Source organism: Leuresthes tenuis, unplaced genomic scaffold, assembly GCF_036924035.1.
Source record: "Leuresthes tenuis unplaced genomic scaffold, fLeuTen1.0.hap1 SCAF_21, whole genome shotgun sequence".
In the NCBI taxonomy this organism is placed as follows: Eukaryota; Metazoa; Chordata; class Actinopteri; order Atheriniformes; family Atherinopsidae; genus Leuresthes; species Leuresthes tenuis.
In genome coordinates, this window is record NW_027325375.1 from 32,941,110 (window position 1) to 33,082,817 (window position 141,708).

Here is a 141,708-nt window from a genome sequence, read left to right on the forward strand (position 1 = left end):
ACCATGACCCACATACTATAAATGCTGTGACCCGTCACAGCTCTTTAGGTCCAGCTGCATTAGACTGGATCTCAGTCCCATGACCAGAACAGAGACGGGTCCAATTCATTTAAAGCTCATTTGAATAAACAGTTAAATGCTTGTTTTTCTTTTTTTAAGCTTCTCACCTGTTTTCATTCATTTTCCTTTATATTCCGTCTGATGCGGTTTTAATCGTTTAATCTTCTTTTTTAGGGTGACTCTGGAACATCTACAGATGTGATTTCTCATGTGCACCAAAACAGCTGTTTATCAAATAAATGAGTAAAAAGGATATATTTCATTAAATGATCAATATGGATTATTTCAGGGTTGATACTTTTACTTCGGTACTATTTAAAAGACATCATGGCGTAAATTGAACTGGGATCAGCACTTTTCTGATTTAATTCATCTAACATTACTTGGACTGAAGTTTCTGTGGAGGTCCAGACCAGAACCTGGACCAGAACCTGGACCAGAACCTGCCAGCCTCGAGACCATTGGTACAAAACACAACATGCACCTCACCTGCTTGGATTTTCTTCAAATACTTAGTTTGAGCCCCACACTTGTTTCTGTAATTAAGTGGATTCAACACCAGGATATAGCCGGTACCGGTTGGTATTTTCCCAGTCTGAGGAACCGAGGTGTTTTGGCCTGAAACCAGCAACACGTTGACTTTAACCTGAACTCCCCGGTCTTAGGTTTGGGTTGGTCTCTAACATCTTTAAAATCTCAGTGGACTTCTGAACAGGAGCTATTGATCAATAACAGATGTTATTGAAGATCTCAGGTAGGAGCAGCTCTGCAGACCTGTTTACCAAACATCTGTTTGCAGGTGAGAAAATCTGAGGTCTGCAGCCAGCGTGCCACTGAGCAAGGCGGCGGCAGCACCATAACAGTGAAACACCACAGAAGAAGAGTGGAAATGACGACGAGGATTCAAAAGGCAGTTTGAGAGTTTATTAACAGATTTAAAACAGAGAACAACATGTACACTGGTTCAGAGTCTCTGATCTGCAAACAGACGGTAAAAAGAGTGCCACAGCAGAGGGGAACCACCTTCATCATCGGCTGTCTAACAGTCAGGGCTACCTGGCCCACCTGGCCCTAAACTCGGGCTCAAACACAGAACATCTGAACAACAACAAACTGATTACTGAGGTCTCGCTCCTGGTTTACAGGAACCAACCAGGGTGTTGTATCACCTTCTGCCAACCAATCAGAGCAGGTCACAGGTTCACAGTTAGTGTTTCTGAACAGAACTTTTAGAAAAAGACAAGAAATGTTTCAGTTCCTCAGCACAACCCAACAGAACCAGAACAGGAAGTGATGCATCAGGTGTCGTAGAATTTCACGCCGCCGGACACCACGGCGCTTCATTGCAAAACAAATGGGAGTGGGCTCTGATCCTAATCAATCAATAATCAGTCTGGGGCAACTGGACTCTGCTGAATGCTTCATAATTAGTGTTTATTTATACAGAAGCTCTGCTGATGACATCACACTATCAGCCAATCAGCAGGCAGTGTCCATCACTATATCCTGCGATACGTCTTCACTGCAGCTCTCTGTAATGTCATTATCAAAGTGTGATGTCATCACACTGCTTGCAGTGAGGGTGGCCTGAAATGCTGACACCACAGGTGGAAGAGATAAGCCCCGCCCCTGAACACTGACAGGTAGAGGCCCCACCCCCGTGTGACCATCCTCCATCATTGTGGGTTCAGCTCCTCCCACTTCCTGGGGGCGGGCCTAGGGGTGGCTGATGCTACGTCTCAAACTGTGTCAACAGTGAGCGGACCTCAGGTGTGAGCTGCTTGGCGGCGCTAGCAGCCTCAGCTATGGCGCGGCGGTATGGCCCCTTCCTCTTCCTGTCGAAGCGCAACTGGAATGTCTCAAGAAACGGCGAGAGCTGCGCGAGCGGCAGGAAGGATGTGGTCGGGGAGCCAAACCAGGACACGCGCGCCTCCTGCCGCACCGCCAGCCCCGTGTCGCCGCGCCGCGCCACCGTAATACCGAGCACACGTGCCGGCCACCATGGGAAGCCATAGATCTTCGCCCACACAATGTCGCCGACGCACACAGTGCGACCGTCCGGCAGCGTGACCTTTGTCACCGACTTGGAAAACATTGAGGATGACGACGAAGAGGATGAGGAAGACGACGGCGACTTCCGACGCCTCTTCAGCTCGCCGCTGTCCTCCTCATCCTCGCCATCGGCTCTGAGGGGAGCAGCAGAGGAAGAGAAGGAGGAAGGTGCAGGGACAAAGGGTGAGGCAGAGGAGGGTGGGCCTTCAGGAAGGATGGGGTCAAAGGTCTCTGTGGAGCTGCACTCTGAGTGGGAGGAGTCAAGCGACAAAGAGGCGGAGCAGGGAGGAGCTGCTCCCTGCTCCGCCTCTTTGTCCTCGGCTTCCTGCGTCTCCATAGTAACACTAACAGCACTGTGGGAGGGCAGCGTTGTGGGAGGATCTGTAACTGAAGGGGGGGGGGTGGCTGCCTGTGTGGGGGCAGGGCCTGGTTCAGGTATAGGCGGAGTTAATTGTGGCACCTCATCTGTACGGTACCTTTGTGGTTTGAGACGCATTCTGGGCGGAGGGCCCGAGTGGCCGCTGATGACGCCACCGCCCAGACGCTGCAGGCGCCGCGTCAGGTGGACCTTCTGGTTCTGCAGGGCCGCTGCTCGGGTTACAGCCTTGGAGTGGTCCTGTTTCTGTGGCACTGGTGGCGAACTCCGGGCCAGCTTGCTGAGGACCTGCTGGGATTTGGAGCGCTCAGCAGAACTTTTGTTCAGAACCTTTTCAGAGTTCAGCTTCAGGCGCGACGAAGATGAAGCCACGCCCCTAAGGACACGGCGTGATGATGACGATGACACCCTTGTCGGCCCGCCCTTGTCGTTGTTTCTCAGTCGTTTCACCTCAGAGGAGATTGGCCCGTCCGCTGCCCGCCGCCGCCGCCGCGATGCCTCTTCACTCCTCAGGTCCACTGAGCCCCGCCGTGCCTCCCGATACCCGCCTGACGCCACCACGCCTTTGCACTTGTCACAGAGAACCTGGCGGGGACGGAGCTTGATGGCGTTCATGATAGAGGTGGGCTCTTCGCAGCGGTATCGTCGCTTTGGCCGTTTGATCTTGCGTGGCGGTGGCTGAGGTAAGGCCTGGTTGTAAGTGTCCCTGATGAACAGAGGAGGCGGATATGGCGCCCCCTCCTGGAACAATGGCGGTGGTTTGGAGGGCCAGGAGTGACAGGGGGGTGGAGGTGAGGGCGGGACCATAGTGATGTCCTCTTCCTGTTTTGTGGACGCAGCGTTGTCCCTGACAACCGTCTGCACAGAAATGGGAAGTCGACTCCGGTCATCACGTCTAGGAAACACGGTGATGGGAATACCGTATGGTCCAAACCTGTACACACACACACACACACACACACACACAGAGTGTTCAATATGAGGTCAATGCTTATGACTTATCAACACTTCATGTATCGGTTCCTATTCCGTGATCTGCATTTGATCTGATTGGTTGTAAACACAATCAAATGATGGTCCATTGGATCCCAGCTCTACCAGTGCAGGTGTGAGGCAGGATACCTCCACCTGTAGCAACAGACAGGTTGCAGTAAAGCTCAGGTGAGACTGATCAGGGCACAACGCCAACATCATCAATATGAAGGAGCTGGAAAATGCGCTCCAGTATCTTTTTACCCGATGTTTGTGACCTGCCGTGTGCTCCTGAACCAAACTGCGTATTCATTACGTAATTCCTGTATAACCTCTCATGCTATTCCCACAGAGTCATGGTGCCATTTTTTCATCAGAAACACCTATTGTTTAATATGTAATGCCATAGATGTTGGAGATTAAACTGCACAGTTATCAACTACCTGTCTGTTGAAGAAGCAGCCATAAATATCGCCACCTGACATCACACAGGCACAGTTTATACAGTCAAAGTACGGTAAAAACATTATGATGCGGTGAGGATACGGAATGGCACAGTGGAATATGAGTGGTAAGGATATGGTAGGGTGTAAGAATATAGTACAATAAATAAGGATATGATACAGTAAGAATATGACAGAGTAAGAATACAATACTGTGAAAATACAGTATTGCAAGAACACAATATTGAACAAAAGTGCAGTACGGTGAGTATATGGTACAGTAAGACCACGGTAGAGTTAAGAGTACAATGCAGTATGAATACGGCACAGTAAATATACTGTATGGTAAAAATACAGTAAGCTAAGGATACTGTACAGCAAAAATAAGGTACAGTAAATATACACTGGCTCTGATTTGACTGTCAAGTTTAAAATAACTGTTCATTCTTAAACCAAGATTCACAGTTATGGGCTTAACATACATGGCATGGGGACCTAGCCCAAAAGGAAGGTTCTCATGTGAGCCACTAGGTCAGAACACAATTACCTCTGTCTTCTTTTAATTCAGATTTAAAGGTTTAATGCTTTAGTATCCTCAAGACAAGCTAAAAGAGGTTTAATAGTTAAGGCTCGCGTTGTCTTAATGGAACATAAAGTTGGCAGTCATCTCCAAAACAACGGAAGGAGATGTTGCGGTTTCTAAGACCCCAAGAGGAAATAAATACAATGAAAAAAGCAATGGCTCCAAAATTGAGCCCTGGAGGACCCCATGTCACAGAGGAGCAGAAAATTTTACACAAAATGTCCTATCAAGAGCAGTTCCACAAATTACAACTTGTTGTTGTAAACAGGAGATTAAAATGCTGTGGTCTACCGTGTCAAAAGCAGCAGTTAAGTCCAGCAAAACAAGGATTACATAGTCACCAGAGTCACATGATAAAAGAATGTCATTAAAAACCCTCAGCAGCGCTGACTCTGTGCTGTGAAGGGTTTTAAATCCAGATCGAAATGCTTCTTAGATGCCATACTCTCATACGAAACTGCACGTAAGAGCCTTTAGTGTCTGCTAGTGGAAGTTGTTCAAAGCTTTTTTTGCTAATTCAATATCTGCCATTAAGAAAGTGACTGAAACCCATCAATGAGTGAAACCTGTTGTCTAGTAGCCTTGGTTGGGCCATCAGAAAACAATCAGAGTAATAAGACTCAGAAAGACATGAGGTTAAAGACTTGTCACTGAGCAAACCTGTCCTACTTGACATATCCATGTCGCTCTGGCCTTACCACCTGTTTATGTTTATGCCACTCTTCCTACCACCTCCCTTGAGGTTACTGATGCCACGGAGTCCCTTTGCTCTACACTGAGCTCATCTGGATAGCCTGTCCTCTAGCCACCAAACCCGCTTGATCCTCCCAGTCCCACCATTGGCTTAATGATACCCTCCGGTTGCTGCTCACCAACCTCAGAGGTGCAGAAAGAAAATGGCACAAATCGAACAAAATTCCAGGCACTACTGTCATCATTCTTGTCATATAGCAGTGCCTACACCACTCGCACAAGACAATCAGACTCTATTCATGTTTCGTTCCATGATGGTGGAATGACCTACCGAGCGCTACCAGAACAGGGGCGTCCCTGTCTATCTTCAAGAAACTCTTGAAGGCCCAGCTCTTCAGAGAGCATCTCCTACCCTTACACTAGTATTTACACCAGCAGTCTCTAGTGACACCTGTAGTTTGTCCTTCTCCCACCTGCGCTCAGCTCTACGGCATTCCTCAAGGTTGCCTGGTAAGTATATGGTATGATAAGGATACAGTATGGTAAAGACACAGGTATGGTAAGTATATGGTATGATAAGGATACAGTATGGTAAAGACACAGGTATGGTAAGGATAAGGTATGTTAAGAACACATGTAAGGTAAGGATAAGGTATGGTAAGGACACGGTATGTTAAAGACACGGTATGGTAAAGACACGGTATGTTAAAGACACGGTATGGTAAAGACACGGTATGTTAAAGACACGGTATGGTAAAGACACGGTATGGTAAAGACACGGTATGTTAAAGACACGGTATGTAAAGACACAGTATGGTAAGGATAAGGTATGTTAAAGACACGGTATGTAAAGACACAGTATGGTAAGGATAAGGTATGTTAAAGACACGGTATGTTAAAGAAACGGTATGTAAAGACACAGTATGGTAAGGATAAGGTATGTTAAAGACACGGTATGTTAAAGACACGGTATGGTAAAGACACGGTATGGTAAAGACACGGTATGGTAAGGATAAGGTATGGCAAAGACACAGTGCGGTAAGGATAAGTTATGTTAAGGACACATGTACGGTAAGGATAAGGTATGGCAAGGACAACTGTACGGTAAGGATAAGGTATGGCAAGGACACATGTACGGTAAGGATAAGGTATTGCAAGGAAACATGTACGGTAAGGATAAGTTATGTTAAGGACACGGTATGTAAAGACACGGTATGTAAAGACACAGTATGGTAAGGATAAGGTATGTTAAAGACACGGTATGTTAAAGACACGGTATGTAAAGACACAGTATGGTAAGGATAAGGTATGTTAAAGACACGGTATGTTAAAGACACGGTATGTAAAAACGCAGTATGGTAAGGATAAGGTATGTTAAAGACACGGTATGGTAAAGACATGGTATGTAAAGACACAGTATGGTAAGGATAAGGTATGTTAAAGACACGGTATGTTAAAGACACGGTATGTAAAAACACAGTATGGTAAGGATAAGGTATGTTAAAGACACGGTATGTTAAAGACACGGTATGTAAAAACACAGTATGGTAAGGATAAGGTATGTTAAAGACACGGTATGTAAAGACACAGTATGGTAAGGATAAGGTATGTTAAAGACACGGTATGTTAAAGACACGGTATGGTAAAGACACGGTATGGTAAAGACACGGTATGGTAAAGACACGGTATGTTAAAGACACGGTATGTTAAAGACACGGCATGGTAAAGACACGGTATGTTAAAGACACGGTATGTAAAGACACGGTATGGTAAAGACACGGTATGGTAAAGACACGGTATGTAAAGACACGGTATGGTAAGGATAAGGTATGTTAAAGACACGGTATGTAAAGACACAGTATGGTAAGGATAAGGTATGTTAAAGACACGGTATATTAAAGACACGGTATGTAAAGACACAGTATGGTAAGGATAAGGTATGTTAAAGACACGGTATGTTAAAGAAACGGTATGTAAAGACACAGTATGGTAAGGATAAGGTATGTTAAAGACACGGTATGTTAAAGACACGGTATGGTAAAGACACGGTATGGTAAAGACACGGTATGGTAAAGACACGGTATGGTAAGGATAAGGTATGTTAAAGACACGGTATGTTAAAGACACGGTATGGTAAAGACACAGTATGTAAAGACACAGTATGGTAAGGATAAGGTATGCTAAAGACACGGTATGTTAAAGACACGGTATGTAAAGACACAGTATGGTAAGGATAAGGTATGTTAAAGACACGGTATGTTAAGGACACGGTATGTTAAAGACACGGTATGTAAAGACACAGTATGGTAAGGATAAGGTATGCTAAAGACACGGTATGTTAAAGACACGGTATGTAAAGACACAGTATGGTAAGGATAAGGTATGTTAAAGACACGGTATGTAAAGACACAGTATGGTAAGGATAAGGTATGTTAAAGACACGGTATGTTAAAGACACCGTATGGTAAAGACACGGTATGGTAAAGACACGGTATGGTAAAGACACGGTATGGTAAAGACACAGTATGGTAAGGATAAGGTATGTTAAAGACACGGTATGGTAAAGACACGGTATGTTAAAGACACAGTATGTTAAAGACACGGTATGGTAAGGATAAGGTATGTTAAAGACACGGTATGTTAAAGACACGGTATGGTAAGGATAAGGTATGTTAAAGACACGGTATGTTAAAGACACGGTATGGTAAGGATAAGGTATGTTAAACACACGGTATGTTAAAGACACGGTATGGTAAAGACACGGTATTTAAAGACACGGTATGGTAAGGATAAGGTATGTTAAAGACACGGTATGTTAAAGACACGGTATGTTAAAAACACGGTATGGTAAGGATAAGGTATGTTAAAGACACGGTATGTTAAAGACACGGTATGGTAAAGACACGGTATGTTAAAGACACGGTATGGTAAAGACACGGTATGTTAAAGACACGGTATGGTAAAGACACGGTATGTTAAAGACACGGTATGTAAAGACACAGTATGGTAAGGATAAGGTATGTTAAAGACACGGTATGTAAAGACACAGTATGGTAAGGATAAGGTATGTTAAAGACACGGTATGTTAAAGAAACGGTATGTAAAGACACAGTATGGTAAGGATAAGGTATGTTAAAGACACGGTATGTTAAAGACACGGTATGGTAAAGACACGGTATGGTAAAGACACGGTATGGTAAGGATAAGGTATGGCAAAGACACAGTGCGGTAAGGATAAGTTATGTTAAGGACACATGTACGGTAAGGATAAGGTATGGCAAGGACAACTGTACGGTAAGGATAAGGTATGGCAAGGACACATGTACGGTAAGGATAAGGTATTGCAAGGAAACATGTACGGTAAGGATAAGTTATGTTAAGGACACGGTATGTAAAGACACGGTATGTAAAGACACAGTATGGTAAGGATAAGGTATGTTAAAGACACGGTATGTTAAAGACACGGTATGTAAAGACACAGTATGGTAAGGATAAGGTATGTTAAAGACACGGTATGTTAAAGACACGGTATGTAAAAACGCAGTATGGTAAGGATAAGGTATGTTAAAGACACGGTATGGTAAAGACATGGTATGTAAAGACACAGTATGGTAAGGATAAGGTATGTTAAAGACACGGTATGTTAAAGACACAGTATGGTAAGGATAAGGTATGTTAAAGACACGGTATGTTAAAGACACGGTATGTAAAAACACAGTATGGTAAGGATAAGGTATGTTAAAGACACGGTATGTTAAAGACACGGTATGTAAAAACACAGTATGGTAAGGATAAGGTATGTTAAAGACACGGTATGTAAAGACACAGTATGGTAAGGATAAGGTATGTTAAAGACACGGTATGTTAAAGACACGGTATGGTAAAGACACGGTATGGTAAAGACACGGTATGGTAAAGACACGGTATGTTAAAGATACGGTATGTTAAAGACACGGCATGGTAAAGACACGGTATGTTAAAGACACGGTATGTAAAGACACGGTATGGTAAAGACACGGTATGGTAAAGACACGGTATGTAAAGACACGGTATGGTAAGGATAAGGTATGTTAAAGACACGGTATGTAAAGACACAGTATGGTAAGGATAAGGTATGTTAAAGACACGGTATATTAAAGACACGGTATGTAAAGACACAGTATGGTAAGGATAAGGTATGTTAAAGACACGGTATGTTAAAGAAACGGTATGTTAAAGAAACGGTATGTAAAGACACAGTATGGTAAGGATAAGGTATGTTAAAGACACGGTATGTTAAAGACACGGTATGGTAAAGACACGGTATGGTAAAGACACGGTATGGTAAAGACACGGTATGGTAAGGATAAGGTATGTTAAAGACACGGTATGTTAAAGACACGGTATGGTAAAGACACAGTATGTAAAGACACAGTATGTAAAGACACAGTATGGTAAGGATAAGGTATGCTAAAGACACGGTATGTTAAAGACACGGTATGTAAAGACACAGTATGGTAAGGATAAGGTATGTTAAAGACACGGTATGTTAAGGACACGGTATGTTAAAGACACGGTATGTAAAGACACAGTATGGTAAGGATAAGGTATGCTAAAGACACGGTATGTTAAAGACACGGTATGTAAAGACACAGTATGGTAAGGATAAGGTATGTTAAAGACACGGTATGTAAAGACACAGTATGGTAAGGATAAGGTATGTTAAAGACACGGTATGGTAAAGACACGGTATGGTAAAGACACGGTATGGTAAAGACACGGTATGGTAAAGACACGGTATGGTAAAGACACAGTATGGTAAGGATAAGGTATGTTAAAGACACGGTATGGTAAAGACACGGTATGTTAAAGACACAGTATGTTAAAGACACGGTATGGTAAGGATAAGGTATGTTAAAGACACGGTATGTTAAAGACACGGTATGGTAAGGATAAGGTATGTTAAAGACACGGTATGTTAAAGACACGGTATGGTAAGGATAAGGTATGTTAAACACACGGTATGTTAAAGACACGGTATGGTAAAGACACGGTATTTAAAGACACGGTATGGTAAGGATAAGGTATGTTAAAGACACGGTATGTTAAAGACACGGTATGTTAAAAACACGGTATGGTAAGGATAAGGTATGTTAAAGACACGGTATGTTAAAGACACGGTATGTTAAAAACACGGTATGGTAAAGACACGGTATGGTAAGGATAAGGTATGTTAAAGACACGGTATGTTAAAGACACGGTATGTTAAAGATACAGTATGGTAAGGATAAGGTATGTTAAAGACACGGTATGTTAAAGACACGGTATGTAAAGACACGGTAAGGTAAGGATAAGGTATGTTAAAGACACGGTATGTTAAAGACACGGTATGTTAAAAACACGGTATTTAAAGACACGGTATGGTAAGGATAAGGTATGTTAAAGACACGGTATGTTAAAGACACGGTATGTAAAGACACGGTATGGTAAAGACACGGTATGGTAAGGATAAGGTATGTTAAAGACACGGTATGTTAAAGACACGGTATGGTATAGACACGGTATGGTAAAGACACGGTATGGTAAAGACACGGTATGGTAATAACACAGTATGGTAAAGACACGGTATGGTAAAGACACGGTATGGTAAGGATTATGTATGGTAAAGACACGGTATGGTAAAGACACGGTATGGTAAGGATAAGGTATGGTAAAGACACGGTATGGTAATAACACAGTATGGTAAAGACACGGTATGGTAAAGACACAGTATGGTAAGGATAAGGTATGGTAAAGACACGGTATGGTAAAGACACGGTATGGTAAGGATAATGTATGGTAGTAGGATGGTGCGATAAGAATAAGCTACAGAATAAGTTATATATGGTATGTATTAGAGTAGTACACTGCTTTCCTGTTTCACATTTTCTTTTTACCTGTTCTTTTCCACCAGTTCTGTTTCACCTTTCTCTTCTCATGTCGTTATACCTTTGTTTCATCTTTCCTTTTTCTCCTTTTCCTTATCACCTGTTCTGTTTGACATTTTCTTTTTCATCCCGTTCACCTCTATTACACCTTTTTTTTCTCCATGATTCTCTCCCCCCACCTTTTTCTGTTTCACCTGTTCTATTTTAGTTTCTTTTTTATCTTTTAACCCAATAGTTTCAGTTTTTCACCTCTTCTTTTTCACCTGTTCTATTTTAGTTTCTTTTTTATCTTTTAACCCAATAGTTTCACCGTTTTTCATCTCTCCTTTTTCACCTGTTCTATTTTAGTTTCTTTTTTATCTTTTAACCCAATAGTTTCAGTTTTTCACCTCTTCTTTTTCACCTGTTCTATTTTAGTTTCTTTTTTATCTTTTAACCCAATAGTTTCACCGTTTTTCACCTCTTCTTTTTCACCTGTTCTATTTTAGTTTCTTTTTATCTTTTAACCCAATAGTTTCACCGTTTTTCATCTCTCCTTTTTCACCTGTTCTATTTTAGTTTCTTTTTTATCTTTTAACCCAATAGTTTCAGTTTTTCACCTCTTCTTTTTCACCTGTTCTATTTTAGTTTCTTTTTTATCTTTTAACCCAATAGTTTCACCGTTTTTCACCTCTTCTTTTTCACCTGTTCTATTTTAGTTTCTTTTTATCTTTTAACCCAATAGTTTCACCGTTTTTCACCTCTTCTTTTTCACCTGTTCTATTTTAGTTTCTTTTTTATCTTTTAACCCAATAGTTTCACCGTTTTTCACCTCTTCTTTTTCACCTGTTCTATTTTAGTTTCTTTTTTATCTTTTAACCCAATAGTTTCACCGTTTTTCACCTCTTCTTTTTCACCTGTTCTATTTTAGTTTCTTTTTATCTTTTAACCCAATAGTTTCACCGTTTTTCATCTCTTCTTTTTCACCTGTTCTATTTTAGTTTCTTTTTTATCTTTTAACCCAATAGTTTCACCGTTTTTCATCTCTTCTTTTTCACTTGTTCTATTTTAGTTTCTTTTTTATCTTTTAACCCAATAGTTTCACCGTTTTTCATCTCTTCTTTTTCACCTGTTCTATTTTAGTTTCTTTTTATCTTTTAACCCAATAGTTTCACCGTTTTTCATCTCTTCTTTTTCACCTGTTCTATTTTAGTTTCTTTTTTATCTTTTAACCCAATAGTTTCACCGTTTTTCACCTCTTCTTTTTCACCTGTTCTATTTTAGTTTCTTTTTTATCTTTTAACCCAATAGTTTCACCGTTTTTCATCTCTTCTTTTTCACCTGTTCTATTTTAGTTTCTTTTTTATCTTTTAACCCAATAGTTTCAGTTTTTCATCTCTTCTTTTTCACCTGTTCTATTTTAGTTTCTTTTTATCTTTTAACCCAATAGTTTCAGTTTTTCATCTCTTCTTTTTCACCTGTTCTATTTTAGTTTCTTTTTTATCTTTTAACCCAATGGTTTCACCGTTTTTCACCTCTTCTTTTTCACCTGTTCTATTTTAGTTTCTTTTTTATCTTTTAACCCAATAGTTTCAGTTTTTCATCTCTTCTTTTTCACCTGTTCTATTTTAGTTTCTTTTTTATCTTTTAACCCAATGGTTTCACCGTTTTTCATCTCCTTTTTCACCTGTTCTATTTTAGTTTCTTTTTTATCTTTTAACCCAATAGTTTCAGTTTTTCATCTCTTCTTTTTCACCTGTTCTATTTTAGTTTCTTTTTTATCTTTTAACCCAATAGTTTCACCGTTTTTCACCTCTTCTTTTTCACCTGTTCTATTTTAGTTTCTTTTTTATCTTTTAACCCAATAGTTTAACCGTTTTTCACCTCTTCTTTTTCACCTGTTCTATTTTAGTTTCTTTTTTATCTTTTAACCCAATAGTTTCACCGTTTTTCACCTCTTCTTTTTCACCTGTTCTATTTTAGTTTCTTTTTTATCTTTTAACCCAATAGTTTCACCGTTTTTCACCTCTTCTTTTTCACCTGTTCTATTTTAGTTTCTTTTTTATCTTTTAACCCAATAGTTTCACCGTTTTTCACCTCTTCTTTTTCACCTGTTCTATTTTAGTTTCTTTTTTATCTTTTAACCCAATAGTTTCACCGTTTTTCATCTCTTCTTTTTCACCTGTTCTATTTTAGTTTCTTTTTTATCTTTTAACCCAATAGTTTCACCGTTTTTCATCTCCTTTTTCACCTTTTCTAATTTAGTTTCTTTTTTATCTTTTAACCCAATAGTTTCACCGTTTTTCACCTCTTCTTTTTCACCTGTTCTATTTTAGTTTCTTTTTATCTTTTAACCCAATAGTTTCACCGTTTTTCACCTCTTCTTTTTCACCTGTTCTATTTTAGTTTCTTTTTTTATCTTTTAACCCAATAGTTTCACCGTTTTTCATCTCCTTTTTCACCTTTTCTATTTTAGTTTCTTTTTTTATCTTTTAACCCAATAGTTTCAGTTTTTCATCTCTTCTTTTTCACCTGTTCTATTTTAGTTTCTTTTTTATCTTTTAACCCAATAGTTTCACCGTTTTTCACCTCTTCTTTTTCACCTGTTCTATTTTAGTTTCTTTTTTATCTTTTAACCCAATAGTTTCACCGTTTTTCACCTCTTCTTTTTCACCTGTTCTATTTTAGTTTCTTTTTTATCTTTTAACCCAATAGTTTCACCGTTTTTCACCTCTTCTTTTTCACCTGTTCTATTTTAGTTTCTTTTTTATCTTTTAACCCAATAGTTTCACCGTTTCTCACCTCTTCTTTTTCACCTGTTCTATTTTAGTTTCTTTTTTTATCTTTTAACCCAATAGTTTCACCGTTTTTCATCTCCTTTTTCACCTGTTCTATTTTAGTTTCTTTTTTATCTTTTAACCCAATAGTTTCACCGTTTTTCATCTCCTTTTTCACCTTTTCTATTTTAGTTTCTTTTTTATCTTTTAACCCAATAGTTTCACCGTTTTTCATCTCTCCTTTTTCACCTGTTCTATTTTAGTTTCTTTTTTATCTTTTAACCCAATAGTTTCAGTTTTTCATCTCTTCTTTTTCACCTGTTCTATTTTAGTTTCTTTTTTATCTTTTAACCCAATAGTTTCAGTTTTTCATCTCTTCTTTTTCACCTGTTCTATTTTAGTTTCTTTTTTATCTTTTAACCCAATAGTTTCACCGTTTTTCATCTCTTCTTTTTCACCTGTTCTATTTTAGTTTCTTTTTTATCTTTTAACCCAATAGTTTCACCGTTTTTCACCTCTTCTTTTTCACCTGTTCTATTTTAGTTTCTTTTTTATCTTTTAACCCAATAGTTTCACCGTTTCTCACCTCTTCTTTTTCACCTGTTCTATTTTAGTTTCTTTTTTATCTTTTAACCCAATGGTTTCACCGTTTTTCACCTCTTCTTTTTCACCTGTTCTATTTTAGTTTCTTTTTTATCTTTTAACCCAATAGTTTCAGTTTTTCATCTCTTCTTTTTCACCTGTTCTATTTTAGTTTCTTTTTTATCTTTTAACCCAATAGTTTCACCGTTTTTCATCTCTTCTTTTTCACCTGTTCTATTTTAGTTTCTTTTTTATCTTTTAACCCAATATTTTCACCGTTTTTCATCTCTTCTTTTTCACCTGTTCTATTTTAGTTTCTTTTTTATCTTTTAACCCAATAGTTTCAGTTTTTCATCTCTTCTTTTTCACCTGTTCTATTTTAGTTTCTTTTTTATCTTTTAACCCAATAGTTTCACCGTTTTTCATCTCCTTTTTCACCTGTTCTATTTTAGTTTCTTTTTTATCTTTTAACCCAATAGTTTCACCGTTTTTCACCTCTTCTTTTTCACCTGTTCTATTTTAGTTTCTTTTTTATCTTTTAACCCAATAGTTTCACCGTTTTTCATCTCTTCTTTTTCACCTGTTCTATTTTAGTTTCTTTTTTATCTTTTAACCCAATAGTTTCAGTTTTTCATCTCTTCTTTTTCACCTGTTCTATTTTAGTTTCTTTTTATCTTTTAACCCAATAGTTTCAGTTTTTCATCTCTTCTTTTTCACCTGTTCTATTTTAGTTTCTTTTTTATCTTTTAACCCAATGGTTTCACCGTTTTTCACCTCTTCTTTTTCACCTGTTCTATTTTAGTTTCTTTTTTATCTTTTAACCCAATAGTTTCAGTTTTTCATCTCTTCTTTTTCACCTGTTCTATTTTAGTTTCTTTTTTATCTTTTAACCCAATGGTTTCACCGTTTTTCATCTCCTTTTTCACCTGTTCTATTTTAGTTTCTTTTTTATCTTTTAACCCAATAGTTTCAGTTTTTCATCTCTTCTTTTTCACCTGTTCTATTTTAGTTTCTTTTTTATCTTTTAACCCAATAGTTTCACCGTTTTTCACCTCTTCTTTTTCACCTGTTCTATTTTAGTTTCTTTTTTATCTTTTAACCCAATAGTTTAACCGTTTTTCACCTCTTCTTTTTCACCTGTTCTATTTTAGTTTCTTTTTTATCTTTTAACCCAATAGTTTCACCGTTTTTCACCTCTTCTTTTTCACCTGTTCTATTTTAGTTTCTTTTTTATCTTTTAACCCAATAGTTTCACCGTTTTTCACCTCTTCTTTTTCACCTGTTCTATTTTAGTTTCTTTTTTATCTTTTAACCCAATAGTTTCACCGTTTTTCACCTCTTCTTTTTCACCTGTTCTATTTTAGTTTCTTTTTTATCTTTTAACCCAATAGTTTCACCGTTTTTCATCTCTTCTTTTTCACCTGTTCTATTTTAGTTTCTTTTTTATCTTTTAACCCAATAGTTTCACCGTTTTTCATCTCCTTTTTCACCTTTTCTAATTTAGTTTCTTTTTTATCTTTTAACCCAATAGTTTCACCGTTTTTCACCTCTTCTTTTTCACCTGTTCTATTTTAGTTTCTTTTTATCTTTTAACCCAATAGTTTCACCGTTTTTCACCTCTTCTTTTTCACCTGTTCTATTTTAGTTTCTTTTTTTATCTTTTAACCCAATAGTTTCACCGTTTTTCATCTCCTTTTTCACCTTTTCTATTTTAGTTTCTTTTTTATCTTTTAACCCAATAGTTTCAGTTTTTCATCTCTTCTTTTTCACCTGTTCTATTTTAGTTTCTTTTTTTATCTTTTAACCCAATAGTTTCAGTTTTTCATCTCTTCTTTTTCACCTGTTCTATTTTAGTTTCTTTTTTATCTTTTAACCCAATAGTTTCACCGTTTTTCACCTCTTCTTTTTCACCTGTTCTATTTTAGTTTCTTTTTTATCTTTTAACCCAATAGTTTCACCGTTTTTCACCTCTTCTTTTTCACCTGTTCTATTTTAGTTTCTTTTTTATCTTTTAACCCAATAGTTTCACCGTTTTTCACCTCTTCTTTTTCACCTGTTCTATTTTAGTTTCTTTTTTATCTTTTAACCCAATAGTTTCACCGTTTCTCACCTCTTCTTTTTCACCTGTTCTATTTTAGTTTCTTTTTTTATCTTTTAACCCAATAGTTTCACCGTTTTTCATCTCCTTTTTCACCTGTTCTATTTTAGTTTCTTTTTTATCTTTTAACCCAATAGTTTCACCGTTTTTCATCTCCTTTTTCACCTTTTCTATTTTAGTTTCTTTTTTATCTTTTAACCCAATAGTTTCACCGTTTTTCATCTCTCCTTTTTCACCTGTTCTATTTTAGTTTCTTTTTTATCTTTTAACCCAATAGTTTCAGTTTTTCATCTCTTCTTTTTCACCTGTTCTATTTTAGTTTCTTTTTTATCTTTTAACCCAATAGTTTCAGTTTTTCATCTCTTCTTTTTCACCTGTTCTATTTTAGTTTCTTTTTTATCTTTTAACCCAATAGTTTCACCGTTTTTCATCTCTTCTTTTTCACCTGTTCTATTTTAGTTTCTTTTTTATCTTTTAACCCAATATTTTCACCGTTTTTCATCTCTTCTTTTTCACCTGTTCTATTTTAGTTTCTTTTTATCTTTTAACCCAATAGTTTCAGTTTTTCATCTCTTCTTTTTCACCTGTTCTATTTTAGTTTCTTTTTTATCTTTTAACCCAATGGTTTCACCGTTTTTCATCTCCTTTTTCACCTGTTCTATTTTAGTTTCTTTTTTATCTTTTAACCCAATAGTTTCAGTTTTTCATCTCTTCTTTTTCACCTGTTCTATTTTAGTTTCTTTTTTATCTTTTAACCCAATAGTTTCACCGTTTTTCACCTCTTCTTTTTCACCTGTTCTATTTTAGTTTCTTTTTTATCTTTTAACCCAATAGTTTAACCGTTTTTCACCTCTTCTTTTTCACCTGTTCTATTTTAGTTTCTTTTTTATCTTTTAACCCAATAGTTTCACCGTTTTTCATCTCTTCTTTTTCACCTGTTCTATTTTAGTTTCTTTTTTATCTTTTAACCCAATAGTTTCACCGTTTCTCACCTCTTCTTTTTCACCTGTTCTATTTTAGTTTCTTTTTTATCTTTTAACCCAATAGTTTCACCGTTTTTCACCTCTTCTTTTTCACCTGTTCTATTTTAGTTTCTTTTTTATCTTTTAACCCAATAGTTTCACCGTTTCTCACCTCTTCTTTTTCACCTGTTCTATTTTAGTTTCTTTTTTATCTTTTAACCCAATAGTTTCACCGTTTTTCACCTCTTCTTTTTCACCTGTTCTATTTTAGTTTCTTTTTTATCTTTTAACCCAATAGTTTCACCGTTTTTCACCTCTTCTTTTTCACCTGTTCTATTTTAGTTTCTTTTTTATCTTTTAACCCAATAGTTTCACCGTTTCTCACCTCTTCTTTTTCACCTGTTCTATTTTAGTTTCTTTTTTATCTTTTAACCCAATAGTTTCACCGTTTTTCACCTCTTCTTTTTCACCTGTTCTATTTTAGTTTCTTTTTTATCTTTTAACCCAATAGTTTCACCGTTTTTCACCTCTTCTTTTTCACCTGTTCTTTCCACCTGATCCTAACTTGATGTATTTCACCTCTCCTCATCCTTTTGCACCTGTTCTGTTGCTGCCTGTTATAGTTGTGTTATAACACACCGATGTAGGTGTGAATGTTTGGACCTGCAGGAGACGACAGGAAACGTGTTGTTTTGTGTCCACAGGTCAGGATTCTGTTTGACCAATCAGAGCCTGGTTAGAACCTCCAGATAGGACTAAACCTAAACCAGTTAGAAGGAGGCTCATATCAGTTTTTCACAAACAAGATCGCTTGTTCATGTCTTCATGACTTAACTGAACACATTTGATCATGTCATTTATTGATCGATTACTGAGTACTAATCATACTGGAAGGAGCTGCAGGGTTTCCTCTTGGTGAACAAATCAATCAGCTGTGATCCACAGTTATTGATAATTCAATAAGAGTTCAAAATTAAATAATTGTTAATCAATCAAATTATTAATTATTACTGCAGTTTGATCGATAAACTGGCTGATCCAAACCAAGTTTTACCTTTTTGAAACGTCCATCAGAACCCCTGAAAACACCTTCTCTCCCAGCCGGAAAGAAACCACCAGCGCGTCATCGATTACGTGGTCCAGGGACACCCGGACCTCGGTTCCGGGACTCAGATCCAGGACCGGTTCAGGTCGGGGGGAGTCCTCCTGCACACGTCTCTTTGGGGACCGACAGGGTGGGTTGGAATCATGAATGCCGCGGCTCGACAGCTCCTCAGTCCCGACTGACTTCTTACAGTACCCGGTGTCCGGGTCCGGACCGTTCGGGACCGACAGGCGGTCTGCGGCGCCGTCCAACATGGCGTCCTCTGCGGGCCCGGGCCGCAGCTCCGCATGCATCAGAGCCGTGTAGCCCCTGTCTAGGTCCGCAGTCTCAGAACGGTCCGTCGTCACGTTGGTGGTTGGTTCCGCCGGTTCGGCCAGCGACAGGCCGGCCTCGGTGACGGGCGGGGGGTCGGGGAAGGAGTGCAGGAAGACGGCGTAGGGCTGTGGGTCAGGCAGGATGCTCCGGTAGGTCCCGCCGCTGTCCGGGTCCCCTGGCAATCCCGGAGAGAACCGGTCCAGGTTGACCCGGTCCATCGGAAGGTCGCTCTCGGGCAGGGCTTTTCCCGCCGCGGGCTCCAGCTCCGGCCTGACATGGCGGCCCTCCCCGTCCGCGCGATCCTCCACCCGGGGAACGGACAACTCCGTGGCCGGGCCGTCAGCCTCCGCCGGGGCTCCAAAATGTCCCGGGCCGACCGGGCCAAGCTCTACAGGACCCTCCTCGTCCGTCGCCGCGGTTGCTGTTGTTGTCGGAACCGCCGCAGCTCCTGGCTCTGCAGCCACGGCCGCCATTTTCTTCCGCTGTGCTGCCGAGCGGCGCGTGGCCCCGCCCTCCCACTCGCGGCCAACCGCTCAGCCGCACTACCATTGGCTGAAGTTTCTGTCAATCAAAGGAAAGGCGACATAGCGACGTCTCTGATTGGCTGAATTAAGTCAGCGTCTTTGCGTGGCCGGGAGGGGGCGTTTTTCTTTGTAACAAACAAAAACAACGGGAGTAAAGATCAATACCTGATCAGTCACACAGTCTGATGATGCATATCTGATCAGTCTGATTATGGCAGATAAACTGTATCTGGTGTGATCACATCTACCAATACCTGATCAGTCACCAACTGATCAATACTCACACATCAACAATTCCTGTTTTATTTGATTTCTTTTGGTGTGCAAGGTACTCACACACGTTGATCAATAAAATAGTAAAATAGGCTGTTTTACATACTGAGATTTATTGACTTAAATCTTAGATATTTCAGGACACATTCACAAACTACCCCTTCACACTCATGGGTTAACCTGTAACCGAGCGTCGAGTGAAGTTACCATGGCTGAGTGAAACAAACAGATGTTGAACGTCCTGTAACCAGCTGCAGATGCAGTGGTCCTGAAGCCTCTCTGGGACAGATCTGCTGGACCTAGGTCTGTTTCAGCTGTCCTGGTTGCTGCGTGTTGTTGTGACGGCGTGCAGCATGAAAGCATACCTCGTTTAAGCCTTTCTGGAGGCTCCTTTCCCTTTTAACCAGACAGTGTCTGCTTGGCCCTCTTTGCTGAATATTGTGGTTCCTTTAAGGCTCTCTGCAGCTGGTCCTGATATCTCAGTTTGACCAGTAAGTCAGGAGCTGCTGGACCAGGGAACAGTTTAGGTTACAGGGTTAAAGAAGTGAACAAGCTGACAAGAGAATCCCTCATCATGAGAGTGAAATGAACATGAGAAGAATCACGAGTCTTTGTTGTCATTATAGGAGATAATGAAATTTTCTACAGATTCAGAGAGCAGGTACAACGGGTACTGTTAGACTCAGATGGAGGTACTGGAGAAGGTGATGAAGCTGTGTGGAAGAGAGCTGTCTTCTGGAGTTGAACACAGAGTCAGGACCAGGGCACAGCGGTGGACCACCTCCCTGCCTTAATGCCAGTTAGTTTGTTTGCTTATTTATTTCAAGACAGCTACAGCGCACAATGAAACATTCATCTTGCACAGGCTCTTGTATAAGATTAACTGCAGTCAATGGTCAGAGAGATGAGGAGATGGAGCTGTCAACTTCATCCAGGATTAAAAATCATACGGTGGAAACGTGTGCCGTGGTCAGACCCATCAGTATTCCATCAGCTTCCAGCCTGCTGTCAGCAACCAGAGCCGTGTAGCCTCTGTCTAGGTCCGCAGTCTCAGAGCGGTCCGTCGTCACGTTGGTGGTTGGTTCCGCCGGTTCGGCCAGCGACAGGCCGGCCTCGGTGACGGGCGGGGGGTCGGGGAAGGAGTGCAGGAAGACGGCGTAGGGCTGTGGGTCAGGCAGGATGCTGCGGTAGGTCCCGCCGCTGTCCGGGTCCCCTGGCAATCCCGGAGAGAACCGGTCCAGGTTGACCCGGTCCACCGGAAGGTCGCTCTCGGGCAGGGCTTTGAATGGGACAAAATAACAGCTGAAACTCTTCATCACTTGGTATCCTCAGTGTCAGAACGTCTCTAAGTGTTGGCAGACGGAAACGTTACAAAGTGGGAAAAGATTCACTGTCCTGACTTTTATGGGATGTGTTGCATTTGGACAGTATTTCTCCTTCAAGCATTCTGAGATGGAGGTCAGTTTGGAATTTAGTTTGGCTGAAAACCATCCATCCATTTTCTATACCGTCAATCAGTCGGTCGGGGAGCGGGGGGGCTGGAGCCCATCCCAGCAGTCATAGGGCGAGAGGCAGGGTTCACCCTGGACAGGTCGGCAGTCCATCACAGGGCCACACAGAGACAAACGACCACTCACTCACACCTGACAGCATGTTTTTGGACGGTGGGAGGAAGCCGGATTCCCAGAGAGAACCCAGGCATACAGGGGGGAACATGCAGACTCCACACAGGAAGGCCCCAGGTGGGGATTGAACCTGGAACCTCTGCTGTGAGGTGACGGTGCTTAGTGCAATATCATTAAACTGAATTTAATTAAAAATGTAATTCTGATAAATGAGAAAATTCTCATGATCAGAAGAAGCTTTACAGACAAAAGCCCAGATAAAAAAAATGTTCTGACCACAGAGGACAAAGTGAGTTTAATCAGTAATTTTATTATTTCACTCTCTTTTCATACTGTAACTGCTTCAAACAATAATCTGTATTTAATAAGTTTAATTTGAGTGTTACAATCACATTCCCCTTTGCTGTTACTGTTTTTTCTTTAATAACAAAAACTCGGACATGTTTCAGATTTTAACCCAATTTACCACGTTTAGGTCTAAAATATTAAATGCTCTTGTGTTTGCATTAAAAGTTAAAGGACAGGAACTCCTCTTATCTGAACCTGTTCCACATGTATGATTGGTCAAGGATCGGGGCAGCTGTTGGCGCTGACTCTGTGATGTGGCGTCATCTGATTGGTCAGAGCGCGTTGAGGCCGGTCCCTTCTGTATCCTTCAGTTCTGTCAGAGCAATGGATTCCTTTGAAGCCGCGCTCCCGTCCAAAGAGACCACGCCTTCTTTCAAGGATACAGCTTCTTTCAGCTGGGAGGTGGCGCCTTCTCCAGACCTTTACACATAGAGTTATTAGTGATATTAGAAATGATTTATCAGATGTTTCAGTGGTTAGCTGTCAGCTCACCATTTGTTCTCCACATCGTCGATGGTGTCAGGCAGAGGCATGTTGAGTGTCTCCGGCAGGAAGCAGGCGAAACAGCTAGCCAGCACTGCAGCGCCCCCATACACCATACTGGGTAGAGCGGGCAGTACCTGGGAAGTCCAACAACAAAGGCAGTGATGGTTCTGTTTCTGCATTAGTGTCTGTGTTGATTATATAAACAAAGTCTGTTCCAGAAAACTGTCAGGAGCAGTAACTGTGATCGTCACCCTCTAAACTTTCATTACTGCATGTTTAAAGACACCAGTTGCTCTATCAACAAAGAGACACTAGTTCATATTCTGGCTTTTGGATCAGAGACATCACCTCATCCAGGATCAGGACTGCAGGAGCTGCCATGCTGCCAACTCTCGCCATTGTGGACACAAAGCCCATTCCTGTCTGCCTGAAAGTACGGTGCAGACATCATACAGTCAGTCACAGAGATGATGATGGCCAGCAGAGAAGGTTTTGACTGCAGGGCAGGTGGTCTCACCTGATGACAGTCGGGTAGAGCTCTCCGGTGTACAGGTAGACTGTGGTGAAGGAGGCTGAGGTGAAGGCTTTACCCAGACAGGCCACCGTGGTCCTGAGAGTCTGCATCTCTGTGAAGGACAGACCAGGACCAGAAGCAAATTTAAACAAGAGTCAGGGTCAGAATAAGAATAGGAATGACAGGATGATAGAATCAGAGTCGGCACCAGGATAGAAATTTATGAAAGTCCAATCAGGAACAGTTCAGAATCAGAATAAGATAAGAATTTTAAATAATCAGGATCAGGATCCAAGTCAGTATCTGAGCAGCATCAGAACCAGGACCAGATCAACATCAGGATCGGCTTACCAGTGGGGACGAAGATGTTGGCAAAGATGATGATGGCCGACAGGAAAAGACAGGAAACCTGAGATACCCGCCTCCCCAGGAAACTGAGCATGCCCAGAGCAAACAGTTTGGCAGGAATATCTACGGCTCCGAAGATGATCTGGATCAGGTAAATACTCACCTGGAACAACCAATATTTGGAGAGCAGGGCAATATGAACCAGCCAACAAGACAACAGGAATGGATAAAACTTCCTGAACAAAACAGAAGGACAAGTGAAAGGGCTGACAGGTGCACAGATACGAGATTCACCCCTCACCCCAAATTTCTGTAGGTCCATCGCCAAACCATAGTATGCAAAACTGGTGGAGAACCTGCAGACAGATGGACAGGTGAATATATGGACATGCAGAAACTTTTTCATGCTTTCATCCGAAGCGATTTACAAATGAGGATATAACAATGCAGCTGACATCAAAGCTAACAATAAGCTACATAGAAGGAAAACCATTTGTCAGGCTCAATCAGAGGTGACAGTGTAGAGTGCAGGCATAGAGGGTCCAGACATACATTTGGACTCAATTTGCTCTCGTGTTCAACCTACAAAAACAACATTAATTAAAATTAAATGAACAAAAGCTTAACAGAACAAACAAAAACTAAAGAAGCAGCAAGTTAAGCAAGTAAAGAAAATGAACAGATGTATTTCTGACCAGACAGCAATCAGACAGATGGAGATGCGCCTCATCCCTTTTGTCCTCATCAGGTCAACTGCTGTGTAAGATGAACGACTCGACTCAATCTCTTTACTCATGTGAGAGTGGAGCACCTGCAGCCACATGGTACTGAACTCAGTGTCTGATTTGACATACAAGTTTTCATGTGATATGCAGGTAGACTGGTTACCTCTATCGTCATCTTGTTGATAACCTCTGGTTTTCCATTGATCCGAGCAACTCTGTGAAGACTTTTTAACGCCTCCTCAGACTGACGGTTCAGCACCAACCAACGAGCTGACTCTGAATACCACCTGACCAATCAGAGAAAACAAGTTGGAACATGCTGACCGATTACTGCAGAGCAACAAGAACCAAAAGGCCAATGGTAGGTGAGAACCAATTGTATAATTACAGATAGAACACAACAAACTGACCAATGACAGACTTTTTTAAGTCACCACTGACCAGCTATAGGCGAAAAATAGGAAGTTAGGGGCACAGGTGAACAACTGCAGCTTCCTCCAGTCTCTCAGCCAATAGGCAAGCCCTGCCAAGATCATCTGACCAAAGGTGAAGAAGAAGGAGGTAAGTGTGCCAACTAGTGTCCTTGTTTTGGTTGGGATCCACTCCACCTCTGAAACAGACAGGTAGCCAGTCAGTCAGTCAGGAAGACATATAGACAGATGTACAGGTAAGCAGGTCAACAGGTAGATAGGTACTCAGTGAGACTCCATTGAGGATGATTCCAGACACTGCCATCCCGCTCAGAAACCTGAAAATGCAGTAACCGGCATATGAGGGTGAGAGGGCGGCGCTACTGCCAAGCACACCCAGTTGCAGGTACGACCAAATAAGGACAGAACGCCTTCCAAACCTGTGAGACAGACAGAAAGGTATACTGTTAACATACCTGTTAATGATGTACAGGTACAAAGACATAAACAGGTATGTCTTACCTGTCTGACAGGCCACCATAGATGATGGCACCTGTTAAAACCCCACCCATATAGATGGTCTGAATCATCTGTTTGAGAGGACGTAGAGAACACACCAGGTCCCACTGAGAGACAGACAGGTGTTGATCATTAATATTAGTCAGCTTCATTAATATGCATCAGTTTTATTAATAATCCCTCTTATAATAACAACCTTTATCACATTTTCTAATCTTTTTTATAAATTTTCCTTCACCGGGTGACTCCATGGTCTCGGTTGCGAATCTCAAACTGTCTTGCTGACATGTCCGCATGGATGAGAAAGCGTCACCTCCAACTCAACTTCTCTAAAACAGAACTGCTGGTCTTCCAGACAAACCATACAGCCCAACATCCATCCATCCATTTTCTATACCGACAGTCCGTTAATCGGGTAGCGGGTGGGCTGGAGCCTATCCCAGCACATACAGCCCAACATCTCTGTCAAAATAACTCATTCCTTCTCAGGTTGCAAGGAACTTGGGTGCCATGATTGAAGACCAATTGACCTTTTCTGAGCATGTAGCCTCATAAGAACATAAGAAAGATCAGGCAGTTCCTGACACAACTAGCTACCCTGCTCCTGGTACAAACCATGGTCATTGCCTGACTTAACTACTGCAATGCCCTCCTAACAGGCCTCCCGGCTTGTATGATAAAACTGCTAAAAATGGTCCAGAATATGGCGGCATGTCTGGATTCTGATATCTCAAAAAGGGCACATGCCACCCCTCCATTCACTGAGCTACACTGACCTAAACATAGATTTAGGTGATCTAGTTCCCTCTTGATGTTGTAATTGTTTATTGGGAATTGTTCTTTAGAATATACTTGATTGTTAATTTTCCTTTTTCCTTGTAAATTGTTTTGGATAAAAGCATCTGCTGAATGCATAAATGCAAATTAACTTTTTTTCTGCCTAAAATAATTTTTGAGAGATTCTTCTGTGCTGGTTTGGAAGCTATGCTGCGAAAGTGAATTATCCTTCATTATTCACGTTTTTCCACATGTTATGATGAGTTGCCATACAAACACCACAGTTTACCAACAGGAGTAGCTGAATGAGTTTTCTGATGCCAACTAAAGCCAGAAAAAAGACCCCTCATGACTTAAAGATGCAGTGGATGTCCGTCAGTAGCAAGACAGAGGATCAGTTGGAAGAGGTTCAGCCACGTGTTCCCTCGATACTGATGGGGAATGTCAGATTACTAGCAAACAAATGGATGAGCTTGGAGCGCTCTGGAGGAAGAAACATATCCAGAAATATCCACCTCTCTACCTGGCTTTGAGACAATACAAGCCAAAAGAGACGCAGCAGTGAAGCAATGGTGTAGGTATCACAGAGCACAGATTCTGGATATCTGGATATGTCACTGGGAAGTGGGGATCTGTTGAACTGCCAGCACGTTTACTTCCATGAAGTTGCTGTTGCTGCCAACAATGTCTGTGACATCATCAGCTCAGTCATTACCAGGATACAAACACAACATCCCCATGCATTCATGGCAGTTCCATGGGATTTCAACCATGTCTCCCTCTCAGCTAGACTTCCAACTTTTCAACAGTTTGCCAACTGCTCCACAAGAGAAAATTTAAAAATATTTGATGTAAATGTGAAAATGCATAAAGCTCCTCTGCCCGTCCTCGATTAGGAAAATGAGACCACAATTTGTTCTCCTCACCTCCTGCTATAAACCCATTGTTCAGCAACAACTTGAGACCATAAAGATTTTGGAGGAGTAGTCTCAGGAAACTGAATATTTGCGGCATCTGTAGTAGACCACATTGTTTTCTGTGTGCGCAAGATGAAGAAGCAGATGGAGAGACTGAACCAGAACAAGGCAACAGGTCCTCGTGGTGTCAGCCCCAGTGTCCTGAAGGCCTGTGCAGAACAGCTACGCTATATTGCCAAAAGTATTCACTCACCCATCCAAATAATTAAATTCAGGTGTTCCGATCACTTCCATGGCCACAGGTGTATAGATTTAAGCACCTAGGCATGCAGACTGCTTGTACAAAAATGGGTCGCTCTCAATGAAAGAATGGGTCGCTCTTCGGAGCTCAGGGAATTCCAGCGTGGGACTGTGATGAGATGCCACCTGTGCAACAACTCCAGTCACGAAATTTCCTTGCAACTAAATATTCCACTGTCAACTGTCAACTTCTCAAACCCCAGCTGGTCGAGGCGGATGGCCACCCTTCCTGAGTCTGGTTCTGCCAGAGGTTTCTTCCTGGTTCTGGTTCTGCCAGAGGTTTCTTCCTGGTTCTGGTTCTGCCAGAGGTTTCTTCCTGTTAAAGGGAGTCGTTCCTTTCCACAGTCCCTCAGGCTCAGGACGGGAGATTGGACTGAAGACCAGTTTCGGTGCAATCTGTTGGTTTCCTTAGCTAGGATATTATTTTTGAATTGGCTCCATATGAATTAATTGGATTATGATCACAATGAATTGAATTGAATTGAATTGAATTGAATTGAATTGAATTGAATTGAACTGTCAGTAGTATTATAACAAGGTGGAAGCGATTGGGAATGACAGCAACTCAGCCATGAAACGGTAGGCCGCATAAAATGACAGAGCGGGGTCAGCGGATGCTGAGGCTATAGTGCACAGAGGTCGCCAACTTTCTGAAGAGTTGCTGCAATTGCTACAGACCTCCACACTTCATGTGACTTTAAGATTAGCTCAAGAACAGTGTATACAGAGCTTCATGGAATGGGTTTCCCTGGCCGAGCAGCTGCATCCAAGCCATACATCACCAAGTGCAATGCAAAGCGTTGGATGCAGTGGTGTAAAGCACGCTGCCACTGGTCTCTAGAGCAGGTTCTCTGGAGTGACGAATCACGCTTCTCCATCTGGCCATCTGATGGACAAGTCTGGGTTTGGCGGTTGCCAGGAGAACGATACTTGTCTGACTGCACTGTGCCAAGTGTAAAGTTTGGTGGAGGGGGGATTATGGTGTGGGGTTGTTCTTCAGGAGCTGGCCTTGGCCCCTTAGTTCCAGTGAAAGGAACTCTGAATGCTTCAGCAAACCAAGAGATTTTGAACAATTTCATGCTCCCAACTCTGTGGAAACAGTTTGGGGATGGACCCTTCCTGTTCCAACATGACTGCGCACCAGAGCACAAAGCAAGGTCCATAAAGACATGGATGAGCCAGTTTGGTGTGGAAGAACCTGACTGGCCTGCAGAGTCCTGACCTCAACCCGATAGAACAGCTTTGGGATGAATTAGAGCAGAGACTGTGAGCCTTCTGTTTAACATCAGTGTCTGACCTCACAAATGTGTTTCTGGAAGAATGGTCACAAATTCCCATAAACACATTCCTAAACCTTGTGGAAAGCTTACCCAGAAGAGTTGAAGCTGTTATAGCTGCAAAGGGTGGGCCGACGTCATATTAAACCCTATGGATTAAGAATGGGATGTCACTTATGCGTCTAAAGGCAGATGAGCTAATACTTTTGGCAATATTGTGTATGTGGTATTCTACAGCCTCTCTTGACCAGTTGCTCTAACATCCCACATCATGAACATCCTGGAGAGACTGTTACTGACTCACCTCAGTAAGCAAGTGGACAATTTTCTGGACCCACTACAGTTTACTTATCATCCTGGGGTTGGTGTGGAAGATGCCATCATCTACTTGCTTCAGCTAGCCCATTCTCATTTGGACAAAGCAGGCAGAACTGTGAGGATCATGTTCTTTGATTTCTCCAGTGCTTCTAATGCAATCAGACCACATTTGTAAGACTGAAGAGTTCTGTGTTTGAGAAGGTGGGCAAAAGCACAGGAGCACCACAGAGGACTGCACTCTCACTGTTTCTCTTCACTCCATACGCCGTCCTGTCATGCAGCTGTTGGCCGTATCAGTGATGGACGAGAGGCTGAATTCAGGAAACTGGTCAATCAATTTGTGTAATGGTGTGAGAACAATCACCTCATCTTAAACACAAACTAAACAAAATAGATTATTGTGGATTTTAGGAAGACCAGGAATAAGCCAAACACGGTCTCCATCCAAGGGGGAGTTGGTGGAAGACTTTAGACACCTGGGAGTTTACCTGGACTGGAAAAACAACACTGAGGCTGTCCAGAAGAAAATGACAGACACTTCTGAAGGTCCTTTCATGTCTATACTAAGATGTTTAATCAGTCATCATTTGTCTTTTATCAATCTGTGGTGGAGAGACAATCTGCTCTACAGCATCTGTTCGGGCAGCAGCATCAGAGCCAGGGACTCAAAGAAACTGGACAAAGTGACAAAGAAGTATGGCTCTATGGAATGGGGACTGCTCTGCAGCTGATTGTTAAAAGAATCATTCTGCACAAGCTGCTCAACATACTGGACAATACTGCTTATCCTCTACATACAGTAACACAGTGATCAAACAATGAAGCGTGAACAGCCAGAGGCTTCTTCAGCTCTGCTGTAACACAGAGATACAGGAAGTCCTTTCTGCCAGCAGCAGTAACCATACTGAATGAGAACTTTTAATGAATAATTCTTAATTAATTACGAATGAAGAAAAAAATATTACAACATTAAAACCTCTCTTAGGAATTGATAAAGTGATCTGTCCAGGGTGTAGCCTGCTTCTCGACATACGACAGCTGGGATAGGCTCCAGTCCCGTTGGATTAAGCGGATATAGAAAATGGATGAACGGATGGATTAATGACATGATTTTTTATTTTACTTAATCGCCCTCATTTATATTAACTGCCCAAATTAACATTCTCATTAATCAATTATAAACATCAATATGCAGTGTGATATATGTCACCTCAGAAACGGTTGTGGCAGAAAACTCGGATCGGTCGTAGGTCCATCCATTCACACACCCTTCGGTCTGTAGCTCACTAATGTTGGCTGAGCTATTCGGGGCTAACAGGTGCCACTGGGGCTCCACATACCTGAGAGACAGGTGCAGCAGAAAGTGAGGTCAGGGGGGAGGTTACTGTCAGTACAAATCAACACAGACAGGAAACAGCCATTACCTCCTGCAGCGGTCTAGCCTGTTTCCTGAAGGTTCTGGAGGGATGAAAGCTTTCAAAAGCTGTTTTTCATCCACCTGAAACAACCAATCGCATCCATCTGTCAGACCAATCAGCCAATCGCATCCATCTGTCAGAGCAATCAGTTAATCACATCCATCTGCCAGATCAAATAACTAATCGCATCCATCTGTCAGACTGGGTTACTATGTTAGCGGCTAGTTATATCAGTGACTGATTACCTGGTATAATATCAGTGGCTGGTTAACTGGTACGTCAGTGACAGCTTACCTGATATATGAGTTACAGGTTACCTTGTATATCAGCAACTGGTTACCTGATATATCTGCAACTGGTTACCTGATATATCAGCAACTGGTTACCTGATATATGAGTTACAGGTTACCTTGTATATCAGCAACTGGTTACCTGATATATCTGCAACTGGTTACCTGATATATCAGCAACTGGTTACCTGATATATCAACAACTGGTTACCTGATATATGAGTTACAGGTTACCTGGTATATCAGTGACGATTTACCTGGTATATGAGTTACAGGTTACCTGATATATCAGCGACTGGTTACCTGATATATTAGTGACAGGTTACCTGGTATATGAGTTAGAGGTTACCTGATATATCAGCAACTGGTTACCTGGTATATCAGCAACTGGTTACCTGATATATCTGCAACTGGTTACCTGATAAATCAGCAACTGGTTACCTGGTATATCAGCAACTGGTTACCTGATATATGAGTTACAGGTTACCTGGTATATCAGTGACAGCTTACCTGATATATGAGTTACAGGTTACCTGATATATCAGCAACTGGTTACCTGATATATTAGTGACTGGTTACCTGATATATCAGCAACTGGTTACCTGGTATATTAGCAACTGGTTACCTGATATATTAGTGACTGGTTACCTGTTATATTAGTGACTGGTTACCTGATATATCAACAACTGGTTACCTGGTATATCAGCAACTGGTTACCTGATATATTAGTGACTGGTTACCTGATATATCAACAACTGGTTACCTGGTATATCAGCAACTGGTTACCTGGTATATCAACAACAGGTTACCTGATATATCAGCGACTGGTTACCTGATATATTAGTGACTGGTTACCTGATATATCAACAACTGGTTACCTGGTATATCAGCAACTGGTTACCTGGTATCTCAACGACAGGTTACCTGATATATCAGTGACAGGTTACCTGATATATCAGTGACAGGTTACCTGATATATTAGTGACTGGTTACCTGATATATTAGCGACAGGTTACCTGATATATCAACAACTGGTTACCTCGTATTTCAGCAACTGGTTACCTGGTATCTCAACGACAGGTTACCTGATATATGAGTAATAGGTTACCTGATATATTAGTGACTGGTTACCTGATATATTAGTGACATGTTACCTGATATATCAACAACTGGTTACCTGGTATATCAGCAACTGGTTACCTGGTATATCAACAACAGGTTACCTGATATATCAGTGACTGGTTACCTGATATATTAGTGACTGTTTACCTGATATATCAACAACTGGTTATCTGGTATATCAGCAACTGGTTACCTGGTATCTCAACGACAGGTTACCTGGTATATCAGTGATAGTTTACCTGGTATATGAGTTACAGGTTACCTGATATATCAGCGACTGGTTACCTGATATATTAGGGACAGGTTACCTGATGTATCAACAACTTGTTACCTTGTATATCAGCAACTGGTTACCTGGTATATCAGCATCTGGTTACCTTGTATATCAACAACTGGTTACCTGGTATTTCAGCAACTGGTTACCTGGTATATCAGCAACTGGTTACCTGGTATCTCAACAACAGGTTACCTGATATATGAGCAACAGGTTAACTGATATATTAACAACTGGTTACCTGGTATATCAACAACTGGTTACCTGGTATCTCAACAACAGGTTACCTGATATATCAGCGACAGGTTAACTGATATATTAACGACTGGTTACCTGGTATATCAACAACTGGTTACCTGGTATATCAACGACAGGTTACCTGGTATATCAGTGATAGTTTACCTGGTATATGAGTTACAGGTTACCTGATATATCAGGGACAGGTTACCTGATGTATCAACAACTTGTTACCTTGTATATCAGCAACTGGTTACCTGGTATATCAGCAACTGGTTACCTTGTATATCAACAACTGGTTACCTGGTATTTCAGCAACTGGTTACCTGGTATCTCAACGACAGGTTACCTGATATATGAGCAACAGGTTACCTGATATATGAGTGACAGGTTACCTGATATATGAGCGACAGGTTACCTGATATATTAGTGACTGGTTACCTGATATATTAGTGACTGGTTACCTGATATATGAGCGACAGGTTACCTGATATATTAGTGACATGTTACCTTATATATCAACAACTGGTTACCTGGTATATTAATGACTGGTTACCTGATATATCAACAACTGGTTATCTGGTATTTCAACGACAGGTTACCTGATATATGAGTGACTGGTTACCTGATATATCAACAACTGGTTACCTCGTATTTCAGCAAATGGTTACCTGGTATCTCAACAACAGGTTAGCTGATATATGAGCGACAGGTTACCTGATATATTAGTGACTGGTTACCTGATATATTAGTGACTGGTTACCTGATATATCAACAACTGGTTACCTGGTATATCAGCAACTGGTTACCTGGTATATCAGCAACTGGTTACCTGGTATATCAACGACAGGTTACCTGATATATGAGCGACAGGTTACCTGATATATTAGTGACTGGTTACCTGATATATTAGTGACTGGTTACCTGATATATCATAAACTGGTTACCTGGTATATTAGTGACTGGTTACCTGGTATATCAACAACTGGTTACCTGGTATATCAGCAACTGGTTACCTGGTATATCAGCAACTGGTTACCTGGTATCTCAACGACAGGTTACCTGATATATCAGTGACTGGTTACCTGATATATCAACAACTGGTTACCTCGTATTTCAGCAACTGGTTACCTGGTATATCAACAACTGGTTACCTGGTATATCAGCAACTGGTTACCAGGTATCTCAACGACAGGTTACCTGATATATTAGTGACTGGTTACCTGATATATTAGTGACTGGTTACTTGATATACCAACAACTGGTTACCTGGTATATTAGTGACTGGTTACGTGATATATCAACAACTGGTTACCTGGTATATCAGCAACTGGTTACCTGGTATATCAGCAACTGGTTACCTGGTATATCAGCAACTGGTTACCTGATATATGAGTAATAGGTTACCTGATATATTAGTGACTGGTTACCTGATATATTAGTGACTGGTTACCTGATATATCAACAACTGGTTACCTGGTATATCAACAACTGGTTACCTGGTATTTCAGCAACTGGTTACCTGGTATCTCAACGACAGGTTACCTGATATATGAGTGACAGGTTACCTGATATATGAGCGACAGGTTACCTGATATATTAGTGACTGGTTACCTGATATATTAGTGACTGGTTACCTGATATATGAGCGACAGGTTACCTGATATATTAGTGACATGTTACCTTATATATCAACAACTGGTTACCTGGTATATCAGCAACTGGTTACCTGATATATTAATGACTGGTTACCTGATATATCAACAACTGGTTACCTGGTATATCAGCAACTGGTTATCTGGAATTTCAACGACAGGTTACCTGATATATCAGTGACTGGTTACCTGATATATCAACAACTGGTTACCTCGTATTTCAGCAAATGGTTACCTGGTATCTCAACAACAGGTTAGCTGATATATGAGGGACAGGTTACCTGATATATTAGTGACTGGTTACCTGATATATTAGTGACTGGTTACCTGATATATCAACAACTGGTTACCTGGTATATCAGCAACTGGTTACCTGGTATATCAGCAACTGGTTACCTGGTATCTCAACGACAGGTTACCTGATATATGAGCGACAGGTTACCTGATATATTAGTGACTGGTTACCTGATATATTAGTGACTGGTTACCTGATATATCAACAACTGGTTACCTGGTATATCAGCAACTGGTTACCTGCTATATCAGCAACTGGTTACCTGGTATATCAACGACAGGTTACCTGATATATGAGCGACAGGTTACCTGATATATTAGTGACTGGTTACCTGATATATTAGTGACTGGTTACCTGATATATCATAAACTGGTTACCTGGTATATTAGTGACTGGTTACCTGGTATATCAACAACTGGTTACCTGGTATATCAGCAACTGGTTACCTGGTATATCAGCAACTGGTTACCTGGTATCTCAACGACAGGTTACCTGATATATCAGTGACTGGTTACCTGATATATCAACAACTGGTTACCTCGTATTTCAGCAACTGGTTACCTGGTATATCAACAACTGGTTACCTGGTATATCAGCAACTGGTTACCAGGTATCTCAACGACAGGTTACCTGATATATTAGTGACTGGTTACCTGATATATTAGTGACTGGTTACCTGATATACCAACAACTGGTTACCTGGTATATTAGTGACTGGTTACCTGGTATATCAGCAACTGGTTACCTGGTATATCAGCAACTGGTTACCTGATATATGAGTAATAGGTTACCTGATATATTAGTGACTGGTTACCTGATATATTAGTGACTGGTTACCTGATATATCAACAACTGGTTACCTGGTATATCAACAACTGGTTACCTGGTATATCAGCAACTGGTTACCTGGTATATCAGCAACTGGTTACCTGGTATCTCAACGACAGGTTACCTGATATATTAGTGACAGGTTACCTGATATATCAACAAATGGTTACCTCGTATGTCAGCAACTGGTTACCTGGTATATCAACAACTGGTTACCTGGTATATCAGCAACTGGTTACCTGGTATATCAGCAACTGGTTACCTGGTATCTCAACGACAGGTTACCTGATATATTAGTGACTGGTTACCTGATATATGAGCGACAGGTTACCTGATATATTAGTGACATGTTACCTTATATATCAACAACTGGTTACCTGGTATATTAATGACTGGTTACCTGATATATCAACAACTGGTTATCTGGTATTTCAACGACAGGTTACCTGATATATGAGTGACTGGTTACCTGATATATCAACAACTGGTTACCTCGTATTTCAGCAAATGGTTACCTGGTATCTCAACAACAGGTTAGCTGATATATGAGCGACAGGTTACCTGATATATTAGTGACTGGTTACCTGATATATTAGTGACTGGTTACCTGATATATCAACAACTGGTTACCTGGTATATCAGCAACTGGTTACCTGGTATATCAGCAACTGGTTACCTGGTATATCAACGACAGGTTACCTGATATATGAGCGACAGGTTACCTGATATATTAGTGACTGGTTACCTGATATATTAGTGACTGGTTACCTGATATATCATAAACTGGTTACCTGGTATATTAGTGACTGGTTACCTGGTATATCAACAACTGGTTACCTGGTATATCAGCAACTGGTTACCTGGTATATCAGCAACTGGTTACCTGGTATCTCAACGACAGGTTACCTGATATATCAGTGACTGGTTACCTGATATATCAACAACTGGTTACCTCGTATTTCAGCAACTGGTTACCTGGTATATCAACAACTGGTTACCTGGTATATCAGCAACTGGTTACCAGGTATCTCAACGACAGGTTACCTGATATATTAGTGACTGGTTACCTGATATATTAGTGACTGGTTACTTGATATACCAACAACTGGTTACCTGGTATATTAGTGACTGGTTACGTGATATATCAACAACTGGTTACCTGGTATATCAGCAACTGGTTACCTGGTATATCAGCAACTGGTTACCTGGTATATCAGCAACTGGTTACCTGATATATGAGTAATAGGTTACCTGATATATTAGTGACTGGTTACCTGATATATTAGTGACTGGTTACCTGATATATCAACAACTGGTTACCTGGTATATCAACAACTGGTTACCTGGTATTTCAGCAACTGGTTACCTGGTATCTCAACGACAGGTTACCTGATATATGAGTGACAGGTTACCTGATATATGAGCGACAGGTTACCTGATATATTAGTGACTGGTTACCTGATATATTAGTGACTGGTTACCTGATATATGAGCGACAGGTTACCTGATATATTAGTGACATGTTACCTTATATATCAACAACTGGTTACCTGGTATATCAGCAACTGGTTACCTGATATATTAATGACTGGTTACCTGATATATCAACAACTGGTTACCTGGTATATCAGCAACTGGTTATCTGGAATTTCAACGACTGGTTACCTGATATATTAGTGACTGGTTACCTGATATATCAACAACTGGTTACCTGGTATATCAGCAACTGGTTACCTGGTATATCAGCAACTGGTTACCTGGTATATCAGCAACTGGTTACCTGGTATCTCAACGACAGGTTACCTGATATATGAGCGACAGGTTACCTGATATATTAGTGACTGGTTACCTGATATATTAGTGACTGGTTACCTGATATATCAACAACTGGTTACCTGGTATATCAGCAACTGGTTACCTGCTATATCAGCAACTGGTTACCTGGTATATCAACGACAGGTTACCTGATATATGAGCGACAGGTTACCTGATATATTAGTGACTGGTTACCTGATATATTAGTGACTGGTTACCTGATATATCATAAACTGGTTACCTGGTATATTAGTGACTGGTTACCTGGTATATCAACAACTGGTTACCTGGTATATCAGCAACTGGTTACCTGGTATATCAGCAACTGGTTACCTGGTATCTCAACGACAGGTTACCTGATATATCAGTGACTGGTTACCTGATATATCAACAACTGGTTACCTCGTATTTCAGCAACTGGTTACCTGGTATATCAACAACTGGTTACCTGGTATATCAGCAACTGGTTACCAGGTATCTCAACAACAGGTTACCTGATATATTAGTGACTGGTTACCTGATATATTAGTGACTGGTTACCTGATATACCAACAACTGGTTACCTGGTATATTAGTGACTGGTTACCTGGTATATCAGCAACTGGTTACCTGGTATATCAGCAACTGGTTACCTGATATATGAGTAATAGGTTACCTGATATATTAGTGACTGGTTACCTGATATATTAGTGACTGGTTACCTGATATATCAACAACTGGTTACCTGGTATATCAACAACTGGTTACCTGGTATATCAGCAACTGGTTACCTGGTATATCAGCAACTGGTTACCTGGTATCTCAACGACAGGTTACCTGATATATTAGTGACAGGTTACCTGATATATCAACAAATGGTTACCTCGTATGTCAGCAACTGGTTACCTGGTATATCAACAACTGGTTACCTGGTATATCAGCAACTGGTTACCTGGTATATCAGCAACTGGTTACCTGGTATCTCAACGACAGGTTACCTGATATATTAGTGACTGGTTACCTGATATATCAACAACTGGTTACCTGGTATATTAGTGACTGGTTACCTGATATATCAACAACTGGTTACCTGGTATATCAGCAACTGGTTACCTGGTATCTCAACGACAGGTTACCTGATATATGAGCGACAGGTTACCTGATATATTAGTGACTGGTTACCTGATATATTAGTGACTGGTTACCTGATATATGAGTAATAGGTTACCTGATATATTAGTGACATGTTACCTTATATATCAACAACTGGTTACCTGGTATATCAGCAACTGGTTATCTGGTATTTCAACGACAGGTTACCTGATATATCAGTGACTGGTTACCTGATATATCAACAACTGGTTACCTCGTATTTCAGCAACTGGTTACCTGGTATCTCAACAACAGGTTAGCTGATATATGAGCGACAGGTTACCTGATATATTAGTGACTGGTTACCTGATATATTAGTGACTGGTTACCTGATATATTAGTGACTGGTTACCTGATATATCAACAACTGGTTACCTGGTATATCAGCAACTGGTTACCTGGTATATCAGCAACTGGTTACCTGGTATATCAACGACAGGTTACCTGATATATGAGCGACAGGTTACCTGATATATGAGCGACTGGTTACCTGATATATTAGTGACTGGTTACCTGATATATTAGTGACTGGTTACCTGATATATCAACAACTGGTTACCTGGTATATCAGCAACTGGTTACCTGGTATATCAGCAACTGGTTACCTGGTATATCAACGACAGGTTACCTGATATATGAGCGACAGGTTACCTGATATATTAGTGACTGGTTACCTGATATATTAGTGACTGGTTACCTGATATATTAGTGACTGGTTACCTGGTATCTCAACGACAGGTTACCTGATATATTAACAACTGGTTACCTGGTATGTCAGCAACTGGTTACCTGATATATTAGGGACAGGTTACCTGATGTATCAACAACTGGTTACCTGATATATTAACAACTGGTTACCTGATGTATCAACAACTGGTTACCTGATATATCAGCGACAGGTTAACTGATATATTAACAACAGGTTACCTGGTATATCAGCAACTGGTTACCTGATATATCAGTGACAGGTTAACTGATATATTAACAACTGGTTACCTGGTATATCAGCAACTGGTTACCTGGTATGTCAGCAACTGGTTACCTGATATATCAGCGACAGGTTAACTGATATATTAACAACTGGTTACATGGTATATCAACAACTGGTTACCTGATATATCAGCGACAGGTTAACTGATATATTAACAACTGGTTACCTGGTATGTCAGCAACTGGTTACCTGGTATGTCAGCGACAGGTTAACTGATATATTAACAACTGGTTACCTGGTATATCAGCAACTGGTTACCTGGTATGTCAGCGACAGGTTGTGCAGACTCAGGTTGGCTGGCAGGCTGCAGTGATGGGTCGGGATTCCAGAAACAAAGTTGTTGAGAAGGTTTTGACTTGCCATCAACAAACCAGGTAAACTGATCAGAGTAACGTGGAGCCACTGGTACCTGCCAAACCCGCCCACCTCATCATGGCAATCAGAGGACAGGAGACACATTACATGCCTGCATGTCACAGGTGGAGTACCTGTGCAGGTGTTCTTCATACAATCCTGTAACAGCAGAAATGTGTCTCACCTCTTCCAACAGATCGGTAAAGCCCATGTCATCAACAACAATAACAGCAGCAGGCGTTTTCTGGTGTTTTTAGGACCTGAACTTCAGTTCCATCAGAACAAACCTGAAAGCAAAAGAAACATTCTCAACTTAAAACAAACTGAACAATCATCATCCAAATCTTCCTTTGATTAATCCAAAACTTTTCCGAACTCCTCAACCTCGTAGTTCTCCCTGCACTCTCTGCAGTGTTGTGCCATAAAGCCTGAGCAGGGTCTGCAGACGCTGTTTTACTCTGAATCCTTGATTTGTGAAATATTTGTATGCAGTCTGGTGAGAGTTCTTAAAGGATTACAGTGGTTGCAGCAGAAGAAAGCAGAGGAAAGAGGATTTTGTGTGAACATGTACTTACAGTCTGAAGGCTGCCGGACGACTGGAGCGATGGAGGACCGGAGGGATGAAGGGAGGGTGGAGGCATGTGGAGACAATAGATGACTAAACAGTAATCATTGAAAGAAGAAGAGTTAACCAGAAGTCATGTGGGCGGACATCGTCCATTAACCCCCCCACGCTTTATCAATCATCAATCACCGAATCAATCAATCCATCACCTGAAGTTCCTCACTTTGTTTTTTTTAGATTAAATAATCCTTCTTGCCGCCCCCAGCCCCTGTGTGACCTCTGACCCCCGTCACTCATCACAGGGACTTGTTTGTTTTCGTGTTCTTGTCGCTTGCTGAGTTGCTCTCTCCTGGAATTCGTTCAACTCAGTTTCTGTCAACAAACGTCTCAGCAGGCTTCGAGCAGCTGAAACGCTTATGTCAGCCCAGATGTTCCCGTTCACACCTTCAGAACCAGCCCACCTCTGATACCGGTACAGATCCATCCAGGTTCTCCTGTTCACACCTTCAGAACCAGCCCACCTCTGATACCGGTACAGATCCATCCAGGTTCTCCTGTTCACACCTTCAGAACCAGCCCACCTCTGATACCGGTACAGATCCACCCAGGTTCTCCTGTTCACACCGTCAGAACCAGCCCACCTCTGATACCGGTACAGATCCATCCAGGTTCTCCTGTTCACACCGTCAGAACCAGCCCACCTGTGATACCGGTACAGATCCATCCAGGTTCTCCTGTTCACACCGTCAGAACCAGCCCACCTGATACCGGTACAGATCCACCCAGGTTCTCCTGTTCACACCGTCAGAACCAGCCCACCTGTGATACCGGTACAGATCCACCCAGGTTCTCCTGTTCACACCTTCAGAACCAGCCCACCTGATACCGGTACAGATCCACCCAGGTTCTCCTGTTCACACCTTCAGAACCAGCCCACCTCTGATACCGGTACAGATCCACCCAGGTTCTCCTGTTCACACCTTCAGAACCAGCCCACCTCTGATACCGGTACAGATCCACCCAGGTTCTCCTGTTCACACCTTCAGAACCAGCCCACCTGATACCGGTACAGATCCACCCAGGTTCTCCTGTTCACACCTTCAGAACCAGCCCACCTGATACCGGTACAGATCCACCCAGGTTCTCCTGTTCACACCGTCAGAACCAGCCCACCTCTGATACCGGTACAGATCCACCCAGGTTCTCCTGCTCACACCTTCAGAACCAGCCCACCTCTGATACCGGTACAGATCCATCCAGGTTCTCCTGTTCACACCTTCAGAACCAGCCCACCTCTGATACCGGTACAGATCCATCCAGGTTCTCCTGTTCACACCGTCAGAACCAGCCCACCTGTGATACCGGTACAGATCCATCCAGGTTCTCCTGTTCACACCGTCAGAACCAGCCCACCTCTGATACCGGTACAGATCCATCCAGGTTCTCCTGTTCACACCGTCAGAACCAGCCCACCTGATACCGGTACAGATCCACCCAGGTTCTCCTGTTCACACCTTCAGAACCAGCCCACATGTGATACCGGTACAGATCCATCCAGGTTCTCCTGTTCACACCTTCAGAACCAGCCCACCTGATACCGGTACAGATCCACCCAGGTTCTCCTGTTCACACCGTCAGAACCAGCCCACCTGTGATACCGGTACAGATCCACCCAGGTTCTCCTGTTCACACCTTCAGAACCAGCCCACCTGATACCGGTACAGATCCACCCAGGTTCTCCTGTTCACACCTTCAGAACCAGCCCACCTCTGATACCGGTACAGATCCACCCAGGTTCTCCTGTTCACACCTTCAGAACCAGCCCACCTCTGATACCGGTACAGATCCACCCAGGTTCTCCTGTTCACACCTTCAGAACCAGCCCACCTGATACCGGTACAGATCCACCCAGGTTCTCCTGTTCACACCTTCAGAACCAGCCCACCTGATACCGGTACAGATCCACCCAGGTTCTCCTGTTCACACCGTCAGAACCAGCCCACCTCTGATACCGGTACAGATCCACCCAGGTTCTCCTGCTCACACCTTCAGAACCAGCCCACCTCTGATACCGGTACAGATCCATCCAGGTTCTCCTGTTCACACCTTCAGAACCAGCCCACCTCTGATACCGGTACAGATCCACCCAGGTTCTCCTGTTCACACCGTCAGAACCAGCCCACCTCTGATACCGGTACAGATCCATCCAGGTTCTCCCGTTCACACCTTCAGAACCAGCCCACCTCTGATACCGGTACAGATCCATCCAGGTTCTCCCGTTCACACCTTCAGAACCAGCCCACCTCTGATACCGGTACAGATCCATCCAGGTTCTCCTGTCCACACCTTCAGAACCAGCCCACCTGTGATACCGGTACAGATCCACCCAGGTTCTCCTGTTCACACCGTCAGAACCAGCCCACCTGATACCGGTACAGATCCACCCAGGTTCTCCTGTCCACACCTTCAGAACCAGCCCACCTGATACCGGTACAGATCCACCCAGGTTCTCCTGTCCACACCTTCAGAACCAGCCCAACTGATACCGGTACAGATCCATCCAGGTTCTCCTGTCCACACCGTCAGAACCAGCCCACCTGTGATACCGGTACAGATCCACCCAGGTTCTCCTGTCCACACCTTCAGAACCAGCCCACCTGATACCGATACAGATCCATCCAGGTTCTCCTGTTCACACCGTCAGAACCAGCCCACCTCTGATACCGGTACAGATCCATCCAGGTTCTCCTGTTCACACCTTCAGAACCAGCCCACCTCTGATACCGGTACAGATCCATCCAGGTTCTCCTGTTCACACCGTCAGAACCAGCCCACCTGTGATACCGGTACAGATCCACCCAGGTTCTCCTGTTCACACCGTCAGAACCAGCCCACCTGTGATACCGGTACAGATCCACCCAGGTTCTCCTGTTCACACCTTCAGAACCAGCCCACCTCTGATACCGGTACAGATCCACCCAGGTTCTCCTGTTCACACCTTCAGAACCAGCCCACCTCTGATACCGGTACAGATCCATCCAGGTTCTCCTGTTCACACCGTCAGAACCAGCCCACCTCTGATACCGGTACAGATCCACCCAGGTTCTCCTGTTCACACCTTCAGAACCAGCCCACCTCTGATACCGGTACAGATCCATCCAGGTTCTCCTGTTCACACCTTCAGAACCAGCCCACCTCTGATACCGGTACAGATCCATCCAGGTTCTCCTGTTCACACCTTCAGAACCAGCCCACCTGTGATACCGGTACAGATCCACCCAGGTTCTCCTGTTCACACCGTCAGAACCAGCCCACCTGTGATACCGGTACAGATCCATCCAGGTTCTCCTGTTCACACCGTCAGAACCAGCCCACCTGTGATACCGGTACAGATCCACCCAGGTTCTCCTGTTCACACCTTCAGAACCAGCCCACCTCTGATACCGGTACAGATCCATCCAGGTTCTCCTGTTCACACCTTCAGAACCAGCCCACCTCTGATACCGGTACAGATCCACCCAGGTTCTCCTGTTCACACCGTCAGAACCAGCCCACCTGTGATACCGGTACAGATCCACCCAGGTTCTCCTGTTCACACCGTCAGAACCAGCCCACCTGTGATACCGGTACAGATCCATCCAGGTTCTCCTGTTCACACCTTCAGAACCAGCCCACCTCTGATACCGGTACAGATCCATCCAGGTTCTCCTGTTCACACCGTCAGAACCAGCCCACCTGTGATACCGGTACAGATCCACCCAGGTTCTCCTGTTCACACCTTCAGAACCAGCCCACCTCTGATACCGGTACAGATCCATCCAGGTTCTCCTGTTCACACCGTCAGAACCAGCCCACCTGATACCGGTACAGATCCACCCAGGTTCTCCTGTCCACACCTTCAGAACCAGCCCACCTGATACCGGTACAGATCCACCCAGGTTCTCCTGTCCACACCTTCAGAACCAGCCCACCTGATACCGGTACAGATCCACCCAGGTTCTCCTGTTCACACCGTCAGAACCAGCCCACCTGATACCGGTACAGATCCACCCAGGTTCTCCTGTTCACACCGTCAGAACCAGCCCACCTCTGATACCGGTACAGATCCACCCAGGTTCTCCTGTTCACACCTTCAGAACCAGCCCACCTGTGATACCGGTACAGATCCATCCAGGTTCTCCTGTTCACACCGTCAGAACCAGCCCACCTCTGATACCGGTACAGATCCATCCAGGTTCTCCTGCTCACACCTTCAGAACCAGCCCACCTGATACCGGTACAGATCCATCCAGGTTCTCCTGTTCACACCTTCAGAACCAGCCCACCTGTGATACCGGTACAGATCCACCCAGGTTCTCCTGTTCACACCTTCAGAACCAGCCCACCTCTGATACCGGTACAGATCCACCCAGGTTCTCCTGTCCACACCTTCAGAACCAGCCCACCTCTGATACCGGTACAGATCCATCCAGGTTCTCCCGTTCACACCGTCAGAACCAGCCCACCTCTGATACCGGTACAGATCCACCCAGGTTCTCCTGTTCACACCTTCAGAACCAGCCCACCTGATACCGGTACAGATCCATCCAGGTTCTCCCGTTCACACCGTCAGAACCAGCCCACCTCTGATACCGGTACAGATCCACCCAGGTTCTCCTGTTCACACCGTCAGAACCAGCCCACCTGTGATACCGGTACACATCCATCCAGGTTCTCCCGTTCACACCGTCAGAACCAGCCCACCTGATACCGGTACAGATCCACCCAGGTTCTCCTGTTCACACCTTCAGAACCAGCCCACCTGATACCGGTACAGATCCATCCAGGTTCTCCTGTTCACACCGTCAGAACCAGCCCACCTGATACCGGTACAGATCCATCCAGGTTCTCCTGTTCACACCGTCAGAACCAGCCCACCTCTGATACCGGTACAGATCCATCCAGGTTCTTCTGTTCACACCGTCAGAACCAGCCCACCTCTGATACCGGTACAGATCCATCCAGGTTCTCCTGTTCACACCTTCAGAACCAGCCCACCTGATACCGGTACAGATCCATCCAGGTTCTCCTGTTCAAACCTTCAGAACCAGCCCACCTCTGATACCGGTACAGATCCATCCAGGTTCTCCTGTTCACACCTTCAGAACCAGCCCACCTGTGATACCGGTACAGATCCATCCAGGTTCTCCTGTTCAAACCTTCAGAACCAGCCCACCTCTGATACCGGTACAGATCCATCCAGGTTCTCCTGTTCACACCTTCAGAACCAGCCCACCTGTGATACCGGTACAGATCCATCCAGGTTCTCCTGTTCACACCTTCAGAACCAGCCCACCTCTGATACCGGTACAGATCCATCCAGGTTCTCCTGTTCACACCGTCAGAACCAGCCCACCTCTGATACCGGTACAGATCCACCCAGGTTCTCCTGTTCACACCGTCAGAACCAGCCCACCTCTGATACCGGTACAGATCCATCCAGGTTCTCCTGTCCACACCTTCAGAACCAGCCCACCTGTGATACCGGTACAGATCCATCCAGGTTCTCCTGTTCACACCGTCAGAACCAGCCCACCTCTGATACCGGTACAGATCCACCCAGGTTCTCCTGTCCACACCTTCAGAACCAGCCCACCTCTGATACCGGTACAGATCCATCCAGGTTCTCCTGTTCACACCTTCAGAACCAGCCCACCTGTGATACCGGTACAGATCCATCCAGGTTCTCCTGTTCAAACCTTCAGAACCAGCCCACCTCTGATACCGGTACAGATCCATCCAGGTTCTCCTGTTCAAACCTTCAGAACCAGCCCACCTCTGATACCGGTACAGATCCATCCAGGTTCTCCTGTTCACACCGTCAGAACCAGCCCACCTCTGATACCGGTACAGATCCACCCAGGTTCTCCTGTCCACACCTTCAGAACCAGCCCACCTCTGATACCGGTACAGATCCACCCAGGTTCTCCTGTTCACACCTTCAGAACCAGCCCACCTCTGATACCGGTACAGATCCACCCAGGTTCTCCTGTCCACACCGTCAGAACCAGCCCACCTCTGATACCGGTACAGATCCATCCAGGTTCTCCCGTTCACACCTTCAGAACCAGCCCACCTCTGATACCGGTACAGATCCACCCAGGTTCTCCTGTTCACACCGTCAGAACCAGCCCACCTCTGATACCGGTACAGATCCATCCAGGTTCTCCCGTTCACACCTTCAGAACCAGCCCACCTCTGATACCGGTACAGATCCATCCAGGTTCTCCTGTTCACACCTTCAGAACCAGCCCACCTCTGATACCGGTACAGATCCATCCAGGTTCTCCTGTTCACACCTTCAGAACCAGCCCACCTCTGATACCGGTACAGATCCATCCAGGTTCTCCTGTTCACACCTTCAGAACCAGCCCACCTCTGATACCGGTACAGATCCATCCAGGTTCTCCTGTTCACACCTTCAGAACCAGCCCACCTCTGATACCGGTACAGATCCATGTTTTTGTTCAGCTGGTGAAGCTCACAGCCTGCAGTCTCACTCAGGTCACATGTGCTGTATTGCCTCCAGGGGAAGATCAAACATTAATGTCCTTCTCAGTTTCATGGCACTGCGCACACATCCCGATCAGAACCAGAACTGAGTCTGGGATCAAGGGATGCAGCTTAGCACTCCGGGTTCTTAGGATGTAATGAAGGTGCTGATGACATCACAGAGGTGTGGTTATTAATAGGTCTGAATCAGGAACTTGATCATTGTCTGATTTGAGCTCAGTGGACTGCTGAGGTCAGAGGTCGATCCAGGTGAGATCCAGGTGTGCAGCAGCAGGTTACCTGTCTGTATTATACAACCTGAATGGTGTAAAATGCTGGTTTGTTGACATGGTGGAAGAGGGGTGGCTAGAATGTAGGTCTTAAATAGTTATCTATAGGCGTTGTGCACCTCAGCAGCAGGTGAGGACAGTCGCCTCACAAGAACCACAGCTGGTGAACTAAAGACTCATCAAGACTCAAATGAAACTAAATTTAAACCCTCAAACTTGCACTCAGACCAAACTCCACTCACTTTCATAATGGGAAGCCTTTATTAATTGGTCACGATCAGAACATTTTGTATTCAGGTTGAAATAATCTGTTAAAGTTCAAACTCTCTGCTTTAATGTTTCACTCACATGTGACCGATTGCAGCTGTGAAAGTGGCTGTTTTTCCACTGAAGTTTGGTGCAGCAACACGAGATCAGTGACCTGTGGTTGAACCAGTGAGTCGGCTAAAAATGACCAACCTTTATATCACGTTTGGCCCGTTGTTTGAAAAGAGTCTCAGCAGTTTCAATCCCATTTATTTACAAATGTATACAAAAAACAGTGTTTGTCCCTGAAAGCACCAGAGTGTTCACTGACATGTCAGTATCAGGAAAAATCTGTTTTTAACAACTATGTTAAATGATGACTACAGAAGCATAAATACACACATCTCATCCATTCACCGCCTCACAGAGAACACTAAAAATGCAATTATAAAAATAAAACATAAGTTATTTAAAAACCAAAAACTTAGCAGGTAAAAGTTTCCTAATGGAATTCTGCACTGAACCAGCACAAAGACGATCGTCCAATCAGATGTGCCGCTGCTCCATCTCAAGCTGTGAGCCTTCACAAGGACGTGAGAAACTCTTTGACCTGCAGAGGAAGTAAAAGTCACGTGAGCTGACTGTCACAATAAAAGTTGACTTAGACTTTCAGAGTAAAGCGCACCTTGTCGACTATGGCGTCCTGTCTGATGCGGTCGTTCTTGAAGTCGTCCTCAACGTCCAGGATAAGAACAGGAAGCTCGCTCAGGTAACCAAAATCCAACCTGGACATGGAGACAGCTGACTCAAACATCCATTTACCTGCTTGACTGAATGCACCATCATGTCATCCAAGTCCATCTGAGCGCGCTCAGTGACGTCCTGAGCTTACCTGAGGCTCCTGTGGTAGAGCCACGCCTCATGCTTAAAGTGAAGCTGCTCAAGATACTCCAGAGGAATCCCCTGCTCCTCCTCACGACCGCGGTGCAGCAGCCGCTGCATACAGCGCTGAAAAATACAGAGAAACCTGAAGGTGGCGCTGACAAATACAGAGAAACCCGAAGGTGGCGCTGACAAATACAGAGAAACCTGAAGGTGGCGCTGAAAAATACAGAGAAACCTGAAGGTGGCGCTGACAAGTACAGAGATACCTGAAGGTGGCGCTGACAAGTACAGAGAAACCTGAAGGTGGCGCTGAAAAATACAGAGAAACCTGAAGGTGGCGCTGAAAACTACAGAGAAACCCGAAGGTGGCGCTGACAAATACAGAGAAACCTGAAGGTGGCGCTGAAAACTACAGAGAAACCTGAAGGTGGCGCTGACAAATACAGAGAAACCCGAAGGTGGCGCTGACAAATACAGAGAAACCCAAAGGTGGCGCTGAAAAATACAGAGAAACCCGAAGGTGGCGCTGACAAATACAGAGAAACCTGAAGGTGGCGCTGAAAAATACAGAGAAACCCGAAGGTGGCGCTGACAAATACAGAGAAACCCGAAGGTGGCGCTGACAAATACAGAGAAACCTGAAGGTGGCGCTGACAAACACAGAGAAACCCGAAGGTGGCGCTGAAAAATACAGAGAAACCTGAAGGTGGCGCTGACAAATACAGAGATACCTGAATGTGGCGCTGACAAATACAGAGAAACCTGAAGGTGGCGCTGAAAAATACAGAGAAACCTGAAGGTGGCGCTGAAAAATACAGAGAAACCTGAAGGTGGCGCTGACAAATACAGAGAAACCCGAAGGTGGCGCTGAAAAATACAGAGAAACCCGAAGGTGGCGCTGAAAAATACAGAGAAACCCGAAGGTGGCGCTGAAAAATACAGAGAAACCCGAAGGTGGCGCTGACAAATACAGAGAAACCCGAAGGTGGCGCTGACAAATACAGAGAAACCTGAAGGTGGCGCTGAAAAATACAGAGAAACCTGAAGGTGGCGCTGAAAAATACAGAGAAACCTGAAGGTGGCGCTGAAAAATACAGAGAAACCCGAAGGTGGCGCTGACAAATACAGAGAAACCCGAAGGTGGCGCTGACAAATACAGAGAAACCTGAAGGTGGCGCTGAAAAATACAGAGAAACCTGAAGGTGGCGCTGAAAAATACAGAGAAACCCGAAGGTGGCGCTGACAAATACAGAGAAACCTGAAGGTGGCGCTGACAAATACAGAGAAACCCGAAGGTGGCGCTGACAAATACAGAGAAACCCGAAGGTGGCGCTGAAAAATACAGAGAAACCCGAAGGTGGCGCTGACAAATACAGAGAAACCTGAAGGTGGCGCTGACAAATACAGAGAAACCTGAAGGTGGCGCTGACAAATACAGAGAAACCTGAAGGTGGCGCTGACAAATACAGAGAAACCTGAAGGTGGCGCTGAAAAATACAGAGAAACCTGAAGGTGGCGCTGACAAATACAGAGAAACCCGAAGGTGGCGCTGAAAAATACAGAGAAACCTGAAGGTGGCGCTGAAAAATACAGAGAAACCTGAAGGTGGCGCTGACAAATACAGAGAAACCTGAAGGTGGCGCTGACAAATACAGAGAAACCTGAAGGTGGCGCTGAAAAAATCCATGTATAGCTACCAGGTGTTAGATGGTGTTACCTGTGGACCAGGTGTTAGATGGTGTTACCTGTGGACCAGGTGTTAGATGGTGTTACCTGTGGACCAGGTGTTAGATGGTGTTACCTGTGGACCAGGTGTTAGATGGTGTTACCTGTGGTGGGGCTCTCAGGTAGATGATGGCATCGAGGGCTATTTCTTGTTCAAACTGGTTCAGTAACCAGGTGTGCCAGTCCTGATAAACACTCCACTCCGTCTCTGACAGGTTACCGCACTCAAACAAGTTGGAGGCAAACATGTACCTGTAAACACAGGTAACAGGGTTACTGCAGTCACCTGTCTCAGGTGTGCGCAGTAACCTGTCTCAGGTGTGCGCAGTAACCTGTCTCAGGTGTGCACAGTCACCTGTCTCAGGTGTGCACAGTCACCTGTCTCAGGTGTGCGCAGTTACCTGTCTCAGGTGTGCGCAGTAACCTGTCTCAGGTGTGCACACTTACCTGTCCGAGTACACGGAGCGTTCATAGAACTGAACCGGGTTTTCAGCCTGCTGAAGTTTGGGTGATGGAGACTGAAGCTGAGCACGAACTCTGCTGAGACATGCGTAACTCTGCGGAGGGTGAGACAGACAGGTGAGACAGACAGGTGAGAAGCACAGGTGAGACGGACAGGTGAGACAGACAGGTGAGACAGAAAGGTGAGACAGACAGGTGAGAAGCACAGGTGAGACGGACAGGTGAGACAGAAAGGTGAGACAGACAGGTGAGACAGACAGGTGAGACAGACAGGTGAGAAGCACAGGTGAGACAGACAGGTGAGACAGACAGGTGAGAAGCACAGGTGAGACAGACAGGTGAGAAGGACAGGTGAGACAGACAGGTGAGACAGACAGGTGAGACAGACAGGTGAGAAGGACAGGTGAGACAGACAGGTGAGAAGCACAGGTGAGACGGACAGGTGAGACAGACAGGTGAGAAGCACAGGTGAGACGGACAGGTGAGACAGACAGGTGAGACAGACAGGTGAGAAGGACCGGTGAGACAGACAGGTGAGAAGGACAGGTGAGACAGACAGGTGAGAAGGACAGGTGAGACAGACAGGTGAGACAGACAGGTGAGAAGGACAGGTGAGAAGGACAGGTGAGAAGGACAGGTGAGACAGACAGGTGAGACAGACAGGTGAGAAGCACAGGTGAGACGGACAGGTGAGACAGACAGGTGAGAAGCACAGGTGAGACGGACAGGTGAGACAGACAGGTGAGAAGGACCGGTGAGACAGACAGGTGAGAAGGACAGGTGAGACAGACAGGTGAGAAGGACAGGTGAGACAGACAGGTGAGACAGACAGGTGAGAAGGACAGGTGAGAAGGACAGGTGAGAAGGACAGGTGAGAAGGACAGGTGAGACAGACAGGTGAGAAGCACAGGTGAGACAGACAGGTGAGAAGCACAGGTGAGACAGACAGGTGAGAAGCACAGGTGAGACGGACAGGTGAGAAGCACAGGTGAGACAGACAGGTGAGAAGGACAGGTGAGACGGACAGGTGAGAAGCACAGGTGAGACAGACAGGTGAGAAGGACAGGTGAGACAGACAGGTGAGAAGGACAGGTGAGACAGACAGGTGAGAAGGACAGGTGAGACAGACAGGTGAGACAGACAGGTGAGAAGCACAGGTGAGACGGACAGGTGAGACAGACAGGTGAGACAGACAGGTGAGGCCTCAACTGTCCTTCTAGTCACTCAACATCACTTTGGGGGGTGGAGTCAGGGTGAGTTACCTGGAAGGTGTAGGACCACCGGCTCGGTTTGTCATACAACATCTGCAGCAGGTTTCCTCCACTCTTCTGGGATGAGCTCAGGTCCTGCAGTCACAGGTAAATACGGGTAAATACGGGAAAATAGGGGTAAATACAGGTAAATACGGGTAAATACGGGTAAATAGGGGTAAATAGGGGTAAATACAGGTAAATACGGGTAAATACGGGTAAATACGGGTAAATACGGGTAAATAGGGGTAAATACGGGTAAATACGGGTAAATACAGGTAAATACGGGTAAATACGGGTAAATACAGGTAAATACGGGTAAATACAGGTAAATACGGGTAAATACGGGTAATGACAGATAAATACGGGTAAATACGGGTAAATACAGGTAAATACGGGTAAATACTGGTAAATACAGGTAAATACGGGAAAATAGGGGTAAATACAGATAAATACAGGTAATGACAGATAAATACAGCTAAATACAGGTAAATACGGGTAAATACAGGTAAATACGGGTAAATACAGGTAAATACGGGTAAATACAGGTAAATACGGGTAAATACAGGTAAATACGGGTAAATACGGGTAAATACAGGTAAATACGGGTAAATACGGGTAAATACAGGTAAATACAGGTAAATACAGGTAATGACAGGTAAATAGGGGTAAATACAGGCCTGGGTATGAGGGTTACCTCAGTAAAAGCACAGAAAAACTACATCTATGATGATGGGAAACAAAAGCTCTGGACTGACGAAAGAAAGTTTGAACCGTTTGGTTTCAAATAGCAGAGTCTATGTCCACCATTTAAAGCACCAAGTTTATACGGGTAAATAGGGGTAAATAGGGGTAAATAGGGGTAAATACGGGAAAATACAGGTAATGACAGGTAAATACGGGAAAATACAGGTAAATAGGGGCAAATACGGGAAAATTTTGGGTAAATACAAGTAAATACAGCTAAATACAGGTAAATACGGGTAAATACAGGTAAATACGGGTAAATACGGGTAAATACAGGTAAATACGGGTAAATACAGGTAAATACGGGTAAATACAGGTAAATACGGGTAAATACGGGTAAATACAGGTAAATACGGGTAAATACGGGTAAATACAGGTAAATACAGGTAAATACAGGTAATGACAGGTAAATAGGGGTAAATACAGGCCTGGGTATGAGGGTTACCTCAGTAAAAGCACAGAAAAACTACATCTATGATGATGGGAAACAAAAGCTCTGGACTGACGAAAGAAAGTTTGAACCGTTTGGTTTCAAATAGCAGAGTCTATGTCCACCATCTTAAAGCACCAAGTTTATACGGGTAAATACAGGTAAATACGGGAAAATACAGGTAAATACGGGAAAATACAGGTAAATACGGGTAAATACGGGAAAATACGGGAAAATACGGGTAAATACAGGTAAATACAGGTAAATACGGGTAAATACGGGTAAATACGGGTAAATACGGGTAATGACAGGTAAATACAGGCCTGGCTCTGAGGGTTACATCAGTAAAAGCACAGAAAAACTACATCTATGATGATGGGAAACAAAAGCTCTGGACTGACGAAAGAAAGTTTGAACCGTTTGGTTTCAAATAGCAGAGTCTATGTCCACCATCTTAAAGCACCAAGTTTATACGGGTAAATACGGGTAAATACGGGTAAATAGGGGTAAATACGGGAAAATACTGGAAAATAGGGGCAAATACGGGTAAATACGGGAAAATTTTGGGTAAATACAAGTAAATACGGGAATATACAGGTAAATAGGGGTAAATACGGGAAAATACGGGTAATGACAGGTAAATAGGGGTAAATACAGGCCTGGGTCTGAGGGTTACATCAGTAAAAGCACAGAAAAACTACATCTATGATGATGGGAAACAAAAGCTCTGGACTGACGAAAGAAAGTTTGAACCGTTTGGTTTCAAATAGCAGAGTCTATGTCCACCATCTTAAAGCACCAAGTTTATACGGGTAAATACGGGTAAATAGGGGTAAATACGGGTAAATACGGGTAAATACTGGAAAATAGGGGCAAATACGGGTAAATACGGGAAAATTTTGGGTAAATACAAGTAAATACGGGAATATACAGGTAAATAGGGGTAAATACGGGAAAATACGGGAAAATACGGGTAATGACAGGTAAATAGGGGTAAATACAGGCCTGGGTCTGAGGGTTACCTCAGTAAAAGCACAGAAAAACTACATCTATGATGATGGGAAACAAAAGCTCTGGACTGACGAAAGAAAGTTTGAACCGTTTGGTTTCAAATAGCAGAGTCTATGTCCACCATCTTAAAGCACCAAGTTTATACGGGTAAATAGGGGTAAATAGGGGTAAATAGGGGTAAATACGGGTAAATACGGGAAAATACAGGTAATGACAGGTAAATACGGGTAATGACAGGTAATGACAGGTAAATACGGGAAAATACAGGTAAATAGGGGCAAATACGGGAAAATTTTGGGTAAATACAAGTAAATACGGGAAAATACAGGTAAATAGGGGTAAATACGGGTAAATACAGGCCTGGGTCTGAGGGTTACCTCAGTAAAAGCACAGAAAAACTACATCTATGATGATGGGAAACAAAAGCTCTGGACTGACGAAAGAAAGTTTGAACCGTTTGGTTTCAAATAGCAGAGTCTATGTCCACCATCTTAAAGCACCAAGTTTATACGGGTAAATACAGGTAAATACGGGAAAATACGGGTAAATACGGGAAAATACAGGTAAATACGGGTAAATACGGGAAAATACGGGTAAATACAGGTAAATACAGGTAAATACGGGTAAATACGGGTAAATACGGGTAATGACAGGTAAATACGGGTAATGACAGGTAAATACGGGTAAATACAGGCCTGGGTCTGAGGGTTACATCAGTAAAAGCACAGAAAAACTACATCTATGATGATGGGAAACAAAAGCTCTGGACTGACGAAAGAAAGTTTGAACCGTTTGGTTTCAAATAGCAGAGTCTATGTCCACCATCTTAAAGCACCAAGTTTATACGGGTAAATACGGGTAAATAGGGGTAAATACGGGTAAATACGGGTAAATCCTGGAAAATAGGGGCAAATACGGGTAAATACGGGTAAATACGGGAACATTTTGGGTAAATACAAGTAAATACGGGAATATACAGGTAAATAGGGGTAAATACGGGTAAATACGGGAAAATACGGGTAATGACAGGTAAATAGGGGTAAATACAGGCCTGGGTCTGAGGGTTACCTCAGTAAAAGCACAGAAAAACTACATCTATGATGATGGGAAACAAAAGCTCTGGACTGACGAAAGAAAGTTTGAACCGTTTGGTTTCAAATAGCAGAGTCTATGTCCACTATCTTAAAGCACCAAGTTTATACGGGTAAATACAGGTAAATACGGGAAAATACAGGTAAATACGGGAAAATACGGGAAAATACAGGTAAATACGGGAAAATACGGGAAAATACAGGTAAATACGGGAAAATATGGGAAAATACAGGTAAATAGGGGCAAATACGGGAAAATTTTGGGTAAATACAAGTAAATACGGGAAAATACAGGTAAATAGGGGTAAATAGGGGTAAATACGGGAAAATACAGGTAAATACGGGAAAATACGGGAAAATACAGGTAAATACGGGTAAATACGGGAAAATACGGGAAAATACGGGTAAATACAGGTAAATACAGGTAAATACGGGTAAATACGGGTAAATACAGGTAATGACAGGTAAATACGGGTAAATACAGGCCTGGGTCTGAGGGTTACATCAGTAAAAGCACAGAAAAACTACATCTATGATGATGGGAAACAAAAGCTCTGGACTGACGAAAGAAAGTTTGAACCGTTTGGTTTCAAATAGCAGAGTCTATGTCCACCATCTTAAAGCACCAAGTTTATACGGGTAAATACGGGTAAATAGGGGTAAATACGGGTAAATACGGGAAAATACGGGTAAATACGGGTAAATACTGGAAAATAGGGGCAAATACGGGTAAATACGGGAAAATTTTGGGTAAATACAAGTAAATACGGGAATATACAGGTAAATAGGGGTAAATACGGGAAAATACGGGAAAATACGGGTAAATACAGGTAAATACGGGTAAATACAGGTAAATACAGGTAAATACGGGAAAATATGGGAAAATACAGGTAAATAGGGGCAAATACGGGTAAATACGGGAAAATTTGGGGTAAATACAAGTAAATACGGGAAAATACAGGTAAATAGGGGTAAATAGGGGTAAATACGGGTAAATACGGGAAAATACAGGTAAATACGGGAAAATACGGGAAAATACAGGTAAATACGGGAAAATACAGGTAAATACGGGAAAATACAGGTAAATACGGGTAAATACGGGAAAATACAGGTAAATAGGGGCAAATACGGGTAAATACGGGAAAATTTTGGGTAAATACAAGTAAATACGGGAAAATACAGGTAAATAGGGGTAAATACGGGTAAATACGGGTAATGACAGGTAATGACAGGTAAATACGGGTAAATTTTGGGTAAATACAAGTAAATACGGGTAAATAGGGGTAAATACAGGTAAATAGGGGCAAATACGGGTAAATACGGGAAAATTTTGGGTAAATACACGTAAATACGGGAAAATACAGGTAAATAGGGGTAAATACGGGTAAATACAGGCCTGGGTCTGAGGGTTACCTCAGTAAAAGCACAGAAAAACTACATCTATGATGATGGGAAACAAAAGCTGTGGACTGACGAAAGAAAGTTTGAACCGTTTGGTTTCAAATAGCAGAGTCTATGTCCACCATCTTAAAGCTTAGTTTAACACAGACAGTGAAGCATGGCTGTGGTAGTGTCATGGTCTGGGTGTGCTGTGCAGGTGACATGAGATTTATTTGAAGCAAAGGAACGGTACCACTCCAAACTTGAACCAGTTACTGACTTCAGTTCTGTTCCCGGTTCTCATGTTTCCACCTTAAATGAAAATTAATTTTGCTTCATCATCATCAAACAGCACCTGTCAGGTGTGCTGCATTCAGGTGCTGCGTGTTCACCTGGTAAATGTCGTCGTTGTCGTTCTGGACATTGCACCATTTTCCGATCGGCTCTGGAATCACCTCCCAGTCCTCCGACGCCGCCTGCAGAAGGCGCACGAAGGTGGACTTCCCTGCAGCTTGAATGCACACACACACACACAACTTTACTTTTTAACACAGCACACACTGGTTGATGCTCCTCTGACTCATCACACTGGTCGCTGATTGATCCTGCAGCAAGTTATTGATCAGCTGTACAAGTGCACAACACAAAGCTTCAACATGCTATTCTGTGTTTTAAGGTAGTATTCTGTCAGAAAACAGAATATTCGGATGTTTTACTACATAGTAATACACTTTTATGATAGTATTCTGCACTTTAAACGCAGTATTTCTGGGCCACAAACTGAATTACTGATTATCAATCATAAGTTCGTCAACTTTATCATTTGGCGCCAACTGGCTTCCGTACGGCGGGACGAACTCCAACAGAACCAGATCTGACACCGAACTCCGGCACGGACGAACACATCAGCAGCACCAGCAGGTCCGCGGGGTCGGGGTCGGCTCAGAGGAGCGAATCGCCGGTTCTGAGGTGAGAGGAGCTCCGGGCGGTCGGCGGCACAACTCACCGATGTTTCCCTCGATAGAGATCTTCTTGTGTCGGCGGGAGAAGCTGCTGGGCAGCGCCGGGCTGCTGGGAATGGACCGCGGCCTCTTTGGGGGAGTCGCCATGTTGCTGACTGATATCGATTATTAATCACTGATGAGTGATTTGTTGTTTTCTATCTGAGAGCGGGACACGAGCGACTAAACGCGCAAACTGCTTCTGAAATTAAAATCCGCGCGCACATTAAGACGCGTTTCCGGGGCGGGGTTAAAATGAGCAAAGATCTTTTATTACAGCATGCCTGACACGATGTTTCACTCTGTCATATATCATGCTCATAGAAATAAAGATGTCTCACTCTAATATAAATACAGACATCTCAATTTAATGTGAATAAAGACATTTCACTTTGATATAAATACAGATATCTCAATTTAATGTGAATAAAGACATTTCACTTTGATATAAATACAGATATCTCAATTTAATGTGAATAAAGACATTTCACTTTGATGTAAATACAGACATCTCAATTTAATGTGAATAAAGACATTTCACTTTTATATAAATACAGACATCTCAATTTAATGTGAATAAAGACATTTCACTTTGATATAAATAAAGATATCTCAATTTAATGTGAATAAAGACATTTCACTCTAATATAAATAAAGATATCTCAATTTAATGTGAATAAAGACATTTCACTTTGATATAAATAAAGATATCTCAATTTAATGTGAATAAAGACATTTCACTCTGATATAAATAAAGATATCTCGTATAAAGATGCCTCACTCTTTCTGATATGAATAAAAATAAAAACACTGATATAAATGAAGAGATATCTAAATATATCTCACATTGTCTGAGATAAAGGAAGGTATATCACTGAAATAAGTGAAGACATCTCACTCTCATGTTAATAAAGATGTCTCACTGTCTGATATAAATTAAGATCTCTCACTTTAACATAAATAAGATCCTTCCTTGAGTATGAGAACAGTAAAACCTTTAAACTTTTCTTTCAGGACACCTAATCAATCAGATTCTCCTGTTTGGGATCATTCTGACAAACAGAAACCTGAAACTTGTCTTGAATGTTATCGTTGTTAGAACATTGAAACCACCTTTTTTTAAACTTTCAGAAAAGGTTAATCGCGTTCTTTTCTGATTATTGATCTTTTTGTGTATCTAAGTTGTTTTCTCTCATGTGTTAGACTTCTGTCCATCCATATGCAGATACTGATCAAGTATGGAGGATGGTTAAAAGGATGAATGGAATTAATAGAGAATATGGATGAAAATCAGTACTAACTAATGAGAAGAAGAAAGAAATGCTGGTTCAGACTTCTGTTAAAACACACAGTTCAAACAATATCAGTGAAGAAGGCAAGAAACGTAGAGAGATGACCATTTTAGAGAATGATGAGGTAGTTCAACAAGGAGAAGATAGTAATGATGTCAGAAATATGCTTTTTGCTAAGGCAGAGATCATTCCAGCTTTAAGGAAAATCATGATGTCAGCTCCAGGTGCTTTACTGGAACTCTGTGGACAGTTGCCAAAAAGTAGAAAGGAAGCTACTTTAGTACCAATGCATGATTCCAGGAACTGTAACTTATGCCAACTTGTGTGAAAAAATGATCCATGAAAGGCGAATGTGTTTTCTTGAAGGTAGATGATATTCATCAGATTACCAGAGTGGTTTTGGGAGGGGAACAGAAACCATGGAGCATTACGTGAGTAAAGCTCAGGTTAAAAAGGAAACCCCTCCACTTTCAAGGAGCTCTTGAAAACTCCACTTTTCCTAAAGTATAACAAATATAATCTCATAACAAATAAACCATCATTCACGTTCTTCCCTTCTCATCTCCTGAACTGCACTTTACTGACCTAAACACCGCTTTAGCTGCTATAGCTGAGTCTTGATGCTGTAACTGTTTATTGTAAATTGTTCTTTAAAATATACATCATTATTAATTCTCCCTTTTCCTTATAAGTGGTTTTGTACTAAATGAATAAATGTAAATGTAGAAAGGCCCGTGACGTGGAGAGAGGGATTACTCCTGATCTTCTCCACCTGTGGTTCATCTCCTCACTTCTGCATTTAAGCTCCAGTTCTTCCTCGGATCCGTGCCAGATTGTTGTTTCAGCTTCAGTTGATTCTATGCCAACCAAGGACTCAAGACTTTGCTAGTTTAAGTCAAGTTGTTTATGAAAAAGAACTCCAAAGACACCTTGTGTTCATTCTTCACAGTGCGACTGGAGCTTGGAGTTCATACCCCCCCCCCCCCCCCCCCCCCCCATTTTCTAAATGATTTTTTTATGGAAATTGTGAATGGTATGGTGACCTGTCCAGGGTGACCCCGCCTTTCACCCGATGCCTGCTGGGATAGGCTCCACCCCCCCGCTACCCGACCGACGGATTGACGGTATAGAAAAGGGATGGATGGATGGTTTTCAGAAGACAGGTTAGCAGAGAAGTTAGAACTGCTATCAGCAGAGAAATGGATTGAGGGTATAAGACCATTCCAATCTGCCCTGTTCAGATTAGACAGTCCAGTCATTCAGACAGTAGACCACATATCTTCATTTATATCTAACAAATATACAGAATTTGCATGATGGATTTACCAGTCATTCTCTATGGGTACCAGCTCATGTAGGGGTTAAAGGGAATGAAAGTGCAGATGGGACAGCTACAAAGCACAACAACAGTGAAATAACGGTGACCTTTAGTAAAACAAAGGACAAAGTGTCATTAGGAGTAGAATGAGGAAAAGATGGCTAAGGCAATGGGAAGAAAGGGCGAAAAGAACAATGACTTTATAGAATTCAAAAGAAAACGGAATAAGTGAGGTGGACTGAAAGAAACAGAAGATATGAAAGAATAATATCAACAATCACACCGGGCTTAAAATTAAACATGACTCAAGTGAGAATTTTGTAATAAAGAAGAAACAACAGAGCAGGTTGTGGTTAAGTGTAAGAAATTTAATAAAAACGACAAAAATGCAGTTTGATCTTACAGACATTTTACGGAACAGTTTAGGACATCCAGTCTAGAATGGAGCTGATAAAACGATCCAGTTGGTGGCGCTGATTCACCGTAAGGTCGTTTGCTAACCTCGAATAAACACCAAAAGAAGCAGGAGAAAGAGCAGGGCAAGAAGAAGAAGAAGAAGAAGCAGGGCAAGAAGAAGAAGAAGAAGAAGCAGGGCAAGAAGAAGAAGAAGGTCAGTGCGCATGTGCAGTCTGTGGACGGTTCATTGAGAGGATGGCTACACCCGTGGATCTGGAGCTAAAAAAGGTACCGGTACTGCTCACCTGTGGTGTCTCATGTAATCTGCCCTCTCCTATGTGCCTTCACCTGTCTGCCACGTCCTGTCTGCGTCCAGCTGTAAAACCGCGCGTGTAGCGGCTAATAGCGGAGCTAGCTGTTAGCATGTGTAGCCACACGCTGCTGAAATATGTCGAGCAAGATTGTGTCTCCTCTGATCAATAAGGCGCGTAATCGATCACTGCAGGGCTGATCTCACGCCTCGTGACGCTCCGGAGGAGTGAGCTTCTTCTTCTTCTTCTTCTTCATCATCAACATCACCAGGGGCGTTGCTACGTAAAGGTCCCGCGGGGCTCAGGCCCCGTCACTTTGACTGCTGCCAAACTACTGAAACACCGGCTCAGAAATGAGGCTGGGACGTTAAGATTTACTTCTATACTCAGTAACAACATGGACAAACATTTAGAGGCACAGAAAACTTTGCATGACTAAAGCAAAACCAAAATCCCTCCTATCTTTCATCCTGTTCATTCTGCTACACCCAAAAAACCGACTGAACTATGATCTACCACAATTAAGATGGTCATTAGAAACTATTTTCTTATGAGGGCGGCTGCCTTGGCATTAAAATATCGGTCTCCCCCTCAACTGGTTGGTCTTCTGTCCCTCTGTGTTCTGACAAAAGGCAAACGCACATTATTCTAAGCTAATATAAGATTGTTTTGATGAATCCAGTCAGATTGATCAGACTCTCTCACCTGTTTTGTTCGATGGAAAAAAAAGAAGACATGAGCAAAGAGGGAGGGTTAGATCCAGAAGTTTAACTCCTGGTCTCTTTTTATATTAAATGAGTTAAACGGCAAAGTCCACCTCAATCCAAATATCAGTTTTCTAAACTAATCCAGTGCAGCTGAGCTCAGACAGATCCAGAGTCCAGAGTCTCTGTTCTGTGTCCTGTTTGGGATTTTCTGTGATCTTTAATCACAGAAAAGTGTTAAATTCTTGTTTCTGGTCTTTAGCCCTGGATGTTCTCGGGTGTCTTCTTCTTGTCTCTCTGCTCATCGGCCCTCCCAGTATTCAGAGTTCTGTCATTTCCCGGGTCATTGATGTTGTCTCTGTGGTTTCTCTGCTGGAAAGCTCATCTTAGCTTGATTCAGTTTTAGATTCTTTCATAAAAACAGTCTCCTGTCTTCACCACCTTACCACGGTGTCCTGTGTTTGGCTCCTAAACTTTTAGTTGATGTTTCTGTTTCTGCATTTAGCTTTCATCCAAAGCGACTTACAGGTAGGGGGGGGGGGTCTCACCTAAGGACCCCTACTGGAGGTAGAACCTTTCATGCAGGGGATTTGAACCCAGATCTCCAACAATCACACCCCTACACTATCCAGCCCTAGTTAAACATGAATCCTGCCAGATGTGATGACATCTATGACAACAGCATGTCTATAAAAATGATTGGTTCTGCAGCTGTGTAATTTATCTGTAGGGATTTACGGTTTTATCGATTTGAAATGAACTGAATCGCAAACAATCCATTGAACGTATTAAAGAGCTTCAGATAAGAGCTGGAAACTTTAGGTTTAAATCAAAATGTCTAAAAACAACTTGAACTCGATCATCTTCATAAGAATTATTGCAGATTACATCTCTGTCCCCGTCTGTTGTGTGTTTGATTGAACGCTGCTAAAATAAAAGCTCAGAGTGGTACCTCCCGTCTCTGCAGGCCTTCTCTGAGCTGCAGGTGAAGATGATCGACACGCAGCAGAAGGTGAAGTTGGCCGACCTGCAGATCGATCAGCTGACGCGTGTTCAGAAACACGCTAAACTCACACACGCTGAGATCGCCACGCTGCCCGACAACACGCGGCTCTACGAGGGCGTGGGACGGATGTGAGTCTGCTCACCTGCACAGGTGACCCTGTGGCTGCCAACACTGAGCAGTTAGCGATGAGCTTTAAGGAGCTAAAGATGATCATGTGACTGTTTCAGGTTTATTCTTCAGTCCAAGGAGGAGATCAATAACTTGCTGACGGACAAACAGAGGACTGTTGACGAAAAGATCAAAGAGCTCGAGGTAAAGACACACCTGACATCAGACACATGACCTGATCGTCCTCGCAGCCGAATTAAGCGGTCTGTCCCGTTTGTTTTTAGCAGAGGAAGGTGTACCTGGAGCGCAGCGTCAAAGAGGCCGAGGACAACATCCGAGAGATGCTGCTGTCCAGGAGAGCTCACTGATCCATTCAGTGCTGATCACTCATCAATACATCTGTGCGCCGGGTCACATGTTCATATTAAAAGATTCAAGCCCCTGTCTTGTTTCCTGTCCGTCTTTGTGGGAACGACTCCAGAGCGCCCTGACTCCAGAGCGCCCTGACTCCAGACCGCTCTGACTCCAGACCGCCCTGACTCCAGACCGCCCTGACTCCAGAGCGCCCTGACTCCAGAGCGCCCTGACTCCAGACCGCTCAGACTCCAGACCGCCCTGACTCCAGACCGCTCAGACTCCAGAGCGCCCTGACTCCAGAGCGCCCTGACTCCAGACCGCTCAGACTCCAGACCGCCCTGACTCCAGACCGCTCAGACTCCAGAGCGCCCTGACTCCAGAGCGCCCTGACTCCAGACCGCTCAGACTCCAGACCGCCCTGACTCCAGAGCGCCCAGACTCCAGAGCGCCCTGACTCCAGAGCGCCCTGACTCCAGAGCGCCCTGACTCCAGAGCGCCCTGACTCCAGAGCGCCCTGACTCCAGAGCGCCCTGACTCCAGAGCGCCCTGACTCCAGAGCGCCCTGACTCCAGACCGCCCTGACTCCAGACCGCCCTGACTCCAGACCGCCCTGACTCCAGAGCGCCCAGACTCCAGACCGCTCTGACTCCAGACCGCCCTGACTCCAGACCGCTCTGACTCCAGACCGCCCAGACTCCAGACCGCCCTGACTCCAGACCGCCCTGACTCCAGACCGCCCTGACTCCAGACCGCCCTGACTCCAGACCGCCCTGACTCCAGACCGCCCTGACTCCAGAGCGCCCAGACTCCAGAGCGCCCAGACTCCAGAGCGCCCTGACTCCAGAGCGCCCTGACTCCAGAGCGCCCTGACTCCAGACCGCTCAGACTCCAGAGCGCCCTGACTCCAGAGCGCCCTGACTCCAGACCGCCCAGACTCCAGACCGCCCAGACTCCAGAGCGCTCTGACTCCAGACCGCCCTGACTCCAGACCGCCCTGACTCCAGAGCGCCCAGACTCCAGACCGCTCTGACTCCAGACCGCCCAGACTCCAGAGCGCCCTGACTCCAGAGCGCCCTGACTCCAGAGCGCCCTGACTCCAGACCGCCCAGACTCCAGACCGCCCTGACTCCAGACCGCTCTGACTCCAGACCGCCCAGACTCCAGAGCGCCCTGACTCCAGAGCGCCCTGACTCCAGACCGCTCAGAGTCCAGACCGCCCTGACTCCAGAGCGCTCAGACTCCAGACCGCTCAGACTCCAGACCGCTCAGACTCCAGAGCGCCCAGACTCCAGAGCGCCCTGACTCCAGAGCGCCCTGACTCCAGAGCGCCCTGACTCCAGACCGCTCAGACTCCAGACCGCTCAGACTCCAGACCGCCCTGACTCCAGACCGCCCTGACTCCAGACCGCCCTGACTCGGGCTCCGGGGATCTAAACACATAAAGAGCGAAGCTTCTCAAACGGATTCTGTCGACAGTACAAGGTGCTGTGAACTCAAAGTAATGTGATTACTATTTGGCTTTGGCGACACTTTATTGTTATTTACAAACAGGTTGTGTGATGTCACAGTGACATCATCTGGTTCTTTACAATCAGGCTGTGATGTCATCTGTTGTTGTTTGGGTTCTGGACAAAGTTGATAGAGTAGGAGCCACTGCTTGGGTCCTGGTTCACCTGGAAGTTGTTGGTGGAAAGTCCAAATGGCCTCAGTACCATGTTGCCCAAGTCCTTCAGCTTACCTGTACAGGTGTCATACAGGTGAGTTACAAGTACCACAGTAGGTGTTACGGATCAAAAATAATGACGTGTTGCTTTGAGGTGCAGTACGTACTCATCATCTCCTCCTTCAACTTCTCGTTTCTCTCTTGAATCTGCTGAGGCAGCCTCTGAAAGACAGAAAGGTGAGAGTCAGAAAAGTCTGCCTGGAACTGGTTTAACCCAGCGGTCAGTGAACTTACCACGCAGGCCTGCCTGGAACTGCTTTAACCCAGCGGTCAGTGAACTTACCATACAGGCATGCCTGGAACTGGTTTAACCCAGCGGTCAGTGAACTTACCATACAGGCATGCCTGGAACTGGTTTAACCCAGCGGTCAGTGAACTTACCACGCAGGCCTGCCTGGAACTGGTTTAACCCAGCGGTCAGTGAACTTACCACGCAGGTCTGCCTGGAACTGGTTTAACCCAGCGGTCAGTGAACTTACCACGCAGGTCTGCCTGGAACTGGTTTAACCCAGCGGTCAATGAACTTACCACGCAGGCCTGCCTGGAACTGGTTTAACCCAGCGGTCAGTGAACTTACCACGCAGGCCTGCCTGGAACTGGTTTAACCCAGCGGTCAGTGAACTTACCATACAGGCATGCCTGGAACTGGTTTAACCCAGCGGTCAGTGAACTTACCATACAGGCATGCCAGGAACTGGTTTAACCCAGCGGTCAGTGAACTTACCATACAGGCATGCCTGGAACTGGTTTAACCCAGCGGTCAGTGAACTTACCATACAGGCATGCCTGGAACTGGTTTAACCCAGCGGTCAGTGAACTTACCATACAGGCATGCCAGGAACTGGTTTAACCCAGCGGTCAGTGAACTTACCATGCAGGCATGCCTGGAACTGGTTTAACCCAGCGGTCAGTGAACTTACCACGCAGGCCTGCCTGGAACTGGTTTAACCCAGCGGTCAGTGAACTTACCACGCAGGCCTGCCTGGAACTGGTTTAACCCAGCGGTCAGTGAACTTACCACGCAGGCATGCCTGGAACTGGTTTAACCCAGCGGTCAGTGAACTTACCACGCAGGCATGCCTGGAACTGGTTTAACCCAGCGGTCAGTGAACTTACCACGCAGGCCTGCCTGGAACTGGTTTAACCCAGCGGTCAGTGAACTTACCACGCAGGCCTGCCTGGAACTGGTTTAACCCAGCGGTCAGTGAACTTACCACGCAGGCCTGCCTGGAACTGGTTTAACCCAGCGGTCAGTGAACTTACCACGCAGGCATGCCTGGAACTGGTTTAACCCAGCGGTCAGTGAACTTACCACGCAGGCCTGCCTGGAACTGGTTTAACCCAGCGGTCAGTGAACTTACCACGCAGGCATGCCTGGAACTGGTTTAACCCAGCGGTCAGTGAACTTACCACGCAGGCATGCCTGGAACTGGTTTAACCCAGCGGTCAGTGAACTTACCACGCAGGCCTGCCTGGAACTGGTTTAACCCAGCGGTCAGTGAACTTACCATGCAGGCCTGCCTGGAACTGGTTTAACCCAGCGGTCAGTGAACTTACCACGCAGGCATGCCTGGAACTGGTTTAACCCAGCGGTCAGTGAACTTACCACACAGGCATGCCTGGAACTGGTTTAACCCAGCGGTCAGTGAACTTACCACGCAGGCCTGCCTGGAACTGGTTTAACCCAGCGGTCAGTGAACTTACCACGCAGGCCTGCCTGGAACTGGTTTAACCCAGCGGTCAGTGAACTTACCACGCAGGCCTGCCTGGAACTGGTTTAACCCAGCGGTCAGTGAACTTACCATGCAGGCCTGCCTGGAACTGGTTTAACCCAGCGGTCAGTGAACTTACCACGCAGGCCTGCCTGGAACTGGTTTAACCCAGCGGTCAGTGAACTTACCACGCAGGCCTGCCTGGAACTGGTTTAACCCAGCGGTCAGTGAACTTACCATACAGGCATGCCTGGAACTGGTTTAACCCAGCGGTCAGTGAACTTACCACGCAGGTCTGCCTGGAACTGGTTTAACCCAGCGGTCAGTGAACTTACCACGCAGGCCTGCCTGGAACTGGTTTAACCCAGCGGTCAGTGAACTTACCACGCAGGCATGCCTGGAACTGGTTTAACCCAGCGGTCAGTGAACTTACCACGCAGGCATGCCTGGAACTGGTTTAACCCAGCGGTCAGTGAACTTACCACGCAGGCCTGCCTGGAACTGGTTTAACCCAGCGGTCAGTGAACTTACCACGCAGGCCTGCCTGGAACTGGTTTAACCCAGCGGTCAGTGAACTTACCACGCAGGCATGCCTGGAACTGGTTTAACCCAGCGGTCAGTGAACTTACCACGCAGGCATGCCTGGAACTGGTTTAACCCAGCGGTCAGTGAACTTACCACGCAGGCCTGCCTGGAACTGGTTTAACCCAGCGGTCAGTGAACTTACCACGCAGGCATGCCTGGAACTGGTTTAACCCAGCGGTCAGTGAACTTACCACGCAGGCCTGCCTGGAACTGGTTTAACCCAGCGGTCAGTGAACTTACCACGCAGGCCTGCCTGGAACTGGTTTAACCCAGCGGTCAGTGAACTTACCACGCAGGCATGCCTGGAACTGGTTTAACCCAGCGGTCAGTGAACTTACCACGCAGGCCTGCCTGGAACTGGTTTAACCCAGCGGTCAGTGAACTTACCACGCAGGCATGCCTGGAACTGGTTTAACCCAGCGGTCAGTGAACTTACCACGCAGGCCTGCCTGGAACTGGTTTAACCCAGCGGTCAGTGAACTTACCACGCAGGCCTGCCTGGAACTGGTTTAACCCAGCGGTCAGTGAACTTACCACGCAGGCCTGCCTGGAACTGGTTTAACCCAGCGGTCAGTGAACTTACCACGCAGGCATGCCTGGAACTGGTTTAACCCAGCGGTCAGTGAACTTACCATACAGGCATGCCTGGAACTGGTTTAACCCAGCGGTCAGTGAACTTACCATACAGGCATGCCTGGAACTGGTTTAACCCAGCGGTCAGTGAACTTACCATACAGGCATGCCTGGAACTGGTTTAACCCAGCGGTCAGTGAACTTACCACGCAGGTCTGCCTGGAACTGGTTTAACCCAGCGGTCAGTGAACTTACCATGCAGGCCTGCCTGGAACTGGTTTAACCCAGCGGTCAGTGAACTTACCACGCAGGCATGCCTGGAACTGGTTTAACCCAGCGGTCAGTGAACTTACCACGCAGGCATGCCTGGAACTGGTTTAACCCAGCGGTCAGTGAACTTACCACGCAGGTCTGCCTGGAACTGGTTTAACCCAGCGGTCAGTGAACTTACCATGCAGGCCTGCCTGGAACTGGTTTAACCCAGCGGTCAGTGAACTTACCACGCAGGCATGCCTGGAACTGGTTTAACCCAGCGGTCAGTGAACTTACCACGCAGGTCTGCCTGGAACTGGTTTAACCCAGCGGTCAGTGAACTTACCATACAGGCATGCCTGGAACTGGTTTAACCCAGCGGTCAGTGAACTTACCACGCAGGCCTGCCTGGAACTGGTTTAACCCAGCGGTCAGTGAACTTACCATGCAGGCCTGCCTGGCGCCACTGTGGTTTGGGTATCGTTCCAGAACCTTCTTGTAGTCCTCCAGAGCTTCATCCAGCTTCTCGGTCTGCTCGTAAAGCTCTGCCCTCCTCAGCCATGCCCGCAAGTAGTCTGGATCCAGATCTATCGCTATGGAAACCACAAAGTCCATCAAAAAGTGTAGAGATGAATCAACTGATGTCATTACATGAGGTCATAACTCACCTCTGCTGCAGTCTGAGATTGCTTGCTCTTTCAGCTCCTGCAGAGAAAAGAAGACTGTCACACAACCTGTGCTCCACCTGTTAGCATCGTGTTAGCATCGTGTTAGCATCGTGTTAGCATCGTGTTAGCATCGTGTTACCTGATGCAGTCTTGCAGCAGCTCTGTTGGAGAACAGCACGGCTCTCTCTCGGCTGAAACAAACAGGAGACAAAGCCAACGCCTCCGTGTACCTGCGCTCAGCCTCTGACCAGTCTGCAGGAACACAGTTACACACTGCTTTACAACCTAGTTAAAGGGGAACTCCGGTGTTTTTAAACCTTATTTCTGGCATGAAATACGTTCATCTGCTCACTGAGAACAGTTTGGTGAAAGTCGGCGTCCTTCTGAAGATATTTAGATAACTGGAGCTCCATATAACGGAGAGAACGGGGCTTAGAGGATGCAGCCTCTAAATAAGGCATTATCTGTCTTTATTTCACCAATACTTTAAGAAGAATGAAGGAATGAACGTGTGCTATAGCTCTGTTAGCTCATAGCTCTGTTAGCTCATAGCTCGGTTAGCTCATAGCTGCTGTTAGCTCATAGCTCTGTTAGCTCATAGCTCTGTTAGCTCATAGCTGCTGTTAGCTCATAGATCTGTTAGCTCATAGCTGCTGTTATGTGGCTACTTGCAGCTAAAGGAGAGCTAACGGAGGGATTTCTACACTGGGACCACTTCATCCACACGCCCCCCCCGCAGCACAGCTCATTCACTCCGGTAAGAACGTCCATCTTACTCAAAGTCATCGTTCACGTTGTCAAAATTTGATAAATATCCTGCCATGTTGCACAAAACTATCAGCAGCAAACTCTGTGTGAAGTTAACCGACTGTCACAGAGCACGGAGTGAATAAACTGTGCTGCAGGGGGGCGTGTGGATGAAGTGGTCCCAGTAGAGTGCCTGTGTAGAAATCCCTCCGTTAGCTCTCCTATAGCTGCAAGTAGCCACATAACAGCAGCTATGAGCTAACAGAGCTATGAGCTAACAGAGCTATGAGCTAACAGAGCTATGAGCTAACAGAGCTATGGGCTAACAGCAGCTATGAGCTAACAGAGCTATGAGCTAACAGAGCTATGAGCTAACAGAGCTATGAGCTAACAGAGCTATGAGCTAACAGAGCTATGAGCTAACAGCAGCTATGAGCTAACAGAGCTATGTGCTAACAGAGCTATGAGCTAACAGAGCTATGAGCTAACAGCAGCTATGAGCTAACAGAGCTATGAGCTAACAGAGCTATGAGCTAACAGAGCTATGAGCTAACAGAGCTATGAGCTAACAGAGCTATGAGCTAACAGCAGCTATGAGCTAACAGAGCTATGTGCTAACAGAGCTATGAGCTAACAGAGCTATAGCACACGTTCATTCATTCATTCTTCTTAAAGTATTGGTGAAATAAAGACAGATAATGCCTTATTTAGAGGCTGCATCCTCTAAGCCCCGTTCACTCCGTTATATGGATCTCCAGTTATCTAAATATCTTCCGAAGGACGCCGACTTTCACCAAACTGTTCTCAGTGAGCAGATGAACGCATTTCATGCCAGAAATAAGGTTTGAAAACACCGGAGTTCCCCTTTAATACACCAGCTTACTTAAAGGTTATACACTGGTTAAAAGTGCCCAGAATGGTTATTAAACTAGTTTAAACTGTTCAGACTGGTTAGTAAACTGATTAACTCACCTCCCGCTTTAAACTGTATATTTCCAGCCTCCTTCAGAGATAAACTCTGCTGCCTTCGACTCTGAAACGGAAACCTGCTGTTTTACATCAAACTCCTTATTTAAGACAGCGTCTGTGACACCTGAACGCCTCACACAACATGTACAGGTGTGAAAAGGCAGTACCTCCTTCTCCTCTTCTGTCAGCTCCTTCTCCACCTCCCTCAGGTAGTCATCATCAAACTCAACCTCTCTGCAGACCTCCTCCTTCATCTCCTCCTCCTCCTGCAGCCTGTGGGCCTCCTCCTCCTCCTCCTTCATCTCCTCCTCCTCCTCCTCCTCCTCCTCCTCCTCCTCCTGCTGTGGTCCTCCTGTCTCACTCTCTTGGTCTCTTCTGTCTGTCTGAATCTCTGCTGAAGCTTTAGTGTTCGGTCTGGTTTTCTCCTCGCTGTCTCTCTTCTTCTCCTTATCCCCTTCTGCCTCCTTTTCACCTGTGAGGTGAGGAGGCTCCAGAGTCTCCTGGCAGTCGTAGAAGTCCTCCTCCTGCTCCTCCTTTCCTCGGCCTTTTGCAGCTGCTCCCCTTTGGCTGCTCATCCTGACGCCCTGCGACACAAAGATCAATCAAACTAATCAACTTCACTCCATCTGTTCGGAGAATAAAACAAATAGATTATCAATAAATAAAAGATACACATCAGACTCTGTCAGAAAGGAGTCCAGCAGTTCAACAACATGACTGAGAAGGGATCCCTGGGGGGGGCGGGGTCACACCAGAGGGCCCTGAAACACAGCAGAGGGCCCTGAAACACAGCAGAGGGCCCCTGAAACACAGCAGAGGGCCCTGAAACACAGCAGAGGCCCCTGAAACACAGCAGAGGGCCCCTGAAACACAGCAGAGGCCCCTGAAACACAGCAGAGGGCCCCTGAAACACAGCAGAGGCCCCTGAAACACAGCAGAGGGCCCCTGAAACACAGCAGAGGGCCCTGAAACACAGCAGAGGCCCCTGAAACACAGCAGAGGGCCCCTGAAACACAGCAGAGGCCCCTGAAACACAGCAGAGGGCCCCTGAAACACAGCAGAGGCCCCTGAAACACAGCAGAGGGCCCTGAAACACAGCAGAGGCCCCTGAAACACAGCAGAGGGCCCTGAAACACAGCAGAGGGCCCCTGAAACACAGCAGAGGGCCCTGAAACACAGCAGAGGGCCCCTGAAACACAGCAGAGGGCCCCTGAAACACAGCAGAGGCCCCTGAAACACAGCAGAGGGCCCCTGAAACACAGCAGAGGCCCCTGAAACACAGCAGAGGGCCCCTGAAACACACCAGAGGGCCCTGAAACACAGCAGAGGGCCCCTGAAACACAGCAGAGGGCCCCTGAAACACAGCAGAGGGCCCCTGAAACACAGCAGAGGGCCCTGAAACACAGCAGAGGGCCCCTGAAACACAGCAGAGGGCCCTGAAACACAGCAGAGGGCCCCTGAAACACAGCAGAGGGCCCCTGAAACACAGCAGAGGCCCCTGAAACACAGCAGAGGGCCCCTGAAACACAGCAGAGGCCCCTGAAACACAGCAGAGGGCCCCTGAAACACACCAGAGGGCCCTGAAACACAGCAGAGGCCCCTGAAACACAGCAGAGGGCCCCTGAAACACACCAGAGGGCCCTGAAACACAGCAGAGGGCCCCTGAAACACAGCAGAGGGCCCTGAAACACAGCAGAGGGCCCCTGAAACACAGCAGAGGGCCCCTGAAACACAGCAGAGGCCCCTGAAACACAGCAGAGGGCCCCTGAAACACAGCAGAGGCCCCTGAAACACAGCAGAGGGCCCCTGAAACACACCAGAGGGCCCTGAAACACAGCAGAGGGCCCCTGAAACACAGCAGAGGGCCCTGAAACACAGCAGAGGGCCCCTGAAACACAGCAGAGGGCCCCTGAAACACAGCAGAGGGCCCTGAAACACAGCAGAGGGCCCCTGAAACACAGCAGAGGGCCCCTGAAACACAGCAGAGGGCCCTGAAACACAGCAGAGGCCCCTGAAACACAGCAGAGGCCCCTGAAACACAGCAGAGGCCCCTGAAACACACCAGAGGGCCCTGAAACACAGCAGAGGCCCCTGAAACACAGCAGAGGCCCCTGAAACACAGCAGAGGGCCCCTGAAACACAGCAGAGGCCCCTGAAACACAGCAGAGGCCCCTGAAACACAGCAGAGGCCCCTGAAACACAGCAGAGGCCCCTGAAACACAGCAGAGGGCCCTGAAACACAGCAGAGGGCCCCTGAAACACAGCAGAGGGCCCCTGAAACACAGCAGAGGGCCCTGAAACACAGCAGAGGGCCCTGAAACACAGCAGAGGGCCCCTGAAACACACCAGAGGCCCCTGAAACACACCAGAGGCCCCTGAAACACAGCAGAGGCCCCTGAAACACAGCAGAGGGCCCTGAAACACAGCAGAGGGCCCTGAAACACAGCAGAGGGCCCCTGAAACACACCAGAGGCCCCTGAAACACAGCAGAGGGCCCTGAAACACAGCAGAGGGCCCCTGAAACACAGCAGAGGGCCCTGAAACACAGCAGAGGGCCCTGAAACACAGCAGAGGGCCCCTGAAACACAGCAGAGGGCCCCTGAAACACACCAGAGGCCCCTGAAACACAGCAGAGGGCCCTGAAACACAGCAGAGGGCCCCTGAAACACAGCAGAGGGCCCCTGAAACACAGCAGAGGGCCCTGAAACACAGCAGAGGGCCCTGAAACACAGCAGAGGGCCCCTGAAACACACCAGAGGCCCCTGAAACACAGCAGAGGGCCCTGAAACACAGCAGAGGGCCCCTGAAACACAGCAGAGGGCCCCTGAAACACAGCAGAGGGCCCCTGAAACACAGCAGAGGGCCCTGAAACACAGCAGAGGGCCCTGAAACACAGCAGAGGGCCCCTGAAACACAGGTTTTACAGCAAAACTCAGAGAATCGGGGAGGCTGGGATCATCTCTGATCCACCAGGCTTTTTAAGGGCCCGGTTCCTGTTGAAGGTTGACACCAGCACACCTAAAAGATGCTTCATGAGCAAATTGAATTCTTTATCTTTAATGAATGAATGAATCCTTTAGATGCAGTCCTTCACACACCTGATGTTGGGAGCTCAGCTGGCTGTTGATGTTCTGATGTAAGACTTCAACATTTATGACAATGTTCAGTTTCTTCTTAAAATCTATGTTCATCTGCTCAGTTTCGCTTCCATTGTTGTCAAAAAGGAACAAATACAGCGGAGTCACAGACCAGCAAATGGTGGGCAAACACACACACTGCAGGGATCAGTCAGCAGCAGATATCCTTCACATCGATTAATTTATTTTCTTTAGATTTGATTTTTTGTGTGTTTTTGCTGTGAACGACAACACTGTAAAATTCAATCATCCTGTTTTATATCAGATATTTCAAATTTAACAGGATGGATCAGCTGAGCTACACGCTAACCGCGGAGCTAACAGCCGGCTCCGGAGCCTATACAGGACGTCATCCACCTCCTACGTCACAGCCTATCATGATGTCATCTGTGCGCCGCTTTGTGTCAGATTACTAAGATATTAGAGGTAAAAACAGCTTTTTTTCTGTCTCACCTGTGAACACCAGTCAGTCTGCCCACCACACTCCCTGACGTCACTTCCGGGTTAGGACTTCTTCGAGGCTTTGACCCCGTCCCAGTTTTCTTCTGCCTCCTGCTGGATCACGAGCGTGACGACCTGCGCATAGTTCAGTCGTTGTTACCTTTCTTTGAAGAATTTTTCATAAACATTTCAAGAATAACTTTTTATTTACAACTGAGTAAACAACAACAAAAGGAAATGTGCAGGAAGTGATGTCGTGGTAAACGCTGACGTCACCTCCGAACAGTATTATTTAAAACATTTAATATAAAGAGGATACCAGAACACATTGTATATACGTGAGTAGACAAATCAATATAATGAACCCAGACTGAGCAAAACGAATCTTCTGTTAAAATCAGTCAAACAAAATACTATGAGTTATAACTCCCACAGTGTTAAAATACACTCACACACACATATATACAGTAAAATATATGAATATAAACAGGATATAAACATGAATATATATAATATAATAAATAATAAGAAAAATAGAATAAAATAACCCAAAGGAAATGGTCAAATCCAGCTAAATAGTTCAAACATTGAATTACTACATTGACTACATTTTTACTTTCTACCAATCCCAAAGATTTAGAATTAACATGAAAATCATTCTCCCTGTGGCTAAATGTGGGTTTAGTTGTTAAACACCTACACTTATGGGGAAAGAGAGAGAATGTAATATTCCTAAACTGAAGCCTTTGTTCACTGATGGCTCGGTTTAAGAACGACGAAGGAAGAAGATCGCTGATTAGCAGTAAGCCTAGTATCAGTTGTTGGATGGATATGTATGTGATAACTTATGGATGGCGTTTGTTGCTAGTCTGTAGTTTTAAAGTTTTAGTTTTATTTCAGCCACCTTTTTGTTGCTTTCAGTCACTTATTTCTTCTTCGTTCCTAAGCCGAGCCGTAGATAGATCAGTGAAGAACAGCGCCATCTACTGGACTGTGCTTTGTGAATCACAAGCTATTTGTTTGTGGATCTGTGGGAATCTGTGGACAGAATGTTTAAAAAATACAAACATTGTGTGATTGGTGATCCACAAATGCTGAGTCACAAACAGTCAATCAAACAATCAGTTTCACAAATGGCTTTATGTTTTACAAATGGAAAATGACAAATACACATAATTTAAGCCCATAAAGCCAGTCTTGTAGCCAGAATCAATAAGCTGGATCACACATAAAAAATCCAAACTCTCAACATTTCTCGAGCAAAACACACAATTTTCTGTATTAAAATTAAATTTCAACCTCAGAACATTATTAGTGGGATATATTTTGTTAGCAGTTTAAAATTGCAAATATTTTTGCTTTTGGGGTGAGTGGAAAGGTAATGTATTTAGTTTGTATTTTAATTATTTCTTTAATATTAAATTCTGTAAATTTGGGGTCCATTTAGAGCTTGGCAGGTTCAATGAATTTATTAGATTCATATAAACAACAATGGTGGAAATTTCAAAACTTTGGTCTCAACTTTGGGGCACTTTTCATGACCTCTACAAAAATATGTGCTCAATCATCATCTTAACCTCCCGTTTTAACCCCAAAACAAATCCAAATGATTGGAAAGCCATCACTTTGTGGTGGTGAACAGTTAATAAAGAGGACACAGACATCATCAAATGATGAAACTCTCAAGGAAATAATCTCTATCTGTGACAATGACTCAGATATTATATTTCCAAACTCATTATCCACCCTGACGTTAATGGGTTTAATGCAGAGAAACTGCTCCATGCATCTGTTCCTTCAGGACTGAACTACTGTAATTCCTTATTATTGTTCTGTCCCACAGATTCTCTGAAAAGCCTCCAGCTGATCCAAAACCCTGCAGCCAGAGTTCTGATGAGATCTAACAGCAGAGATCATGTTTCTCCAGTTTTAGCTTCTCTTCATTGGCTCCCTGTTAAATTCAGAATAGAATTTAAGGTTCTTCTCCTCACATATAAAGCTCTTAATGACCGAGCTCCATCACATCTTAAAGATCTCACAGCTGGATATTTCCCCAACAGAGCACTTTGCTCTCAGGCTGCAGGTTTCCTTGTGGTTCCCAGAGTTTCTAAAAGCAGAATGGGAGGCAGAGCCTTCAGTTATCAGGCCCCTAAAAGCAGAATGGGAGGCAGAGCCTTCAGTTATCAGGCCCCTAAAAGCAGAATGGGAGGCAGAGCCTTCAGTTATCAGGCCCCTAAAAGCAGAATGGGAGGCAGAGCCTTCAGTTATCAGGCCCCTAAAAGCAGAATGGGAGGCAGAGCCTTCAGTTATCAGGCCCCTAAAAGCAGAATGGGAGGCAGAGCCTTCAGTTATCAGGCCCCTAAAAGCAGAATGGGAGGCAGGGCCTTCAGTTATCAGGCCCCTAAAAGCAGAATGGGAGGCAGAGCCTTCAGTTATCAGGCCCCTAAAAGCAGAATGGGAGGCAGAGCCTTCAGTTATCAGGCCCCTCTCTGTGGAACCAGCTGCCAGTTTGGCTTCAGGAAGCAGACACCCTCTCTACCTTTAAGATCAGGCTGAAACTTTCCTTTCTGATAAAGCTTATAGTTAGAGATGGCTCAGGTGAGCCTGAAACATCCCATAGTTCTGCTGCTATAGGCCCAGCCTGCTGGCTCATCTGTCACACCTTTCCTCACTTTTCTCTCTTTTCTGTCCTCTCAAACCCCAGCTGGTCGAGGCAGATGGACCCTTCCTGGTTCTGGTTCTGCCAGAGGTTCCTTCCTGGTTCTGGTTCTGCCAGAGGTTCCTTCCTGGTTCTGGTTCTGCCAGAGGTTTCTTCCTGGTTCTGCCAGAGGTTCCTTCCTGGTTCTGGTTCTGCCAGAGGTTTCTTCCTGAGTCTGGTTCTGCCAGAGGTTTCTTCCTGAGTCTGGTTCTGCCAGAGGTTCCTTCCTGTCGTTCCTTTCAGTCCCTCAGGCTCAGGACGGTTTCCTTAGCTAGGATATTGTTTTTTAATTGGCTCCATATGAATTAATTGGATTTCATTGGATTATGATTACAATGAATTGAATTCCAATCGGCTTGAATTGGACTTTATTATTTAAGTGCCTTGAGATGACTTTTGTTGTAATTTGGCGCTATATAAATAAACTGAATTGAATTGAATCAGTCCTTCCATCAGTGCTTATATCCAACATGTTTTACATACAGCTTTCTCCTTTCACTCTTAACTCTGCATGAACTTTGCGTGATATTTCCTCTTTATCTGTCCAACTTCTGGATGTGTGGACTGTAGCAATAAGTTTAATAAACATGCTCCTGCTAAAGAGATCTTTGACCTGATAAAGGCTTTTACAGTATTATGATTATTATCATTATCAAAGTGATTTCACAGATTGTGTTTCAGTGACACTTCTGCAGACATTTAAATGATGCTTGAAGTAGGCCTGGCGACACCAACCTCTGGAGAAGCTCTGAGACTCACAGACATTTCTGAAGGTTTCATTTTCCATTACAAACCACGACCACCTGACTGAGACCAAGTTTTATTGATCATAAACAGATGAATCTACAACAAACTATGGCATAACAGCAGCACCTGTAAGAAAAGTGACGCAGTGTTTGGCACCAGGCTCTACAGGAGGGGATCTCTGTTCCACAGAAACCCAGAATGACATCATCCATAGAAATCTGTCAGATCTCAGCAGTTATGGGACACCAGCAGCAAGACGTGATTCACAAAATGTTGACAATCTGCACTTGAATAAATGAAACTTTAGCAATTGATCAGTGATTAACTTTATGAACCAATAGTTAGCTTCATCATTCAGTGGTTAACTTAGTGATTGATCAATGATTTACTATAACAACTGATCAATGATTAACTTTAGTGATCTATCAGTTCTTGACTTTAGCGATCAATCAGTGATAGACTTTATTGATCAGTGATTGATTCTGTCGACTTCCTGTTCAGGTGATGAAAAGGAGAAGGAGCGTCTGGTCTGGGCGATCCAGGAGACAAAAGCAGACACTCGGGCATAAGCTCCGGGTCTCTGAGGACGCCCACAGCCAACCCCGAACGAGGTCACACCTGTCAGGAACCAATCAGAGAGCAGCGTTCCTTCAGACCCCCTGCTGATGTGTCACAGTATGTGTGCATTTGTGTGTGAGACCAACCAATCTGAGTCCAGCGTTCGTCCTCTAGACTCATCAGTGGACCACCGGAGTCGCCCTACAGAAACAAAGTTTAAACTTTATTTCACCCACAGTTCACCGACCAATCAGCTGCCAGATCACATTTATCGCATCACACACCTGAGCTACCGGTTGTCATAACTACAGAATCTACCTGACAGGAGTCGACTCCTCCCTCCGGGTACCCAGCACACAGCATGTTGGAAGTGAAGTTGTACTCAGGCAGGAGACGCTGACACTCATCACGGGCCACCAGCGGAAGCTCTGCCTCCTGGAGAAGGTTCGGACTAGAACCTGACGGACAGACAGGTGATATAAACTCCAGGTGGTGAGGCTACATGAACCAATCAGACCCTCTAAAACACCACAACCGGTGTAGTCCTGCTCTGTCTGACGCAAAAACAGAATCTGAGCTTCAACACAGATGTGAAGAAGAAGAAGAACTCAGAGTTCCACTCAGGGTGGGGTTTGGGTTACTTAAAGGTTACTTTAGTCAGCTGGATAACGAAAACTTCAAATCAGAACTGTGGAAATGTCAACACATGGTGTCTGCGGCTGTTTTTGGTTTGTCAAATTCCTTTCTTTAGATTGTGTTTGGCAGTAATGTTATGTTAAGTGTTGCCCAATTCAAAAGGCCTCATTCGTTCATTCAGTAACTTTTTTACCTAATTTGCATACAGGGTCAGTGGAGGAAGTAGACCAAAGTGCAGAAAATGTAGAAGAGAGAGGCTTAGCCAGCAGATGGTCTTTCTAGATGTATTAATAAACAACTGAAGAAACTACAAGAAAAAAAACTACCATCAGGGAAAGAACTTAGATATGAAAAAGAAACAGCATGAAATTATCTGACTGAATACCAAGAGTACATATACTGAGGGAGCAATGAGGGGATGGAAAACAGGTGTGGCTATCTGCAAAGTAACCCTGGTGTGAGAAGCAGATGATGAGAAACAGAAAGTCTACAAAATAAAACAGGAAGTAACTGAAAACCAACAAGAACAGAGAACATTCAAAACAGGAAAAACCCACAGATCATGACATCCTGTCTTTATCTGTGCAACTGCTGGTGTAGAGATGCAGCTTATAGGCGAGTGTTATATACATCTATATCACTATAAACCCTGTGAAAATGTAAAGGAGCAACGATATGTGGAGTGCTGGGCTGCTGTGACTGACTGTGCCACCATCTTGGATGTATGTTTAACACTAGCATGCCCAGAGATGTTCACTTCTGCTGCATGCCCCCTCGCCGGTGTATTCTTCTCAAGGTGTTAACTATCTCCACTGTACTGTGAACATCCAGTCCAGCCCCCAGGTTGCTGCCTGTAATGACAAAGGCCAAACTGCTGTTTGAATGAGCAGAAAAGTCTCCAGCTTTGTGGTGGAACCATGCCAGCTTTTGCCTTCTCTGTGGATCCAGGTGTTATGCCCACATCCACAACTTTTAGTTTTTTAGTACAGGGGGGTTGACATGCGTTGTGTCTTCCTCCTCCTCTGATGTGGCCTCCGTGTCTGAACTGTCCCGCTCAATCACATACTGGACCATACTGGACCATACTGGACCATACTTGACCATACTTGACCATACTTGACCATACTTGACCATACTGGACCATACTTGACCATACTTGACCATACTTGACCATACTGGACCATACTTGACCATACTTGACCATACTTGACCACCCGTCTCCTGGTGCGTCTTTGGAGCGTCGCATCCTCATCACTTGATGAATCGGTGACAACGTTTTCATTCTGAAAGGTTCACATCTCCACCATCAGATTCACAGTCTGACATGCTCTGTAGAATTGCTAAAGCCGCCTGAGCCCTGATCCTTCTTGGTTGCCTTGCCTTGACATTCAGTGCGGTTCCATGCGGGCCATCGGATCGGATTAAAGGCTAAATTACAATAAGACTGAGTTATTCAGCTCATTTAACAAGCTTAATCCGACAAGAAATCGAATCAGATCGGGTTACTTGCGATCGAATTAAGACCCTGGAATAACTCAATCCCATTGCCCACTTAACGTGCCTCGAGCGTTCTGCGCATGCTCGGGATTTTCACCCGGAAGTCGAAGGAGACGATATTACTTATTATTATTAGACGATGTTTCTCACCTACAACATTCACACCTTTTACGACACTCCCCTCCCCTTCCTCCCTCCATCAAATCTAAATTGTATGATGCTCATTGAGTCTTACAAAAGGGCAGATCAGCTATAATCAAACCCACGTAGTCAACTTTTCTCAGGTAACACAGTTTGTCTTATGCCCTTGTCAAATGCCAGCACAGTTTTTGTTACAAATTTTATTGTGGAAAAATGGCAAATATATTTGGTTATGTGCCTTTTTTTGGCCACAGAAGGGCACATCAGAGCTGCTGGCCTGCAGAATATCCTGTGTGTGGGGGTGGGGTGCTGGCAGGGACACCGCTCAATAATTAGGCTGCTTTACACAACAATGGGAGGCAGATAGTGGTATGTCAGACTTATTCACACATTTGGGGGGGGGTTCATTGCAGACTAAAGTCTAAAGACTTCCAGTGAACACACAAAGAAGAGGAAATGGAGGTGAGACGTTGGTTGTGTGTTCATGAAGTATCGTTGCGTCTCACCCCCTTCAGCCTCTCGTCCCCAGCCTGCGATGAAACATTTCTTTCCCGCTGGGAAACTCTGATTTTCAGCTGGTAAACACACTGGCTGAACCCACTCTGAAACACACACATATAAGCACAAGGACCTGTGTTGATTAAATGTTTTTAAAGACACTAAAATGTTTAAGATGTGAGAATAGGCGTTTCAGTATTTGATCACTGTGGATAAACAACAGGAGTGCAGGCACACTGACGGGTGTAGTTGATTGGTTGCTGCAGATGCATCATGGCGATGTCGGCCTGTTTGGTCCTCCTGTTGTACTCTCTGTTGATGACAACGTGATCAACTTGTCGGGTCTGGACGTCCTCAGAGTTTTCGTTGCTCTGGGCGTGGAGGCCGAGGATGGCTGACCAGTACTGGAGGTGAACATTCTTCCTGCAGAGATAGACAAAGACCTTCCATCTCATATTTAACAGGACGGATCACAGCATTCTATTACAGAAACTTCAACATGTTATTGGAATTAAAGGAACCGTATTAGGCTGGTTTAAGTCATATTTATTTGATAGATTTCAGTTTGTTCTTGTAAATTAAGAATTTACCTCCCACACTAGAGTAAGTCATAGAGTTCCTCAGGGTTCTGTGCTTGGACCAATTCTCCATTGATTCACCCATTTTAACCACTTATCCAGTCGGGTTGCACAGGCAACAGGTCCAGAAGGGAAACCCAGACATACCTGCACCCAGCGACACTCTCCAGCTCCTCCTGGGGGATTCTGAGGCATTCCCAGGCCAGATGGGATTTTCAATCTTGCCAGTGAATTCTGGGTCTGCCACGGAGCTTGCTCCTAGTTGGGCATGCCTGAAAAACCTCCAAAGGGAGCTGACCAGGAGGCAACCTAACCAGAAGAACCAACTCTGTTGACTCCTTTCTATGTGGAGGCGCAGTGGCTCTACTCCAAGCTCCCTCTGGATGGTGGACCTCCTCACCCTATCTCTAAGGCTGAGCCCAGCCCCCCATGAAGGAAACTCATTTCAGCTGCTTGTATCGGAGATCTTATTCTTTCATACCAGATCTCATAACCATAGATGAGGGTTGGAACAAAGAAACTGCCATCAACAGTGTCCAAAATATACTCAGATACCCAGATACTTAAACCCCTCCACCTGAGGCAGAGACTCATCCCGACCCGGAGGGAGCACTCCATCCTTTTTTCGGTTTCAGAACCATGGCCTCAGATTTGGAAGAGCTGACTTTCATCCCAGCTGCTGCACATTCAGCTGTGAACCATTCCGGTACAGCTGAAAGTCATGGATTGAAGAAGCCAACAGAACCACATTGTCTGCAAAAAGCAGAGATGCGACCCTGAGGTTCCCAAACCAGATGCCTTCCTCAACGCGACTATGCTTTTAAATCCTGTCCATGAAAACCACAAAGATGATTGGTGGCAGGGGGCAGTCCTGGTAGAGTCAAACATGCACCATGAACCAGCTCAGATTTTTGCCAAGACTGTTGACACAGCTCTTAATTTGGTTGTACAGGGACTGGATAGCTCATAACAGTGGCTTCGGTACCCCATACTCCCTCAGCCCCCCCAACAGAGTCCCTCAGGGAACACTGAAGGGGTTCTAACAGCATGACAACAAACTGGACTTTAATTTAGTTGGACTTGTTAACTCTCTGGTTAAAGTGTCTTCAGATGTTATGTGTGTAAAGTGTGTGGTACAATGCTTTGACAAGAACTATTCTGCACAATGAGCCCTTTAATTAACAATCTAATTAGATTTGAATTAAATTTCCTTGCTGCAGAAGTTGTGTAACAACCCAACTTTTATTGGAATAGTGCAGCATATTCAATTTATTCTTCATTCAGGACAGAATTCAGGTGCATGGACCTGGTTTTCCCTGTACTCACATTTTTGTTTTTGTATTTTTGATAAGATGTTGAGTGACAAAGTGCAGCAGAAATAGAGAAGAATGATTGGCATTTTGTCAGAGTTGTTTTTTAAAACATTTTTCTATGTTGTGTTTTGCTGTTTCTCTGTTTCATTCAGTGTTTTTCTGTTTTATTTTGCTTTTTTCCTGTTTCATTGAGCATTTTTTCTGGTTTATTTTGTGGTTTTCTGTGTCATTTAGTGACTTTGAGTTAGATTGTCATGTTTTGTTTTTTATTTTTTATTTTTTATTCTCTGTATTAGTCTGTTCTAGTTGTTGTTCTTGCTGTTGTTTTATATTAATCTGATGTAGTCTGGCCTTGCCTCAGTTCTATTCTTTATCTTTCAGTCTTTCAGTTAAGTTATAATGACGGTGTATCTGTCAGAGGTGGGAGACACCATCTGCCTGCTGGATCCTCAGACCTCAGAGGACGCCCCTAACCCATGTGTGAGCGGTTCTGTTCCATTTAATTCTGTTTCCATGGAGACACTCTGCATCTCATGCATCCCTGTGATCTCCTGCTTCAGCAGCTGCGTGTTTCTCTGTTTGCAGCTTGATGGCCCAAACAGGAAGGAGGGTTACCCTGCAGGTAAGCACCCAGATAAGGTCAGCTGCACATCTCGGGCGTTTAGTGATGAAACTGTGTCTGTAGACCCAGAAAAGCCACAGGTCGGCTGCTTATTACTAAACCTGTGGAACGGTTTGGATGCGTCTGCAGTCTGTTCTGCACCAACAGGCCTAATTATCACCAAAACTCTTTACTGCAGGTGGCAACAGGAACACAAACTCCAGCAGCAAAGAGTGAAGTAACTCTTCACCTCACTGCCTTCATGCTTTGTTGCTCACAGACACATTTCCTCTGTCACCGGATGTCTGAACTCTGTACAAAAGGAGTTTGAGGGATGGAAGTATGAACTCTGACCAAGGAGAAGGTCATGGTGTGAACTGCATTTAATTCTGTTTTCTCTCCACAGCTTGAAAAACACGAAAAATTAAACAATTCAACACAACTTGAAACTCGCCGTTATTGTACGGTTCATGCAAAGTGTTAAATGTGTTTCTACATTTATGTTCACAGTGGGGCGCCATGACCCAACGTTTGGAGAATTATAAATGATCTCTGTTCATTTCGCCTTCTTACATTTGCTCTAACTTAAACTGCTGCTGTGTCAAAGCTAAATTATGAAAAGAAGTTGAAGGATCAACAGAAACATGTGACCCTGGATCGGTCCCTCAGTGTCAGGAGGAACTGAGTCCTTTCAGGCTCTGGAACCTGCAGGGAATCCAGCAAGAAAACACTTGAGCCTGAAAAGTTGTCCAGAAGACCAAATGTACTAAATATGTAGCATACTATTAATTTAAGAAGCTCTGTCAGCCATGCTGCCTGAGACCTTTGAGCAATGAACCTGGATTTAATCTGGCCAAAGGCCATCTCTCTCCGTGCGCTTGTTTTATCACGTGCACGGCTGAACGCCCTCTCTTCCCTTGTTCCTGGATCAGGATGTGGCCTGAGGAGGTACAGCAGCATGCAGAGCCTCTGTCCCCGAGCAGGACGGCACTGAACTCTGCTGCAGAATAAGGGAAATGTCGGCTGGATATACGTGTTAAGACTTGGCAATTTGATGCAAAATGTGCCTTATATGGCATCTATAATAAAGTAGGACGAGCACTTTAAAGTCCTTGAGATGGAAACTATGCCTATGCTACATACACCTTCAGTAAAATTCTTGCACCTTGTGCAAACCTCTGAGCCAGTGAGGATGCTCGGAAGATTCTCGAATCATGAACCGATCCCGGCCATTTAGCCTCAATGTGGAACTTAAATGAACTGCATCACAGATCCTCTGTGTGCCTGGAGGACAGGAGTCCATGATGAGGTGCTTGGTTTCACGGGGCATTAGAGTAGCATTGCTCAGCATTACTCAAAGGGGTTGATGTGGTGTTTTTTCCAAATGAAAATTATCCCCAATATGTACCTGTACATTTAGGCTATGGAAAGATTTTTGGTTTATGTAATCAGCCTCCACAGGTGCAGCAGGGGCCTGGATGCGTACGGGTACAGTCTCGTGCACCGATAACATTGGGGAAGCCTGAGGGAGATGATGAACTCAAATACGTCAGCAGTAGGTTGTTTTACATTATCGGCTGAATGTGGAGCAGAAGCCTGAAAGGACTTTCCCCCATTTTTCTGAGTCTGGTCCTGGGTGGGTGTCGGTGTTCGTGAAATATGGGACAGAGATGTAATCAGGTATTAATTAGTTGTAATGAATATCATGTTCAGTACTTGTATAGTTGCATTTCTTTAGTTGCTCTGACTGATGATAACCACAAGTGTTTTTTGGTTTTGTTTTTTATAAAAACCTTATTTCAGGAGTCTGTTTCAGCTGTCGGACATTTCAGACACAGCTGAGCTAAGCTTGAACATAAGCCTGCCCAGGAGCAGGCTAGTTCAGCGACATAAGTTACCATGGTTACTCAGCTGGCATTCAAATAAGCCACGTTGGAGGAACCCTCTCTTAAATGAGCCAGAATTATCTCGATAAGCCAGGCTTTCCCTTAATCCAGCTTTGTGAAACACCCCTTTGGTTTTCTTCTGGTTAGTTTGGTCTTTTGTTTTTCTGATGAGTTTAGTTTCTGGTTATCCAGCTTGGTTGTGATTCTGGTTTCAGCCTTAAATAAAACCCAGTTTTTAGTCTGCTGTCTGCGAATCCTCCTCAACGTCCTCAACCCATCAATCTGCAACACATTTTTCTTTAATTTGTTAGTGCCGAGCTCAAAATGCTTTTGCTCTTTTTTCTCTGCTGATAACCCACATATCGATACATTTTGATTCATTCCTGCTTTAATGGGGAGATTCCTTAAATGTAGTTTAACCGATTTGGGAGCTGCTTCGATCTCTAAATGATATGAATAAGCTCTGTCCACATTTGTGTCTGTGGCCTAAACTTTGAGAACAAAGGCTGGACCTGTCCATTTGTGAAATGAACCAGCGCTGACACCACACATAGAAAAGGAAAACACATCAGGTAAGATGTTAATGGTTGCACCTAACGGGACCGAGGCGGGACAGAAGCCATGCTCACCTGTGCCCAGCTTGGACATGAAGTTGTTTGTAAAATAATCTCACCCATAGACACAGTGCGCAGCAGTGAGCAGCCAGTCACGTCCAATCAGTGAGGCTCCACAAGCATGACGCCCTTTCCAGTGCAGAGACACCATCCAGGGCCACGCCCCCTTGACTGCATTGACCCCGCCCACCACTTTGACCTCACCTGATAGAAACGGGTCGAACAACAGTGAGAATTAAACTGACCAAAAGCTGCGGCTCAAACTCAGCCAATTTCCTTTTCTCACCATCACCAGGTTCTCTGTCCTCTGATCGATCGAGCTCACTTGTGACATTAGTGACTAGACGTTGGCCACATGCTGAAACACACAAAGGTTTATTAATCTATAAACATGGAACATTTTGATTAATTCAGTGTTTGGGTTTACTCACGTTGGTTGCTACAGCTCAGTGAAATCACCTCTCCACTCCTGCAGGTTTCACTGTGAAAACATCAGAAATATTAACACCATTAAAGGCTGAAAGAAGCATCTAGCTTAGAGATCAGTCAATATTATCGAAGGAAAGTTATGAATATTAAATAAAATGATTAATGAAACTCATTACCTATGGCTGAAGTTAGAAGTTACAAACTAAACCTCAGTATCAGTGTCAATGTAAGACAGATACGACACATACAGAACAGACAGAACGACTGCAGATGGTTCTGCTTCTTGACCCACATCCTTAGGTCAGAAAAAGCCAGATTTAATAATGTCTGACAATATACCATATTATTCCCAAAAAAAACATTCAGAGAGGTTTAATATGATTTAATTTACATTGTACCGTTATTATAATACAGAATTTACCTGTGAGTGAGATTTTGCTTGTGATTCATGTTTTTTAGTTGTTTAGTTTAGTTTTTAGTTTACGTGTTTCCTTCATGTTCAAATAAATCAGTTGTTGATATTCAACCAGGAAGGGGTAATATGTGTTTGATTTTCAACCTTTTTGCCTCAGATCATTTCAGGGCTTATGTTGAACATTATTGGTGATGTTATTTTGTATTTAAAGGACCCTGGCAATACAAATTAGAAAATATTAATTGACGAACTTCGATCATTCCAAACTCCAGCGTGTTTTGCCCATTTAGGTATAAAATATCTTGAAATAATTGTGGACAACAATCTCAAAAACCTGTACAAATTGAATAACCTCCCGTTGCTCAGTAAGATTGAAGATAATTTATATTTTACCTCTCATCTTGAGTTAAATGCATTAAAATGTAAATCTAAATATCTGTTTCAATCCATGCCAATGCCACTACCACAATCCTTCTTTAAAACTGTTAATAGAGATGTATTCATATGCCATTCATATGTAAAGAGCCTCGGACATCAATAGGAAAGTTAACATTCGACTGCCCAGTTTTAAAAACTTCTACTTAAAGCTTAAGTAGAAGCTTAAATTATATTTATTTGATCCTTTTTTGAGGGCAGTGATAAACCCTCGGTCTGCAATCCCTGAAAGAAAAGGTACACAGTGACTTAATTTACAAGTAAACACAGAACTGTAAATAACAGGACAGATAATTATATATTGAAGCATCTGATTAAAATTTGTTATGGTTCATAAAATCCTTTGACTAAAGGTGGGACTGGTTCCACTAGACCACTGAACTTTGCCTATTGGGGAACTTTACAAGTATTTGTGCTTCTCTAAAATATGCAAAACTTAAATTCATGCAACTGCTCTTTGTGTGGCCAAGAAATGCATTGCAGTATCCTGGCAGGTTTCCTATCCCTATTGATAAGTGCTCTTTGGAGATCAACAACTGCACCTAATAATACCACACCTTCTTGAACATTCGGAAGCCTTATTTAAATGACATATATTACACCAAGAAGTCTTATATATCAACTTTGAGCACCTTTTCTTTTAGGGGTGGGAGTATATTGTCATATTGATTTATATGTTTGTATAAGCTAATAAAACTGAAAATAAAATATTCCAAAACAACAAACATGAATGAAAGTGGTCTTAACATTGAAACTACATTTCTTACAATGAAGATGCATTCGCTGATGTGCTGTTTTTACACTCATCACCTGAAGCTATAAGCACAGTTTACCAGTTTATGTGGAGTTCAAAGGAGGGTGAGATGTCAGTGGAGTTTTACTGAAATAAATACATACGATTTATTGCCAAAAGTATCCGCTCATCTGTCTTTACATACATATGAACTTAAGTGACATTCTATTCTTAATCCAGAGGGTTTAATATGACGCCGGCCCACCCTTTGCAGCTTTAACAGCTTCAACTCTTCTGGGCGAGCTTTCCACAAGGTTTAGGAGTGTTGATGGGATTTTTTCTCTTCCAAAAGCTCATTTGTGAGGTCAGACACTGATGTTGGACAGAAGGCTCTCAGTCTCTGCTCTAATTCATCCCAAAGGTGTTCTATCGGGCTGAGGTCAGGACTCTGCAGGCCAGTCAGGTTCTTCCACACCAAACCGGCTCATCCAGTCTTTATGGACCTTGCTTTGTGCTCTGGTGTGCAGTCATGTTGGAACAGGAAGGGTCCATCCCCAAACTGTTTCCACAGAGTTGGGAGCATGAAATGGTCCAAAATCTCTTGGTATCTGAAGCATTCAGAGTTCCTTTCACTGGAACTAAGGGGCCAAGCCCAGGTCCTGAAGAACAACCCCACATCATAATCCCTCCTCCACCAAACTTCACACTTGGCACAGTGCAGTCAGACAAGCACCGTTCCCCTGGCAACCGCCAAACCCAGACTCCTCCATCAGGTTGACAGATGAAGAAGCCATCCTTTCCACGAAGCTCTCGGTTCTTGAGCTAATCTGAAGGCCACATGAAGTTTGGAGATCTGTAGGGATTGACTCTGCAGAAAGTTATCGACCTCTGAGCCTCAGCATCCGCTGACTCCGCTGTCATTTTACATGGGCTACCGTTTCATTGCTGAGTTGCTGTCGTTTCCAATTGCTTCAACTTTGTTATAACACCACTGACGGTTGAGTGTGGAATATTTAGTAGAAAGAAAATTTCATGACTGGACTTGGTGCACAAGTAGCATCCCATCATGGTACCACGCTGGAATTCACTGAGCTCCTGAGAGCGACCCGTTCTTTCACAAATGTTTGTAGAAGCTTGAATTCATGCACCTGTGGCCATGGGAGTAATTGGAACACCTAATTTAATTATTTGAATGGGTGAGTGAATACTTTTTGTAATATAGTGTATCTCTCTGTTTCATACCACATTATTGTTAAAATGGCAACATGTTCAAAGTCGTAGTGGCTGAGGAGGAATATAAAAACAGAGTCCTCACCCTGCATGATGGCCTTGGCATGGTGGTCAAACATACAACTAAAATGCATCAACCTGATGTCTATCAGTTTGTGCCAACTGTATTTTAGGTGGCTCAGTAACTTAATTAACAGAATACATAACAATGAGAACCATGTCACAGTATGCTGAGCTGCAGCATGCGCCACCATCTCGCTCATTACATGACAGACTCTTCACAGCTCTACCTGTCACCATGACGAGTCATGACCAGCATCAGCCTCTCACAGATACTGCTTTAGTACCAAGTCATGATAACAATCACCTGTTTTAATCAGAGTTCTGGTTTAATCAGTATTTTAGCTGTAGTTTCAGGTCTTTATCTGGTTCTGGTCCTGCTTACCTGACGCTGGTTTCCAGTGTTCCGTTACTGGTGACAGTGACTGTGGCAAATGGTGAATCTTGTAGCACAGCAGGCAGCAGTGACCCCTCTCCAGATCTGCCGGGAATCCAAAATCACACCTGAAGTCACAAATCTTTTCTCTTCTTGTTTCCTCTTTAACATGGCTGGCTGATGTATTTCTGTCTCTGTGGATTGGATCTTTTACAGAGAACTTTATGCAGCTGAGTTATGACAAATCATCACTGCTCAACTGAGCTGTGTGGAAACATGACACAGAATTATACTACCTGATATGGACCATTTTTCAAATCACGACTGCACTCAGGTGAGGAAGGCAACCGCAGGACACAGCCAGTGAGATATAAGCATCGAGAAACTGATCTGAACTGAGAGCTAGAATAACAATATTACGACCGCAGACCACTCCATCCACAGTAGATGCCACATCGCTGTGGCCTGTAAGATTAGAGGAGGAGGTGTTTGCATTTTTGTGATTAATGGCAGATATGTTGTAGATTTCCTGTTGCTGAGATGTCTCCCCTACCGTCTTCTTTACATCTAAGGTTCTTCAAAAAATAGTTTTAGCTCATCTTTGTGATCATTTACACAAAAATAATCTGTTTGAATCTGAATAATTTGTTTTGGTCAGGATTCAGAGTGCATCATAGCACAGAAACATCACTGGTGAAAGTTACCAATGATCTCGTCAATTTGTTCTTGTAAACTAAGAATCTTCCTCACAAACCAAGTTATGGAGTTCCTCAGGGATCTGTGTTTGGACCTATCTTTTTCACTTTATACACGCTTCTATTACATAACATTATTAGACAGCATGGAATAAATTTCCATTGCTATGCTGATCATACTCAGATGTACTTTCTGCTTCTAAATTCAGACAAACTGAAGTTGTTGTCTGTGGATCAGAGCGCTTCAGGAAGAAACTGTCTGGTTATGCACTTACTCTAATACTACAGTGAGGAACCTCGGAGTTACTTTTGACCAGGATCTATCCTTTGACTCACATATAAAACTGGTTTCTGCCTTCTTTCACCTTTGTAATAAATCAGGACCATCCTGTCTCAGGGTGATGCAGAGAAACTGCTCCATGCATCTGTTCCTTCAGGACTGAACTACTGTAATTCCTTATTATTGTTCTGTCCCACAGACTCTCTGAAAAGCCTCCAGCTGATCCAAAACCCTGCAGCCAGAGTTCTGCTGAGATCTAACAGCAGAGATCATGTTTCTCCATCCATCCGTGGATGCGTCACCCTCACCTCTTGCTTCAAAGTAAAACAAAAATATCCCTCTCTGTCTTTTGCTGGAAAATATTCACATGACCAGTCTTTCATCTGAATTAATTTGTCACTGTATGTATCTACACTGCATGTAGATAGGTGAGCTACCTGTATCCAAGGTACTGACAGGTGAAGTCTGACAGGTGAGAGCTCCAGTTGTCGGCACACACGGTGAGCAGAGAGGAGACGAGCTTCAACTGGAGCCGACTGGAGCCGTTTACCTGCAACACAACTGTGACATACACAGGTGATGATGTGTTAAAGGCACCTGTGAAGACACTTGAGTGACTGTTTTGTGCTGAGTTTTCCACCTTTCAGCTCTGGATCAGGAACAACTGATCAAAGCACAGTGAAAGAAATGAAAAACTAATCTCTGACGTAACATGATGTCATCTGACATATTCTGACCACCTGCAGGTAAGCTTTGCGAGTCCTCCGCTGTGTCAGAGCAGGAACTTTTGAACCTGAATTTCCTGTTGAACGGGAGAAAGAAGCTGCAGTGAGGTGTATGTTTATCAATAGCTGAGTTGAAGCCCTGTGCCAGGTGGCCCAATAACATCATTAAGAATCTCCACTGATGCCTAAGGTCGGTCATTGTGACTGTGGACACAAACTCACGATGGAACATCTCCTTTAAATCAGAGAAGTAACGAGCATGTCGTCTCCGGCAGACCGCGGTTTGGTGTCTGAGGCAGCGGCAGGGACCTGACTGATCCTGGATGGGAAGCTTTGACCAGAACTTTAGATGCGTTCTGCACACGTTTAAGTTCCACAGTCAAATCAAAACTGAAGCACCAGTGAGGGCAGGTGGGGAAAGGAAAGGACAGGTGGTAACAGGATAGGACAGGATAGGACAGCTGAGGAGAGGTGAGGACAGATGAGAATAGGTTAGAACAGGAGAGGACAGGTAAGGATGGGTGAGGAAAGCAATGAACCATCCCGTATCCCATCAGAAGGATTCCATTAATCTTCTCTCTGATAGAAACAATTTTACTGGTAAAGAAGCTCAAGAAACCATCACTTCTGAGAGTTAAATGAATATATGGCTCAACAGAGCTCCGACTCTTTGTCAACAGAGACTTGGAAAGGAGAGATCTAATATAATTTATAATTTAGGTTTACTTAATTTGCTCCTCTTGTGTTTATTGATTTATTTAATTTGGGTGGAGCAGACACGGTCATTATGGGGTTTTGGGGAGGGTGGTAGCACTCCTGCAGAGAAGTGTGTAAGACTACAACTCTGCATCCTGGTCTCAACCCTGGGATGTCATGTTTTTGGATGATGAATAAATTTGTCTATATTTGTAGAAATGAGAGCCGCTCCTTCCAAAGTGGGATGGATGCCGTCTCTCCTCATCAGAGCAAGCTTTCCCTAGAAGAATTGCCAATTATCTATGTAGCCCACATTCTTTGCTGGACACCATCTAGATAATCAGTGGTTGAAGGAGGACATGCGGCTAAACATGTCATCACTGGTCAGATTTGGCAGGAGTCCGACATTGTTTTGGCAAAATTACACACAGATGCATCATTAATTTTAGTGACCTCCGATTGGCGTAACCGGGTGTCATTACCGCTGACATGAATAACTATTTTATCGTATTTACGCTTATCCTTAGCCAGCACTTTCAGATAGGATTCTACTTTGCTCGCTCTGGCCCCTGGAATGCATGTGACTATGGTCGCAGGTGTCACTAATGCCACATTTCTGACTATAGAGCTGCCAATTACCAGGTTTCTTCCTCAGAAAAGGGGACAGGTTAATGGTAAACCATGGCTTGACTTTCGGGCTAAGTCCCCAACACTAAAAAAGGATACATTTGTTACATGAACCATTATTGCTAATGGAGGTACAGGAGTAACTAAACATCTGACACACAGAGCAAGTGAAAGCAGGAGATGGAGAGAACCAGTAGCCATGTAAAGCTAGAGATCTAGAAACACCTCGAGAATAGTGAAAGTAAACACCAAAGATCTGTAGGAGCGAAATAAAAAAATTCAAGAAAATTCTGACAGATACTTTAATTGATTTGAACAGATTGAACTATCTTTAGTCATTAAGTTATTAGCTTGTGTTTCTCTCTCTCAGCAGGTGTCTCTGGCCTGGTGTTACGCTGCTTGTTGTCCCCTCTTTCCTGTCCTCTCAGCCCCAGCTGGTCCAGGCAGATGTCCAGCCTTCCTGGTTCTGGTTCTGATGGAGATTTTCCTCCGGTGAGAAGGAGTATTTTTCCTTCAACTGTCACCTTCTGCATGCTCATCATGAGGGATTGAATCAAAGGTAGATTCTTTGTGATCTGTCGGTTTCATTTGCCTCAAGATGATGCCTTATGTGAGTACAATTAATTTTTTTCTATATACAACTATGCTACATTTGTGACTAAGCTGGAAGTTAGGACCAACCAGAGTCCTTAACTGGGACCAGCAGGTTAGTGTCACCTGTGATGACATTCATCTCCTGTTTTCTGATGGACTTCCCTTGTCAAGTCTGTGAGGGTGACTGACCGATACATGACCCAATCACTGGCTATTCATTTTGGGAAGTCCGTGTCTTTTTTTCAGAATGTTTCTTGTGAGGACTCAGACGAGTCCTGGAAAATGTGTCATGGGACATTTTGTCCTGACGATGTAATCAGAGTAGTCTGACATCACTAGACACAACAATAGAACAATCGTGTTCCATGAACTAACAAACCGATGAGATGGAAAAATGAAACAAAATTCATAGAATTTTAATACTAACTGGTTATTGATCCTGTGTATCCTGTTATAAGTCATTGACATACCACAGTCAGCTTCATCAGAGCCATCTGGACAGTCAACAACGCCATCACATTGACCGTTACCATGAATACAACTTCCTGTCTGACACTGGAACTCGCCAACTGCACATGGAGCTATACACAAACACACGATTGATCATTATCAATAATAGACCAATGGAATGAACACAAAATGTGTGACCTGAGACCCTGAGCTTACCTGGAGACCCAAGGTTGACCCCGCAGGTGAAGTTGGCCCTGAATCCCCGGCCGTGTCCTGTGCTGTCAGTATAAAACCACACTGTCATCTGATTAGTTGTTGAAAACAAGTCGTGAACAGGGCCAATGCTGCCAGTGAGAACAGCTGGAGAAAACAACAAGATAACACCTGAAGAAGAAAGTCATTTGCACATCTGCAGATGAGGACAGGCAAAAACAATACCTCACCCAATAAGGTGGAGTTAGTTCCTGTCCCGTCCCGCACCTCCACCATGTCAAAGGTAGCCTCAACATCAAAGTCCAGGAAGTGGAGCTGGATGTTCTGACCCTCCATGGCATGCAGAGTCCAAAGACCTGACACAGAGAATCATGGGTAATTAACAGAGACATGGCAGATGTGGATGAAAAAAAGGTGAACATGGTGCAAAGATTCAGGAACGAGTAGGAAATGCCAGTACAGGTACAAGTAGGAAGTTCAAGAACAGGTATGAGCAGGAAGTATAAGAACAGTCTGAAGTGAAGTACAGGTAGAAGTAGAACAGACAGGTGTACTCACAGTCTGCATTGTTTGCATAGGATTGAGGGTAGTTTTGTGAGCTGAAGGTGGAGTTTGACTCCCAGAGATCTAAAGGTCCTTCACAGTCAGCTAAACCGATCAGAGAGAAGAGGAGGTAATGTCAAACAGGAATCAGACTCTACCAGTACCAAACACCCATACTTGGTCTACTTGTAACCAGGTATCAGGAAGTGGTCTTTGGTAGTGGGGCGTGATTTGTGTCTCACCTGGTAAGGGAGGTGTGGTTGTTGGTGGGGGTACATTTGTTGGTTCAGGTGGGGCAGGGCCACAGGGATCAGATATCAGTGTAATATCATCCAGAGCAATGTCGTTTGTCATGCCTCCTCTCTTCTGAGCTTCAAACACCACCTGCAGAGGTCACATGATCATTCAGCAGACCATTGGGGCAGATCTTTAGAGGTTCTGTGTGATGTCACTGACCGTGGCCTCTGAGGTCAGGTTGAGGGTTACTTGGCCGTAGTTCCAGTTGTTGCCATAGTTGCCGCCTCTCTGAAACACCACAGTAATGGTGGACTCTGGCTGAGAGGAATGCACCAGGACTCGGAGACGATGGACATCCTCGCCAAACATGTGGTACCTGCAGACAGACATGTTTACACCCATTCTAATGATGAGTTATTAGTTAGTGATTATATGTTTAAATCTGTTAATACAACCGAATTTCCTAAAGAAGTTGGGATTCTGTATAAAATGTTAAAAAAAATTAGATCTCATAAACCAACGTTTTATTTGTTTATACATTTAGCTTTTATCCAAAGCGACTTAGAGGTAGACCGATAGGGTAAGGGGGTCTCGCCTAAGGACCCCTACTGGAGGTAGTACCTTTCATGCAGGGGAGTTGAACCCAGGTCTCCCACACAAAAGGTGGCAATTACACCACAACACTATCCAGTCCTTGCCATGTGCCATAGAACATCCACCCATCCATCATCTTCCACCTATGACCTTGTGAAAAATTCTCCCGCAGGTGTGAGTTGAAGATCTTGTGGATAGGGGCCTCCGTCAGATGATTCTGAGTTCATCCTCAATACCTTTTGGGGTTACTAGGTCTTTCTGGCAGTATTCCTCTTTAGTGGATAGAACTCACCACCAGCTGGTAATCAGTTGACAGCCCTGCCCCTCTCTGCGAGATATATGGCCGCAGGTCTGATGACACGACTACAAAGTCAATTATCAAACTTTAGCCTAAGGTGGCCTGGTACCAGTTTTCAGTCTAAGTTAACAAAGAAACATCAACAACTGAACTATCGTTGTAGACCCTGTTATCTCTAAGAGGAAGTTTTGGTTCTGTGGAGTGAAGAACACAAAGAAAGGCTGTGTTGAACAAGATTAGACTTGACTGTCTCGTGAGATTTGTGAGCAATCTAAACTGATATTTGTGACCTGTGGGGGCAGTAATGCGCCTTTGCTACGTCTAGCTTGCCAGAACCTAAAGAAGGAGAAGGAAAAGAGGAAGAGGAGGAGAAGGAGGGGAAGCAGCAAACAGCCAGAAAAACGTCGGAAGATACCGGTATTACCATTGAAGATTCCCCTGTCATCTTCAAATGGTTTGTTTGGCAGCATTTTGGGTACCCGGCGGAAATGATAAATGGCAGCAGAGTGACTGATAAGTTGTTAGTTGTCAGTGACATACTTGATCAGGCTCTGTTTGCACTATTTGCACTTTGTATTGACAGAGTAGAACTTTGATTTGGTTTTGCACATAATATTTTTTGCACTTGAAAAAAATAAAGAAATATTTTATTTAATTTTAGCTTTTATACATTTTTTGTTTCAATTTGTGGAAGAAGAAGTTTATCAAAAGCTCGTGCTTACATCATGCATGTAAAGAGTTATAATAAAACATTTCAAAATGCATGTGCAACTCGGTTAAATAAAAGTCTTTTGGTCCAGTCATATATTTTGTGATTGTAGTTTTCTTAAAATCTCGTCTCGTCTCGTTCTCGTGAACCAAATATCGTGTCTCCTCTCGTCTTGTGAGCTGAGTGTATCGTCACACCCCTACTGTGTATTGATTTGTTTATTCCAGATGTTTACAAGTATTCGTCGTTTACCAGAAGCTCAAACACATGGGCTGTGTGGGCGGAGTCAAAAGGAGGCTGTGGATCCTGAAGCTCTTCAGCCATTGGCCGGGACTCAGAGGAGTAACGATGTAGAAGCCTGTCAGAGATCAATACAAATTGATTATTGCTGGGTTTTGTTGAAAATATTCCCTTAAATGTTTTTGAGACAAAACTGTGACTGATGATGTCATGATGATGACCAATAGGTGAAACCCACCTGAGCTGTTGCCCAGCGTGTGGTCAACACTCGGGCCTGTGAATGGAGGAAAGGTGGCACCGCTGGTTTGAATCCAGTCACCATCATCATCCGGCTGCTGCCTCCAGAAACAAAGGCCTTGCTCAAAGCTGCAGCTCAGCTTCTCCTGGTCTGAGTAAAAGCATGACAGTGAGCAGTCACAAAGTTTCAGGTTCTGTTTGGATCTGTGGTCACATCTTACCAGAGAGGCCAGAGGTGTTGGCAGCACTGAAGCTGGCTCTAAACCCTGACAGACTGTTGACATCATCAGAAGTAAACTCCACAGTTGACTGGTCGGTCAGCAGCCACACGGTTCCAGGAGGGGTCGAGCCTGAGAGCTCAGCTGTCAATCATATGAACAAATCAGACGACTGATCATCAGTGATCTGTGCTGTGAGTCAGCATTGCAGGATATCTTCTGCTTATCTAGAGGATCAGGTTTAGCACAGCTTTCTTTCGATGGAACCAGAACTTCCTCTCAGAGATAATGGGTTCAACCACAGTGGTTCTGATGTTTGTTAACTCAGGCTTTCTTCCTCAGAGGTGTAAAATTTGAAAAATCCTGACAGATGCACACAGCTGCTTCACTTCAGACAGCAGAGGAACAAATTAGTGAGTTAATACTTGCCTGCTGTTTCTATGAGAGACCTCTGAAACTTTGGACCTCATCAGAACATTTAGCTCTGACCCAAAATCAGGGGGAATCACCTCAGTCATTCAACAAATCAGGGAGAAATGTTATTGATTTAATATTTTCTGATTTACAGGCCCAGACTGACAAAGGTTCTGATTCGTGTTGGATTAAATATCAGCAGGAAAACGGAACTGTTGGCAGATAAGAACCAGACATAAAAACATATACAGATTACACTGAAACTTCTCTTTGATCCAATCCTCCATCCTAAGCATGCACAAAGAGACTTTGGAAAGAAAAACTCCCTTTTGATAGGAAGAAACCTCCATCAGAACCAAAACCATCTGCCTTAGCCAGCTGTTGGTTGGTGACATTATGTCCAAGGTAGTAGAAAAGGTGTGTTTTTGTGAATTGTTTATGCTTCAAAGGATTAAATACAAGTGCAGAGGAAGAAGTTTGCATTGTACCTACACATGGTAAGTGAGTGATGTCTAGGTTGATGTCAGTGAGTGAGGAAGAGCAGTGCAAGAGCAGATCTGACCTGATTAGCTGAGTGGGAGCACCTGTGAGGTGAGAGTGAGCAGCAGTAGCGATGAAAATAGCTCAGTCAGTGTTTGTTGGTGGTTCTATAGAGTGGAGCTTGGTGGTCGTTACAGGGCTAAGGCCCAGCCAAGCTAACAGTGTTGTGCTCAGTGGATTCTGGTGGGAGGGTGGAGATCACAGCTGGTTATGGCTGCTGGTGGCGAAGACAGTTATTGGGGCTGTAGGACCAGGTCAATGTGTAGGCAGGGTTAGTGGCATACAAAGGGGAATATTAAGGAGGAGGGTGTCCTTCTGTCAGTGCAGACGCCTTGCTGCGATGGCCTGGCATCTACCCCCGAAACATGGTCTATTGAACAGTCTGACGTCTGTTCAATATAAATGAAGCTCTTTAAATGTTATGGGTCAGACATCAACATTTAAATGTCTCTGTCTGAGAGATCATCAGAACCAGGGAACGGACCCAGCTGTTTCAGAACATTTCATCTGAACTCTGTTACCATAGTGATCCAGCAAGTAAAACACAGAGATCTTAATGACTCTGAGACTCACTTGGATCTCACCTCATAGGTCACCCCTCTGGTGCTTCACGTTGTACCTTCATGAAAAGCCAAAACTATGCCTGAGGTTGCCTCATGGGTCCAGTTTTCCTGCTGCATTATACAGGCCCTGACTGAGGTGTGCTGGAATGAGCTGAAGCTCAAACTCACCTGTAAGCAGTTTGTTTGGTCCCACTCCTTCGTAGAGTCTCAGGATATCAATGTTTTCTTCAGTTTCAAACTGAAGGAAGTTGACCTGAACTGAAAATCCTCTGTCAACCCTGAAAATTAGACAACTCAGTTAAATTTCAGAAATTATTTTAGTTTCATTCAGTGTGAAAATTAGCTGGACAACATTTCTACGTCTAAAGATAAAACATTTCTACAGTTGATATGAGGGTCTGACAACACCAGCTAAAGCTCCGTGACCTCAGAATCCCTGTTTTTTTGTGTTTGACCTGATAATCCAGCGGCAGAAGCTGCTGCTGTTGTATGTCTCAGACTTTGATGAACTGAATGATCCACTTGGTCCTCTCAGTACAAACTGGCCATCACATGCTGTAACTATGGATCAAAACACAGCAAGATCAATCAACACCTTACCTGTCTGAAACTCCTGAAATGTGCAGCGTGAGTCCAAGTGGCTGTCATTTTCAGGTATTTATAATATAAACTGACATTACTGACCACAGTGAGCAGCAGCTTCATCAGACGCATCGGAACAGTCGTCGATTCCATCGCAGAGCTGATCAATCCGAACACACATTGATCCATCAGTACAGGACGTCTGATCAGGAAGGCATGATGCTGCAGAGGGAGCAGGTGAGGGTGCGATGCTGGTGGCTACAGGTGTGGTCTGATCTGGTTTCTCTGCAGAGACACAAACGTGTTGGTTTGTTATTGAAAACACAATGTGCACAACAAAATAATCATCCCTTTTCACGATGTGTAGCTTTGGGATTACAGTTTGTCATATCTGAACATTTCATGATAACCTTTGAGTTTACACTGCTTGACTATACAGCGTCTGAGAAGAAATTTAGAAGGTGTCTATGAGAGAATGCTGTAACCAGATTTAAAGAGTTGATTTCATCATCCTTTTCTTCACTGCCATGTGCTGATATGACAGAGGACGGCTACCTAAACTTTACTCCAGTAGAACTTGACTCTCTTGTTGACAGCACTATAGCTTCAATGCGTACAACACTGGACAATGTTGCCCCTCTGAAAAGGAAGGTAATCAGTCAGAAGAGGTTGGCTCCTTGGTATCATTCACAGCTGTGTGCTTTAAAGCTGCAATAAAGCTGGAAAGAAAAGAAGTATAATTTCTGTTGTCATGAGAAGAAGGCGACTTCTACACAAACACTCACTCATACACAAAAAAATATTTCTCAAGCACATTCACAGCACACCTTTACCTCACTACTAACTCATCCAGACTATTCTTGTTGCTCAATTTCTATGCAATAATACAACAACGACAAAACAAAACAAAACAGGGCTCAATTTACACCCCTACCTTAGCTTTGCTGACAACTAGTGGTTAAATATGTAATTTCATGAATAATGTAAATGAAAATTAAATATTCAACCCAAATGGTTCAGACTAAACAGGTAGTCACAGGTATCACCTTATCTGATGGTTAAAGTAGACTGCATACAAAATCTGTGATTTGGATGGCCCTTAAACCATTATGTAAAAATAAATTCAGAAGTGTTGGCTAATTATCGACCTATATCCAAACTCCCTTTTATCTCTAAAGTTCTTGAGAAAATAGTTGCAGTTCAACTTTGTGATCATTTACATAGAAATAATCAGTTTGAAGAGTTTCAGTCAGGATTCAGAGTGCATCACAGCACAGAAACAGCACTGGTGAAAGTTACCAATGATCTCCTGTTAGCTTCTGATAGCGGACTTGTTTCTTGTCCTGTTGGATCTCAGAGCTGCATTTGATACGATCGATCACAGCATTCTGTTACAGAGACTTGAACATGTTATTGGGATTAAAGGAACTGCATTAGGCTGGTTTAAGTCATATTTATCTGATAGATTCCAGTTTGTTCTTGTAAATGAAGAATCTTCCTCACACACCAGAGTAAGTCATGGAGTTCCTCAGGGTTCTGTGCTTGGACCGATTCTTTTTACTTTATACATGCTTCCATTAGGTAACATTATCAGACAGCATGGCATAAATTTCCATTGTTATGCTGATGATACTCAGCTGTACTTATCTATGAAACGAATAGGTTGTTCAGACTACAAGCCTGTCTTAAAGACATACCAAGTTAAGCTGCTTTAGGCCTCGACTGCTGGGGTTACCTCCCATGATGCACCTCTCCTCCCTCCATGTACCTATGACATCATTGCTGTCATTAACTTGTGTTTCTCTCTCTCAGCAGGTATCCCTGGCCTGGTGTTACGCTGCTTGTTGCCCCCTCTTTCCTGTCCTCAGACGGTCACCCTTCCTGGTTTTGATGGAGGTTTCTTCCTGTTAAAAGGGAGTTTTTTTCTCTCCAAAGTCGCCTTGTGTTCCCTCAGGATGAGGAATTGGATCAACAAGAAGTTTCAGTGTAATCTTAGCTAGGCTACTTTTTAAGAATTGACTCTGTATGAATTGGACTAATTTGGAGTTTATATAATTGGATTTGATTGATTATGATTGTATTGGATTGAATTGGATTTTCAGTGGGTTGAATTGGATTGCATCTTTGATGTTGATATTTGCTGTAATTTGGCAATATATAAGTAGAATTCATGGAATATATCAATAATTTTCTTCATGATGATGATCTTGGAGCAACAGACCATGACATGAATGGCTCACCTGTGATCTTGATGCTGTTTGGGTCGATCACCAATCCTCTGGCCTCCACCTGTTGTAGCCCGGCCCCCAGATGCTGCTCCACCTCTTTCACATGAATTAGCTGATTGAAGCTGAGGTCAAAGGTCACCACCACACTGCCTGGACTGAAGACAGCTCAATGACAGTTCAGTTCATCTATATTTCATGATGACATGATTGGTGATTCCAAATGTGATTGATTAGACGTCTCACCTGAAGTATTGAACCTGACAAGATCGATAGATCTGCCGCAGCTCGCCCAGACTGAACGCCTCGGACACCTGTCAACCAATTGGACTGAAACGTGACACCTGCATGATCTGATCTCAGAAGAAGCTAATCGCAAAGGTTTTGATTACAGCATTTTTGTCCAGAATAAATGTAACTGCTAAAGTTATTTTTAGAATAGAACCTGACATCTCACCAGCTGCTGTATATCGAAGGCCACAGATTTAAACTGCTGACTGCTGGAGTTCCTCAGGTCCTCAGAGAAATCCACTCCTGCTGTGATCACCATCTGACCCGTCAGCTGCTCAGGCTCAGTCACACCTGGACACACAAACATCCTCACTACTGCACCTGCTACCAGCTGATTAGGTAACTGAAACTGCACTGCTTACCTTCAGGCTTCAGACTGATCCATGAAACGACGATCAGGGAGATGCAACAGATGAAAAGAAGTGAAGTAATGACGCAAAGGAGGAACTCCAGAGACGACAGAGGACGCTTCATCCTGACAGCTGCACTATCAATATATAATCGAGGTTTTGTGTCCCTTGTTCTGGAGAAACGACCAGAGTAGTCGGACTCACCTTGGCAACCTCTTATGGGGAATTTATAAAGAAGAACAGCACAGAAATATGTCACACAGCAACATACAGAGAATTCCCAAAGACAGCAGATTGTGGTATACTCTGACACTTTATGATAATGTTCTGTGAGCAAAACCTCATTTCTATCTGATGCCACCGTGTCTTAGATTTTCACAAAGGTCCTTTTGTTGACCTTACTAGAGAACACCCTGAGCCTAAATAACGTAGTGAGCAGTGTCAAATTCAAGTCACTGATGGTAGCCTACAAAGTACTAAATTGAACGGTCCCCATCTACTTGAATGCTTACGTTATTGTCGTCTCGCAGCTCCTACACCACGCTTAAGACAATCCAGAGTCTTTTAATGTGTCGTTCCACGATGGTGGAATGACCTACCAAGTGCTACAAGACAAGCATAGAGCTGTCTATCTTCAAGAAACTCTTCAAGACCCAGCTCTTCAGAGAGCATCTCCTATCCCAGCTCTTACCTTGTACTTCCCTCCCCCCTCTACTGCACTTCTCTTTCTGCACTTCCTTCTATGCCTGCACCCTATCTCTACTCTGTCCCCTCTGACAGAGTCGGACTCCTGGGTTCCTTCTATGGAGCTTATTGTTAGCTTTGATGTTAGCTGTAATGTTATATCCTTATTTGTAAGTCGCTTTGGATAAAAGCATCTGCCAAATGCATAAACATAAGAATAATAAGAATGAATACATTATATATCAGTGACAGTAATAGCAATAAAGTGAAACATATACACAAGCTGCCTCCTGTCCTCCATATTTATGAATCGCACAAAATACAATGAAGAGATTTGAGTTTAACTACAATTTCTTTAAGCTAAGCTGCTGTTAAAGTTCAGTTTACCTGGATCAGTTCACCTGTCACAGACCTCCAAGAAAATCTGAAGTTTCTGAAGCAGAGCGTCTGTTCTCTCTGACTCCGTCTGATCTGTGATCAGCTTTTATTGAGCTCAGAATGATTAATGACACGAGGTGACCTGAACGATCCTGCTGCTCACACCATGAAACAGAACATCTAGAGTCCCAATCTCAAAAAACATGTCTCACTTACATGTTTACACGTGATTAAATATGTTTAAATGCCCAGTCACACGTCAGTCTGAAGCACCTTGCTCAGCTGGTGTTTGCTGTTTATCACAATCTAAAGTCCAGCTGCTGTAAAGCTGTCAGGTAATTTGGCCCAGCCCCCTGTACCCACCTATAGAAGGCTGACCTACAGCGTCAAATATTGATTATCAGGGTATCAATGTTTCATAAATGTCAGAGTAATGCAGCCGTCAGCAGACAGAAAGACATTGTCAGATGTTTATTACTCTGTTTTTAATTTCTGAAGACTTCTGATTGATTTATTGATCATCACCTGATTACCCAGCAACAGCATAACACACTCAAACACACACACCTGAGCACACGGATCCTCATAATTCAGCCAGGGAGAGGGTTAAAGTTATGGTTTTAACCTCCAACTTCTTGAACTGTAGAAATCATCAGTTTCCTCACAGCTGTGTTTTATATCAGTTTTTTCCTCTTTTTGTCAGAGGAAAGATCTGAGGATGAGTGTGATGAGTTCTTTTCAAACTTTGGAAAATTCAAATAAAATGAATGTGGCGGCATCATTTTTAAACATCAGCTGAGTTTTTCAGTTTGTTTCACATTCAGAGGAAGAGTAGCTGCAGACAGGAACAACTTCTGCATTCAAACCAGAAACCGTCGGACTGACAGATAACTTACCCTTTGATTCTAGAGAAGAATAACCTGAAAAGTGAGCGATGTGTAGTCAGGGATGGAGAAGATAACAGGCTTTAAGGTAAAAGAGGATCAGAGCCAGGATAGAGCCAATGAGCTAAACATGTATTTCAATTGGGTCAGCTCAGATTAACGCGAAGCATGGTCCTCACCTGCCTCCTGCAACACAGACCTCACATCCTTCCGTCATACCTTCATAATGTCACCCTCCACCTCAGTAGTAGATCTTAACACCAACATCCTCCCACATCAGGACACACAAACAAAGACCCCCCTCTGCCTCCCCATCCAGTCTGTCTGTCTCTAGCAGGCAGGTGAAGAAGCAACTGGAGACACTGAACCATAACCATAACTGCAGCGCTCTCCTAACTGGTCTCCCAGCTTGTGCTGTGAAACCTCTGCAGATGGTCCTGAACGCAGCAGCACATCTGGTCTTCGATCAGCTGAAAAAAGCTCACGCCCCCCCTCTGTTCATTGAACTCCACTGACTACCCATAGCCGCCAAATTCAAGTCCCTGATGTTAGCTACAAAGAGCTTAATGGAACGGCTCCATCTACTTGAATGCTCTTGCAAAGGCTTCTGTCCCAACTGGGTCCCTCCGTTGGTCCCAGGATTGTCGTCTAGCAGCTCCTACACCACGCCTAAGACAATCCAAACTCTGTTCATGTGTCGTCCCACGATGGTGGAATGACCTACCGAGCGCTACCAGAACAGGGGCGTCCCTGTCTATCTTCAAGAAGCTCCTGAAAACCCAGCTCTTAGAGAGCATCTCCTATCCCAGCACTTACCTTGTACTTCCCTACCCCCTCTATCTCTGACCTTTATCTTTCTGCTCTTCCTTCTATGCCTGCACCCTATCTCTACTCTGTCCCCTCTGACAGAGTCGGACTCCTGGGTTCCTTCTACGCAGCTTATTGTTAGCTTTCTGTTAGCTGTAATGTTATATCCTCATTTGTAAGTCGCTTTGAATAAAAGTGTCTGCTAAATGCAGAAACATAAACATAAACATAACAAGGCTGCAGGTCCAGATGGTGTCATCCCCAAGGTCCTGAAGGCCTGTGCAGAATAATTATGCAGTGTTCTACAGCACCTCTTCAACCTCAGCCTGAATTAGGAGAAAGTTTCAGAGTAAGATATCCTGCCTTGTTCCAATATCTTAAAAAATCTCATCCATCTACCATCAGTGACTACAGACTAGTTATACTAACATCCCACATCATGAAAGTCCTGGAGAGGCTGTTACTGACTCATGTCAGCAACCAGGTGAACTGTTTTCAGGATCCACTACATGCTTATCATCCTGGGGTTGGTGTTGAAGATGCCATCATCTACCTGCTTCAGTGAGCCCACTCCCATTTGGTCAAAGCAGGCAGCATTGTAAAGATCATATTCTTTGATTTCTCCTATGCTTTTAATGCAATTCATCCTGTACTGTTCTTGAAGAAGTAACAGAAAATAGTTTTTGAGACTGAAGTGTTGTGTGTATGAGAAGGTGGTCAGCAGCACAAGAGACTGTACTCTTACCGTTTATCTTCTCTCTGTACCCCTCAGACTTCCAGTACAACTCATAGTTCTTTCATCTCCAGAAATACTCAGATGACTCTATAGCTGTTGGGTGTATCAGTACCCTGGACAAGATGCTGAATTCAAGGAACATTCACCTGGTCTTAAACAAAAGAGAATGAACCAAACACTGTCTCCGTCCTGGGCGAGGACTTGGAGGTCATGGAGGAATACAGGTAAAGGTATTACTCTGAAAGCTGGCTCTGTGCTGGGTACTGCACTGGAGATGATTTTAAAAAGAAGAACCAGAATCAGAAGCATCAGAAGAAAAGAGGAGAGGAGAGGGGGAAAAAACACAGCCACAGACTATACTCCATGGGGAGTACAATGTGGGGCCGGGAAAAAAACCTCAGCACATCAAGAACAGTAACACAGCTCACCATCCAACATAAAAACTCAAAACATGAACAAACATTTGCTCGTTTCACACATAAAAAACGCAAGACATAAGAAGGCGTGGGATGGGGGTAAAGCCCAGAGAGTTTCTATGTCTGGTTCTCAACCAATGTTACAGTTCACAGGATGTCATTGTGATACCACAGCAGGTTGCCATGGAGAAGTCCTTGATTGGGTCCCAGTCGGACTCAACAATCACCAGGTGTCCAAGAAGAAGGGAGGGGAGAAGTAGTTCAGAGCGTCTCAAAGCATTGATTTCAGGAGAGTTGTTTCAGCAGCGGCCTTGGCCGAGGCTGTTACCAGGAGAGCAGGAGTGCAGATTAGATTATGATAGTTGGTTAGGGCGAGTAGTCGTTTTTCAATGGACACGACTTACTTTGTTTGTCCATTCTGGTCACAAAAACGATCCATACGACTTTGCAAAGCCACCAGCTTCTCCAAGATGTTTTCCATATTGCGGTTAATGACCACAGTCTGAGCGCCAATAGCTCTGCCCACCGATTCAAACATGCCGGACAGCTTGGGGCCTTTGACCGCTGTCTCCGAATTTTGCGGTACACCAGAGCAACCAGCCTAATCCAATCAGCAGAAAGCCCGTTGTCATGGTTCCAAATATGTATAGATCCTCCACGTCTTCAACGGAAAAAATCGACAGGCCACGACTCTCCACGTCTCCCAGGAGTCCCTCATGTACCCACAAACGTTCCGTCGGGACAGGCGGGTTCCCCTGGACCCGAGCTTCTTGTAGCAATGATTTTGTCAGTTGCGTTTAGAGACCAGCCGATCAGTTCCATGATTTAGTTTGAAAGCAATGCAGAGAGAGGCACTGAAGCTGAGACAGGACCGGACAAGACAAGAGAAGCAGGAGAGATCTGGGAGAGGGAAGAATCAGGAGAGAGGAGAAATGCGACCGCCTTCGTTGAGAGCCGGAAGAAGACAGAAGAATGCTCCATAGGTTGATGAACATCAAGAACTGCGTACTGCATACTCTCTAAAAGACATAGTCTTGAAACATTGGAATGTGACTGGTCAGAGGCTTTCTCTTTTTAATCTGTAACATAGAGAGATACAAGAAGTCCTTCCTGTCAGCAGCATTAACTCTGCACAGTTAAAACTTTTAATAGTTGATGAAATAAAAAAACTGCACCAATGTATTTTCCCTGGGGGGTCAATTTTCAAATTCCCAGTTAACATCTGAGTGTGACTGCATGTCACAGGAACTGTAAGTCAAAGCTTATATCCTCCACAGGTCAGCAGTTAAGTGGACACAGCAGATAGCTGTGGTTTATCAGCAGTGTTTCTTATCAACAGACACACTGACACCATGAGTGGAGCATGGATTCAGAAGAGAGACTTCCAGCCAACACATACTAATGTTAGAGCTTACAGGAAATGCATTTTCATGGAAACATGTCATAAGTATTACAAAATAAATATTAAAAGACTGAGAACATTATTGGACTGAATCATAGAGAAAAATCCTGATTCCTTGATGCAGTAGAGGAGGTACTGCCCCTAATGCTGTGATGTTCTAAATATTTCTACTATAAAACATTAGCCTCTGATGCGCCAACCATTGCATCTTGCTGTGAATCTGCAACTGTACAGACACTGCAAAACAGACCGACCTTGAAAAAGGGTAATATTCCAGCAACTGGGTGTCAGACAAATACTGTAAAATAACGCAAATTTGTTGGTATGTGTAAATGTGGTAATTTTCCACAGTAAAAATCCAGTTTTTGTCTTTTTATTTACATGGGATCCTTTTTACATGAAAACTTGGCCTAATATAATATAACTTCATGAGAACAAATAATCTGGAAATGAGAGCAGAGAAGACCAGAGTTTTAAAGCAGCAGGAACCGGATCAGCCACAGGTGAAGAGTGATCAAGAACACCATGTCCACCAGGAGCCTGTACCACGCACCAGGAAATCATAGCAATAACAAAAAAACAGTTAGGAGTCATCCAGGTCTTTATGTCTTTAAGAAATGCTTGTATCCTGTTCTGCTGCTGTTTTCTTTAAATGTGTTCTTTTGTTTTGTGGTTTATCTTCTCATATTTTATTTCATCATCCTGTCAGGAACTCAATCCTCCATTTCTATTTAAATTCAGTTGATGAAATGTATGTTCCCTTCTTGAATAAAATAATTATAAACTGAATGCTTCAGATTTCTGATGAATCTGACTAATCAAAGGTATTGATGGTGAATTTGGAGGTCTGCTGAGTCTTTGATGACTGAGCAGAATGTGCATCAGAATGCTGACATCACCAAACATCACAAGTGATAAACTAAGTCAGCAAAACAAGTCTGTTGTTTGTTAAAATTTATTCTGACAAACAAAAAATACAGAAAATAAAATCTGATGACAACCACAGAATAACGTGTTACAAACTTGTTAAAATTTTTCATTTAAAACAAAGTGATCAAACAGATGCTGATCATTTTATCAAAACAGACATCTACTCTGAAATCGGATAGATTTAATTTCCTGTGCAGTTGACAGTATTAGATACAACAGTTTGTGTAATCAGTAAATGAAGACAATTAAAATAAAATTTGATTTTAACCTACAACAGAAAACATTGAAAAGGAAAGAAATGACAGAAAAAAATGTTATAAACAAAAAATTACTTTGTTTCACAAAATGAAATATTTTTTCATCCAAAAAATTATTAGGATATTAAAGAAAATCTACATTTTTAAAAAATTTTGTAGGAAGCTGTTAATTTGTTCACTAGAAACTAAAAATATTAATAAGTTTCAATATAGCTGAAAAGGTATACAAATAATGCCCTTAAAAACATTAATACAATTAGTTTGATCCGTTCTTGTTAAGATGTTTAATGTTGAGTGTGGTCTGTTGCTGTTTTATGTGATGTTTAATGTTGATAAAATGACAGAGTGTGGTCTGTTGCTGTTTTATGTGATGTTTAATGTCGATAAAATGACAGAGTGTGGTCTGTTGCTGTTTTATGTGATGTTTAATGTCGATAAAATGACAGAGTGTGGTCTGTTGCTGTTTTATGTGATGTTTAATGTCGATAAAATGACAGAGTGTGGTCTGTTGCTGTTTTATGTGATGTTTAATGTCGATAAAATGACAGAGTGTGGTCTGTTGCTGTTTTATGTGATGTTTAATGTCGATAAAATGACAGAGTGTGGTCTGTTGCTGTTTTATGTGATGTTTAATGTCGATAAAATGACAGAGTGTGGTCTGTTGCTGTTTTATGTGATGTTTAATGTCGATAAAATGACAGAGTGTGGTCTGTTGCTGTTTTATGTGATGTTTAATGTTGATAAAATGACAGAGTGTGGTCTGTTGCTGTTTTATGTGATGTTTAATGTCGATAAAATGACAGAGTGTGGTCTGTTGCTGTTTTATGTGATGTTTAATGTCGATAAAATGACAGAGTGTGGTCTGTTGCTGTTTTATGTGATGTTTAATGTCGATAAAATGACAGAGTGTGGTCTGTTGCTGTTTTATGTGATGTTTAATGTCGATAAAATGACAGAGTGTGGTCTGTTGCTGTTTTATGTGATGTTTAATGTTGATGAAATGACAGAGTGTGGTCTGTTGCTGTTTTATGTGATGTTTAATGTTGATAAAATGACAGAGTGTGGTCTGTTGCTGTTTTATGTGATGTTTAATGTTGATAAAATGACAGAGTGTGGTCTGTTGCTGTTTTATGTGATATTTAATGTTGATAAAATGACAGAGTGTGGTCTGTTGCTGTTTTATGTGATATTTAATGTTGATAAAATGACAGAGTGTGGTCTGTTGCTGTTTTATGTGATGTTTAATGTCAATAAAAATGACAGAGTGTGGCTATTTTTTGTTTGGCTGGAAGAGCTTTGGTGTACAGCTTTGGTACAAATAAAGTGTTACTATCAGTGCTTGTCCTTAAAGTTCCAGAGAGAGGACAACTGTCCTCAGTGACACGATTCAAACTGTGAGAAGCATCCTGATTGGTTGAGAGAATCAGGAAAGCTGGTAGATGTTCTCCATCATTGACTCCCTTTCTTCTTCATCTTCATTGCTGCCATGGTGATCTGTGCACAGGATGGGAAAAAGTACAGTCACAAAAAAATCATAAAAGATATTTACATGTAGATGACATGTGCTGTCTTGTGAAAGGTGTACCAGCAGCAGGTATCATGCTCTAGGTGTCTGATTATGGTTCTGATCCATTCTCTGTGTAAATGCTAAACTTTTGTGCTATGTTCAGATATATTATATATATATATATATATATTTCGATTAGTAATCTTTCTTTTAAGCCAATAAAGTATCGGATATATCACGACCAACCTATAGACCATAGGATAGAGCCACCAACTGATTTAGGACAGATCAGCTAACCTACCATAAGGTAGGTTGGCCAACCGACTATCTGTCTACAGGATAAGATCTGTCTACCTGACAAGAATGGGCAGCAACTCCCATTACAAAAGTAACTCTGCAAAACCCATAAACAGATTTCCAAACAAAGTATTGTTTATTTTTACAAACTATGAAACAAAATGTCTTCACAGGAATAAAAAAATTACTTAAACTGAATTACTTTGTTCTAAGTTAATTTCAGAGAATTCAGAACTTCATTTTGTTGCTAGTTTATGATAGAAAAGGATGTTTTAATTTGATTTTGTCCGGCATAAAATCCAAAGTAAACACAAGAAACTTGTGCTACAAAAGAAAATGGACCAGACTCTATATAGATCCCTATATATAGACCAGTGAGCAGTGCTGACCAACATGTCATTGGGGTCATCAGGTGGGAATCTCCTTACAAGGACAGATTGATCAAATCCAATATTAAAGTGTCAATTAAGGGGAAAACCTCCTTGAACAGTCTGGTTGGGATTGGGTCCAAAATACAAGTTGATGGTTTAGAAGAGACTATTGCTGTTGTTAGCTCAGAGAGATCAACTGGGCAGAAGCCGTCTAAATACAATTCAGGTTCTAAAGATACTTCTAAAGCTGCTCTACTTGATGATACATCAGTGATGATAGTGGGAAGGATTCCATTAATCTTCTCTCCGATAGAAATCATTTTATTGATGAAGAATCTCATGAAATCATCACTGCTGAGAGTTAAAGGAATACATGGCTCAACAGAGCTCGGACTCTTTGTCAGCCTGGCTACAGCGCTGAAGAGAAACCTGGGATTATTCTTATTCTCTTCTATCAGTGATGAATAATAAGCAGTTCTAGCTTTACGAAGGGCTTTCTTATACGTTATTAAACTATCTTTCCAGACTAATTGAGACTCTTCTAAATTAGAGGAACGCCACTGTCTCTCCAGCTTTCTTCAGTCTGCTTTAAAGCAGCTGTGAATTATACCAAGGAGCCAACCTCTTCTGATTGATTACCTTCCTTTTCAGAGGGGCAACATTGTCCAGTGTTGGACGCATTGAAACTATGAAATATAGCTATGAAATATAAATATGCTCTTATTAAGTTAACAACAACTACAGGCACTCTAGAATAATCAAACACCTTCCAAATAAGGCTGTGTGGCACTGAATCAAATGCATTTGCTAAATCCAGAAATACAACATGCAAGTCTTTTGTTTGCAAGTCTTCTTGGCTTTCTGAATCTGATGCCACATCATGCTAGTGTGCTCTAAAAACCCTGCGCAACCTGGTATTCTTGCCTTCTGCACAGTAGTATCTATTAAGCTATTCCTTTCTAAATAACTAGCTGATCTCTGTGCAACTACACTAAAGAAAACCTTCCCCTCTACATTTAGGAGAGAGATCATCGGGAACTGACTCAGGTCAGAGGACTCTTTCTCCTTTGAAATAAGAACACCTCCTGCTCTACGCCATGCTCCAGGAATAAACTGCTTCTCCCAAACTATTCTCAATTGCCTCCACAAAAACTTTAAGATGTCAGGTGTACTTTTATAAACCCAGTAGGGGACTCCATTTGGCCCTGGGGCCACAAAGCCTGACTACCTCCTCAACCCTCTTCCACCAAGGTGGTCTAACATCCATCTTATGAGCCATCTCTCCTAATGGTGGCATGTCAGGAAGGCCTTCTACTCTCCATTGCTCAAGATCTGAATATGTATTTCTCTACTCTTCTATACTCTTCCACCTCTGACTTTGTTGCTTTAAGCTGTCCTCCCTTTTCCTGGTTAAACAACCCTTTAACAAACTTGAACGGGTCCCTGTAAAACACAGTCCTTACATGTTCTAGGTTCTTTCTCTTTTTCCTAAGATGTAGCTTTGTTCTTGATACCCTTCGGACTGTGGTTTTCTACCTGCCGCTGGACTTCATCCGACTTACTTGAATGACTTCTTAAAAAGTACTGATCGATACAGCCACACTGCCCTTCTTTTACCACACATCTCTTTCTTCCCTGATGCATTTTAAGGCCTCTAACTGACATTACCTTCTGCCAGCCACAAGGACAAACCTGGAGCTTATTTTCCTCTAGCCTACCACTTTTCTCCAGCTATGCTCTCTTTGCTCTGAGAACTATTCTGCCCAGCTCTAGCCCTAGAGAATATGTCCGTGCCCTATCCTTCACTGAGTCACATCTCCACCTGATAGTCGTGTTCGTTTCAGTGTCAGTTGCCATGTAGTCTGCCTGTGAGTCATCTTCCGCTCCTGCTCTTGCTGACGCTTGGGTCATTCTCCTTAGTTTAGTTGTAGCTTAAAAAATTTAGTTATCATTATTTTTTTATTCAGTGTTGTATTTCAACATTATTTTAAACATTAGGGGGCGGGGCTTACCATAAACCAATGAAGTGGTTCTGTTGATATTTCGTTCCAATAAACAGGAAGAGTGAAGGCAGCATCTACTGTCTGTAGATTTATAAACAATCAAGTACAACAGGGTTGCAAATTCTCACCTTGCTCTTCTTCTTCTCCTCTCTTCAGTGTTTCCCTTCTGACCTCCTCATCTTCCTCTTCCTGCTCTCTGCATTCATTGATGTTCCTGTACAACTGTTGAAGAAAGAAGGTGAAGAAGAGAGTGAACAATGAAGCAGCAGCTTTCCAGACATCACCAAAGGCTCACACGCTCCTCTAATCCTTCACCTGGTCACAGTGACGTGTTGACATGTCATTGGTGGAGAGGAGGAGCCTGTTGATGAGCTGAGCAATTGTTTTGAAGGTTGGCCTATGGGTGGGCTCCAGAGTCCAGCAGAGCACCATCAGATAATACCTGCATGGACAGGTGAGAGTTATGTTTAAATCAACGTCATTAACAGCAAAGTCAGGTAACTCCTGAGAGGACATTTGAGATTAACTCTCAAATGAACTCTCTCAGTAGCAATATGAATGTGTGTCTGCTCACATCTCAGCTGGAGAAAAGTCTGGCTGCTCCATGTGGTGGCCATCTTTGATCATCTTGTAGAAGTTGGTATCCACTGCCACATTGGGGTATGGGCTCTTACCTGAACAGGTGAACACCAAGACAATGAGAGCCTAGTACTTTGTCCGCACACTGGAGTAAATTCATACATTTGTATCAGTTTGAATGTGATGCCATTTTGGATGTCACAGCGACATCTGCTGAGGCTCATGGGAAATGTAGTCTAAAGAGTTGGAATACAGTTACCCAGAGAGAAGATCTCCCACAGCAGGACTCCGTAGGACCAGACGTCGCTCTGGACTGTGTAGATACACTGAAAAATACTCTCTGGAGCCATCCACTTCACTGGGAGTCGGGCCTGTGAACAAACAAATAAAAAACATAGATTTCTCAAAAATAATTCCACCAGATCTGCCCGAATCAAACATGGAACATGTTAGAATAAGACTTCCAGGAAGCTGTTGGTTAAAATTAAAAGGGTGACAGTCGAAGTCAGTGATTGAGAGTCAGAGATCACTGACTGGCTGCTCAGGTACTGAGTCACGTTTGTATTGTTTTCTGACCTACAACTATATTTTATTTTAAAACTGAACTGAACTGGCTTTATTTATATTTTTCATTCGGAGGTTCTTCTAGTTTCCTCAGTGAATATGAAGTGCAGAAACTAGTATCCCCGTCTGCACCTGTACATCTGTGCAGGTGTAGATACTCATCCTCAGACCACATGAGCAGAAAAAGGGGAAAGTGAGGCTTTGGTCATATCGACATCAGGTTGGTTTTTTAGCACCTGAACAGGTAACTGTGTGTCTTTTCTGTGCTGAAACACTTACATTTCCCTGAACGATGTAGCTGTCGTCGTTCCGAATGTCTCGAGCCAAACCGAAATCACAGATCTTTGCAACACGTCGATCTGTCAGCAGGACATTCCTTGCTGCTACGTCTCTGTGAATACACTGAGACACACAGGTGAGATGCACAGACAGAATATTCCAGAAGCTCTCATATTCCACCAGTTCTGGTGTCTTTGCGTGGGCTCTCGGTCAGGTTCAGTATCCAGTTCAGAGTTCTTGTTCTTCCATTCAGAGCCTTGCATGGTCAGCTTCATCTGTCAGAGATCTGCTGCAGCTGGATCAGAACCACAGCACTCAGAGCCTCTGATCAGGGTTTGTTGGTTATTCCTCAATCCAGGCTCAGAACTAAAGGAGACGCTACTTTTCAGGTTGCTGCTCCTAAACTTTGAAGCTCTCTTCCATTGGACTGAAGAAATATGAAAGTTATCTAGATGGTATGTTTTATCTTCCTTTGATGTTGCATTGTGCTTTTACATCTTTGATCTTTTCATTGCTTTTATTTTATTTTTTATAAAGCACTTTATGACACATGTTCTTGAAAAGTGCTAAAAAAATCTAATTTTCTTACTTACTTCCATGCAGCTGAGACACAGGTGAGCAGCTGTTTGCTATTAAACCTGATCTGAAAAAAAGTTTATCTATTTTCTCTGTGTGGACCAATTTCAGTGTTAACCATCATTGTGGGGACATTTTTACGTAATGAGGTCATCGTGTCCTCCTGAGACCTGTTGCAGGTTCACACCTGGTTTTCTGTTAGAACCAGGCTGTGTCAACATTTGGGTTCTGATTAGAGATTTTAGTGAGTGCGTGTGTGTTCTTACATTCCTGGTGGACAGGAAGTCCAGACCCTGAGCCACCTGGTAGGAAAACCTCATGAGGTCACAGACGGACAGGCTATCTGTCAGCACACCTGAGTGATGCACAGATATGACAGCTAAAGGTGAGCTCAGGTGTTCGTGAAGGCGAAATCGGATGCATTCAGGTGAATATGGGTCTTACCTTGATGACTTTGTTCTGGATTCAGAACTGGCTGCATCTCCTGATATTCTGAACAACATGAGATCCCACTGTCACTGCGGCACACATGATTGGATGTTATTAGTCAGTGAATGTTCACCTGAACTGTTCATCATACAGGTGATACAGGTGTGGAGAAAAGACACTGATGCAGAAGAAACACAGGGATTAAGAGAGTTTGTTTCAATCTGCATCAGTGTAATGGTTTTCTTTCTGGTGTTGGTGTCTGGTATCTCAGAATATAACTGTTAGCAAACACAAGTGCTGCCTTTCCTCTGGAATAATCAACCATCAGAAGCCATCACACCTGCGCAGTCTGGCGTGCTGCAATTGCATGTTCTTATAGTAGGCCTCCATGGTATCCATGCTCAACATGGAGGCCACAAAGTCCTGAGCGTGAGCCCGCAGGAAGTTGAGCAGGTCACCGTGGCTGCAGTACTCTGTGATCATCAGCATGGGGCCTGGTGTAGTGACAGGTGATGGATTTAAAATAATATTTCAGTTTGTTGGTGATGAGCATGAGAGAAAATACACACAAAGAAACCCTGACATAATCATGCGGCTGCGCTCCCTAGTCTCACTCCATCTTTGTCATGGTTTTGGGTTTACTCTGATATCAAAATCATCATCACCTCCTTGAGTGCACGCTCCCAGCAAGTTGACAATGTTATCATGGTAACCAAGGTGGCTGAGGATCTTCAGCTCGGACATTAGAGCCTCCCGTTCCTCAGAGTGAGCGCATGCTGTTGATGAACCCATGAAAAATGAGATTGCACCCTCACAGTGTACAGTGATGATGATGATGAAGGTTAATGGACTGACGTTTAAGCATCTTGACGGCGACTCTCGTGGCCTTGTTGTCAGTTCCCAGACCATATGCCGTTGCCTCGACAACCTTCCCAAATGCTCCCGACCCTAAGACGGAACCTGAGAGACAGACAGTCAGAAACACAATAAAAGACCAAGATGGAGGATGATGATGTTATGATGGTGGCTTTTTGGATCAGGCGTTTCATACCGAGCCGCAGTTTGTCTCGAGGAAACTCCCACTTGTGATTGTACGGCAGCTGGGTAGGGTCAATGAAGGTATAGTTATTCCCATCACTGCTCTCAATGATCTTCCAGCGAATCTCGTATTTAGGTTTCTGGCAGAGGAATAACAGTAGACACTGGTTATGTTTTATCTTTGTTGATATTTTGATTATCTGGCAGTTTGTTGGACAGGGTGGTTCCATCAGGACCTGAAAACTCTCACAAACTCAATCTGGAAACTGGATTCCAAACTGAATCCAACATGTTTCTATTGATGGTTTGAAGTGAATAAACTCTGTGTCGTGTCACCAGAGGTGGGCTGTATAGACTAGGTTGTTACTGGTTGTAATCTGGTAGAAGTTGTCCGAAACTTCCACTTGGAAACCAAAGGAAAAACTGAGGTGGATATCCACAAGAGAAAAATAGAAGGAACTCTTCTTCAGGAATTACCTTAATCTCTGGGAATATCTAGGATATTATGTCACATCTGGGAACATCTGGGATGTTATATCATCTCTGTAAATATCTAGGATATCATATATGGGAATATGAGGGATATGCCATCATATCCTGGAATATGTGAGATATTATGTCATATTTGGGAATACCTGGGATATTATATAATCTCAGAGAATATCTGGAATATGACATCATATCTAGGAATATTTGGGATATTATGTAATATCCTGGAATATCTGAGATTTTGCAACATATCTGGGAACATCTGAGATGTTATGTAATATCCTCACAGGCCACCACTCACCAGCCTCTTTCTCTCCAACCCCAGGTCTCTGAACAATAAAATGGAGGAACTAAGATTTTGTTTATCATTACAATCAACCATCCAGGAAATTTCTGCTAGCGAGCCATTTTACTCACCATAGTGACAGAACTGAGGCCTCGGGTAAAGCTCTACAAACACCACTTCTACTCAATGAACATTGTTATCACTTCCACCTCCGCCTACAGTGTCTGCGTTTGGGTCCTCACATTAAAGAGATGGCGAGTTGAGCTCGCCGTAACACCCTAGTTATGCTGCTATAGGCCTAGAATGCACTGGGATCTCCCATGATCACTCTGCTCTCTTTACTCTCCATGTACATATGACGTTATTATTATCATTAACTTGTGTTTCTCTCTCTCAGCAGCTATCCCTGGTCTGGTGTTATGGAGCTTGTTGTCCCCTCTTTCCACTCCTTTCAACCCCCAGCTGGTCCAGGCAGATGGACCCTTCCTGGTTCTGATGGAGGTTTCTTCCTGTTAAAACAACGTTTTTTCTCTCCACAGTCGCTTCATGCAGTTTAGGTGGAATCTGTTGGTTTCCTTAGCTAAGCAACTTTTTTAAATTGGCTCTGTATGAAGTTGGCTAAATTTAAATTTAGTGAATTGATTTGATTGGATTATGATTTTATTACAATGAACTGGATTCCAATTGGCTTGAATTTGACTGTCTCTTTGAGGTGCTATGAGATGACATTTGTTCTGACTTGATGCTAAATATGGATAAAACTGAATTTATTTGCATAACAGAAGAGACTCCACTTGATGACAAAGAGCCATCTCACCTGTTTGTACTTGTAAAAGATGACCAATAGGAGCAGGAGGAGGACAGCGGCAGCACTCAGAGCTCCAATCAGAGCTGGCGTGACCATGGTGTGAAGTCTTGTCGAGCCTGAAAGTAGCAACAGGAGCAATCTTTATTGTACTGAATGATACTTTGACTGGAGGAGAAGGAGCTGACCTGCGATCAGTTTGATCTTTAACTCCGTGGCACTTACGATGAACAAAGATTCCATGAGACTTTCCCACCAGGTTGTAGGCGACACACTCTACAGTGACATCATCATCATCAGCTGACAGTGAGAGGTGTGTCCTCATTTCCTCCATCTCCTGTGAGGTCATAACAGCTGGAGATACCTGGTAGGTGGAGCTATCTGCACACCTGAAAGGGAGATAAAGGTTTTAACCTGACTCTTCCAAGGCTTGTAGGGGATGCTGGACACCCCTGTTACGTACGAATGCTGAACTCCAGGGCAGGTGAACCACAGGACTGAGGGTGGAGGGTATCCGGAGCTGCTGCAGGTCAGTGTGGTGTTATGCCGGGTGATGGTAGCAGATGGCGGGTCTGAAAGGTTCATATGAGATTATATTTTTGTTTATTGTTTGTTTATTCAGTCACACAGAAAACAACAAATGTGTTCAGTACAATCAAAGTATTTTAAATGACTGAAAAGGCACAGGCTGAAGCGTAATGTTTATATTTAAGCCTGTCTGTTTAATTCAACAAAATTAAGCTACCCATCAATATGTTTTTTACAAGTACAAAGTAGAAAAAAAAATTATATTAAAAAGAAAAATTGCATCCAATAAAGTGACAGTCAAAATAGTAGAATAGTAAAGCAAAATCATAAATAAACACAAAATCCCTCACAAATTATGAATACTTGTAGGCCTCAAAAATTGCTTTAGAAGCCATCCTCTTGAAAACCAAAAATGTATATTAGCATCATTCCATAATGAAACCCCAACAACAGATATACATCTCCTTTTATTTTCTTTTTTGGCCTTTGGTACAGTAAATTTACACATGTCTCTTAAATCATATTTTGTTTCTTGAGATCAGAAAAACCTTTGTATGTTGATTGGGAGTAACTTTGATTTAGCTTTATACATTATTGCATTATTTTGTAATATACCAGCTCATTGAATTTCATAACATGTGATTTCATAAACAGTGGGGAGTATGTGCACAGTAATCAAGCTTATTAATTATCCATATGGCTCGTTTTTGTTGGAGAACTATTGCATTAATAGTTGTTTTATATGTTGAGCCCCAGACTTCAACACAACATGATGTGTAAGGAAGTATAAGTGAGCAGTAAATAATATGTAAGGCCTTGTAATTTAATATATTTCATGATTTGTACAGAATTGCTATTGTCTTAGAAATTTTTCCTTTGATATAATTAACATGTGGTTTCCATGTTAATTTATGGTCAATAACTACCCCTAAAAAATTGATCTCTGTCACTCTTTTAATTTCAGCATCACATGTTTTTAATTTCATGTTCTTTTCAATTTCTTTTTGATTTCCAAAGACCATAAATGTATTTATTTTTATATTGAGTGACAATCTATTAACATCAAACAAGGTTTTAAGGATTTCTAGCTCTCTCTCAATAGAAGACAAAAGTTCCTGGAAAGTATTGCCACAACAGTTAATGTTTGTATCATCTGCAAAAATAATGAAATTCAACAGATCTGTAACATTACAAATATCTTTAATATAAAGCAAAAAAAGTTTCGGACCGATCACAGATGCCTGGGGTACACCACAGGTGACCTTCTTAAATTGTGAAACAGGGTTATTGATGTGCTCAAAAATAGATTGCTCTCTGTTTTCCAAGTAACGGCAAGAATAAGATACTGCTCTTAATCCATGATGTGATCAATGGTATTGAACGTCTTCTGCAAATCAAAATAAATTCCAACAGAATACTCATAATTTTCATTGCCTTTGTTATTTCTTCTACCATCTCCATAACTGCATACGTAGGTGTTCTGATTCCCCTGAACCCATACCGGTGCTAACTCAGCAGTTCATATTTGTCAATAAAAAGATCCAATTGTTTAACAAATAGTTTCTCAAGTATTTTTGAGAATTGAGGAAGAAGGGACACTGGTCTATAGTTTACAATGCAATGTCTGTCTCCATTTTTTAATATTGGTATTCTCTTTGCTGTTTTCATATTATTCGGAAAAAATACCTTTTTGAAAGGACAGATTGCAAATTTAGGTCAAAGGTTTTACAATAAAATCTAAGACTTCCTTGATTATAACCATATCAATGGAATTTATATCATTTGGTGTTTTGTTTTTGGGTTTTCTAAAAGTTACATGACATAGTTACATCACTTTCATCGATCCCACAAAGGAAAATAGATTTTTTATTATCCTTGATGAGATTATCAAACATATTTGATTTATTGTCACATGTTGGAATTTTTTTGGCCAAATTACTAACAACACCCACAAAATAATTGTGAAGCTGTTCAACAATATTTTGTAGACTATCCACTGTAGCACCAGAGCTATTCTGCTTGTTCCGAATAATATGATTGAAAACTTTCTTTTAAATATTATTTTACTATCTTCTAATAATTAAGTATAGAGCTCCTCCTTCTGTCTCCTCATAATAGAAGACAATGTATTCTAATACTACTTATACTTTTTTTCACTTTTGGTGGTTCTCATTAGTAAATATTTCTTGTATTATACATTTTTCTTTTAAAATGTCGTTTGCAAGCTCTTAGTCATCCATGGATTTCCATTATTTTTTTCCTTCACCTGACAATTCCTAATGGGGCAATATTCTTAACTCTACCCAACCACAGAGGATGAAACAAGACAAGGGCAGTTTATAGATCATGTGATCAAAAGAGGAGGAAGAAAGTTTTCTTACGAAAGATGCGGAGGTCCACAGCCTGTGAGCCGTTGAAGAAAGAGTTTGAAAAACAAAGTGAATATCGTCCTTTATCCTGCTGACGAATCCTCCGCAGCAGTAGGCTCGCCTCTGACCTACAGTTGAAAGAAATACAGCCTTAAGTGTCATTATTACCAGTTATCATCAGTTTTAACAAACAAAATCTCAAAATGTAGCACCTTAACAAATATTATTACTAATCACTATTACCAAAATACCACTTTAACAAAGGTTATTACCAAAAATAAATAGATAGAAAGTGTAGCTATTTGTGCAGCGCTTTTTTAGTCTATATGACCACTCAAAGCGCTTTTAGAGAACATCATTCTGTGTATATTTTTGTGCGCGTGTGTACGTATGTATATGTCTATGTGGGACTTGTAGTTTGGGGAATTGGATGGTCAAAGTGGCGTTTTTGTTTTTGCTTTGTTTGTTTAAATGTATATTTTATTAGCTATGTAAAGCATTTTGTGGGTTTTTTTGTATTAAAAGTGCTTTAGAAATAAAAACTAATTGATTTTACACTACAAGCCACATTCACCTATTCACTCGTACACTCACAGTACATCTTAATCTATGTGTTAGGATATACAGTGCTATTTCCTCTATCACACACACTTATATATTGATGGACACATGCTTCCTTGTAGGCAACGAGGTGTTCAATGTCTTGCCCAAAGACACACTTCGACACAAGGTCCGGCGAAGCTGGGAGTCGAATCACTGACTGTCTAGTTGGCAAACGACTATTCTTCCTCCTGGGCTAAAGCCGCTCCATACCACCTTAATTATCATCCATAATCTTTCTCTTATCTGAGGTCAGGATGTGGGGGCAACAGGTCCAGGAGGGAAACCCAGACTTCCCTCTCCCCAGCGACACTCTCCAGCTCCTCCTGGGGGATTCCGAGGCGTTCCCAGGCCAGATGAGATATATAATCCCTCCAATGAGTTCTGGATCTGCACCTAGGCCTCCTATCAGGTGGACATGTCTGAGAAACTTCCAAGAGAGGCGACCAGGAGGCATTTTCACCAGATGAACCACCTCAGCTGACTGCTTTCTATGTGGAGGAGCAGCGGCTCTACTCCAAGCTCCCTCCAGATGGAGCTCCTCCCCCTATCTCTAAGGCTGAGCCCAGTCCCCATCTGAAGGAAACTCATCCATAACCTCATTCTTTGGGTCACCCAGATCTGTGACTATAGGTGAGGGTTGGAACAAAGATGGACCAGTAAAATGAAAGCTTCTCTTTCTGGCTCAGCTCCCTCTTCACCATAATGGACCAGAGTAGTGCCCTCATCACTGCTGATGCTGCCCAAGTCTGTCCATCTCTAACTCCAACTCATCATCACTGAGAATAAGATCCAGAGAACTCCTCCATCCAGAGACCCATCCCCCAACCCGGAGGGAGCACTCCACCTTTTTCCGGTTGTGAACCATGGCCTCAGATTTGGAAGAGCTGACTTTCATCCCATCTGCTTCAGACTCAACTGTGAACCACTCCAGTGCAACTGAAGGTCATGGATTGAAGAAGCCATCAGAGCCACATCATCTGCAAAAAGCAGAGATGACATGGTCGTAAGCCTTCTCTAAGTCCACAAACCAAATGTATTCTGGATGGTAAAACTCCCATGACCCCCCCAGTAAAGATCTGGGGCCTCATGTAGAAAGACTTGCGTGGATTTCCTACTGAAACATGGCGTACGACGCTCAAACCCAAATGCCCTCCCAAGCACTAAAATATCCGGATGTATGAATCTGTGCGTACGCATGAATCCAAGCACATTTCTTTTGTACATCCCAATCAACTTGGAATTGAGTGCATGCCGAAGTACCTGACTCCTCCCTGTCCACGCCCCCACTGAAATATGCTCTGTTTGAACAGAGAGTCGGCACAGCTATGGGTGACACTGCTGTCTCAGGGTGCTGGGAGCACATGTGGGTGACTCTGACTACCCCCAAGGTAAATACCTATGTTTTTTGTGTAACTTACAACAAACGTGTTCATACAGTAACCAGTGCAGAAGTGCACTGGGGAAAAGGTGAAGCTGATTAAGACATTTCACACTTTACGCATGGGGTTATTAACATTTGCACACAGAGACAATCAGGGGCTTTTTAGAAATATCTTAAAGTTACTAACTTTAACCACCAATTGTGACGCTGTGAAGACGGGATAGAAATTGGGGGGCACATGCTCAATGCACGTCACGGGGAATAACAGGATAATTACACGAATAAAGTTACTCACCAAGAAGCCACCACAGTGCCACCTTGTAGTCTGTTCCCAACAATGCTGTTACTCAGAATGTATGACTCATGCGTTGAACCAGGCTACCTCGCCACTATGTTGGTTAATTGCATTTGTGCATCACATATGATCTGTGCATTGATCAAATGAAAATGTTTCCTGTTGACAAATACAAATTCATCCTGTGATGGCGCTTTTATAGCAATGCGCTTTAATGTTATCCTGTTCCACTGCATTGTGGGAATTTGATATACCTGCTGAGATGCAGATAATTCCATCCCACTCGGCTGGCATGGCTCGGCACATGGTTGACTGGCACAGTCCCAATTGGTTGGCCAGCTCGCTCTGGAATACCCCGGTTGCAAGGAACCCCAGCATGCACATCACCTGTGGGCAGAAGCAGCGCACGGCTCCTCGCTAATGCGCTCCAACGCCGGCCGCAGCTCTGCGCACAGTTCCAGGAGGATTTCCCTCAAAACGGCTGATGAGCCAATTGTCATCATGTGCCAGCAAATCCTCTCTATCTCTGAACACACGCTCTCTTCCAATTGCACCATTTACAATGTCTTCCAATACCGCCATTATTTGTATGCATTGCACCACTTTGCACATGCTTTTATATCCACTTGTGTAATTGCAGACACATGGGTGTGTTAATTGTTCATCAGTGTTAATTGTTCATGTGTCTCAAATGTGCACATCACTCAGTCTGAACCCTAACCCTAACCCAGTCTAACAGTTTCCCAACATCACCTCTAAGTGTCGCCAAAGAATCAGCAGCTGTAGAAAAGTGCATATGCCAGCCCTGAAGTTGGCATGAGGCACCGCACATTTCCATGGTCATTTCCCTCTTGATACATCTGATCGTTGATGTGAAAAAGTGCGTACGACACTTTTTTGTGCGTACGACACTTTTTTGTGCGTACGGCACTTTTTTGTGCGTACGGCACTTTTTTGTGCGTACGCACTTTTTGTACATGAGACCCCTGGTCCACTGTTCTATGACCTGCGAGAAAACCAAACTGCTTCTCCTGATTCTGAGATCCAACAATTGGTTGGAGCCTCCTCTCCAACACACTGGAGTAAACTTACTCGGGGAAGCTGAATAGTGTGATCCCTCTGTTACACACTCTCCGGTCATCTTTCTTAAAGATGAAAACCTCCACCCCGGTCTGTCCTTCCACAGGTATTGTCCCAGACCTCCATGCAACATTGAAGAGATGTGTAAGCTAAGACAGCTCTACAATGTCCAGAGCCTTCAGCACCTAGAGATATGAGATGAAAACCTCACAGGGGCCTTTACCAGACGTTCCCAGATACCCCTTCATGTTTGAACTTACCAGGTTTGTCCCTAACCCAAACCCATCATCAAAAATAACAATTTAAAGGGGTATTTTAAATAAAGCTTATAAAGTGATATTGTAACAATTACGTATTTTAAGGTGGTATGAGTGGCAATAGGTTTTCTTACAGTGGTATGATTGGTTGACATGATTTATTCAAGGAGTATTGCTGGTTTTAAGGTTTGTTAAGGCAGTGTGGTTGGTTGATGTGGTTGTACGGTTGGTTAATCATGATTGTTAAACTGGTATAGTTGATGAGAGTTGTTTGGAAGTTATTGTTGGTTCTGGAGATCTCCATCTGAGGTTCAGCAGTGAGCACTGTAGCATACAGAATTTGGTGAGCTAACCTGTAGCTATCCGCAGCATAGCTCTCCTGGTACACTGTAGAGTCATCGTTGTTTATGTTTGTCGGTGTTGTCCAGTGGTGCTGCCTGATTGGAGGGTATGCCTCCATCACAAAGGTGAGAGTTATGTCTGCACCTTCATGAACCTCAACCCTACTATTTCTGCTAATATTTGTACTGCTAACCCCATTTATGTCCGTTCCAAAAGTGCTAACATTAGCAATCAGCTCTCCATTCACTTCATGTGAGCGGCTAATGTTAGCAACTAGCTCCCCCTTTAGCTCCACTGGCATGTTGCTAATGTTAGCAAACACGTCCTCATTGCCCTCTACGATGTTGGCATTGCTGCTCTGCAGGTAAAGGTAGATCCGCAGGTAGGGATGATCTGATGAAGAGGAAGGAGAGTAAACATCACTCTTTGGGTGATTTATCCTCTCCTGTTTCAGATATTCCTCTGGTTGTTATTTTTATAGATTTATTCTTGATGACCTACCCAGCACTCTGAGGTGTGCAGCTGCTGTGGCGACCCCCGCTTCGTTAGTGGCGGTGCAGGTGTATGGCCCACTGTGAGTCTGTCTGATGGCAGAGACCATCAGAGTGCTATTCAGGTACAGGTGGTTGTTGCCGTAGTGACGGCTGACAGTGGAGTTCAGTTTCTGAAACAGACCAACCAGCCAACCAGTCAGACAGACAGGTGAGTCAGCAGGTAAAAAGACACAATTAAACTATGCAGGTGCACCTTTATGTGGGGGTGTGTCCAGGTGACGCTGTAGAAATGTGTGGGGTTACTGGTCTGACAGGTAACCTCAAACTGCTCTCCTTCCAGACGAACAAATTCTACCTGACTGATAGACAAGGTTGGGGGATGACGTAGCTCTGCAGAAAAACAGGTGGAGGTTAGACAGACGGGTGTTCACGCAGACAGTAGGAGAGAAAGAGGATAGACAGACAGATTGGGGTTAGACAGACAGGTGCTCATATAGACAGGTGAAGGTATTCAGATAAAGAGGTGCTCAAATGTGTGCAGCTCTTACTGGAGGCCACCAGCAGGTCGACTGGTTTTGACCTGTACTCTCGTCCGTCCTTCCAGCCTGAACAGGCATACGTTCCTCTGAAGGACTTCTTCAAGGGTCCAATCATGGCTCCTCTCCGGGGGTCAAAGGTGACATTCATGCCCATAGGCAGGCCCCTCCCCCTGTCCACTGATTGGAAGGTGAGGTTGGTGACGGATGGATCGGTCAGCAGACACCTAAACAAGAAGTTTTCGCCCTCTTTGGGGTTTGGGATGGTGCGAGGCGTGACAAATACAGTGGAGGAGTCGGCTGGGTCTAGCAGAAATGCATTATTGGAAAGTGAAGGTTATGTTTAGAACATGATTAAGATCATAAAAAGCATCAGTCGGAGCAGGTAAGTCAGGAACATTCACCTATTTCTGAAGGAAGCAGATCAGATGACCTATGCAGACTTCAGAGGGCATGACCTGTGTTTGTCTTACCTGTGATGTAGAGGTGGATCCAGCTGTTGAGGTGCTCCAGGCTCTGGTTGGTATACCCACATCGGTATGTACCAGTGTGTCTAGGCTCTGCCCTTCTGATCACGAGCGGCTCCATCAGTTTGTCCACGTAAAGTAGGCGAAACGCTGTGCTGGACCAGTGTACTGACCCGTTACCATGGCAGCTGAGGCTCAAGGCGGAACCCACAGTCAGAGCCACATCTGACTGATTTGGTATCAAGTCTGAGTTCAAGCGGATTGATGGAGGACCAGGCAGTTCTGAAAGAAGGACAATGAAGCAAATGAACTGGTGCAGCAACAAGAAGAACACCTGACCAGGTAAACCACACACGTCTGACTCAGATAGAAACCACATACACCTGACAATGTAAAACCACACACCCATGACCAGCTAAAAGAGTGATTGAATGTTGGATGCAGCTTGATGTTAAAGATGTGAAAAAAGTGAACACAAACATCATCCCTGCAGGGAGGAATAAAACTTTATTTAAAATCAGAACAGCCACATCGCAGGTAAAAAGACAACCAAGGTGCTGATTCATAACATTTTGTAACTAATATTTTGATTCAGTTCAGTATACTGTAGAATTTGATTTATTGATTAACTGACAACACATATGATCACGATTAACAGATTAATAAATGACAATCTCAGAAGTAACCAGTCAAAAATCGTAAAATGAATCAACTAATTGGGGTGGGGGGTGGTTGCCTCATTGGTCGGCAGTCGTAGGTTTCTTGTTGATCTCCTGCAGCTGGGTGGTAATGCGTGATGTCTGTAGCAGTAAAGCCTGGTGGTTCTCAACCAGCAGACTCTGGTGCCGAGCCAAGTTCTGCAGTTCCTGGATCTGCTGGGAGCTCTGTGGACAGAACCAGGTGAGTTCAGACCAGATTGAGTCACTCATTGATCATAGATAATTGATCAGCTAGTTGTTGTCCTGTTAACCTTCCCTGGCTCGTCAAGTTTTTCAGGTAACTTTACTGAAGACTTACTGTCAGCTTGGTTTGACCACATTGTGTTGGAGTTAGGGTTTGGACTGCACCTTTAAAGTGTTTTGAGATTACATTTGTTATGATTTGGCACTATATAAATAAAACTGGATTGGGCCAGTTTGGACTAGTTAGGGTACACTTGGTCCAGCTGACATCTGAGTTTTAATACGCCAATACTGAATTAAGATTACCGTATTTTCCGCACTATAAGGCGCACCTGATTATAAGGCGCATGCTAAAACATAGTCCGACAGTCAAGGACAACATTGTCGGTCGTTTTTTACACTTGAACACTAAACTTATAAACTGAATCACCCATCTCAGACTGAAAAACAGGCACTCACTGGGACATGGGCAAAAGCATTAATGATGACACAATTCAATCACGAGTATGACACAAGTATGAGTTTGATACAATCTTCATTCAGAGTGAATGGCTGGGATCCGCCTAACCCTGGATTCACACTGAATGCAAAGCGAGCGACGGAAGTGGCCAGTTGCCAGTCATTTCCAGTGTAAGAGAGCGAAGAGGCGCGGCAAAAGGGAACGTGGTGAGTGATGCGGAGGGGGCTTAATGCCCTGATGAATGCTCGGCGCCCCCTGCGGTAAGTTAAAAATGGCGGTATCCGTGACAGCTTTTGGAATCCGGTGCACACATAAAGTGCATCAGATTATATGGCGCACGGACGATTTTTGTGAAAATTTAAGGCTTTTAGGTGCGCCTTATGGTGCGTAAAATACGCTAACCTAAAATCTGTGAAATTTTTTTTTAACATTTTTGACAATAAATTAAACTAAAGTGGGACTAACCTGAGTTCCCAGAATGCCGAGCTGTTTGACCACCTGGGCCTGATGGTTTGCCAGCTCTTCTTGGATCTGGACCAGTTGTGTCAGCAGATTAAGGACCTTGCTTCTCCAAACTTCCTCTTGTTGCTGGTTCAGGATCAGTTTGGACTGCATCAAGGCAGAGCTTGGTCCAGCCGTATTGACTTCTGATTGGTCAGATTTCTGGGCACTGCCCATCGTCATGGCAGCTGCTGGGTGGTCATGGAGATCACCTGCAGTGAAGACCACTGAAGTCAAACTGTAGACAGCGTTCTGTTTCCTTGTTTTACATAAAAAATGCTTTCGGGAAACTGCAAAAGGTTACAGTTATCAAGTTTATCAAGTTTTATTAATATTGTATTCTAGTCTTTCATTTTCTTTTTAAGCTATGTTTGTCTTTGGGTCTTGTCTTAGTTCTGTTTCCTCAGGCCTTATCCTGTTTGCTCTTTGTTATAGGCCTAGACTGCTGGAGGACCTCCCATGATGCACCTCTCCTCCATCTGCTCTCTTTATTCTCAATGTGCATGACCTTGGTCTCGATTTTGACTTCTTACAATTAAACAGACACAATCATTTGTTATTTAAAATGCTGCCAATGGAACCAATAGCTAAATCAAACCAAATGGTCCCTGCTGACTACCTGTCTGACTACCTGTTTGGAAATACTTAGGATTTAGGGCAAGCGATGTTATCCAAGAACAGATCATATGCAAAGAGAGCTAAAGAATTATTGAAGCATCTGAAAACAAACTGCAGGATGACAAATGCTTAAAAGCCAAGAAAAACAGTCTAAAGGTTGTTAAAGGGGAACAGAGCTATTTTCTAAAACCTTGACCTTAATTCTGGCATGAAATACGTTTATCTACTCACCGAGAACAGTTTGGCGAAAGTCAGCGTTTTTCGGAAGCTATTTAGAAAACTCGTGATCGACGTATATCCATATAACGGAGTGAACAGGGCAGGGACGATGCAGCCTCTAAATAAGGCTTTATCTGTCTTTATGTCACCAATACTTTAAGACGAATGAATGAACGAACGTGTACTATATACTATATAGGGAATTCTACACACACCTCTACTGGGACCACTTCATCCACACTTATGGCTGCAGCACAGCTCATTCACTCCGGTAAGAACGTCCATCTTACTCAAAGTCTTTGATCACATTGTCAACATTTGATAAATATCCGCCATGTTGCACAAAACTATCAGCAGCAAACTCTGTGTGAAGTTAGCCGACTGTCACAGAGCACGGAGTGAATAAACTGTGCTGCAGGGGGGCGTGTGGATGAAGTGGTCCCAGTAGAGTGCCTGTGTAGAAATCCCTCCGTTAGCTCTCCTATAGCTGCAAGTAGCCACATAACAGCAGCTATGAGCTAACAGAGCTATGAGCTAACAGAGCTATGAGCTAACAGAGCTATGAGCTAACAGCAGCTATGAGCTAACAGAGCTATGAGCTAACAGCAGCTATGAGCTAACAGAGCTATGAGCTAACAGCAGCTATGAGCTAACAGCTTCATTCATTTCAAAGGGGTGTAAAAAGCATTTTTTTTACAAGAATCTTTGAACAATTGTGAAAAATAATTGGGATCTTGATATTGATAATGATAATAGGGATAATTTCTTTGGCCGTAATTGTAACTCTAGTTTGGGATTACACCCATTCGGTAAAAAAATTTAAAAAATACTTTCCTGAAACATGTCCCTTAAAAAATGTTCCTGAAACATATTCCTGAAAGACTTTCCAGAAACACTCTCCATGAATCTTTTACTGAAAAACATTCCTGAAAAAAGTCCCTGAAAAATGTTCCTGAAATGCTTTACTGAAACACTTTAAATGAAACATTTTACTGAAAGATGTGCCTGAAACACTTTAGAGAAATATTTACTGAAACATGAGCTTGACACACTTTATTGAACCATGTCCCTGAAACACTTTCCATAAACATTCTCCATGAATCTTTTACTGAAAAACATTCCTAAGTCCCTGAAACATGTTGCTTAAATACTGTCCATAAATACTTTACTGAAACACATTTCTCAAACAAGTCCCTGAAAGACTTTCATGGAACAATTTTGAGAAACACCTTCCTGAAACACTTGAAAGAGTTTCCTGAAACATGTTCTTGAAAAGCTTTACTGAAACACTTTATTGATACTTTTTATTGAAACACTTTATTGACACATTTTACTGAAACAGTTTACTGTCAATTCCTTGTTGACTTTTGGCAACTTCAGGGCTAAAATACATTCTTCACAGCATCTAACAACGGAACCTTCTCACTTCCCGGTTGTGTTGGGCCAATGAAACTACATGTTTATAATCGAAATTCATCACTATGTTTTTGTTGTTGGAAAATGATCAAAGTTAGGGCCAAACTGAATTGTCTGTGGTACGTCTATAATCTCTCTCATCAGTACCAAAAGTACCATGATCTTCAAACGTGATCAAACCTAAATGGACAGATCATACTCTCAGGATGTTCTGTGGCTGGGCTCATGTCTCAAAGTCAACAGGAGAAGTCAGAACCAGTTACCCTGGGTCTGGACTGTCGAAACCACTGATTACTGCACAGATCAACAAACAGTCAGAGGAAGAGATTTGTTGTGAAGCTTCATGTGACAGTTGGAGGCCGTCGTCATTCGTTTCACAATCATAGCAAAAAACAGGAAGTGAAAGCACCAGTGCAGAGAGTGTGTGTTTTTTTGTGTGTATCCTGGCATCGCTGTGCTGTTGGTAAATCAAATAAAAACAAACTTCAGAGAGTTGAAAAACAGAAACGTTGGAACCTCTGACAAAAAAATTGTATAAATGTGTTTAAATGTCCAGCTCTGATCTCTGTGAGACTGCTCTACTGAGGATGTGCAGTGGAAACACCTCGTAACAGATCATTAAGCTATTTGTAGCTTTTACAAGAATTTATTAGTTGTGTCTCTGGAGGTGGAGGGGCTCACGACCATAGAAAAGCACCATTTGTGTTTGTGTGCATGTCAACGTTAAAGAATAAAACCCAAACAAACCTCAGAAACAGAAAAACCTCAACCTACAACGGATCTGAAGAAGAGTCTTTCCTGAGGCATGCTGGGAAATGAAACAGGTGTGTGACTGTAAATCGCATCATCATCATCATCATCATCATATAAACATTGTGTAAGTGTGGAATTCTGCTGAGAATGATTCATAGGAAGAAGGTGTGGATTGTTCAGAACAGAAACACAAACATGCTGAGCTGCTAATTCAGGGTCAGTTCCATCCACATTAAACTTTTCCTTTGGATTAAAGGAACTGCATTAGGCTGGTTTAAGTCATATTTATCTGATAGATTCCAGTTTGTTCTTGTAAATGAAGAATCTTCCTCACACACCAGAGTAAGTCATGGAGTTCCTCAGGGTTCTGTGCTTGGACCGATTCTTTTTACTTTCTACATGCTTCCATTAGGTAACATTATTAGACAGCATGGCATAAATTCCATTGTTATGCTGATGATACTCAGCTGTACTTATCTATGAAACCAGATGAAACCAACAGGTTGGTCCGACTACAACCTTCCTTGGCTTCTAGTATTACAGTCTGGAAACTTGGAATTATGTTATCCACAGACACGAATCTTTGCTATATTTCTGTCATTAATCAGGTCATGCGTCAAAACATGGCAACAATAGAGAAACAGAATGACTTCTGTCTTGTTCTGTAGTAAAAACACGTGATGTATAGACACACACACACACTCCTAAACTTACATTTTCTGAACAATGTCAATCATTGCTCGGTGAGGGTCATTACTGCTGAGGTTGAGGGGACTCATTGTAATTCACACAGTATGGTTGGATACTCATTGGTTCCTCTTTATCTGTAAACCTATAGAGTTGTTTTCACACAGAGATGGATTTTATCGTATCATCTGACCAGGTTTTACTTCTTGTTCCAGAATTAAAATGAAAAACTAATTTTCATTTCAGGACCACTTTAAAGATTACAGGAAGGCTGGATCAGGACTTCAAATACTGTATTTGCGTAAAAATTATTTATTTTTTAAAAGTAGTCAAATTTGAACATATTTCAGCTTTTTTTCTAAACCTCATTGCAGATGGTGCTTCAATCTGCCTGCCAACATCCTTTCTACCCCCACTTATTAACAAGATCTAGAGATATTCAAACTCCACCACTTGTGGCAGCAACTTCGAGGCGTTTGCCTTCATCCTGACTGCCTCACGCTGCTGGAATCCTGTTTAATGAAGTCAACTGGAACACAATATCTGCAAAATGTAAGATCAATTATATCTTTAGCTGGCCGATGATGAAACTCTTCAGCCCTTGGCTGTGCTGAGAAATTCTGGTTTTAGAGGTTATAACATTAAAAATTGTGCAGCACATTTGTCTGAAACCTTTTCTTGCAGTGGTGTTTTGAATGGTTCCACTGTACTTTGAAGGATTCATCCACTGTATCTGTACCAAAAAAATCTTAAATGACTACTTATCTGTGTCTAACCTGTGGAGATTAAAACATTTGAGAGATTATGAATAATGACCATTTGAACTCGGTGCTGGTAAAAATGGATCCATTTTAGTTTAGTTTAGTTTAGTTTATGGTTCTGATGGAGGTAACTTCCTGTTAAAAGAGAGTTTTTTCTTTCCATAGTCGCTCAGGATGGGGGATTGTATCAAAGAGAAGTTGGTTTCCTTAGCTAGGCTACTTTTTTAATTGGCTCTGTATGAATTGGACTAATCTGGAATTTAAATTAATTGAATTATGATTGGATAACAAAGAATTGGATTCTAATTGGCTTAAATTAGACTGAATCATTGAAGTGCCCTGAGATGACATTTGTTGGTGCTTTATAAAAAACCCCGAGATGAGTTCAGTTTCAGAGGACTTAAATGCATCTTTCTGTAAATGTCTATTGAGACAGATTTTAATCTTTAAATGTGGTCTAGATTTACACATTCTGTGAGTTTACTGTGTGTGACGTTGTAAAATAAAATAAAGAATAATCCTGACAGAAGAGTTATTGATCATGGTGATCAACACTGATGGGTGTCTGACACTGTTTCTTTTCAGCTGATCTGAACCTTGATCATCTGATCGGATCAATGAGGTTCTGACTAACCAGTGGCTGATGTCCTGGTCGATGTGGAGCCCTCTGTGAGCTCTGGTTGTGATCGTTTGTCAGCCGCCCTCTCAGCTTCCCTTTCAGCTCTGTTTAAGGAGAAAGTCCTGCAGTTGGGAGGGTTGTTTCATGTCGGTGGGTCAGAGTGATGAAACCTCAGAGTCAGGAAACACATTTTCTACCAGAAACCACACACACACAAGGATAATGTGTGTGTGTGTGTGTGTGTGAGAGGGTCCCTTCTCCCACTTCCTCATCTTACTTCTTCTTTGTTGAGGACTCTGTGGGAGTGGAGGAGGAACTGGTTACCACGGCAACATGTTTACATCCCCTCCAGAACCTTGGTCTGGTATTTATAGTTTGTAGTTGTGGTAATAGTACAAACTGGGGCCTCAAGCGATTCCAAAACACAGACTCACACAGTCCCAAGATCAGTTGAGAGGAGGTTCTGACTGAGGGTGGAGCAGTGGTTCTGTGGGCCACAGCTCCAGAACCTCCCGTTTGAGTTAGAGGAAGAGGAGCAGCTTCTTCCTTCAGAGCTATTTGACTCTTTACATCCTTCCCTTCTTGCTCACATTTAATCCAGTCCAACTCACAGGAATGAGCTGGACTGGTCCAACTCTGAGTTCTGGAGGAGGATTGCTTGTTCTAGGTTTTTTTTTAAAAATTTGTTGAAGAAGCTTCAGGGTCAGCTATATTGGACCTCCGGATCAGGATAGTTAACCCCTGCAGGATAGTTTCATTTGAAGCGTACGAGCAGCCTAATTTAATTTCTTTCATATCTTTCACAATAGCACACCTTTTCCTTCAAGTGTTTATGTTGTGTGTCATGTCACCACAAGGTGTGTTCAGCAATCTTCAAAGTTGGAAGTTTTCCATGGTATTTAACAGAAGTTTATGGGAATTAACAGGAATAAACTGGAAATGTTCAAAATTGAAGGTTGGGAACTTAATATAGTTGGTAAAAGATCATTTTAACATAATCTTGGCTAAAACAATAATGCAAATACAGCTGAATATTTTTGCTATTCCTCAGTCACAGACACACAGCTTCTTACTGCATGGCTGTTGAGGTCACACCCCTGCATGCACTGTGCATCACGTGCACTGATGATGTCTAGAAATCTAAGCGACTAAAAGTTCTCTTTTCAGCCCTCAACTGAGACAAAGACTATTGAAGCCACACATTGAGACCAAAGACTACACAAAGTCATGTACGTTTGGATGATATTATGTGGTAGATATATTTGATGGTATTAAAGTTTAAATAGAAACTATTAAATCAAAAGGTATTTAACCACATATGTCAAATGTAAGCTCGCTAGCTCTGATTAATTAAAGGGGCTCTGATCTTATTATGGTGCTAGCTACCTTAGATGTGGGGCTGTTTCTTCTGCCTCCTGCTAGATGGTTTTCTGTAGTCAAACAAGTTTATACACAACATCAGTTATAAAATAATTTCTTCAGCTAACTATCTGTATACCTCTGCATTGGTGTTTTTGACCCGTTTTTTTTGGTCATCTTATTCTACAGAAAAACACCATGCACGATGTGTGTAGCTATTTTACACCAAATTGATGAAAAGTCTTTGTTTATGTGTAAATAATCCAATTTGGAAATTGCCAAAATTCCCAAACCAAAGTTCTTGTGGAAAGTTTCTGGAAATTTACCAGAATTTTATAGAAAATCTGGACAAGACAGAAATCTCTTTGGTGCATTCATGTTTCACCCACACGAATTACACGATGCCCTGTGTTTTTATCAGCAGGTTCATGCTGAAACCTCTGATTGTTTCACCCTTTAATGAGCTTGTTAAACTCAGCGGGCTGACCTGCCCAGAATCCCACAGCACTGGATCAGAGCACAGCTGTTAAAGAGCGAACCGCTGACTGAGCAATGAAGTTCAGTTTGACTTTGTTTCACAAACAGATGGAGCCATAAAACCAAATGGTGTCAGTAATCAAACCGCTCATTGATCATTAATCAATAAAGTCAGATGGTTAGTGTACTGTCTCAGGTTCATCTGAACATTTAAACATTCCAACAAACACACAACCTATCAATAAGTGAAAAACAGTATATGATCAGCAGATGATTAAGTGGTAATTAATAGACATATATTATGACTAAGAAACAAGAAGTTTGAGAAACTCACTTCATGTCCTCCTAACACACGCTTTTGTTTGTAAACAGTTAATGTTTAATACTTTGATTATGACTGAATTTGATATTTATTATCACTTCATGGTCACTTTAAGTTTGTTTTCCTGCAAACACAAATAAAGTTAGTGAACCTCAAATCAGCCTCCTGGTTACCCAATGTCATCATGTGACTCTGTTTGTTTATGTTTACACTCATCAGCTGATTAATAAACAGAAACATATAGAAGCTATTTTCTTACCTGCAGCAGAGCAGCAGCAGCTGAGGGCGAGCACCAGCAAAACAGAATGGAGCCACATCTCTCTCTTTCTCTCTTCAGACTGAAGTCAAACTGAGTCTGACTGAAGGAGAAACTTCCTCCCTGAAGCACCACAGCAGCTCCTCCTCCTGATCCTACTCCGTCAGGTCGCCTGATCATGTGACTGTGTCACAGGTCTGCCTGAGGTCACAGCTGGACTCTGACTGTTGGTTTGTGGTGCTGCCTCTCAGCTTCATTCTTTATCACCTGTAATGGCCGGCTTGACTGGCTTCGTGGGTTCAGGTCCGAGTCCAAGTCTGTGTCCGGGTGCAGGTGGAAACAGGTGAGGGGCTGAAGAATAGGCCGAGACAGAACAGATCAAAGAAACAAACCAAAAACTGTGGCAGCACCTGATGGTCTAATTCAATTCAATTCAATTCAATTCGAATCAGTTCAGTTTTATTTATATAGTGCCAAATTACAACAAATGTCATCTCAAGACACTTAAATAATACAGTCCAATTGAAGCCAAATGGAATTCAATTAATTGTAATCCTAATCCAATCAAATCCAATTGATTAAAAAATTAGTCCAATTCATTCAGTTTCCTAGATGGATGCATGATGGATAGATGGACAGATGGATAGATGAATGATTGGGTGGATTGATCGATGCATGATGGATGGATGTATATATGAATGAATGGAAGGATGGATAATGAATGGATGAATGGTGGAAGGCTGGATGGATATACTTATGGATGGATGCATGATAGAAGGACAGACAAATGGAAGGATGGCTGGATAGATAGATGGATGGATGCATGATGAATGGATGGATCGATGGATGGATCATGAAAGGATACATGATGGAAGAATGGGCAAATTGAAGGATGAATGCATGATGAATGGATGGATTTATGGATGGTTGATGGATGCATGATATAAGGGTGGAGGTATGATCGATGAAGATGGATGATTGATAAATGGATGGATGGAAGGATGGATGGTTGATGAATGGATGATGATGGATCCATCTTATCAGACAGCATGGCATACATTTCCATTGTTGTGCTGATGATACTCAGCTGAACTTATCTATGAAACCAATCAGTTGGTCAGACTACAAGCCTGTCTTAAAGACATAAAGACCTGGATGACTCAGAACTTTCTGCTTCTAAATTCAGACAAACTGAGGTCGTTATCTTTGGACCTGTGCGCTTCAGTTATATAGTTACTCTAGATGGTATTTTCTTGGTTTCTAGAACTACAGTGAGAAAACTTGGAGTTATTTTTTGACCAGGATCTGCCCTTTGACTCACATATACAACTGGTTTCTGCCTTCTTTCACCTTCGTAATATTGTTAAAATCGGAAACATCCTGTCTCAGGGTGATGCAGAGAAACTAGTTCATGCATTTGTTACTTCAGGATTGATGACCGAGCTCCATCATATCTTAAAGATCTCACAGTTGGATATTTCCCCAACAGAGCACTTTGCTCTCAGGCTGCAGGTTTCCTTGTGGTTCCCAGAGTTTCTAAAAGCAGAATGGGAGGCAGAGCCTTCAGTTATCAGGCCCCTAAAAGCAGAATGGGAGGCAGAGCCTTCAGTTATCAGGCCCCTAAAAGCAGAATGGGAGGCAGAGCCTTCAGTTATCAGGCCCCTAAAAGCAGAATGGGAGGCAGAGCCTTCAGTTATCAGGCCCCTAAAAGCAGAATGGGAGGCAGAGCCTTCAGTTATCAGGCCCCTAAAAGCAGAATGGGAGGCAGAGCCTTCAGTTATCAGGCCCCTAAAAGCAGAATGGGAGGCAGAGCCTTCAGTTATCAGGCCCCTAAAAGTAGAATGGGAGGCAGAGCCTTCAGTTATCAGGCCCCTAAAAGCAGAATGGGAGGCAGAGCCTTCAGTTATCAGGCCCCTAAAAGCAGAATGGGAGGCAGAGCCTTCAGTTATCAGGCCCCTAAAAGCAGAATGGGAGGCAGAGCCTTCAGTTATCAGGCCCCTAAAAGTAGAATGGGAGGCAGAGCCTTCAGTTATCAGGCCCCTAAAAGCAGAATGGGAGGCAGAGCCTTCAGTTATCAGGCCCCTAAAAGTAGAATGGGAGGCAGAGCCTTCAGTTATCAGGGCCCTAAAAGTAGAATGGGAGGCAGAGCCTTCAGTTATCAGGCCCCTAAAAGCAGAATGGGAGGCAGAGCCTTCAGTTATCAGGCCCCTAAAAGCAGAATGGGAGGCAGAGCCTTCAGTTATCAGGCCCCTAAAAGTAGAATGGGAGGCAGAGCCTTCAGTTATCAGGCCCCTAAAAGCAGAATGGGAGGCAGAGCCTTCAGTTATCAGGCCCCTAAAAGCAGAATGGGAGGCAGAGCCTTCAGTTATCAGGCCCCTAAAAGCAGAATGGGAGGCAGAGCCTTCAGTTATCAGGCCCCTAAAAGCAGAATGGGAGGCAGAGCCTTCAGTTATCAGGCCCCTAAAAGCAGAATGGGAGGCAGAGCCTTCAGTTATCAGGCCCCTAAAAGCAGAATGGGAGGCAGAGCCTTCAGTTATCAGGCCCCTAAAAGCAGAATGGGAGGCAGAGCCTTCAGTTATCAGGCCCCTAAAAGCAGAATGGGAGGCAGAGCCTTCAGTTATCAGGCCCCTAAAAGCAGAATGGGAGGCAGAGCCTTCAGTTATCAGGCCCCTAAAAGTAGAATGGGAGGCAGAGCCTTCAGTTATCAGGCCCCTAAAAGCAGAATGGGAGGCAGAGCCTTCAGTTATCAGGCCCCTCTCTGTGGAACCAGCTGCCAGTTTGGCTTCAGGAAGCAGTTTGGCTACCTAAGATCAGGCTTAAAACGTTCCTTTCTGATAAAGCTTATAGTTAGGGATGGCTCAGGTGAGCCTGAAACATCCCATAGTTCTGCTGCTATAGGCCCAGCCTGCTGGGGGAGCTCCCATGATGCACCTCTCCTCCCTCCATGTACAGATGACATCATTGCTGTCATTAACTTGTGTTTCTCTCTCTCAGCAGGTGTCTCTGGCCTGGTGTTACGCTGCTTGTTGTCCCCTCTTTCCTGTCCTCTCAGCCCCAGCTGGTCCAGGCAGATGGACCCTTCCTGGTTCTGGTTCTGATGGAGGTTTCTTCCTGTTAAAAGGAGTTTTTTCTCTCCACAGTCGCCTCGTGCAGCTCAGGACGGGGGAATGGAACAAAGAGAAGCTTCAAAGCAATCCTTTGGTTTCCTTAGCGAGGCTACTTATTTTTTATTGGCTCTGTATTAATTGGATAAGTTTTTAATTTAATAATTGGATTTGATTGGATTATGATTATATTACAATTAATTGGATTCTAATTGGTTTGAATTGGATTGTATCTTTGAAGTGTTTTAAAATGACATTTGTTGTAATTTGGCTCTATGTAGATAAATTTGAATTGAATGGATAGATAGAACTTTATTGATGCACTTTGAATTGCCTCGTGCACAAATTGTGCTCTACAAATAATCTTGCCTTGCCATTAATCCCTTGGGGAGGCTCCCTGTGGTACAACATTGTACTACTGACAGTCAAGAAAAACAAAAAGCAGCACACTCACAGAAATACCTAAAAAATACTCCAACAGCCAGTCGGTATTATCAGATATATTGCATATTAGATTATAACAGATTATGTTAATCAGTATATATAATACATTGTATGTATCATATCAAATTGCAGCTGAAGTTTTTAACTGTTAGTGAAGAAATGAGGAAGAACTTTTTCTGTTAAGTGAATCATCGTTTGAGCAGAAGAAACAGACAGAAGCAGCATTTATTAACAATCAGCACATTTCAATACTTCTTTTTTTCTGCCCAACAGGAAACAGAGGGGCGGACTCAAACTAATGGAGGGGTGGAGACAGACCTGGTGTATAACCATGAATACACTTTTCCCTGCACTGGTGCTTGTAAGGAGCAATGTGTAACAGAGGCAGCTGTAACCTTATACATTGATTCCTGTGTGTTTTTTCTCTGTCTGTTGGTGTGTTGTTTTCTGTCTTTTGATTCCTATGTGTTGGTTTCTGTTTCTTGGTTCCTGTGTGCTGACTCCCGTCTTGTGTTTCCTGTGTATTTATTCCTGTCCTTTGGTTCCTGTGTGTTGGTTTTCTATTTTCTGGTTTCTTGGTCTCTGCTCTGATTTGTTATTTCATTGTTCCTTGGTTTAGTCTCTGTTCTGTGTTCCTGTTTGATATATTCTTTTAGCTTTATTCCTTGTATCCTGTTAGTTTTCAGTCATTAGTGTTAGATCTAGATGGATTCTTCTTTCTTGTCATTACCCCTAGTTGTCCTCAGGTGCCTTGTTCTCGTCTCCTGGTCTCATTCTTCCTGGTAATCGCTCACCTGTTGTCACCCTGTTCATCAACCCTCCCAGTATATATAGCTTTCTGGTCATCTCAGACATTACCCAGATTGTTGATGTTGCTGTAATTGTTGTTCAAAGTTGTCTTCTTTGTGGGTTCTCTGTCAGTAAGTCGGTCAGTTTTTTTTCTTCCTGTTCAAAGCACACAAATAGGCCTATTTGGGTTCATAACATTTCATATGAAATATAAATTGTGTTTAAGTCACATCTCATGTGGACCACCCTTCATATACCAGTAAAAACAAGTTTAAGGAAGTATCCTTGGGGTGAGAGATCATGAAGTTGTGTGCTCTGAAAAGCAGATGTTGAAACCATTTTTTTTTTTTATTTTTACACCTCCAGATCCTGATTAAACTACCAGCTAGTGTTTTAGGTTTTTTCTTCATAACTTACAGATATCTATAGCTGTCTGTGGGATTTCTAACCAAAGTTATAAGGACTCAACTGTTTGGACTTAAAAGGTCCAAGTTGAAGCTGAGACATTCATGGTTGAATTAGGGTAATGAAAAGAGCCATCAGGAAACTGCTGCTGCTTACTGGGTAATTTTCAGAGACAGTCCCATCCTTATTAAGAAAGAAGAAGTCGGTCTGTGGTGAAGAATATTTGGTTAACCAATTTATCTTTTCTTCCCTAATACATAAACATCAGAGGAGTAACTGGTGTTTTTATTTGTCAATTATTATTAGACATTATTATCACCATAAAAAGTTGGAGGAATCTTACAGTTGTTTCTTTAACGTGGTTGTAGAGGTATTTGTGCAACTGTTGAACTGATTTTAAGCTGAAAACCTTAAATTCTCACATGAACGTTTTAAGAACGTTTAAGCAGGTCACCGATTTCCTCTCACATAACAACCTCCTTGACCCAAACCAATCTGGGTTTAAAAGTGGACACTCCACCGAAACGGCTCTGTTAGCTGTGACAGAAGCCTTAAAAGAAGCCAGAGCGACAGCTAAGTCTTCTGTACTTATCCTGCTCAACTTATCAGCTGCATTTGACAGTCAACCACAGCATCCTTTTGTCCATAGTCTCCAGCATGGGCATCACAGGGAGAGCACACTCCTGGTTTGAATCGTACCTCACTGGTTGTTCATTCAAAGTATCCTGGCTTGGTCACACTTCTGCAGCGCACCACCTCGCCACAGGGGTCCCCCAAGGTTCAGTACTGGGACCTCTTCTCTTTGCCATATACACCAACTCACTGGGCCAGATCATCCGATCACATGGCTTCTCACACCAATGTTATGCTGATGATACCCAGCTCTATCTGTCATTCCCACCTGATGACCACACGGTCTCAGCTGAATCTCAGACTGTCTCTCTAACATATCAACATGGATGAAAGCCCATCACCTCTAACTTAACCTCCCAAAAACTGAACTGCTGGTCTTCCCAGCCAAACCAACCATACACCACAGCATCTGCATCCAAACTGAATCTCTGGCTCCATCAAAGGTTGCTAGAAACTTGGGTGTCATGATTGATGACCAACTAACCTTCAAAGATCACGTTACCTCGGTTGCTCGTTCGTGCTGCTTTGCATTACTAAACATAAGAAAAATCACGCCCCCCCTCTGTTCATTGAGCTCCTCTGGCTGCCCTTAGCATCAGATCCAAGTCCCTGATGTTAGCTACAAAGAGCTTAATGGAACGGCTCCATCTACTTGAATGCTCTTGCAAAGGCTTCTGTCCCAACTGGGTCCCTCCGTTGGTCCCAGGATTGTCGTCTAGCAGCTCCTACACCACGCCTAAGACAATCCAAACTCTGTTCATGTGTCGTCCCACGATGGTGGAATGACCTACCGAGCGCTACCAGAACAGGGGCGTCCCTGTCTATCTTCAAGAAGCTCCTGAAAACCCAGCTCTTCAGAGAGCATCTCCTATCCCAGCACTTACCTTGTACTTCCCTCCCCCCTCTATCTCTTTATCTTTCTGCTCTTCCTTCTATGCCTGCACCCTATCTCTACTCTGTCCCCTCTGACAGAGTCGGACTCCTGGGTTCCTTCTATGGAGCTTATTGTTAGCTTTTTATAAAGCTGTTATATCTTCATTTGTAAGTCTCTTTGGATAAAAGCGTCTGATAAATACAGAAACAGAAACATAAAGAAAAAAATATATGGACAACATCTGGACAACTTTTGGAGTAATGAGGGTGCAACTCTGATCCGTTGCGGTGAAGAGGGAGCCGAGTCAGAAGGAGAAGCTTTCAGGTTCCTGCTCCATCTTTGTTCCAACCCTCACCTGTGCTCACAGATCTGGGTTCTGACCCAAAGAAGGAGGTCGTGGATACAAGCGGCTGAAATTAGTTTCCTTCCGAGGGGGGCTGGGCTCAGCCTTACAGATAGGGGGAGGAGCTCCACCATCCGGGGGGAGGAGCTCCACCATCCAGAGGGAGCTTGGAGTAGAGCCGCTGCTCCTCCACATAGAAAGGACTCAGCTGAGGTGGTTCATCTGGTTAGGATGCCTTCTTGTCACCTCCCTTTGGAGGTTTTTCGGGCATGTCCAACTGGGAGGAGGCCCCACCCCAGGGCAGAACCAGAAGTCACAGGAGGGATTATATTTCCCATCTGGCCTGGGAACTCTCGGGATCTCCCAGGAGGAGCTGGGGAGTGTCTCTGGAGAGAAGAATGTCTGGGTTTCCCTGTTGCCTCTGTGACCTGAACTTGGTTTATTCATTTCAATTCAATAAAACTTTATTAATATCTGAAGATTAACTATATCAAAATAATATAACAATATAATAATATAAATCAGCTGACAAATATGTGGAAACTTGAAGTGTAGCCAAGAGGAAAGTGTGGTAGAAACCTTCAGAGGTCTCCATCAGTGGGTTTGGGTGTTGTTTTTGTAGCTTAGCAACAACTTAGATGATGATGTCACACACAGCGTCAGCAGGTAACTCAGGTGAACTCTTTCAGTAGACAACATGAACAGAAACTCACAGCCAACAGGGCAACATCTGGGGTGCAGAGACGCTCCAGGATTCCACCATCTGCTGTTGACCAGCTCTGTGATCGTCCTCCTTTACTGTTGGTGCTCTGTCTGCAGTCTCTGTCTGCCCGGATAGTCTTCAAGAGCTGTTAGAGTTGTTCCTGCAGCCAGGTGTATTACTGATATTCCTGCTGTGTCCTAATTAGGCGTTCCAAGCCCGTCCATTTTTTATCTATCAGTGATCTCACATTTCCCCTGATGATCAGGGGAAGAAACTGTTTAAATTTCTTCACAGGTGGTTGTGGCTCAGTGGTTAGAGTGGGTCGCCCAATAACCAGAGGGTTGGCTGTTTTACTCTCATTCTCACTGCCCAAAGATTGGTGAACTGACAGCTGGAGGGGTGGCAGTCCACCTCCTTGCCACAGCCGAGGTGTTCTTGAGCAAGACACCATACATCCATGCTCCCCGGACACTGTAAATGGCTGCCCACTGCTTCAGTGTATGGCATCTGTCTCCATGAGTGTGTGTTCAACAGGTATCAACCTGGATGGGTTAAATACGGAGGAGAAATGTTTTGTTTTTCCCTGTATCTACATGACAATGATCTAAATTTCCTCCTTCTTTTCTTCCATTTTATTCCTG

The 141,708-nt window shown here is 43.3% G+C and overlaps 7 protein-coding genes across 7 annotated transcripts; 1 reads left to right on the plus strand and 6 right to left on the minus strand.

Moving 5' to 3' along the window:
- Nucleotides 1-962: 962 nt before the first annotated feature.
- pwwp2a (PWWP domain containing 2A) lies at nucleotides 963-19,409 on the minus strand. The gene is made up of 2 exons (XM_072374516.1): nucleotides 18,538-19,409; nucleotides 963-3,422 (listed from the first exon to the last, which is right to left on the minus strand). Exons 1-2 carry the CDS (start codon nucleotides 19,374-19,376, stop codon nucleotides 1,793-1,795), a joined length of 2,469 nt encoding a protein of 822 aa, XP_072230617.1. The 5' UTR covers nucleotides 19,377-19,409; the 3' UTR covers nucleotides 963-1,792.
- A 2,206-nt stretch (nucleotides 19,410-21,615) lies between these two features.
- On the minus strand, nucleotides 21,616-39,321 carry oatx (organic anion transporter X). The gene is made up of 16 exons (XM_072375544.1): nucleotides 39,250-39,321; nucleotides 38,859-38,961; nucleotides 38,579-38,746; nucleotides 29,689-29,762; nucleotides 29,475-29,604; nucleotides 24,679-24,782; nucleotides 24,442-24,596; nucleotides 24,188-24,356; nucleotides 23,910-24,033; nucleotides 23,717-23,832; nucleotides 23,323-23,377; nucleotides 23,025-23,184; nucleotides 22,677-22,785; nucleotides 22,508-22,586; nucleotides 22,166-22,293; nucleotides 21,616-22,093 (listed from the first exon to the last, which is right to left on the minus strand). Exons 2-16 carry the CDS (start codon nucleotides 38,883-38,885, stop codon nucleotides 21,946-21,948), a joined length of 1,746 nt encoding a protein of 581 aa, XP_072231645.1. The 5' UTR covers nucleotides 38,886-38,961; nucleotides 39,250-39,321; the 3' UTR covers nucleotides 21,616-21,945.
- A 7,568-nt stretch (nucleotides 39,322-46,889) lies between these two features.
- On the minus strand, nucleotides 46,890-56,488 carry LOC140279371 (deoxycytidine kinase 2-like). The gene is made up of 8 exons (XM_072374482.1): nucleotides 56,294-56,488; nucleotides 55,680-55,798; nucleotides 50,641-50,724; nucleotides 49,364-49,473; nucleotides 49,021-49,168; nucleotides 47,199-47,314; nucleotides 46,992-47,091; nucleotides 46,890-46,916 (listed from the first exon to the last, which is right to left on the minus strand). Exons 1-8 carry the CDS (start codon nucleotides 56,394-56,396, stop codon nucleotides 46,890-46,892), a joined length of 807 nt encoding a protein of 268 aa, XP_072230583.1. The 5' UTR covers nucleotides 56,397-56,488.
- A 2,985-nt stretch (nucleotides 56,489-59,473) lies between these two features.
- On the plus strand, nucleotides 59,474-61,845 carry pfdn1 (prefoldin subunit 1). Its single transcript, XM_072374664.1, has 4 exons — nucleotides 59,474-59,582; nucleotides 61,277-61,443; nucleotides 61,543-61,627; nucleotides 61,708-61,845. Exons 1-4 carry the CDS (start codon nucleotides 59,550-59,552, stop codon nucleotides 61,789-61,791), a joined length of 369 nt encoding a protein of 122 aa, XP_072230765.1. The 5' UTR covers nucleotides 59,474-59,549; the 3' UTR covers nucleotides 61,792-61,845.
- Nucleotides 61,846-63,299: 1,454 nt separating this feature from the next.
- Nucleotides 63,300-72,696, minus strand: ttc1 (tetratricopeptide repeat domain 1). Its single transcript, XM_072374517.1, has 8 exons — nucleotides 72,600-72,696; nucleotides 69,177-69,593; nucleotides 69,013-69,073; nucleotides 67,433-67,545; nucleotides 67,294-67,330; nucleotides 67,070-67,218; nucleotides 63,611-63,665; nucleotides 63,300-63,518 (listed from the first exon to the last, which is right to left on the minus strand). The coding sequence occupies exons 2-8, from the start codon at nucleotides 69,582-69,584 to the stop codon at nucleotides 63,385-63,387; spliced, it is 957 nt and encodes a 318-aa protein (XP_072230618.1). The 5' UTR covers nucleotides 69,585-69,593; nucleotides 72,600-72,696; the 3' UTR covers nucleotides 63,300-63,384.
- Nucleotides 72,697-76,404: 3,708 nt separating this feature from the next.
- On the minus strand, nucleotides 76,405-100,477 carry tmprss15 (transmembrane serine protease 15). The gene is made up of 26 exons (XM_072374519.1): nucleotides 100,366-100,477; nucleotides 100,170-100,294; nucleotides 99,959-100,026; nucleotides 99,705-99,870; nucleotides 97,590-97,770; nucleotides 97,361-97,466; nucleotides 97,074-97,183; nucleotides 95,392-95,532; nucleotides 95,172-95,321; nucleotides 94,946-95,051; nucleotides 93,312-93,468; nucleotides 93,098-93,239; nucleotides 92,871-92,960; nucleotides 92,543-92,668; nucleotides 92,316-92,459; nucleotides 92,120-92,230; nucleotides 89,445-89,568; nucleotides 88,042-88,137; nucleotides 84,786-84,835; nucleotides 84,641-84,712; nucleotides 84,414-84,558; nucleotides 79,604-79,785; nucleotides 79,371-79,466; nucleotides 76,909-77,048; nucleotides 76,737-76,791; nucleotides 76,405-76,650 (listed from the first exon to the last, which is right to left on the minus strand). Exons 1-26 carry the CDS (start codon nucleotides 100,475-100,477, stop codon nucleotides 76,502-76,504), a joined length of 3,144 nt encoding a protein of 1,047 aa, XP_072230620.1. The 3' UTR covers nucleotides 76,405-76,501.
- Nucleotides 100,478-108,099: 7,622 nt separating this feature from the next.
- Nucleotides 108,100-133,853, minus strand: LOC140279400 (macrophage colony-stimulating factor 1 receptor 2-like). The gene is made up of 22 exons (XM_072374518.1): nucleotides 133,776-133,853; nucleotides 124,429-124,704; nucleotides 123,968-124,261; nucleotides 123,673-123,809; nucleotides 123,427-123,589; nucleotides 122,937-123,318; nucleotides 118,980-119,095; nucleotides 116,534-116,642; nucleotides 116,296-116,459; nucleotides 116,083-116,189; nucleotides 114,504-114,630; nucleotides 114,308-114,412; nucleotides 114,118-114,228; nucleotides 113,793-113,946; nucleotides 113,468-113,541; nucleotides 113,290-113,378; nucleotides 112,448-112,570; nucleotides 111,864-111,975; nucleotides 111,600-111,699; nucleotides 111,341-111,467; nucleotides 111,154-111,247; nucleotides 108,100-108,341 (listed from the first exon to the last, which is right to left on the minus strand). Exons 1-22 carry the CDS (start codon nucleotides 133,831-133,833, stop codon nucleotides 108,271-108,273), a joined length of 3,093 nt encoding a protein of 1,030 aa, XP_072230619.1. The 5' UTR covers nucleotides 133,834-133,853; the 3' UTR covers nucleotides 108,100-108,270.
- Nucleotides 133,854-141,708: the final 7,855 nt, after the last annotated feature.

Bases quoted from the DNA above. Each gene is read 5' to 3' on its own strand.
- pwwp2a (XM_072374516.1), bottom strand. From the start codon at position 19,376: ATGGCGGCCGTGGCTGCAGAGCCAGGAGCTGCGGCGGTTCCGACAACA. The intron at 3,423-18,537 runs GTAAAACTTGGT...GTGTGTGTACAG, and splicing joins CTGATGGACGTTTCAAAAAG to GTTTGGACCATACGGTATTC.
- LOC140279371 (XM_072374482.1), bottom strand. From the start codon at position 56,396: ATGGCGACTCCCCCAAAGAGGCCGCGGTCCATTCCCAGCAGCCCGGCG. The intron at 55,799-56,293 runs GTGAGTTGTGCC...TGTGCATTCAAG, and splicing joins CTCTATCGAGGGAAACATCG to CTGCAGGGAAGTCCACCTTC. The intron at 49,474-50,640 runs GTAACTCACCCT...CACCCTCCGCAG, and splicing joins GGTGGTCCTACACCTTCCAG to AGTTACGCATGTCTCAGCAG.
- LOC140279400 (XM_072374518.1), bottom strand. From the start codon at position 133,833: ATGTGGCTCCATTCTGTTTTGCTGGTGCTCGCCCTCAGCTGCTGCTGC. The intron at 116,643-118,979 runs GTAAGAAAACTT...TGAACCTTTCAG, and splicing joins TGTGGACCTCCGCATCTTTC to ACCCGCCATCTGCTACCATC. The intron at 113,379-113,467 runs GTAAGACCCATA...TGCATCACTCAG, and splicing joins TCCAGAACAAAGTCATCAAG to GTGTGCTGACAGATAGCCTG.
- ttc1 (XM_072374517.1), bottom strand. From the start codon at position 69,584: ATGAGCAGCCAAAGGGGAGCAGCTGCAAAAGGCCGAGGAAAGGAGGAG. The intron at 67,331-67,432 runs GTAACACGATGC...TTTTCTCTGCAG, and splicing joins CTGCTGCAAGACTGCATCAG to GAGCTGAAAGAGCAAGCAAT. The intron at 63,666-67,069 runs GTAAGTTCACTG...TCTGTCTTTCAG, and splicing joins GCGCCAGGCAGGCCTGCATG to AGGCTGCCTCAGCAGATTCA.
- tmprss15 (XM_072374519.1), bottom strand. From the start codon at position 100,477: ATGAAGCGTCCTCTGTCGTCTCTGGAGTTCCTCCTTTGCGTCATTACT. The intron at 92,961-93,097 runs GTGAGACACAAA...TGATCGGTTTAG, and splicing joins AACCACACCTCCCTTACCAG to CTGACTGTGAAGGACCTTTA. The intron at 88,138-89,444 runs GTAGCTCACCTA...GATTCCCGGCAG, and splicing joins TGTCAGTACCTTGGATACAG to ATCTGGAGAGGGGTCACTGC.
- pfdn1 (XM_072374664.1), top strand. From the start codon at position 59,550: ATGGCTACACCCGTGGATCTGGAGCTAAAAAAG. The intron at 59,583-61,276 runs GTACCGGTACTG...CCGTCTCTGCAG, and splicing joins TGGATCTGGAGCTAAAAAAG to GCCTTCTCTGAGCTGCAGGT. The intron at 61,628-61,707 runs GTAAAGACACAC...GTTTGTTTTTAG, and splicing joins AAAAGATCAAAGAGCTCGAG to CAGAGGAAGGTGTACCTGGA.
- oatx (XM_072375544.1), bottom strand. From the start codon at position 38,885: ATGGGCTTTACCGATCTGTTGGAAGAG. The intron at 24,357-24,441 runs GTACCTATCTAC...TGTCTGTTTCAG, and splicing joins CCTCAATGGAGTCTCACTGA to AGGTGGAGTGGATCCCAACC. The intron at 22,294-22,507 runs GTGATGTCTCTG...TGGACTTCCCAG, and splicing joins CAGTCCTGATCCTGGATGAG to GTACTGCCCGCTCTACCCAG.